At 33.1% G+C, this 144,179-nt stretch overlaps 3 protein-coding genes across 3 annotated transcripts; 2 read left to right on the forward strand and 1 right to left on the reverse strand.

Moving 5' to 3' along the window:
* Window positions 1-17,973: 17,973 nt before the first annotated feature.
* Window positions 17,974-32,347, forward strand: LOC129222195 (mitochondrial import inner membrane translocase subunit Tim21-like). The gene is made up of 6 exons (XM_054856666.1): window positions 17,974-18,157; window positions 25,124-25,360; window positions 25,912-25,974; window positions 26,113-26,284; window positions 29,713-29,812; window positions 32,011-32,347. The coding sequence occupies exons 1-6, from the start codon at window positions 18,151-18,153 to the stop codon at window positions 32,137-32,139; spliced, it is 708 nt and encodes a 235-aa protein (XP_054712641.1). The 5' UTR covers window positions 17,974-18,150; the 3' UTR covers window positions 32,140-32,347.
* Window positions 32,348-33,751: 1,404 nt separating this feature from the next.
* LOC129222207 (ufm1-specific protease 2-like) lies at window positions 33,752-89,077 on the reverse strand. The gene is made up of 13 exons (XM_054856678.1): window positions 88,839-89,077; window positions 79,992-80,195; window positions 77,918-78,119; window positions 71,094-71,290; window positions 70,884-70,977; window positions 68,115-68,266; window positions 66,936-67,038; window positions 58,956-59,093; window positions 55,849-56,027; window positions 51,156-51,254; window positions 37,857-37,959; window positions 36,883-37,007; window positions 33,752-33,942 (listed from the first exon to the last, which is right to left on the reverse strand). The coding sequence occupies exons 1-13, from the start codon at window positions 89,070-89,072 to the stop codon at window positions 33,856-33,858; spliced, it is 1,917 nt and encodes a 638-aa protein (XP_054712653.1). The 5' UTR covers window positions 89,073-89,077; the 3' UTR covers window positions 33,752-33,855.
* Window positions 89,078-89,308: 231 nt separating this feature from the next.
* Window positions 89,309-118,913, forward strand: LOC129221863 (E3 ubiquitin ligase Rnf121-like). The gene is given in 9 exon segments (XM_054856218.1): window positions 89,309-89,425; window positions 94,120-94,160; window positions 100,342-100,444; window positions 100,446-100,484; window positions 102,643-102,797; window positions 105,154-105,382; window positions 109,057-109,190; window positions 112,433-112,534; window positions 114,284-118,913. Coding segments are annotated over 9 exon segments (963 nt in total). The 5' UTR covers window positions 89,309-89,386; the 3' UTR covers window positions 114,405-118,913.
* The last annotated feature ends 25,266 nt before the right edge of the window (window positions 118,914-144,179 follow it).

Consider the following 144,179-nt stretch of genomic DNA (forward strand, 5'->3'; position numbering starts at 1 on the left):
GTGGTTCAGTAGGCACTCTTGGTTAAAATATTAATTTGAATAAAGTTGAAAATTATTACCTTAATTTGATGTAGATAGAAATATTCAGAAATAAATTAAGGAGTTGCGGGGTGTAATTTGAAACATTACTTATTTTCAACTCATATGAATAAGAAACAAATGTATCTATTGTTATTTATTTATTGATCTGCATCACATCATGCATCTATTACTTACATTTTGAACAATATTTTCAAATCAAAACAATATTATAAAGAAAAGAAAGTAGACACTTTCTTAATGAAGCAAAGAAAAAAATCATTCCCAGCACCAGTAGAGGACTTGTACTTATTTTCAATGTTCGTGGAAAAGCAATGTTTACATTTAATTTTGACAGAGATTTTAAATACAACTTAGCATGAAGAAAACTCATTCATTCCATACTAACAGTTCAGGTTATTACCACATAAAGATTACAACAAAAGTCTCTAATGTTCAATTATTTTTTTTGGTGTTGTTACATCTGTAAACTTTATTTCAAACATAGAATTTCTAACATTTTTACACAAAAAAAAAAAAAAAAAACAAATGTGACCAACTTCCCCCAATTAATTCTAATTTGAATTCCGAAACTTTGAATTCAAATTATGTTTTTCGCAATCATGAGTTGCAACAAGACCCTACTGATTAGAGTTATTGTTTCTAGAAACGGCTCCCCCCCCCTAAGCTTGTCCCTCCTCCTGGGTGGTTACGTGTATAGTTGTGTTTGTAGGTTTACGTGTGTGCACGTAGGCGTGTGTATGTGTGTAAAGGAGTGCGCACGTAGGGGAGTGTATATGACCATGCGTGTGTAGGACATGGACGCCACCGCCCAGCAAAAGTGGATTCCGGTGGACAGTGCTCAGGACCAGCCGCGCCGCCGCCGGTGGTGCTGCAGCCCTGGTCCAAGCTGAAAAAGGAACCGTAACGTCAAGGACAGTCAAATGAAAGCAATAAGCAATCGTGATTGCTCAAAAAAAAGAGAAAACAAAGACATTTTTCTCAATGAGGCAATTAAAATCAAATTCAGGGTACCAAAACAGAATTTGTAGTTTTTATAGATTTTGGGCAAACTATTATTGTTAATAACTGCTTAAGTAACAAAATAAGCAAAGATTAATCTTTGTGTTTTCTGAAATGCAACGTAACTTTAAAATATTCACATGTTCAAAATATGGTTATTATTATCAAATTTTTAAAAATTCTTTACTCCAAAGTATCATTTCCTAAAACTAATAACTATGGACAAAACACAAGTTTAATCAAAAATTTCAGTCATTTATAAGCATAAAGAAAATAAATTTTGTTATAGGCTTTACTCCCATTTACTCAATTAGGGAGTTTCGATTAGACAGGGCAAAATATACTGATGCTTGTAATTTATTTTCTTTTATACTATTTGTGAAGTGAATGTTTGTGAAAAAAAAACCCTTGATTGAAATAAATTGAATTTTTTGTTCAGATTTTTTCATATAGATTGCAATTCCATTCATTACCCTGTATCATGGATGGATGAACATGACCTATATTCCAACATCCTGAAAAATGCTTCCAGAATTTAGTCAGAAACAGAGAAGGTGCATTGACAGTCGGAAGCAGGCACGGATCCAAAGGGGGGGCAATGGGGGCAATTGCCCCTCCCTGGGAAAATCAGGGGCGCCAGTAGGAAGGGGGCGCCAAAAGCGTCCCTGGACGAATATTTAAATACCAAAAAGAAAGAACGAAGGATAGTTGGAATTTATTTGTCTCATTCACCAGTTCTCAACCTGTGTGAAATGGGGCGCTTCCGTGCCCCTCTTGTGGGCGCAATATCCGCAAGTTATGAGCTTTCTTTCTGAATTTGGTAGGAAAGTTTTGGAATTGGGTACTAAAGAAAGACATTTGGAAAATTTATTTGGTTCATTCACTACTTCTCAATGTGTGGGGAGTACGGTACGTCCCTTAGAGGCACAATATCCGCAACTTATGAATTTTCCTTCTAAATATAGCGGGGGGGGGGGGGGGGGAGAGTTTTGGAATTAGGGACAAAAGATAGAAATGTACTTAGCAAATTTATTTTTCTCATTTACGATTCTAAACCAATATTTAGTAGGGCGCTTCCACGCCCCTCTTAGGGGCGCAATATTCGCAACTTATAAAATTTCCCTCCAAATTTAGGGGAAAAATTTTGAAATTGGGTGTAGAAGTAGACATTCAGAAAAGTTATTTGGATCATTCACCAGTTCTCAATCTGTGGGGAGTAGGGCGCGTATCCGTAACTAATGAGTTTTCCTTTGAAATTTAGAGAGGAAATTTTGGAATTAGGTACAAAAGAAAGAAAGATACTTGGAAAATTTATTTGTCTCATTTACCGGTTCTCAACCTGTGGGAAGCGAGCTCTAGGGGGCGCACTATTCGCAACTTGAAAATTTTGACTCTAAATTTAGGGGGGGGGGGGGGGAGTTTTGGAATTTGGTACAAAAGAAAGAAAGACATTTTAAAAATTTATTTGGTTCTTTCACCGGTTCTCAGCGCACCCTGGGTGGCGCAATATCTGCAACTTATGAGTTTCCCTAAACATCTACTGGGAAAGTTTTGCAATTGGGTACAAAAGAAAGAGAGACATTTGAAAAATGTATTTGGTTCATTTACCGATTCTCAATCTGTGGGGCGCCCGCGCTCCCTAGGGGGCGCAATATCTGCATTTTATCAGTGTCCCTCTAAATTTAGGGGAAGTTTTGGAACTGGGTACAAAAGAAAGACATTTAAATTTTTTTTTTAACTTCATTAACCGTTCCTCAACCAGTGAGGAGTGGGGCGCGTCTGCGTCTGCTTAGGGGCGCAATATCATAAGAATTGCCCGTTCTCAACAGCGGATACAGAAATTTTTCAAGTGAGGAACGATTGATTTTAATCATTCAACCTTTACTACGTATCCTGGTTATACATATTAATAACACAGGTTTAAGTCTCCAATTCTGAAACATTTCCGCTTGAGAACTCTGATCCCCCACTTCCTTTCCCTACTATTATCGAAGATCATCTAAAATTGCGTTTTTTAACATTCAGTAATAAAAAAAACTGCGGGGGAGGTCCTCCTTTATCCTCCTAATATCATCGAAGAGCGTCAAAAATTCCATTATTGACTTCAATTTCTAAAAATTTCTGGGAGAGAGTTTCAGAATTCCATTTTTTCGTTTATCGTTAAAGCTGGCTTGCGATTGTGTTTTTAATTTATGATTTTAGTTTTCAAAAATGTCCGAGGGAAGGGGCGAACCTCTCTCCACTCTGCCATCACCGAAGATCGTCAAAAATTGCGTTTTTGAAACTTTGATTTCGAAAAATGTTCGCAAGAAAGTTCCAAATCCAAACCCTTCCACTAACGCCTAACGTCATCAAAGAGATACTACATTTACATCTTTAGTATTTTAATTTCGACAAAATTTCCAAGGGAGAGCCTCCTAACCTCTCTTTGCGAAGCACCATCGAAGATCATCTGAAATCGCGTTCATGAAAGTTTTTCAAAAAAATACACATAAACCTCATTCCTTCCTTCAACATTACGAAAGATAGCTAACAATAGCGTTTTTACGACTTAAGTTTTGAAAAATATCTGGAAGTAGGGGGTTTGGAGGTGAAAACACCCCTCAGAGCCATTGGTTTTAACATAAATGCCAATTCTAACACAATAGTTTGAGCAAAAAAAAAAAAAACCTTCAAAAGGTTTTTTTGATTAAAAAAAATCCACTTCATCAAAAAACCTCCTCCCGAGGGTTTTTTTGATAAGAAAAAATAGTCCCTCCAGATAGTATTTTTCATCGCAAAACCTCCTCCGGAAGGTATTTCTGGCTGCGCTAGTGCAGTCTTTAATTACATTCTTATTATGTGGCGCAACCAGAGGAGTGGTCCACAGGATCCGTACCTACCCCTGAATGCTGAGTTGATGTTTTTTTTCTTCGGAAGTATTCTTTCTTACTGAAAGGGAGGAAGGAACATGTCTTAGGGATAGAAAAGTTATTTTAACAAGGAAATGAAATGTTAGGAAAAAACCCTAATTATTTTAAAAAGAAATGTTTAAATTAAAAACCTTTAACAGTTGCAGATTCTTGGTCAGCTAATTTGTTCCACCTCCCTTCTGAAAATAAGAATGCTGTGCGCGAAGCTCGCCCCTTCCCCCCATCGAAAATTATTACAGATAGTCTCAAATTTTGTTTCCTGGTCTTTAATTTTGTAGAGATTATTCAGGAGGAAGAGCCCCCGAACACCCCACCATCTAACAACACCGAAGATCGTCTGAGATGCGATTTTGAATCTTCAATTTCGAAAAATTATTAGGCCCTTAACCTTATCAAATATTGCCTACAACCGCATTTTTAAGAGTTCAATTTCGAAAAATTCCTGGGGAGGGGGTCTTTGAAATCCGTTCCTCTAGTATCAATAAAGAATGACGAAAATTGTGTTTTTAAAGCTACAATTTTGCTAGTTTTAAGGGGATGAACCTCTGAATTTTTCTCTCTAACATCATTGAAGAAAGTCTAAAAACCTTTGTTTTAAGGACTTCAATTTCGAGAAACTTCCAGAGGAGAGTCCTCCCTGAACTCTCCTCTCCTCAATATCTTCAGATTGTCAAAAATTTCGTTTTTGGAGCTTCAATTTTGAAATATTGGCTGGGGGTTGGGGGGTAAATCGACTCAAAAAATCGGTATTCTAGTAGTTCAATAATTCTTCGCATTCTAGGGCTTTTTTACCGTTTGATAATAGCCTATTTGCATCGACATTTCCTAAACCCCACTTTAACATCCACAAATGCAGTCTATAATCACGTTTCTAAGACATAAATTTCAAAAAAATTCTGAGGGGGGGGGGGGAGCCCGAACATTTGCTTCCTTTAACATTACCAAAGATCATCTCCCAGTTTTGACCTCCCAACGGTCCTGTTAGTTTTTGTATGTGTGTTATATATTACGTATATACCATATGTCTGAGGGAATTTTTTAAAAGTGCTCCCCCTCCTCCCCTTTCAAACGAAAAAAAAAATATTTTCAAGTTGTGCACCTGCTCTTCTTTTAACTTCAGATGGAATGCAATCGCGTTTTTAAGACTACAATTTTGAAACATTTTTGAAGAATCCCCGTCCTCCTTCCGCTAACTTAATTGAAGATCGACTGAGATTGCGTCTATGGCAGGTGCACAGTCCCTCAAATTATCACCCCCATCGCCTCTCCCTTGCATCCGCGCTTACATTTTTGCATTTTGTTATTTGAGGCTGTACTAAAACAATTGTTTACACTGAAAACGTTATGCGCATCAAGTACTTTTATTGCAATAATAAATTAGAATACCTTGTTGTACTTTTTTTTCCTTGATGGGGCGAGTGAGGGGGGGGGCACCAAAAATTAATGTCCAAGGTGTCACCCGTTCCGGGAACTCCACTATAAAATCCTATTATGTCCTACATTAGTTTATTTAAATTATTTTTCGCTTCCAGTAGCAATGCATTTTTACTTAATACTTTTTTTCCCTAGCGGGAGAATAGCTGAATGTTCAAAAGTAAAGAAGATGAGGATAACAATCAAAAATGTGATTTTTCATCTTTGAGAATTCATTTGGTGGTTGGGGGGGGGGAGCGCCAGGTGTGTGGGGGCGCCGAAATTGAAAAAAAAAGTGCCCCCTCCTGAGCCGAATCCTGGATCCGCGCCTGGTCGGAAGTGGACTAAGATAACAGTTGCTACCTATCCCTTTCAAAATTGGAGTTATTTGCAGTTATTCAAATCCTGTCCTGTAGTTTAAGTGGGGAGAAAAATCTCTTCTGGAGAGGGAGAGGGGGTTTTCTGGATAACTACACAAAGAGAATAAGCATCAATGAACTGTTCATTTAATGCTGAAATAAACAAACTTAAATATATCTTTCATAATTTTATGTATACCTTAAATTACTTCAATTGAATACCGAAAAATTTATTAAAAATCTAAATTGAAAACAATATTTTTACATGACAAACAAGCATAAACCTTAAAGCATTTGTTTTACAAAACAAATTCAAAACTCTAAATTTAGAGAATCAAAACAGAATTCCAGCTATTTCTCAATTTCTGTTGCAAATTTGTTTGTTTTACCTCTTTACATTTCAATATTATTATACAAATGAATGATAATAAATATGATAATAAGCGTGACAAATCAGAAATACAGCACTGTTTATATGAAGAAGATTAAAATTTTATTTAATTACACTATTTAGCATTTAAACACAGAATTTTTGTTGGTTTGTGTGTCATTGTTGAAAGTCCAAAGACCATTTCGGCAACAAATTTTCTGAAGTCATCAGCATAATAAGAAGCATAACAAACATGAATGGCATATTATGTATGGAAGTTTATTATTTTTTTAAACAACCTCATTAGTTTTGATAAAGCTGTCAAGCTAAGAAAACTTGGAAAATGATTTCTGGACATCCTTGTAAACTAAATATTGGAGATCATTCTATTATACAATTCTTTAAGCAAACAGTACAATACTATCATGAGTTTTCTAGAACATCTGCATCAGGGCCATTCAGCTATTAGTTGAGCTTTCTTCAAGTTGCAGAATATCTGGAAGAAAATTAAAAAACATTAAGGGCAAATAAATTTAAAAGCAGAAGTAAAACTCTTCAAATGTGCTAAATCATCAATATGGCTGAACACAATTGGTAGGAATGTTTTTTTAAACTAGTTCATAAAATTATAAATGGAAAATAAATAAACACACTTTAATTGAAATAGAACTGTATTTCAACTACTTTGCAATAAGTGTGTTGTAAAATTTAATTTCAAATAACAGGATGTGTTTTAAAAACACTTGAAAAAGTAAAACACATATTATAAAGGAATATTTTACTTAATTCATCAATCTCTTTTGACTAGCATAGATTGTTTTTCATTTAATTATGTACATATTTGTTACTGTGCATCATCTTTGCTCTTAAGAAGAGAAATCATAAGTTTATGATGACTAAAATAAGTAATGAACGTTCGTGATTCTAAATTTTTTAGGAACCGTGAGAAAACTTGCTTGTTTTTTCCGCACCTTACTTAGGAATATCCACAACAAAATTGTAGGGGGAGGTGGGGCACATTGGACAGTGGGACATGTTGTACGGGTTCCAATTATTTGAATATTAATATTTTTTAATTTATTTTTTGACCAACAAATAGCTCCTATGGTCCTACAAATCCTATAATGAAATCACATGGTAGTTATATTGAACAAATTTTATTCCAGAAAGTGTTATTTCAGCAGTCCTCAGTACTTTTCAGAAAACTATGAATTATTTTTTTTAATGGTTTTAGTCAAGATTGCGAAAAAAAAAAATGAACTCCTGTCTTTACATGAGTTTAATTTTTTCAATTTTTCAACTTCAATGAATTCAACTTTTACATGAATGCCAATACCTCATCAAAGCGCTTACTTGTGATTGTGATTGGAAAAAATGTGAGTGCATACTAAAGAAATTAACCATACTGTTTTTGTTTGTTTTTAATATATAAATTTAAGTGACGTAAAAATATAGGGAATGCAATATACTGATGCTTGAATTTAAATTCTTTAAAATAAAGCCACATTTTTTAGCAAATTCATTTATCTATACCTGATATTTCAGCTGGCCACATGAATCAGTTTTGAAAGTTTCACCACTGTTTTAGAGCATTTGAATTCCCCTTAATTTCAATGTTCTATTTCCTGACAAAAGTATTGATTTTCTAAAGACTTCAACAAATTAAGATAAGCTCTGATAAATTGAATATTCATTTATATATATATTTATTTTTATGAGTGGTTGAAATGAACTCGGATGCAATTGAATTACTTTTTGAGTGGGTGAAGCAAAATCATGAACATGTAATAAGTAAATATAAATAATGATTGAAAAATTACTTTTAAAGTTGATGCATTATAATAATAATATAAGAAAATAAATAACTCTGATTTAAGGAAGCAGTTACTAAACACTTTATTTTGCAATTGGTTGAAAACATCGGATAAATATCAAAATATCCAATATACAGTCGACTCCCACTACAAAGTAATCCGACTTAAGCGAAATGGCAATAACGCGATTTTTTCAACAGTAAAGAATTTTTGAGCTAGCGCGAATTCCTTGCCCGCAAAATGAAAATTTTCGGAAAGGAACCGCAGTGAGTAAGTCGTTTTCGTGAATGGACCTTCATCCCTTTAGAATCACTGAGAGCAGAAGAAACCACACTGTACTAGTCTTTTGTCGCTTATATAAATAACTACTTCTCATTTTCCATTATTTTTTTTTCATTCTAAATGCGAAAGTTAACGAAATATAACGACACCTAGGAGCGCTGCTTTATCTAAAGTTGGTGAAGATAGAAAGAAAAAGAGAACGTTTCTGACAAATAAAGAAAAGGTAAAGCTTCTTGAAAAGCTGAAGCTGAACCAAAAAATGCTTCGAAGGGTAGCACAACAATTAGGTATGATGGTATGAGTGAATCTTCCATACGTACAATTAAAAGTCAAGAAAAGGAAATCCAGAAAAGTTCACCGAGTAATAGTATCCAAGCAAAATGCAAAAATTATGAAAATGGAAGCTGTTTTTTTATTGTAAATTAAAGAAACCAGGAAGAGGGGAAATACCATAGATGGAAACTTTATAAAAGAACCAATGAAGCAACTGTATTTAAAAATATATTAGAATAACAACAGCATAAATCATCATTTTTACTTTTTTTAAGTTACAAATATCATTATTGAATCAACTGTACAGTACAACTATAATTTGTTCTCCTTACTACATGCCGTACGTACAGTACTGGTTTATTTTATGTCTTTCTTTCCCATTGATCATTGTTTCTGTGCATCATAGCAGTATTTTATGTTGAATAAAATAGTTTTTTTTTAAAATACAAATAAAAATTAAGTTCTTTATGTAAGAAACAGTAAGGTATGGTTAAGAAAAGGTTTTTAACTGTGTAAGGTTGTATTTACACGTGTCTAAAATGATTGGTTATGTTTATAAAATTTTTTACACATACCTTTTTCCACAACGTGAAATTTCGACTTACACGAGGGGTCTTGGAACGCATCCCTCGCGTAAGTCGGGATTCGACTGTATATCAAAATATCGGATATTTTTGAACTCTGATCTTTACAGATAATCTCAAAACCCCACGATGACAGCCTTTATTTTAAAATGCAATTCCACACTAGTTAAAATTTAACTCTACATTAATTGAGATAGGATTATTTAAAAATCATTTTCCCACCAAATATCGAAATTTTTACGAACTTGATGTGGGGTGAGAGCTTCAAGTACTTTATTTTTCTGCTGATCTAGAAGAGTAGAATTCTTCTAAAGTTTGATTCCAAGAAACAGGTTGTGTCATAATGACACACGATAGACGCGAAACATGTTAATTGTTCATCAAATACTTTTGATTAGATTATATTTCTTATTCATTTCCTTACATAAAATTATATACATGTGTCCACTGATAATGATCATCTTCCTTCTTAAGAAGAGAAATGATCTGTTTACAATAACTAAAGTAAGTAATAACAAATGTACATATTGATCTCTGCGCTGTCTGAACGCAGTACATGCAACCATACAAAATGAGAAAGGAAGCGAGCAGAGTGTAATGTCTCACTTTTCTCCAATACCTGAAGGCAAGCAAGCCACTGCTTTCCTTTTAACCGACATTGCTTATCCCCACCACATTTCGCCACACAAAAAGGAAGGATCATAACTTCAAAGCCCTCGCGTAAAAAGTTTCACTTAAAAAATCTTTGATTCAACATTTTATCATAAAAGTATTGATATTTCAACCCGCAAAATTTTAAATGTACCCAATTTCTGACAAACAAGAGCTGTTGCTGGGAGGACTTTTACAATCTCAAAAACCCATGATAACGTTTGATCTCAAAGGTAATTCAACACTTGTCAAACTTAATTATGTATCAATCATGGCCATAATTATTTAAAAATCATTTTCTCAATAAAAATAGAAATTTTTACTAACCTGAAGCGGGGTGATAGCATGTACTTTATTCTTCAGGTGATAAAGAAAGAGTAGCATGTAAAGGAAATAACTAGGCAACCTAAAAATTAGTAAACCCTAATTAGAGCATAATAAAAAGTACCGATACACTACTTGAAACGAACTTAGAACATCTCAGTTTTCTGTTTATGATGGAACACACAGCGAGTGACATGCTTGTTGAATAAAAAAGAGTAAATTACCAAAATAACCAAAACTGCCTACAATTCATTAAATTTTTAATAAAATAGTACATTTTAAATTGGCTCCCTCAACCTAAAAAATAAAAAAAATCGATAAAAACTGCCGTGTGCCAAGCAAGTGTTCTACTTCATATCCACTTCAAACGCTTTGGCAAATTCATGTGGTGACATTAATTTCATAATCGAATTGACATATTTTTTTTGCAATTTTTAACTAATAAATATTTGGCAGAAAATCATAACAAATCGTTTTTCCTTAAATCTAAACGTTATTAAAATATACTGCCAGCAAGCATTGAAAGTTCTATAATTTATAAGCATTTTATTTCCTCTGCATCTCCTTTCAAAAAACAAAAAATTGACACTGTAAATACTTACGTTGCATAAAGAGAAGATTTAACTTGGAGTTTTATAGCTTGAAGGAATATTAAAAACGATACAAAATTTTTGTCAATGATCAGGAAAAATAAAAACCCTAAATTTAAACATAAGTTAAAATGGGTTTTAATATCAAGTCACAATTATTTAAAAAAAAAAAAATTCTGCAACATACAGCATTTATAATACAAATCACAAGTTAAGACATCCTCACGTACATCACAAGTGTATGTTTGTTTACTTCCACTCGTCGCCAAGCACGAAATTGATCGCGCCAAACCGAATACAGAGATCTATCGTTAAAAAAATTTAATTTACACAATTTAAACTTTTGCCTTGTCTTAAAGTGTTGTTTTTCAATAATGTTGTGATTCGATTAAATGATTTAACAGGAAAACTAACTATAAAAGACCCAAATAAAGTGTCAGAAGGGAATTTTGGCACACCGGAACACATGTTCTCGATATAATTACGCGATAGTTAAAGAAATAGGAATGGACTCACTCAAGTAAAGCTACACACTTATAATTTGAACATTGTAGAACAGTAATATGAGCATTAAAATCTTGGACTCACCTTTAATTTTCCAGATTCTGGGTTTTTCCACAGCACTGTCATACGCTCCATGTTAATCCTACGGGAGAAGAAGAAACACTGCCTCAGGCGGTCTTCGACCAATAGGAAAATGATACCGCGTTGTCGCAACTCTGAAAACTACGTTTTCATATAGGGACTCTAGGCGAGATGGAAACTCTTGGCTTCACTATCACACACATTGTCGCTTTCTTCAGTATCTGTTTGGTGCTGCAGTCTCCAAGGTCGTATCCAGAAATTTTTTTTCAGGGAGGGGGGGGGGAGACTGGCTTCGGACATAGCCCAAACACACACAAAAATTTATATATACTGGGTGCCCCCGAATGCCGTGCACAAACTTGAACTGAAGGTGGAGAACAGGATAACAAGCAAGAATCACTTGAGGACAGTTGGTCGCTAACACAATGGTGACGTGCTAAATGCACACAAAGCTGACGGATGTGAAACAGGTCATAAATTTATGACACAAAGACGAATTTGCATAACATTTAATTCTAACATGCTCATCGCAACGACAATGGAGGCGATGAAGAAAAGTTGTCAAAATGGCTCATAATTGTGACGTTCGCGACGTTGTCATTGCGACGCATATACTACAGCTGCAGTCGCAACATTGCAACAAGCCCTTCTCAATAACTGAAATGTTGAATCAAATTTTATTTGTGTGATCATTATTTGTTACCTTTTCGCATCTTTGAGTGTCTGGCTTCGTGTGCATGTAGCGATGTAGCGCGTCAGCCTTGCGTTTGCGACCTTACCTGCACTCTTAGTTTGTACGCGGCATTCAGGGACACTATATATATATATATATATATATATATATATATATATATATATATATATATATATATATATATATATATATATATATATATATATATATATATATATATATATATATATATATATATATATATATATATATATATATATATATATATATATATATATATATATATATATATATATATATATATATATATATAAAGGTGGCCCTTTTTTTTAAGCTGTAGATATTTTATGCGACGCCCCCTCAATTTGTTCCATTATACAAATAAATTATCCTTGCAAAATTTTAAGTTAATCCATGAATATTAACCCGTGCCCTTAGGGCCCCCTTTTTTTGCGTTTCGAAGAAAAAATTGCGGATTTTCTCATTTTTATTTAAAAATATTCTTACGTTGTATATTTAAAGTAATTTTGAACCTCAATAGATGTTGCTACTTCCAGACCGACCATTCTCTCACTTTCATTCTGTAAAATTTTACATGTTATAGAGGATACATGTACACCAATGGCCTTAGGTCATGCATACAGCTCTTCTGTGCTCGTTCCAAGCGGCAGGGAAATATTTCTTGCCACGAAGATGGACACAAGGGAATCTAATGCCATTAATGAATGATCTTTGATAACAACAAATTGCCTCCTCCAGGCTTTGGGAGTAATGATTTACAAAATTTTCTGTGTATGTAATAGGTGTGGCAAATAAGGTCGCTAGGTTTCAATGCTATGAATATAAGTAATGTCAATTCTATTTTATTTCTCTGTTCTTTTTATAAATATACTTAAATGTTTATGCAATTTTTAATTTTGAAAATATAAATTTCAAAGAATCCGCAATTATTCTAACATAAAAATGTACTATAATTTCCATATCTAAAATATAAATTTAAAAAAATTCCAGGTAAAAATTTTTAAAATACTTTAAATTAATTTTCTTCTATTTCATTACATAGTTCTTTATTTTCATAAAATTCTTCATGGGTGCCCACCTAGGTTGGTTCATGTTGCAGACTGCGGCATTGAAATTTTTAGGGGGGAGGTTGTTTTAAGGGGTATTTTTCACTTTTTTCACAAAGCTTGCAATTGGTCGAACTAATTTAAAGTTTTTTTTTGTTGGAATTGTTTATCAATGGATATTTTTTCCTTAAATAAAAGTTAGGGGACTTGGAGCCCGCATAAAAAGGTAAATTTTGTACTTTTTTACTCATTTTTATTTTACTTCAAATTTTAAATATATAAACTCTACATCTTATTTTGAACATTTTTGCAACTGGAAGTATGCATCTAGGACTAACGGTTGCAAAAATAGAGCTCTTGCAGGTTAAAACGGAACACCCTGTATACAGTGCTGAAGCTGGAAAAAAAATATTTCAAGGAACACACCTTTTTCTTTTGGGTAGATCTCCTGATTGACAGATGTTTGTTATGGGGTCAAAAAAGGTGAGTTTCGACAACTTACGCCAGTTTTTATATAAAAAATAGATTTAAAAAAAAACTTTGTTTTTTAAATCAGTTTACAGTAAATTGACTGTAACTACGTTGATTCTTTTTATAATAATGTTATCTAGTCTTTTTTCAAACCGTACCCTTCGGAAATACGTTTGGGACCCTTATTTTTGCCATTATATTTTTTGTCCTGGTGTGTACTATCGCCCCTTAAAGATTTGCCCAAGAGTTCAGAAACACCCTGTATATTTCAGAAGTAGGGCTATGACCGATTCTGGGGTTAATGCAGCCGCTCCTAATTTTTGTATCAAGTACTAATTTAAAATGAAAAAAAAAAAAAAAAGCGAAATAAGGAGGAATTTATAAAAAGTAAGAAAAGTTTTATAATGAAAAACTTCTTATGTACAATTTATTGCTTTGAAGAAAGTAATCGATTCCAAAACACACTTTAGTCTGTCATCAAAAGAAGGACGGAGGCGGGAGAATCAGGGATGCCTCCCAGAAAATTTTCGAAATTGAAGTATGAAAAGGTTTTAATCAATATTTGGTTGTGTAAGGAGTCAATTAGATGCAAGGCATTTCCACGGAGAAACTTTCGAAATTGATGTCAAAAATCGCAGCTTTATGTAAACTTTAGAGGAATGCAGTGTTTAGCTATGTTAGATGACCCTAGCTTAGGAATGGTCGCGGCACACCCCTATAAAATTTTCCGGAACTGAAGTTTCAAACAGGCCATTTAGTGCTGTCTTTGTTGACGTGAAAGAAAAGGTTAGGGGATGTGCCTGGAAATGTATTGACATTTAACCTTGTAAAAAAAGAAAAAAAAATACAGGCTATTTTGGTGATACATGAAATACACCGCCAACTCAGTCATTTTCAGCCGAGGACTGCAGTTTCGTGCTTATTAGCACTCATAAGCCCAGCATAGGAAAGTGACTGAGCTGGAGATGGAAAGTCCTCTTAAGGAAGCCAATAGTGCCAACAAACCAGTAGCTAATATAAAATTAGCTCAGACCAGACGAGTGACCGAAACAAAGGTTCCGTTCGACTCGAGCATTGAAGGCAAGGCATGGTATATTCAGTAGTTACCGCCCTTTGGCCAAGGCTAAGGCAGAAATACATCGCCAACTCAATCATTTCCAGCCGAGGACTGCAGTTTCTTGCTTATTAGCACTCATCAGCCCGGCATAGGAAAGTGACTGAGCTTGAGATGGAAAATCCTCCTAAAAAAAGCCAAGAGTGCTAACAAACTGGTAGCTAATATAAAATTAGCTCAGACTAGACGAGTGACCGAAACAATGGTTCGGTTCGACTCGAACATTGAAGGCAAGGCATGGTATATTCAGTAACTGAATATACTCGTCTGGTCTGAGCTAATTTTATATTAGCTACCAGTTTGTTGGCACTCTTGGCTTCCTTAAGAGGATTTTCCATCTCCAGCTCAGCCACTTTCCTATGCCGGCCTGATGAGTGCTAATAAGCACGAAACTGATGTCCCCGGCTGGAAATGACTGAGTTGGCGGTGTATTTCATGTATTTCTGCCTTAGCCCTGGCCAAAGGGCGGTAACTTACTGAATATACCATGCCTTGCCTTCAATGTTCGAGTCGAACCGAACCATTGTTTCGGTCACTCGTCTGGTCTAAGCTAATTTTATATTAGCTACCAGTTTGTTGGCACTCTTGGCTTTCTTAAGAGGATTTTCCATCTCCAGCTCAGTCACTTTCCTATGCCGGGCTGATGAGTGCTAATAAGCACGAAACTGCAGTCCTTGGCTGTAAATGACTCAGTTGGCGGTGTATTTCATGTATTTCTGCCTTAGCCCTGGCCAAAGGGCGGTAACTTACTGAATATTTTATTGATGTTACGGAACTGAAGTCAATTTTAGGCTACTTTTTTTGGGGGGGGGGGGCGGCGGATATTTCCAAAAACGCGATTTTAGTCTATCCTTGGTGACTTTAAGGAAACTGGAAAACTTGCGTAGATCTTTCTGGAAATATTTGACGCTAAAATCTGAAAAAAAAAAAAAAAAAAAAAAAAAACCTTTAGACTTGCTTTGGTGACTTTGAGGGATGCCCTAACGCTACAATATGTACGTAAGTCAGGTGGCTTATTTTTTGCGGAATATTTAAAAATTGGAATTCCAAAAACGTAACTATATAGAGTCATTGTTTGATAACGATAGGAGATGGAGCGGGCAAAGGGTTCTGTGTGCCTTCATGAGCTGTTTTTTTTATACTGAATTCAATTTTAGGCTAGTTTGGGGAAGGAGAAGTTTGGTGGCTCCACGGAACAGTCAAAAAACAACTTTTTAAGGGGTCTAAGGACCCTTAACCTTCAAGATTTTAGACTTTCTGGAAAAAATATATGTTATGCATAACTTAATTCTGAACAATCTGATACCTTATTTATTACCATACGCAAAAAACTTTTCAAGTTATCGTAAAAATACATAAACTTTCCCCATAAAGATTTATGTTTACAGCAGCTGTTTAAGCCTCTTTTACTCAGGTGCCGGTTTCTCGTTTTGCGTACATGATATCTCATAACGTTTCTTATGTATTTCCATAAAACTTTTCATGCATGTTTGTCTGATTCATCATTATGGTCTGAACCTAAATTTTACCTAAAAATGGAAGTTAATATTCAAAAAAAAAAAAAAAAAAAATATTTTTTCACCCAAAATTTGGGAACATTTTGATATTAACTTATAAAATTTCCAAAAGTAAATAAATAGATAAATAAATTTAGGTTCAGATCATAAAAATAAACCAGAAAAAAAATGCATTAAAAGTTTTACGGAAATATATAAGAAACTTTCTGAGATATTACTCACGCAAAACGGGAAACCTGAGAAAACGCAACCTGAGAAAAAGAGGCTTTATTAAGCAGCTCTGCTGTTAACATAAATCTCTAAGGGGAAAGTTTACGCATTTTTTCAATAACTTGAAAAGTTTTTTGCATATGGTAATAAATAAGGTAGCAAATTGTTCAGAACTAAATTATGCAGTCGAAAATTTTGAAGATTAAGTCTCCTTAGACCCTTAACCTTCAGAGCAAGCTGATTTTGAATATGTAAGGTGAGAGAGATTAGATTTTGGAGTTCTCCCTTGGAAATGTTTCGAAGTTCAAGTCTTAAAGACGCTAATTCAGACATATTTTGCAATAATGTTACGAAATGGGTTCATGAGCTCTCATCTGCAAATTTTTCAAAATTAAAGTTCTAAAGCTGTCTTTAGGCAATGTTTGATGATCTCAGGAAACAGACCAGGGTTTGGGAGCTGTCCATGGAAAACTAATTCAGAAAAGAAGCATTGGATGATTCGATGATTGCAGGGTCCTGATGCAGAAATCAGAGAATGCAATTTGCTGCAGTTTAAACAACTAAAATGATCCCCCAGAACGGAGTGAACAATCCCAACAACGGAACGCTGAAGTGTCTGGTTCCTCAGAGCAATGAAATAGGTGACGATCCTCACCGAGAGTCTGGAAGAACTTTTCTACAAATCTTGTGTCTTGTGTTGGACGTTAGATAAATGCAACCCCAGGGCAATAGGGCAAAAAACACAGAAACGGACAAAAAAATACATTAATTGTATTCGTTTCGAATGAGTGTGAGAGTATTTCCGTTTTCATATGGTCTGGTAGATTGGAGCCATATGTAGCTGAAAAAATCTCTCTAGGAGTATAGGATCGTTTGTACAGGTGCTTAAATGGGAGTAAATGAAGTGCTTGAGCTGTGGAAAGAGAGCAGGAAGTGAGCATAATAGTCTCGTTTTCAAATATTGCTTTTCAGCTAATGAAAATTTGAATCTGCATTTCTTCAAATTTTCGATCGTTTGGTGCATACGAAAGTAAAAATAAAAAATTACGTCAATTATTTTCCTTTTTCTGCCAACAGAAATATTAACAAGAAATTTTTTTCCTGTTTTACGCGGCAAAACATTTCGAGGGGTGGGGGGGTTGCCCCCTGCCTCGCTCTGGATACAGCCCTGGCAGTCTCTGGCCATTGGCTGCTGAAAGATTAAAAGCTAGAAACCCTGTCGAGACTCTTGACAAAAACCAACCACTTAAATCCCCTCAAGCGAACCGTCAGGACCGAAAACATCGCCCATAACTTTTACACTATTTGGGAAAAAAATAAGCAAAACATTTCAATATTTTCATGTTTTCGAAGTTTTCAAAACTCCTCCCAAAAAAACCGGTTTATGCTAGAGTCCCTATATGAAAACAGGGTCCCCCCCCCCCAGAGCAAAGGCGCACCCCTCTAAATATCTCAAAGACCCCACACCCCGGCCCAAAAAAAAGTGAAAAATACCTCTCAAAACACCCCAGTCCCTAAAAAATCAATGGCGCAATCTGCGCCAGGCCCCCCCCCCCCCGGTATTCACCCCTCTTGAAAAAAACGTAGTTTTCATGTAGGGACTCTAGTTTATGCCAACCGGATTTCCCCCCTTTTTACATTTCTGTTAGCTGTTCATGCGCAATCATATTGAAGAGGAGAAGCCGCAAAAGGGAATCCTTTCTTCTCCTGGGCATAACGTTTCACCGAATGTAGAGGAGTTTATACAGTACTCCTTTTACTAAAAGTTGCTCCGTTAGAATATTGATAATCTGCTTCGAATTTGTGTAAAATATTGTAGAATTTCTTTGCAGTATGCTTTTGTGCTCTTATATATTTTATAACTGCTAATATTTGATTTATGTCAAGTAAGTTGCATGTTAAATTGTTCTTTTTTACACCTAAGTTCAAATGTGAAAGGTTCTGAAACTTTCATTTTATTTTGAGAGGCCTTAAAAATGCATTTCCACCAAATTTTCTTCCCAGGCACCCTTAAATCCTTAATCGTGTTTATTTTGCGTTTATTTGTTATATTTCAGACTACAAGTTATTTGCAAAATGACGTGAGGAAAAGAAATTACTAGTAGGACTGAGTTTGAACTTACATATCTGATTTAATTATTGAAGAACAAGATGTAACGTTAGAATTTGGATTCCTCAAAGGAATTTACTTCAATTACTAACTGTTTTAAGAATTTGTTAATAGGAATGAAGAAGAAGGCGGATAATTTATTATTTTATACACATCAGCACTAGTTTCTGTATTTCTGCTGTTTTGAGCCACACATCACGATTTTTTTTAGTTTGGTAAAAGAATACGTGTTAGAAACTTGCCATAGTTGTGTCTTTATTTTATTTGGTTTTTAATCACAGCCTATCGTTGATACCTGCTTCTACAAGCTAGAAACTAAAATGGAGCAAGTAAGATTGATATATTGAGTTAATTTAAAACACGAAACTAAATGATAACCCTTTTCACTGAATCTGCACAAACTGTGAGTTGCTTTTGATGAGCTGATAGCATTTGGAACTCATCTGTTCTTAAATAAATAGTTGCACATCATATAGGTGGCTCTTGTTCCCCCAGCCAAGTGCAGCTCTACCTTTTGCAAATGTTAGTAAACATGTGCAAAATGTTTTGAAGGTAACATACATCAATGTGTAACAGCTGTCTAATTTATTGCAATAGTATTTGTTTGCATAGTCAGATACTAAAGTGTGCACTGTGCTAACATCTATTAGTGGTCCAAATAAAATTTTTGTGTTTGTAATTCAGAGTATAGGGCACACAATTTCTATTCTTTCAAATGTCCTGTAGTACAGTTGACCTTTGTTTCAAGCGGGAGTTCCACAAAAATGGCGCAGAAATCCAAATGGCATAAATTAAGACCTAATGTTAATTTTAAAATTGAATTTAGGTTCCAGAGATTAAAAACAAAATACAGCCGAGCCTCGTTAAACCACCAAAACTTCATGATGGTGCGAAAGTCGAGGGTGGCGGTTTAACAAATCTTTACCAATAACTCATAAATGCATGTTTTTATGAAAAGATAGTTGGCTCTCTATTTAACGACTTTCAAGGGACCATAAAAAATCGTCCTTAAGTAGACTGCATTCTTAAATAGAATGCTTCTAAAACTACAGTGGAGCATCCGGGACTGTGAAAAGTTGTCTTTAAACAGAAAAAGTCATTAAACAGAAAACTAGCTGTATGTTTGAAAGCATGTATTTTTGTGTTCAAATGAATTTTTAACACAAAAATACTGGGTCCGTTGATTAAATTGGCTTGATTTGAAAAAAAAAAAAAAAAAAAAAAAAACATTAATTTAAACCAAGTGATTTTTTACAAAAAAAAAAAAAAAAAAAATCATTGATTTGAATCAAGTGATTTTTTAACAAAACCATTGATTAAACCTGTTAATTTTATTTTTATAAATTAATTTTGCATTTTTAAAATGTGTTGTTGTAAATTTAACTACACTGTGTTATACAATCTGAACTTCAACTGGCAAAACTACATAGATCCCTCTTTCTGTGTGAAACAGATTTTCACTCTTGCAATTATAAATATTGCTTTTACTCCAAAATTACAGTTCAACTCGGTATAGAACCAAATAAAAATTTGAGGTTTTTTTAATACACCATCACTAATATAGTTTGAGAAAAGTAATTGCTCAACATATTCTTACTAAAACGTACGAGTACGTGATGAAGGAAACCTTTTTTTTAAGCAAAGTATACAAAAACAAAATAATTTCATCTAAGTATTATACAAAATACAAATACAAAAGTGACGACCAGCAACAGGCTCTGGGCCCAGCTAGACTGGTCCTAGTCAATTTACAATCCCCAGTGAAGATCAATGGCCCTCTTAAAACTGTCTACTTCCTTGCTCATTACCACCTCTTCCGGTAAGCTGTTCCAAGGTTCCACTACCCTGCTAAAATAATAGTTTTTCCTAATATCCATGTTAGCCTGAGATTTAAATAGCTTAAAACAATGACCCCTTGTCCTGTTTTCAGTGCTAAACTTCAGCCCCGTAACATCTTTCGTTTTAATAAATTTAAACAGCTGAATCATGTCCCCTCGGTCTCTTTTTTGCTCAAGGCTGTACATTTTTAGCCTTCTGAGCCTGGAATCATAATCTAAGTGGGAATGTCCATTTATTAGCGTTGTAGCCCGCCTTTGAACCCTTTCCAATACATTAATGTCTTTCTTAAGATAAGGAGACCAAAACTGAACAGCATACTCCAAATGGGGTCTTACCAAACTTCTATATAAGGGCAGAAGAACTTCTTTAGATTTGTTTGAAATAGATCTATTGATAAACCCAAGCATCTTATTGGCTTTGTTGCTAGCAATGCTGCACTGTTGGCTAAACTTTAAATCCTGACTTATTAAGACCCCCAGATCAGTAACTTTGTCTGCCTGACTAATGACTGAACCTTGCAAATAATAACTTGTACACTTATTTCCATGCCCTAAATGTAGCACTTGACATTTCCCAACATTAACAGCCATACCCCATTTATCAGCCCACTCCGTAATATGATCTAGATCCTCTTGCAACTGTTTTGCTTGTTCTTCATTTTCTACAGTCCCCATAACTTTGACATCATCAGCAAAACAATTCATGTTCCCAGAAATATTTTTGTGAATATCGTTCATAAAGACAATGAACAAAACAGGCCCTAACATTGATCCTTGAGGAACCCCGCTTAAGACCTCACTCCAATTAGAATAATTTCCCCTTACAACTATCCTTTGTTTCCTTCCGGTCAGCCAGTTTTTCACCCAAATGAAAGTTTTCCCTCCTATTCCTATATCAGCTAATTTGCTAAGTAGAGCAACATGCGGTACCTTATCGAAAGCTTTTTGAAAATCAATGTAAACAACATCTACAGGCTTCTTATTGTCCAAAGCCATGGTAACTTTGTCATAGAAAATGTAATAAATTAGTTGCACAAGATTTACCTTTCCTGAAACCGTACTGAAAACTAGTCAATAGATTATTAGTCTCTAGAAAATTTACTATCTTAATTTTCATCACTGTTTCAAAAATTTTGCAAACCACCGAAGTTAGACTCACAGGTCTATAATTTCCCGCACTCCCTTTAGACCCTTTCTTGAAGAGCGGTGTAATGTAAGTCAGCTTCCAGTCCTCTGGCACTGTCCCCGAGTTATAAGAAGCATTGAAAATATTTGCGATTACATCTGCTAATTCCTCCGCACATTCAACTAAGATTTTTGGATAAATATTATCTGGTCCTGGAGCCTTAGTCTCTTTAATTTTTTTCAAATGAAGTAAAACGTCATCCCTGGAAAATACAAAGTCCTCAAGCTGTACTATAGCTTGTGTCTTGTTGGTGTCAACTGTTGAGATACAGTTATCGTTAAAAACACTCGAAAAAAAGTTATTAAGAACATTAGCAATATCACTATCGTCCTGAATTAAAATTCCGTGCTCATCAACCAGTGGCCCAATATGACTATTTCGAACTTTCCCCGAATTAGCGTATGCAAAAAACCTTTTGGGATTCCTGTTTATGTTATCTGCCAGTCTTTGCTCCAACTCTCTTTTCTGAATTCGTACCAAATACTTTAATTTACGCCTTACCTTACAATATTGGAGCCTATCTGCACTGTGACCTGTTTCTCTAAACCTATGAAAAGCAGCTTGCTTGTAATTTAGAGCATCTTTAGTTTCCCTGGAGAACCACATTGGCCAAATTTTAGTGTTGACACCCTTTCTCTTAAAGGAAACATGATCCCCAACCGTTTTCGCTAGCTTTTCCTTAAACTCTGCCCACTGAAGATTCACATCGCTATTGTCCAATCCAGAAAAAAAAAACTGCTTTCAAACTCTGCCTAAGTGCCACAAAGCCAGTATTTCTGAAATTGGGCACAAACCTAAAATTCTGTACTTTGTGCATATCAAATTTAATCCCAAACCTAATACTGTTGAAACGTAATTATAACGTATTAAAACCTAAATGTATACGTTATGTTATCGTATTAAAACGTAAATTATAACGTATTTATAAATATAAAAAATGTATTGAATAGAAAGAACTTATCTTAGTTTTAAAAGTAAGCTGAATGGATTCATCTAGTGTATGAAATATATTGTGTTTAATGTAAAGTAATTAGAAACTACAAACTTTTGAAGATTTAAAAAAAATCTGAAGGAAATCAAAAAATTCTGGTTTAAATAAAACAAATCTGACTTTTTTGATTTAAAAAAAAAAAAAAAAACCCCTGAAAAACACATATTAATAGCAAACGGATAATGTATTGTTTTTTTCCCTCATCATTTTTGCTTTTCCTGCAGTACGTCTCTGACGATTGTTTTATTTCCGAAAAATGATTATTAATAAATTTCAGGCTGTAGCTTAGTTTTTTTTCATAAACCTCTTTGCAGAACGAAGCAAAAGAATGTTGTAGAATGATAGAAATTGTTGTTCACTGAAGCCTGGGTATTTTTGTAATATGCGACTTCAGAATACCCCCAACTGGAACAGAGAAGGGGCTGAAAAATGAATGCTTTTGTAATGTGAGCAGTGAATTGTTAGGTGGGAGAGTATAATCTCTATAAGAATTCATGGAGACTTTTTGGAAACAATGCTCCCTTTGCCCGTGGGAGGCACATTAGACAGTGAATAGTCAGTAAATAGAATAAGTGATAAGAAAGCTGGACACTTATAAGGTGGCTGGTTCTAAGTGCATTAGTAAGGGGAATTAGGGATATATATATATATAGGTGCCTGTGACGTATTCCTTATTTTTCTCTGTGATTAGTGGTCCTTCCCTGGAATAAATTGCTTATCTCCCTCCATGAACTGTCTTTGTTCGGCATAATTTTTCAAGATGATGGTTTAAAAAGTAATATTATATATAGGATGAAGTTTCTGTTGCAAATAAATGGCGGTTGGGACACAGCAGGGCAGCAGTTTATGGAAGGAATTTGTTGAATTTCTATATAGGTCTTTTTTGGCATTCTTTCCAAACTGTCAGGAGGCAGTTTAACGAGATTCAACTGTATTCTTCGGTCTAGTGATAGATAAATACATTGTGGTGCGTGTTTTTGTTTGTTTGCAAAGTACCATGTTAAACTAATTGAGCATCCATTAACCACAACAAAATTACTTGTTTTTCAGTCTTTATTGCTTATTTATTTATATTTTTTTGTTATTGTTTACAGGGTAACTTTATTTACTGCTTGTACTTGATTGTATTGTTTTTTTTTAAACTTTCATTTATTGTTTGCTTTGTTTGTTCCAACTTTCAGGCTCCATTAATGTCATTATTACTATTTTTGTTCCTTTTTGAGGTGATTATTGAAAAGTTATTATTTTGATTATTTAAATGATATGTTTCACCGAAAAATGAATCTTTACCACTGAATTTAGCACCCCTGCAGTTTAATTAGATGAAATTTTTTTTCATTTTTTTTGTGCTCAAACTCTTACATTCTAATTGTTAGTAGCACTTCCTTCCTAAATTGGCAGGTCTTTTTAATTCCACAATTAGATTACTAAACACTTTATTGTATTGTTATGACCTCAATTTTTGCCCTTTTAGGCTCATGCCCTACGCTACGCAGGATGATGTCATGAGTGATGGTACTAATTTGAAAAAGAAAAAATTACATACACATTACACAGAATTTTTGAATAATGGGGTTGTTTCCTTCAGTCAAAAGTAGCACTTTTAGTCACTGAAATTGATAGAATAAGCAAAGAAAATAACATGGACCCAAAAAATACTTTCATTTTCCCCAACAGTTATTTTTAAATGAACTTTTTAAAATGTCTGATTTTGCAAACAAGGCGTGGTCTTGATGACGTCACAAATGATGCTCTTTGGCGCATTTTGTACCACATTCCCACGTTATGATAATCAAGAAGCGAATTAAAATTGCGCTCTATGCTTGCTATCAACCATATCGTTGCCAATACACATGAGTAAAGATGCAAATGAAATATTTTGCTCTGTGAATGGCAACACAGAATAGCATTTCATCATTTGTGATGTCATCGGCAAGAAATGTAAATAATGAAAGCGCACCGATTTAAGCAAATTTATAAAAATATTAAACTTAAACAAATTATTTAAAAAATGATTAGATCCTATGTTTTTAAGCATGTTCTTTCAGAAAAAAATACTTTTAAAATTTTGGAAACGACCCCATTGACAGTTAAAATATCTCTAAGTAACCCAAAAAACTCTGTGTGTTTTAGTTTCATACAATTAATCCCAAATTGTTATGTTCATTAAATCAGTATGCTGCTGAATTTTAATAATATTGTATCTTCATAGTATAGTCCACATTTAAGACTTACACTTCAGTTGATTTTTAGGGGAAAAAAATGTCTCAGTAGTATTGAAAACTAGGCAAAATCTTTTGGTTTAATAAAGATGAAATTACTTGTCATGTTGTAAAGTGCAAAATAGGAAAATGTTTCAAAAAGAGAACTTAGAATGAATAAAATAAGTATGAAAAATTCATCCTTGATATTGATGTTAAATAATACATATCACGTCCCTGCTGAGAAAGTGACATAACTCGAAATTTATGGAAAACCTATCCCAAAATCTAAATTAAATGCTGTTTCTTGACACAAAACTCACAAAATTAGCTTACATAACTGATGGGTGGTGGTGTAAAAATGATATAATTAGTAGTGATATCATTAACATTTCTTAATTTAAAACAAAATTGTTTAAACTTTAAGTATAGATTATTAATGTCGTTATTTTTTCAAATTTAATTAAAGCTCTATTTTTATGCTCATTAAACTGACTTGGCAAATGAAATTTCTTTCTATATTTAGCCATGCTTCATTGTAGAATACATTGGAGAGTCCCTGTAATTTGGGTATCCGCTCCGAGATGCATGAACAGTTTTGTTTCTCGCTCCCCTTGGGTCACTGAAATGGAAGGTGTTCTCAAACCTAGTCCTTTCCCTTTTCAAATCAATCAGCTGCGACAGAAAAACTCCACCAGGGAACATTCTGCCCTTTCTGAAGTGAAGGAATCTGCAAATGCAGAGCTTACTATTGCTGAAAAAGGTATGCAGTTTTACGCATTTTTTTCCATCTTTTTCGTTTCTTTCTCTCTCTCCCCCCCCCTGATTTTTGATGTCTGTCAATCCACTGTTAAAAATAAGAATCAAAATTTTTACTGTTATGCTGATGCCTAAAATAAGTTGTCATGTGTCAGAATGAAAAAATCCAAGTGAAATTTTTGATAAATTAAGCATGTATGAACTCAAAAAAAAAAAAAAAATTCTTTCGAACAGATACACAAACATGCATTTAAAAAAAAGCTAAATGTAAGAAAAGTTTTTTTTATTTTTTCACTTTACTTGCAGGTTGTGATTCCATTAATTTAGGGAAGGAAATGTTGTCTGATTTAAAATTTTAGGCAACAAATTTGACACCGGGGACTGGAAATTCGGGTGTAAAAATTAAAATTTTGTTCTCAAAAAACCCCTTTACGGTTGCTTATTTCTAACATAGTTTGACTCCTATTAGTTTTTGCTCTCCTAACTTGTTTTTGATTTTTATCCCTTTTTTTTGGTTCTTGATTCTCATGTGTCTTTTTTTTTTTTTTTTTCCAGTGAAACAAACTACTAAGGATGCAAGTTATTTAGGAATTATCATTGCAGGAGTAAGCGTAACAGGTTAGAAACATATCCTCTTACATTTTCACTTTCTGTAACACAAGAAGCAAAATATTTTTTCCTCTTTGAAGTTTATTTCTGAAATATTTAAAACTTTAACATTATTTTAATGCATTTTTTCAATACTCTGATCAACAGGCCTGATGTTTTACGCTATTGTTAGAGAACTTTTTTCTCGCCAGAGCCCAAACTCTGTGTACACTGATGCGCTCAAGATCTGCCGCAATGAACCAAAAGTTGTTGATGTCCTTGGGGAGCCCATAAAAGGATATGGCGAATTGTCGAGTAGAGGACGTAGAAGGCATGTCAGGTCAGTAAAAATTATGCAGTGTTCAAGCCATACAAAGCAGCTCTATTATTTTCTGTTTCAAGTGTGTCATTGCAAGTCCATAATTTGAAAAAAATTACATTCTTAGAAAAACCTTACGTTTTTACAAAACATTCCATAATTTTTCACCAAGTGAGAAATATAGAATAAAAGTCTCTTCCTGCAACTATGTAATTCGTTAATTTGATTGAAAGTGAAGTAAGTAGATTCCCGCTGCAATGCAATTCAACCTATGCAAAATGGTCGTAACGCGAGTATGGCCATTTTGCATTTTGATTTTAAAGCTAATGCCAAATCCTCCCCCCCCCCCTCAAAAAAAAAATCGGAAAGGAATCGCCGGGTATAAGGATATATCAACTTCCTTGTTGGCTACTAAGTATTGGTTTCATGACTGGACTTTCATCCATTTAACACCTTCCTTAACCCACAGAAGGCGGAAGTTCCCACACGATACTAGCTTAATCGCTCTGTTAGTGTTCACAAATAAGTACACTGAATCAGAATTAATTTTTTTTAAATTCTAAATAAGAAAGTTAATGAAATAATATTACCTAAGAGTACTGCTTCATTTAAAGCTAGAGAAGAGAAAGTTTCTTCAATCAAAGGAAAGATGAAGATCCTTGATGTACACGAGAACTGATAACGATTCTAATCATCTGCAGAGCACCAACCATCATCATCTTCAATTTTTTAGTTATAATTATTATTACCCTGTCTGTACTGTACCATAACATGATAACATCATAATGCAGCATTTCATTATTATTATTATTGCATACTGTACATACTGTATTTTACTTTGTCTCTCTGCCATTGATTATTGTTTTTGTACATTATAAGTCTTTATGTTTAATCACGCAGGCTTTTTAAAAATATACAGTATAAATGAAGTTATTTATGTGAATAACGTTGACATATTCTTAAGGGGTGGTTAAAAATTTGAAGGGCATGTACAAGTATCTAAAATAATAATGCATGTTTATAAAAACTACTCGTACTTAACTTTTTTTCACAACACAAAATTTCGACCTATGCAAAGGGCCCTAGAATGTATCCCTCATGTAAGTTGAGACTTCCCTGTATATGGAGTCAAATATGCTTATAACGAGTCCTGATTCAATGAGAACCCAGATTTAGTAAGGGGATCAGAAATATTTGGTTGGCACAATATTAAATCTATGGGAGCACTACTCGCTTTTAACAAGTAAACCCCGATTAAAACAAGCAATATTTTGATGAGTCATAAAATATCTATTGACTTTCATCTCAGCTCTTAGAAAACAGTCAATTAAAAGTTAGTGATGAGTCATAGATCCTAAGAAGAAGTGATGATGGGCTTAAAAAATGTGGAGTAGATTAACATTTGAAAATTAAATGCTTGTTGAAGCCAATGTTATCATCAGGGTTATAAAATATCATATTTTCGGAAATATCAAAAATATTCAATATTTTGATACATATCAGATATTTTGATGTATATTTGATATTTTCAATCAGCTCAAATTAAAGCCTTTGAACTTAGCAAATGCATCTCAAACCACTGTTGTTTAGTTTCTTATATTATTGTATAATACATAGATTTAAATTTAATGTTTCTTTCATTATTTATGTCTAAATATATATTTGATGTAAAAATGTAAGTACTTTAAATAGTATTTTTATATGAATGATAGTTAGAATTATTTGCAAAACCTGATAATTCAATGTTAAAAAATAAATTATTATGTATAACTTATAACTGTTATTGGTTGTAATATTGGATGTTGAGATTTTTATTCATATGCTCTGTAAAACTAATTATATACTAATACTACATTGTATCAGATACAAACATATTATAATTATGATTTTTTTTTTGTTTCCAATGGGGCTGTATAAGAGACCCACCTCAAGAGGCGTCTGGGCCATAACCAGATCTAGTGCACTCCCCTACAATGCATCAGTCTTTCGTGTGTCACCATTAAGGCGCTGATGCATGACAGTTTTTTTTTTTTTTTTTTGATGCCCAGTTTCCACCAAATGGAAGCACCTGGGCTCTCATTCGATGTAAAATTGCACTAGGAATTTAATTTTGCCTAGGGAATTTTAAGCCAAACAAATACCCTAGGGATCTTTTACATGCCGTGTAATCATGCAATATGGGCGCTGATGATTTTCTGCATCTCGAAAATCCACCGACTGGCCACCTCAGGCTGGCCAGAACCCGGGTCCACAGGCGTAGAAGGCCAGCTATTATATTTTATGATGGGTTAGTTAATACTTCATATAAATATAGAATATTACTTGTTGGTCATTTAAAATAATAAATGAATACTATTAATATGACTAATAACTTTTTTTAATTGAAAATACCGTATTTCAAAAAATAAATATCCAAAATATTAAAATATCATGATATTTTCAAAATAAATATTGGCGAACCCTGGTTATCACATCTGAGACACTTACTTCTGGGGCTATTAAAGCTCAAATTCGATCTAATGCTATGCTGATGGAGAAAATAATGAAAGCAACAACGATAACGTAAAATGTGAACAACCCTCAACTGATTCAATGGCTTTGATGTACAACTGAATTCAAACGTTTTTTCAAGTCAGAAGTGCAAATGAGTTTTTGAGCCATGAGACACAAGAGACAATAAGACAGTACAAATCAAAGTAACCAACTTCTTTGGTATTGCACAGAAATTAAAAAAAATAATAATAAATACATATGAATTTTCATGATTTTTTTCACGAATCCATTTTTACGAGCACTTGGTTATCAGGTAAATATTGTGGTCCTTTCATGCTCGTTATAAGCCAGTTGAACTGCATATCATGTCTATTTAAAATATGTAATAAATTACTGTACAAAGTTTCATGAAAAAATAAACTCTTAGGATAAATCTGTGATGAGCTATTAACTTTTTTTAGATTTTTTTTAGCAATTTTGTTTTCTGTACTTTTTTTCTTTTAAGTGCTTGTAATTCTTATTGTGTTTTTCAATATTTTCCCTTCATTGTTAAATTAACTGAAAAAGATAAAATCAGAAGATAGAAAACATAAGAAAGTATTACTGTTCATAGTAAGTCCGTAGTATATTTCTAGATTTTGACATTTTTAAAGTAAAGCTATGGGTCAAATTTTTCTTCAAAATGTTAAAATATTCGGGAAAAAAGATTTAAGAGGAGTAAATTTCTCCACTATTTTCCATAAAAGCACACCATTCTCCCACATTTTTTAAATGTTGTTATGACTTCTTTTTATTTAATCAAAAAAATCTTAATAACAATATAATTGTAATTTTGTCTTAGATTGACATTTTTATCTAACAACATGTTTGAAAAGTTAACATGCTTTTGTTTAATTTTCTCTGTTAATTTTATCTCTCTGGCATGTGGCAACACTCAGATTTGAATTCTTTTACAGTCATTTAATGTATGAAAAGAATGGAAAAAATTACATGAGAATGAAGTTCTACATAGAAGGTATTCGAAAAAAAGGAACTGTTCATCTGGAAATGAAAGAGGTATTTTAGCACTTTTCTTATTTTTTCCTACATTTTGGTGTTAATGATTGGATGGAGAAAAGTGACTAAATCCAGATATCCTAAAACTTCCGCTACATGAATGGAAAAATATCTGGAATTACCGATTTCTTTTGAATACCCTCTCTGATTTAAAACATTTTTAGAAGATGCCACACATTAGAGTGGAATTGAAAAAAAAAAAAAAAAAGTAGGAAAAGACAACCCACATCAACAATTTAAAAATATTTAAAATTCCGATAGCACTTTCATTTCATCCTTACAAAAGCATACCATCATTGTGTAAAGTGAAGAAAAATAGCATGCCGAAAACTTTGGGCCAATTTTCTCAAATTCATTTTTTTATTACTTAACCTCTCTTCCATTCAGCTCTTCAAGAATAAGTAAAATGAATTTAAAAGTTTGTATATTTATAATACAACGTTACTACTAATTATTTTTTCGTTTTTGAAACGCTATACAGTGAAACTTCTCTAGGGCATCCTCCGTTCTGTGAAAAAGAGGTTCTTGAGGTGGTCGCTCAAAGTGTCTACTTAAAATCGCCAAAAGAATGTTGCCATAAATAGTTTTGTAAATTTACAAATTTTATAAAATAAAGAAACTGGAAAATTGTCTTTGCTATTTATCGAATACTGCATCATATAAGCACTACTACATACACATTTTTAAAATCTTTCTTAAAATGTGAAGAAATTTCAGATTATTTTATATTTTTTGCGACGATACTTATCTCTCTAGAAAACCTTTCTATTTCACTTCTCTTTACACCTCAATGTTTATCCCATTGTTTACGAATTTCAGTTTTATACTTCAAAAATTTCTTAATCTGAGTTTTCCCACAACCGAAAACATCTGCTGACTTCCTTTCCAAAGTTCTCTTTTTGTAAGGATATATTACTTCTATCAACTGCTCCAACGTTAAAGTAACTCCTTTATGAGACACATTTTAAGCACTAGCTTAGACAAGAGCTGAAGTGCCATCATTCCTCTTGTACGCTCCTTCACCAAATGTGCTAACTAGGGATAGAGAGTCCCTAGTCTTTATCAGCAATGTAACTTTTCACTTGTCATCCCTTCCTTACACCTGTTGCCCATCAGTTTACAATGCGTCGAGGTCGACTGACCAGTTTGGAATGTGGACTTATTTATTTATTTTTTTTTTGTGGAGAAAAGTATGCAAGAAAATTTTCGGACGAAGGGCCAACCAGTTTTTTCATTGTATATCCAAAAGTATCTTACTTACGACACAAAAGAATATACGAACATAACCACAAACTCATCAAGATTTGAAATTGAACTAACCAGGTGGTAATATGAGTACAGTATTTTTAATATGGCAACAAAACAAGAAAAGCATTTTTTGTGTGTTACAATTTACATTATATTCATCTGTTCATCCAGTGCTTTGGAAGCGTATAAACGACCTTCCTTATGTACTCTTGCTACCAAAAGTGTAGAACTCAAGGATAGTATCCATGTGGCATTGACAACCATTATCAAGAGATACTGGACGCTACCAGGACATAACACACATAACAGCTTTTTCTCTACTGTCTCATTTAAAAAATACTGCACTTGTATTAACGCCGCTATTCCAAGTCTTGATGATTTTGTGGTTTTTCATTATTCCTCATCGTTGTAAGTGTAATACATTTGGATATAATAGCATTTCGAAAACAAATGAATTATTTGTGTGGAGTAACCCAGTACTACTGTAAAAAAATATATCACCAAATGCAAGCTTAAAGAAAATAGTTTTGAGAATAAATTATCTTTTGATGTTGAAATAGGATATAGAGGCAACTGAAGGCAAAAACTCATCCAGAAACATTTTTTAAAAATAAAATTTAAAAGGCTTTACAAAAATTTTTTTGTCATTTATCAGATAAGTGAAATAAATATTCATTTTTTTTATGTGAGGAATGTTTTAGTGTTCCTTATGACTCATTATGTTGAATCAAATATTCCCCTCTGACCGTTTGTGCAAAACCTGAACATATTTAATGAAATATAAAATTTAAAAATGAAAAGACATCTGACAAAGTGCTACTTATTTTACAGCATCAATAAATTTCCACTAGTAAATATGGAAGCATGTTAGAAAGGGATTTAATGATGCTTAAAAATTTAATCCCTCCCCCCCCTTTTTTTCAATTTTATTGAATCATCTTTTGTTTCAGGTTAACAAAGGAAAGTATGATTACAGATACTTATTTGTTGATGTTGAAGGGTATCCTTCGAGGACAATCATTCTGAAAGATAACAGGTCTTTGGATGAAACAACGGAAGTTCCCTTAATGAATATTTGAAAAAGGCTACAACTTTTATGAGTATGAAGATAATAATATAAAAAAGATGACTCAATATAAGGCAGTCTGAGTTCAACTTCCTAAATGTTCCAGTTTTGAATGAATAAATGAATTTTCTTCTAATAATTGTACAACTTCAAATGCCTTCTATGTCTATTTTTACCTTACGTTTCAATACACAGGTGTAAAAAAAGCAAGAATGAAAATAAAAAAGCGATAAAATTGATACATTTACAATGCAAACTGAGAGAATTTACTCGATGGTCTGACTGTTTACCACTCCATAACACATCAATACTGTGATTTTACACAAGGGCGGAGTGGTACAGGCACTTATGAATTCTTCAGCTTTTTTGCACTTCTGAAAACAATTTTAATTCATTCAAAGAGATGTGGGCTATTTTCAACAGAGGGAGGTTACAATGAATATTGTATTGTTATATGATGTATGTGGTCCTATAGCAGCATAGGAAGCGATAAATAAGTTGAAGAAAAAAAGACATCAAGCAAAAGCAATAGTAAAAGCTACGAATTCCAAATGCCTGATTAATTATAGCAGTTGCGTTTTTAAAGTTTCAATTTTGAAAAATGGACAAGGAAGCATCCCATACATTACTAAAATGATAATGTTTTAGTAAGCTAAAAAATATATAATAGCTATATTTTTTAAAACAGGGCAAAGTGAAATGGTAGAGCAAAGTGAAAAGGTGAAATATTTACCCTGCTTTTAGCTCCACCTGTCTGGTATTATTTTAACTATATAGTAAATAGTACCATAGGTAGTCTATTCCAATCAAAAAAGAAATACAGTCGAAGGTTAAAGCATTTGGAAATACAGGCAATTTAAAAAAAAAAGATAGTCATATTGTAATATTTAATTGTCATATTGTAATATTTGATTGTAAGTCAAAAATTATTTTTCAAAATATTTAATGATAAAGTTCTTGTTATTAACATTTTTAATATTAATTAAGACCTCCTAATCTCCAATAGAGTATTAATTTAGTTAATATTATGCTTATTTGTATTTTAAATAAATTGTAAAATTAGTCAAGTACATACAGGGCAAATTGGATGAGGCAAAGTGAAATAGTTTGTTTCATTTTCTCACTCAATCATTTAATATTCATTTACTTTCCTTCATTTAGTAATTCACTTATTTATTCATTCATTCACTTATTTTCTTATTCATTCATACTTTTACTCGCTCATTTATTTTTCTTCATATATTGATTTATTCATTTCGTTATTCATTTATTGTTTCATAATCCTTTCATTTATTCATTCAACCTTTTATTTACTGTATCTTTTGACCAAAAAAAGGTTTTATAATCGAATAAAAAATATTTCATTAGAAAAATATTTTATTTTTCACTTTGCCCCATGGGAAAAAAAAAGCAAAAATTTTCCACTTTTTTTAGACCTTAAATTTACTGCCAAAAATAAAAAAATACTGTTTCAACACAAGTTTTATTATAAATACAATGTTCTTCCTTTATGTACTGCAATTTTCAAAACAAATTTTCGATTTGTTCATTTAGAAAAAACTTAGTCACCTTAAGCATTTCACTTTGCCCCACACTCCCCTACTATAAAATAATGCTTTAGCCAGTTATAATTAAAATAGTTTTAATATCTCTTGTTATAAAATAACTATACATAATTTTTGAAAAACGACAGAGGGAGAGTACAACCAAGTGATATAGATTGTGAGTGCTAAATCAGTTCTGGTCTTTGTGGCAGGCACAAGTTGTAGAATGCATTTTGATCCCAGAAGTTCACACTTTTCCATCCACACCAACCCTAGAAAAAAGTTAAACAAAACTGATATTTGGAAAAGGTTGAAAAATAATCTTTATTATGAATTGTGGAATTTACATTAACATGTTGCAAAACTTTTTTTTCACCAGTCATGATCAATGGTTATGCAAACAGAAAGCTTGAGCGCAGACATTTTCAGCAATAAATAATTAAATAACACAAGTCATTGCACAATATTAAGACAATTTAAGAAATGCTATTAGCATACTTGTCAATCTTGAGAATAGAGAAGGTTCAGCTTTAAAAAGTAGGAACAGTTCTTTTAAATTACAAGATTTCAATCTTTTTCCCAGTTTGCTCAAAAAAAAAAAAAAAAAAACTTTTCCAGGTTGTTTTTTTGGAAAATTCCAGGATACTTGCTCCATTCAAAATTAAGTTTAAATAACAATACTTTCAAAATAATTAAAATTGTTCAAAGTAGCAATGCAAAAGAACTGAAACTTTTCCCCTTAAATTACAATAAATCTTGGAATTTTTTTTTCTCTCAAAATTTTAAGATTTTTTTTTCTTTAAGGTTTTGTTCAAAATTGTTTTCATTCGTTTACTACTTGTTGAAAACAGAGTACATTTCAACTTTCCTTCGACGCCACGTATCATGCATAACATAAGCGTTTTGCTGTAATCAAACAGCAATCTTTAGCATCCGCTTTTGGTTTACAATACATCCTTTTATTTTCTCATTAGTATGTAACACAAAACATATTGAGCAAAAACATCCAATTCTGTTTTTGAAATGTACATCTACTTCCATCTTGCAAATGGCGAAATATGGTGACTGAATGAAAAATTTAAGAAAATAAGTAGATTTTGTGCCTTTTAGCATAAAAGTAGTTATAAATGATTAATAATCCTTAAAAAACTAGAGTTAAGACAAAGTAGACAGTTTTTAGCACATAACAGTCTAATTCAATTAGAATAAAAAAATGTTTTGAAGTTAAAATTTTGCGTTTTTCCATAAAATAATTACGAATTATCCAGGAAAAAGTCACATTTTGCATTGTTTTCAATAGTTTGCATTGCAATCAACATCCTATGCCATGTCGGGAAACTTAGGTACTTAAAAAAGTCTTGTGTAGTTCCATATTGGGATTGACCAAAAAGGGCAGCTATGCCAAAATTTAAAAAATAATTTTTTGACTTTGTAGCATGGAAACAATTTAAAAATAACAAATCTTCATGAAACTACAACTCAGTTGAAAAGTTTTTAGCACGTTTGCGTTTAAGTCAATGAGGATAAGATCAAGTTTTAAGAACAAAATTTTTCATTTCTAAAGAAAATTATTCAATATAAAAAAATAATAATAAAATAATTTGCAGCACATTTTGCACTGTTTTCATTAGTTTTCAGTTAAAGAAAACATCTAATTCTGCTTTGTTTTTTAAACGTATGCATTTACGCATTGTGTCTACTCCATCTGTGAATGACCAAGCATGGCGAACACGTTTCACACTTAAAATGAAAAGACTTTTTGATCAAAAAGTGATTCTTTCAGATCAAACATCCATCCTCAGGCTTATGCTTCTAAAGCAGTAAATTGTCTTTTCCCTTTTTGAGTTTGTGCATAATTTCTGTTCACCGGAGAAATTTTTTTCTTGGGAACTACCGAAGGGCAAAAATGGCGACTTCGGAAGGTTTTTCGGGTCGCCATTTGTTTATTGCCAGCGTCATTTTACCTCCAAACTTTTTCAATTTTTTTCAGGCAACATAGATAGAAACGAAGATTAGATCTCATAATACAAAATTCCCACGGAAAAAATGGAAAAAAAAATTGGGGGAGGGGTGACAAAATTGGAAAATTCCCTGACTTTTCCCTAACATTTTTAACTGTGTCATTTTCCCCGACAATTCCAGGTTTTCCCGAAGCATACGAACCCTATATAAGCATGTAAACCAAGTTTTTATCTTCATTTGATACATGTTTAAAAATATATATTTTTCCTTTTTTCTTTCTCCAGTTTTAATGTTATCAATTGGAACTGCATAGAAAATATTGCTTTCTTATTGCTTACACATCATCCTGTTTTTCCAAATGACATTTCATTCACTAAAAAATCGGCCAAATTAGTACTAAAATGAATTACAATAACTGATTAATGGCGGTTGTAGAAAGATTTTGTATTCAACCAGGCTGTATTTTCTTTACTAATAATAAAGCTGAAAGTCTGTGTCCCTGGATGTCTATTATGCGCATAGTGCCGAGACTGTTCGGGTGATTTTCATGAAATAAGGCGCAAAATTAGTTCGTAGCATAGGGGTGAGCACCTCAAAGTGATTTTTCTAAAATTTTAATTTGTTCTTTTTCTATTCCAATTTTAAGAACATTATACCGAGGAAATTATCCTAACGTCGATGAGTAAATTACCATACCGTGAATCAGCAAATTACCATAACATGGGCGAGCATGAACCATGCGAATTGGCGAGAAATTCATCATCCATAATTTGTAAATATACAGACGAACCAAATGAACTTTTAATTTTCTACAACGGGCAAAGCCATGCGGGTACCAATAGTATTATAATAATGATAATCTCTCATTTTAGTTAAATTGATCCAAAAAAAAAAAATGTAGAATTTGATTTTTGATGTGTAGAATTTTTCAAATTGATACACTTAAAATTTACATTATTTAGTTTTGTGCTCATGAACATGCTCCCTTTCAGATAGGTTAGCACCAATATTAAAGGAAGAGGCCAAATTAGTTGGATGCTTAAAGAGCTTTATTGCTTAAAGCTATAACAAGTTTCCATTTAAACAGTATTACACAGAAGAATAAGTTTTTTTTTTTTTAATAACTTCAATACTAACCCTCAAGACTTCATAAATCATATTAAGGAATGAAATTTGAGCAATGATTTTTATTTGATAACAATGCTGTTTCCCAGTAAACCTAAGAACTGATAACAATTTTTGAAACTTACCTTACTCTGGATGATATGAATGTCTTCTCCACCTGTATAGTGGGGATCGAGGATAAGGAATTTGAGGTCTCCAGTGTGTTCATTGAAGTGCACTCCCAAAATAGTGTGGGCTAGTACTCCACCACCTACACAGTAAGAAAAAGCATAGATTTACTAAACATTCAAGGGGGAGATATGTTCAGCCATTCATCTTCTCCATCTTATCAATTGCAGCCAAAAAAAGAGGGGACACACACACACACCTTTGTCAAGATTTTAAAAATATATAAAATTTTGTTCGCAAGTAATGAATAAATACTGTATTTCTTAGATCCTTGTTCAGATCATAGAAATCTCCTTTATTGTACTTCTCACTTTAGTACCTTATTATTTTCTAAATACTATGTATAATTTGTAATGCTCCCTCATTAGATTGCACTTCCCCCCCCCTGAAGAGAATTATATAAACAACAATATATTGATACTTGAATGGCTAGTTTGTATGTGAAGGAGCTGCTTATTGGTCTTCATCATTTGTAAACATAGTACATTTCTCATATCTTTGGTATTCCCTTTTTCATGTGAGACCAACATAGTGGATAGAGAATTTCGGCACTTGAGAATTTGGACACTCAGTTTTCCACCAGGTGGGGACACTTGGGCTTTCTCAATTTGAATTTGCATTAGGACTTTAGATTTGATGACAGTGTTCAATTGAAATGAACACTCAAGGGATCTTTTACATGCTGTATAACCATATAACATGTACGCTGCTGATTTTCTACATCTTGGAAATCCAACTTGTGACCAAAAGTCAGGGGTGGGGGCCAAAGCCTAACTGCTAAAACACTCATTAGTAAAACATCAATTACTTGCTACTTTTTTATCCCCACAAAGGTTAACACGAACCGATTCTACTATACAAATAATTCAAATCAGATGGCTCTTTTATAACTCCCAGTATAATTTCAGTAAACTGATTCGTGAAAACTCACCTATCATGACAGGGGTACCCTGGTCACGAAAGTGTACAAACAGCTCTCGGCCTCTGTTTGCCATTTCCGCTCCTGTATTCACACACATGATTTTTGATTGCACCTGCAACGTTAGTAAAGACAATTGCGTAAATAGAGCTTAAAACTAGACAGAAAAATGTTATGCATACAAATTAGTGAGCTTTAGAGAAACTTTAAACTAAAACTCAACATTGCTGAAACTTCCTATTGAGGGAAATGAAAGAAATCAACTTGTGTGTTTAAAATTATAAATAACTTTAGCTGGAAATTGTATTGTTACTTATTTTTAAAATAAATTTTAGCATGCATCTCAAATTACATTTTAAAAAAATGTTGATTTTTGCACAAAAACAATGCACAAGATGAAGTGATGAACCCCAAAGCAGAATACTACTAAATTGGCGACATACGTCACAAAACAGATGCCTGAGCTGTAGAACAATTCTGTTCAAATGTAAAAGGGAAACTCAAATTTTCTGCAGAAATTCTTGTGAAATTTCTGCAGAAACAGCAGATTTTCTTCCAACTCAAGATAAAAGTTTGCACAAATTCTACAAATTTCTTTAAATTAGAAGAAAATCTAAAATTCTGGGAAATTATGATAATTCGGCGGAAAGCTCACGAAAAGTGTTGAATTCGATTAGTCATATGCAGGAACTTTAGATTTACTTTGAACTTAAAGAAATCTGTGCAGAATTTGTGCAAATTTCTATCTTGAGCTGGAAAATATTTGTAGAAAACCAGCAATTTCTGCAGAAATTTCATTTTCAAAATCTGAAAAGATTCTGATTTTTCTAGCGTTTTTGGTTTCCCTTTTCCTTATTTTTCCCAATCGACCTTCATCCACTGCAATTTCCTCCATAAACGTATCTTTTGGAAACATGTCCTTTGACATTGAAACATGTCCATCGCCGAAAATTGCGTGTCTTGTTTGAAATTTCAATCCTTTTGCATTCTGAAAATATTCCAGTTATTTAGAAAGTTTTGAAGTGTTTTATTATTTGCTACCCTAACTCAACTCATTTTATTTATTATTTTAGTAATTTATTTATTTATTAATAGCAACAGTAAAGTTTTAAAAACTGAAAAAAAAAAAAAAAAGAAAAACCTCCTGTATGAAACAATTTTGATTTAGGTCTTCCGGTTAGTTGAAAAGGTCAAGTTGGTTGCTTGTGTATACAATGCTTGAAGTACTTGCAGAAAAATTTTGGTCAAATGATTTTATATTGCAAGAACATCGTGAAGTATTCTGCTTTGGGAGTGATAACTTTATATAGTATTTGGAGAATCACTCAGGAACATAATGGTTCCACTCTACTGTTAATAATATTACAAAATGCAAAATAGTAAAAAATATAGGAACAGAAAATACATAATTAACTTTAGGCATTTTATAATAACATACATAAGGCATTTTATAAATCCAAACAAAAAATCTCTTTTGCATTTTTCAGGATTTTAGCATTATTCAATAAACGAGGAATCTTCTTGGTAACCAAAGTCATGTAAATTCTCTTGCCTCAGAGCAAACGCAAAAATTTTATTTGTTCACACTCCAGGAAAAAAGTGGCAACAGATATCTCTTCTTAATGATTTTATCGATGCTAATTAAAACTGAGGTCCTGCAAACGATAAATTTCCAATTTAAAATTGATTTTCCCTCAAACATGCTTATAACTATTTTTCTGGTGGATTTAGGCAATGGAGTTTTCAAATCCAAAGAATAAAAAAATCTCCTGCAGGGGTCTTTTTCGCAAGCTTTCAGACAAGGCTAAAATAAAGATGATCCAAAAATTATTTTGAGTAGAATTAGTACAGGCCATTTAATGCCATTTTGAGGTCCTAGAATTAAAATTCATACGGTTTGGTACTTTTTTGGCATTCAAAAACCTTCCCACAAAAAGGCGCAGAAGTACCTCCCTGCCAAATTTGGTCCTGATCCGACATATACTGAGGATTTGTATACAAAACACACACGTTTTATTTATATGGATTATTTTAATGAACCCAATCTTGAAAATTAAAAACACCAACTACAATACTTTATTAAATATTTATAAATTCCACTGTGTTTTAATCTTGTGTTTGGGAAAATACACATTTAATCACATTTTGAAAATAAAGAATCTGTTCCAATTAATACTCATATCACAACCCTCTACATTGTTCTTCTGAGGATGAACCTTTATTAGTTTTCTACTTTTCGACATGCTTAGCCCAACATAAGACAAAAACATTGCATATATTGTAATAGTTTGACCGAACAGATTATTAAAATCTACTAAAATATGAGTTTATTGACAAAGTTACATTGTTTTTTATTGATTTATTTTTTCATATGTAACATATATCTACTAATCATTAATCTGTAAAAATGTCTAAGAATATGCTAGGATTAAATTCCAAAAATCTGGTTTCTATGTTTAAGGCCCCACAATGAGATGTCTTATAGAAAATGCCTGGAAAATTTCTCATTGAGGCTCAAATAGCAAAATTGGGAAACGTTATTCCATGTTAAAAAATATAAGTTTATCAAAACTGTGAGCTTAAGGCTCTTCTAAACCTCTCCGTAAAATCAGATTCGACGAAAACACGAAATCTGTGGCAACACAGGGGGTGTATCTGGGAGGGGCTAACTCGATTTTTTTGCACTGCTAATTGGTCAGATTTCATGATGGACAACGTCAATCATTGAGTTGTTGAAAGGACAGTCGTAAATCTAAGCTGTCCCCATCGGTACTCCTTTTGCGGTCGGACGAGGGCAGAGAGCTAGTTCCAAAACATGTACCCCCCCTCCCTCCGGCCTGTTTCCCACCACGACAACAGATCGGCGGGTGTAGTATGAGGATGAAGAAAAAAGAATCCAATTCTCCTATTCTATTCTACCACCCTTCTCACTTTTACTTGAAAACTTTATTCTACACATTTACTCTTCGAATCGAATTCTGTATTTATTTTGCAATTCATGGGCGGCATAATCTTCGTTTTTTTTTAATTTGTTTTATAGTTAGTCGTTCAGTTCATTCATTTATGTATTTTTCAATATATAATTGAGGGGGAGAGGGCGAGCGGAACACTGATGATCTTTATAACTTTATCGATAAAAGATTGCTTTGCTTTTTACAGAAATTTCTGAAACTATTCTTGAAAAGAAAAGCAAATTAATCATAGAAAAATGTCGAAGAATTTCTGCGGATGTCGGTGTGAGCATAAAATAAAAACATTTGGTAGTTGTGTAGTTAGGTTTGCTGATAGCTAGTTTGATGACTATTACAATTAATAAAAAGGCATAAATAGTAAATCTTTCGAAAACAATCGCGCCCTGTACAAGGATTTTCTGTGCAGTTTTTAATTAGAAAATTATGCTTTTGTTTTGTCTATGAATTTTCTACGCATCAAAAGAGGAAATAAAGAAACTGACGAATCTGCATGTTGGCACGATAGAAAACAGGAAAAGAAAAAAAATGTTGTTGTCTTGTTAGTGATCAGAAGGATACCATATTACCAGTGGCGCACATGAATTTTTTAAAGGGAGGGTCCAAGGTCGAAAGTCTCATTCCATTATTACGCCGTCAAACATATTGACTTGATTTTATCGATTCCCGAGAACAAAAAACAGTAAAAAATAAGCTAATGAATAAATAATTAGCATTAAGTAAAGAAATAACCAGAAATTAAATAATTTACGCTTTTATTTTTCTCATAATAAAAAAATGAATTCAAGTTCAAAGGATCTCATTTCAATTTGTAATCACAAAACTAAAAACATACTTATTACTGTGTATTCATTTATAATCCCCATTCTTCTTCTCATAGGCTAAGTGCACAATATTTTAAAAAATCTCTTAACATGCGGGTTTTATTTTTTCACTTATTAAAACAGAAGTTATTGTAACCTTTGTTTGAAATTATTTCACGCACAAAATATAGAATCGTAATCGATCGGGGAAAAAAGCCAGACCTATGGGAGGGGTCCTGACCCCCTGGACCCTAGTGTGCGCCACTGATAAATACCCACTAAGGTTTTCATTATTTATACACGTGTACTAAATAATTAGAATGAAATGACACCTCTCAGTAATGCTAAAAGCAAATTATTGCAGAGCTTAGTATTTTTGACAGTTGCATGCAGAATCAACGCTTGATTTAAATCTGAGAAAAGCCATGTTACTGCATACAAAAGCCCTTTATCACGCTCTGAATGCAAATTGGGAATTTTACTGTTGTTTTTCTTGGATAAAAGCCTACTTCAATTCAAACTTTCGTCGATGTGCCTATTCATCAACATTTTAAGATAATTTCAATTCATTGAGCGTATTGTTAAAATAATAAAAATTATATGTTCACAAATTTTACCAATGCATATAATAAAACGTAAGTAATTGAACTCTAATGGTTTAAATATACTTCGAAAGAATGAATGAAGTGTAAGAAAGCGTACAGTGGTTCAAAATAGTCAGCAAGTGGTATTTAGGAATTTCCGTATCATAAAAATTTGATTTCTTGATCTTGAGGCAAAGAATGTTTTTTTCTTTCAGTTTGACACTCTCTGTTATTTAAACATTTTGTTCACATAGTAGGAAATAAATAAAATTCCTTATGAAAATAGAGTGGTGTTAAACAATATGAGTAGCACAGTATACAAATGAAAAACGTTATCTATCATGAAAGCGTCTCGAAAAATATTTACGTGTACCAACAACTACGCTGTTGTAAAAAGATTGCCATCAATCATGAAACGAGAAAAAAAAATCCTAAAAAAAGGAAAGAACATGGTTTTGTTAATATTTTCGAAAAATATTTTCGTTTAGAGTTGAAAACTGTCATATGACAAAAAGAAAAAAAAATGCATCGATTCAATGAATCAAATGTATGATCATGTTCAATATCGAGAATTATAGGAAAAAATAGATTGCAAAAGACACAAAATTAAATAAGCATTATTCGAAAGGAGAGACAGTGAGGCACTCAATTTATGTGCCGAATTAATTATCACTATGAGCAACTTGCTTGTTCCCAGTCTCATTCGCTGTACGCAAAAGAGAAGACTTGTTTATCCAAAGTGGGGAAACAAAGTGCAAAAGGTGAGAAAAAATTATACATGAAATCAAATGAATTGATATCGTTCCATCTTCAGTATTGGAGGCAAACAAAATAATATGAAAATTCAAAAAAAAAAAAAAAAAATGAGCAAGGAAAAATAGTACTGTGGCCCTAAATTACTGTATGACAGTATCACCATACTAAACTTTCTTGTTCGCAGCCTCATTTCTTTTCATGCAGTCACGATGATTGACAAATTCGGATTGCAAAAATAAACTTTATGTAACATGAAAAGATTTCGGAAAATGCATTGTAAATTGTGAATAGAGTTCTTTGATTGTGAGCATGCGCAAATGATCAAGACGAAAGTTCAACTAATGATACTTCTTGAAATATGGAGAATGTTTTTGATATGAAGTGCTGCCGGCGTCATTGCTATCTGGATTCTTTGAAAAAAATACTTTCAATTAGTGTTTTAAAGAGCCATTTGGGCGGAAAAAAGCATCACTTTATACATGAAATTGAATGAAGCAAATATGATCTTGTTCCATCTTGAGTATTGGAGGCAAACAAAATAATATGAAAATTCAAAAAAAAAAAAAAAAAAGAGCGAGGAAAGAGTACTGTAGCCCTAAATTACTGTGATAGTATCACCACACTGACGTTTCTTGTTCTCGCCCTGCAAAATTCGTATTGCTTTCTTGATTCTTAGAAAAAATATACTTTCAACTGGGGTTTTAAAGAGCCATTTGGGCGGAAAAAAAGCACCAATTTATTCATAAAATTGAAGGAACCGAATATGATCCTGTTCCATGTTGAGTGTTGGAGGCAAACAAAATAATATGAAAATTAAAAAAAAAATGATCGGAGAAAAAAGGTTGTGAGGTACAAGGGCGGATTCAGGGGAGGGTCAAAGGGTCAGCCGACCCCCTGTGAGAAGAATGTCATTATGATTATTATTAAACTTCAATTTTTTACATCCGAAAAAATAGTACATGGAATCAATGTCAACATTTTTTTTTTTTTTTTGCTCGGTTCTGTAAGGTAGTTCTTTTTAGCGCGTCATAATTCAAAGAATTGACCGGATTTGTTTACTGAGGTATTGCTATTTTGATTTCTTTGTTCATTTTCAAAAGCGCAAATTTCTCTAATGAGCTTAACTTTTTTCCCAGTTCTCCTCCCCCTCAAACCACATGTTGTGCGTGTCATGTGTGCCTTTTCCTACTATTTATAGATGTTATCTCACATAATCAAAGCTTATGGTGACATGACCAGCATATCTGCCGAAAGAAATGTGACTTTTGATGAACGTTTGAAGGAATATGATCCATGGCTCAGGTTGTGGCATTGAAAATTTAGGGGGAGGGGAGGTAATTTGAATGGGTTTTGACTTGGGGGCGGGGGAGTACTCCGTAGCATATGAGGCGGTACGCTCTCCTGCATGGAATGATAGGCAACCCTGATTAACTGCTACTTTTTTACGTAGGAATAATAACGATATCCATTGAAACTTGACCCCCCTTACAAAAATTTCTGGATCCGCCCCTGTTGATGTACTAAATCATACTTGCTGATGACAGTATCACCGTACTGAGCTTTCATGTTCGCAGTCTCATTTCTTTTTCATGCAGTCACGATGATTGACAAATTCGCATTGCAAAAATAAACTTTATGTAACATCAAAAGAGTTCGGAAAATGCATTGTAAATTGTGAATAAAGTTCTTCGATTGTGAGCATGCGCAAATGATCAAGACGAAAGTTCAACTAATGATACTTCTTGTACTGTGCTGCAGGCGTCATTGCTTTGTTGATTCTTTGAAAAAATACTTCCACTTGGGGGTTTTAAATAGCTATCTGGCGGAAAAGCATCACTTTATACATGAAATTGAATGAATCAAATATGATCCTGTTCCACCTTGAGTATTGGAGGAAAACAAAATAATATGAAAATTCCAAAAACATTGATCGAAGAAAAAAGGTTGTGAGGTACTAAATTACTTGCTGATGGCTGTATCACCACACTCAACTTTCCTTGTTCGCAGTCTCATTTCTTTTTCACGCAGTTGCGAAGATAGACAAATTCGCTTTGCAAAAATCGATTTTATGTAACATCAAAAGAGTTCGGAAAATGCATTGTAAATTGTGAATAGAGTTCTTCGATTGTGAGCATGCGCAAATGATCAAGACGAAAGTTCAACTAATGATCTTGTACTATCGAGAATTATTTTGATATGAAGTGCTGCAGGCGTCATTGCTTTGTTGATTCTTTGAAAAAATACTTCCACTTGAGGTTTTAAATAGCTATCTGGCGGAAAAGCATCACTTTATACATGAAATTGAATGAATCAAATATGATCCTGTTCCACCTTGAGTATTGGAGAAAAACAAAATAATATGAAAATTCCAAAAACATTGATCGAAGAAAAAAGGTTGTGAGGTACTAAATTACTTGCTGATGGCTGTATCACCACACTCAACTTTCCTTGTTCGCAGTCTCATTTCTTTTTCACGCAGTTGCGAAGATAGACAAATTCGCTTTGCAAAAATCGACTTTATGTAACATCAAAAGAGTTCGGAAAATGCATTGTAAATTGTGAATAGAGTTCTTTGATTGTGAGCATGCGCAAATGATCAAGACGAAAATAAAAGTAATGATAATTCTTGAAATATGTACAATCTTCAAAGGAGAAGCATTTTGATACGAGGTGCTGCATTCGTCATGACTTCGTTGATTCTTAGAAAAAATACTTTCACCTGCGGCTCTAAAGTCACAGGGGAGGAAAAAATGCATGAATTTGAATATATATATATATATATATATATATATATATATATATATATATATATATATATATATATATAAATAATTGGATTAATCAAATGTGATCCCTTTCCATCTTGAGTATAGGAGGAACACAAAATAATATGAAAATTTAAAAAAACAATTATCTGGGAAAAAGATAGATACTGGCTGATGACAGTATTGCCATAGTGAACTTTCTTGTTCGCAGTCTCCTTCTTTCCTTTTTTTTCACAGTTATAATGACTGATAAATTGATATTGTAAAAAAAAAAAAAACTTTATTTAAATGAAACATTAAAAGAGTTCGAAAAAACCATTGTGAATTAAGATAGTAGATCCATGGCCGCGCCGTCCTTATGTGCGAGGTCGTGAGGCGCACTACGGCGCCAGAGTCAAAAAGGCGCCTTTCACTACCATTCAAAAATGTTCCAAATGGGGGGAATCTCTCCAACCAAAGAAGGAAAAAAAAAGAATTTTTCATTATATCCAGTATCCTATGGGGCCCGCTCAGCCCAAAGTGATGCCCAGGCCCTGGCAAAATTTGGTGCCCCCTCTCACAGGAATATCTGCAATTTTTTTGTGTGGAAATAATCATTCTCAAAGAAAGAAAACGGCAAATCAAAAGTTCCCGAAAAAATTAAACGCAACCCTCCATAAATACAACTAAAATCCTGAAAAAAAAAAGAAAGAAAATTCGACAAATAATAATCAAAAGGGGAAAATTTTACCTCAAAACGAAAACAAAATTTTATTTAGTCACAAAAGAGAAAAAAAACTGGCAACCTTCTAAACGCTACTTTAAAATGAGATTGCGCAAACGATAATTTTCTGATTTAAAATTTCTGTTCCATTAGGCTTAGCAGTGATTTTTAATTTTTTCCTGGTAATTTTAAAGCCTTTTTACTTACAAAAAAGGAAGTATTGTATTCACGAAAAAAAATTATCTCAAAATTCAGACTTAATTTCCATTTTGCTCACCCACGAATGAATATTGAGTTTTTTTTCCAACCCAACCACACACGAATATATGCCTAAACACCCGAAATATCCATTTTGACATTCCCCGAGTTAATTACAACGACTTTTCGCGTGACGTCCGTATGTTCGTAAGTGCGTATGTATGTCACATAACTCAAGAACGGTATGTCCTAGAAAGTTGAAATTTGGTACGTAGACTCCTAGTGGGGTCTAGTTGTGCACCTCCCATTTTGGTTTCATTCAGATGTTCCGAAAGGGGTCATTTACACCTTTTTTTGGGGGGGGGGAGGGAGTCAATGTTAATCCAATGCAAACTCAAGTAGTGTTATAATTTATACAAACATTTGGCAATTTCTCGCCAAGCTTTTGGTCACCAAGTTTTGTCGCCAACTTTGCGACAAATTTGGCGTTTTTTGAGCAATCACGATTGCTAATTGTTTTCATTTGACCGTCCTTGATGCCTAGTTCCTTTTTCAACCCCCTACGTTCCTACTCTGGTGCCCAAGTACCTTCCGGCCAAATTTGGTCCAGATCCGACGAAAAGTGTGGATTTGTATAGGGAACATACATATACACATATACACACATATTCTTTTTATATATATATATATATATATATATATATATATATATATATATATATATATATATATATATATATATTTATTTATTTATTTATTTATTTATTTATTTATTTATTTATTTACGTGTGGTGTGTAATGGAAACAAACTGTTGATTATATATAACTAGAGACGATTATTCATAATTTTCAATAGACTTGGTATATATGATACATTATGTAATGTTTGTCAGATTTACTAGTTTATTCACATAATTTCCTATTCTTCGTGGATATTGCAATAAATTAGGATTATTGTACATTACTTTCATTTCTTACCTTGGAAAATGTATATTAGATAATAGTATTAATTCTATTAAAAAAAGTTTATATTATTAACTATTTAATTTTTACCTAAACAAAACGGAACTTCAAATTTAATTACATATTTAGAATTCTAGATAATGTCAAAGTCTTAAAAATTAAAGATCTGAAAGTAAATGCACAACACACAAAGCCTCCATATCAAAAAGCAAACTAAGCCAATATTCTAAAGAAAAACATTTTCTTGTAAGATAACCTATTCAGACTCATTCTCCTATGACTTTCAGAGAATTATTACCAACTGTTTCACTAAACTTCATTTTCAAAGGCATCGTTGTGTGTGATATATCTGATCCTTCCAGAAAGAGATGATTATTTTTAACTAATATTGCTAGTTCTGGAACATTGTCAAGCAAAATATTTTTTCTTTACAAATTGACTTGATTTTTAGTAAAGCTATGGACTTTTATTATATTCACCACTACGAGTCAAGGAATATAGTTGATAAATATTAAATACTAGTAGTACCCACACGGCTTTGCCCATAGTAGAAAATTAAAAGGTCTTATGGTTCGCCTGTATAATTACAAAAAATGTATGGTGAATTTTTCACCAATTGGCTTACACCATGTTACTGTTCCACGTTATGATAACTTGGTAATTTACTCGTTCATCGTATGATAATTTTGCTCGTGAAAATGTTCTTAAAATTGGAATAGAAAAAGAAAAAAATCGAATTTTCGAAAAATTGCTTCGAGGTGCACACCCCACGCTACAAACTAACTTTGTGCCAAATTTCCTGAAAATCGGCAGAACGGTCTAGGCGCTATGCACGTCACAGAGATCCAGACAACCAGCATCCCCCAGACATCCAGACAGACTTTCAGCTTTATTATTAGTAAAGACTTTTTCCCCTGCTTTGACGCTTAGTAAATGACAGTAATTTTTGATCGTGTTTGTGGGAAGCTTTCTTTTCTATTCCTCTGAAATTACATTACACCACAAGCTGTCTGAAGCCTGTAATTTACCCCAAAGAAAACACGTGGAATGGAATGTTTTACCTTTTTCTTTAGTATTGTTTAATCACCGCAAGGTAGCGTATTCGAACTCTGGAGTTGGCAATACGATCTGACCGTTTTTTAAATAATTTGACTAATTTTAATAATTTTAAACATTTATTTTAATCGGTGCGCTTTTATTATTTACGGCTTCTGCCGATGACATCACAAATGATGAAATGCCATTCACTGTTGCCATTCGTAGAGCTTAATATTTAATTCGCATTTTTACTCAAGTGTAATGGCAACGATATGGTTGATAACAAGCGTAGAGCGCAATATTTAATTCGCTTCTTGATTACAATAACGTGAAAACGCAGTACACAGATGCGCCTAAGTACATCATTTGTGACGTCATAAAGACCACGTCTTTTTTCAAAATCGGACATGTTAAAAAATTCATTAAAAAATAAGCGTCTGGAAAATGAAAGTTTTTTTCTCGCTTCATGTTATTTTTTATTTTTTTTGCTTATTCTATCAATTTCAATGACTAAAAATTAGTACTTTTGACTGAAGGAAACAACTCCATTTTGAATAATCTCTGTGGAATATGTATAATCGCCAGATTAATCTCGTTCTACTTGCACATACATTCAGGAGAGGGAAATTTCATGATTTACTCGCCACTTCCCCTAATGTGGCTAGTGTATTTTATGTGAATTGGTTTATATTTTTGCAAATTTCACATCGAGATATAAATCGCAATCACTGTACTTGGCGGTATTTTTTTTAAATTATTAATTTAATAAAGAAATACATAAATAAAAATGGCATTTCGAATTTTTTTCCCATTATAAAATGCGGTAATTTTCACTGATTTTTCAAACAAAATAACTTCTACATTTAAACGGGGGGGTACTTATATTAAAACAGCATTGAAAAATATATCACCTAAATAATTTCAAAAACTTATCGCATAGAACTCGAAAGAAGAAAAAAACTGTTCTTTTTAGAACGAATTTCGTCGATGTCACACAGATACAAGACCAACACACAAAACGACAAGGAATGAATGGTCATTAGTCAGTAATTTATTGCCTGTCATTGAGGTAGAGCAGAGGAACGGAGAAGCAGCAGACAAGACCCTGAAGACCCTGGGGGGAGAAGAGGAAGTGGTCCCTCAAAGCTCAAAGTGGGAGGAAATGGGTGTGGTCTGGTGAAAGGCGTGTTTTTCGCAGTTTTTCACAATTTTTCGAAAACAAGGCTTTACTCCGTGGAGAATATCAATAGAACAAATTGTCTCAGAAACAAACTCAAAATATGTTTTTAAAGAGAAAAGGTCAATCTCTTGCGCTCCTTTTTCAGTTTTTCCATATCATTTTTCAAACGTGTTAAAATAGTCGTTTAAAGTTTTAAAATGCTATTAAAAAAATTTCCAAATAATTACAGAAAAAATAAAAAAGCGCATATCTAGTTCTGTGTCATAGCCATCGTTTAAAACAAACCGCATGAAAATATTCCAGTAATTTCTCGTGTTATGCTTTGCATAGGTAGCAGATTTTCCCGTAGAGAAAGCATTAGCGTCGAAATCCAAGATGGACGGTATAGAAGAGCCTTAATAAGGAGGTACAATGCAAAGTTTTAACAAAACAGGCAGCACTGAACTCTGTTACTCAGTTAAAGCCCAGAAAACAGGAGCTAAAAACTTCTATAGAAGTAAGTTTGAAGTACTTGTGAATGAAAAACATGTACTTTCTCAAGACGGATGAGCAAGAAGTAGCCATGAGCCACATAGAGTACTGAAAAGCAATAAACTTCTGCTAAATACACCAAAGCAATTGTATGGGTAATTCTTATGTCCAGTTGTGTCTCATTGCCTGTGTGATTTACTCGCTTCTATATTTAAAAGTAATATATGCAGTACACTGAACTTGCTGGTCACACATTCATACAAGGTTCGGCTATTAATTTCCAGGACTGACACAACTGTAGGAGAACGAAAAGTTGGAAGATGGCGATAATGATTGCATATTGAAAAGCGTTTTCTTGCGCATGTGCAGTGCAATGGGTGTCATTCAAAAGTAAGTGGTTCTCATGGAAAGGAGCATTAAAACATAGCTCTCAAATTCTTGCTGTCAAAGTGAAAATAGTGCAAAGAATTAATATTAAATTTTGCTTCAAGTTGGGCAAGATAGCTGCAGAATCATACAAAATACTTTTGAATGGTTTAAACACTTTCGAGATGGGCGCAACAGCATTGATGATGATCCACACACAGGTCGGCTGCAGTAAGCAATTGAAAAAATTTGCATTATGGTGACAACAGGTATTGAAGAGCTATGTTTAATGTGCCTTTCCACGAGAACCACTTACTTCAGAATGACACCGATTGCACTGCATATGCACAAAAAAACGCTCTTCAATATGCAATCATTTGTGCCATCTTCCGGCTTTTCGTTCTCTTACAGTTACGTCAGTCCTAGAAACCTTGTATTTCTAGAAGATCCAAGTCATCAGAAATATAATGCAACTATTAATCACATATAAAAAGGGTAGAAACCACTTCTCTCACCTTGGCTAAATGATCAAGACAGAATCCCACTTCCTGCGAACCAATCCACTGCCGAGAACCCACAAATTTTGGAGTCTTATCTCCCATGTCAACCAATGCCTGCAAGAGATAAGCAAAGTTTATATTCGAAAAAATCTAATGGAGTAAGTTCGGCTAACACAAGCATAATATTCATTATGAGGTGCATTTATTTTCTTAACAGAATGCTCCAGAAGCCACATCAGCTGATATACTTAGTATATAGGAAGAAAAGTAAAATTAGTAAACTGAAAGTACATTCTAAGACTGTACAGATGGTCCACCTTTAATCAATAAGTGAGGTAACTACAAAAATTCAGAAATCAACTGGCAAAACATTGTTTATTCCATGACTCCGTCATTATTGAAGATTTTTTTATTACAATAACAGAGGTAGGCCCAGTTTAGAGTCTTCAAAACAGGGAAGCAATGACCATGAGCTTCAAAACAGTGACTACAATCAATAAAGCATAGTGGTAACGCGCGCATCCCCGAGCGATAAGGAGCATGCTTGGGGTCTTAGCTCTTGGCTTCGCCAAGCAACCCTAAAGCCTCCATCGTCAGAGAGGAGCGTGGGAAACCACCCCTCGTCATATTCTCTTGGAACATTGTCAGCAGATGCAGCCATAGGGCTCTCGTTCCCAATATCATTTTGCATCAAGGATACATGCATATCCTATTCTTATATTCACATAATGCCTACTTGAAAATAAATTGTTTATTTGTTTTACCCACGACTTATCAATGCAGTCATTAAATCTCACCACACTGGCCACTGCCGGAAAATTAGTTTTCCCCCAGAAGCCATGCGGCTTCATTTTTTGGTCAAGTCTCACCCGAAGAGAATCAGCTTAATTAATTGTTCTTGACTTTCTACTTCACAAGATGATCAACCTCAATATTTTAAACCGAAGACGAGGGGTTCTGAAAGGACAAGTCAGGGGGTTGTTATCATTTATAGGAAATGATATCGACACATTGGACTCTACGGAAATCGAGTGCAAACTCGAAAATGTGCAAGTCTTAAAGGCCAAATTTGAGCAGCTGAAGTTAGACTACTATTCAGTGCTCAAGGATGAGGAAATTAAACGAAAATGAAAGGACTTTCATTGAACTCGAGGAAGAATTAGAAAAAATAGAAGTCACCCTCAAGCGCAAGTACAAGCAGCTCAGCAACAATAGTTCCCGCTCCATTAATAATTCTCCACCTAACTCAACAATCAGTATCTGGCTTCCCGAAATATCACTTTGAAAATTTAACAGTAAATATAAAGAATGGTTCCTCTTCAAAGAACAATTTAACTCCATCATTAATAGTAACTCTTCCTTCTCAGATTCACAAAAACTGTATTACCTGAAATCAACACTTATCGGCCGCGCTAAAGAAATAGAAACAATAGATGATACCTACTAGTCCTTGTGGAAGGCATTGACTGAGAGGTTTGAAAATAAGAGATTAATTGTAAACAGTCATATACAAGAGCTGTTAAACATCCAGAAAATAACTCATGAGTCAGCAGATGAGCTGCGAAATCTTGTGGACAAGCTTCACAAGCATCTGCGTGCCCTTCAGCATATGGATTTGCAATGCAATGAATTTGCAGAAGTTATACTCCTCAACATATTTCTTCAAAAAGTGTATGCAGAATCACGAAGGCAATTTCAGATGTCCCTAACCTCTAAGGACTTCCCAAAATGGAGCGATTTCGTTCAACTATTAGAAAAGAGGCATTTTTTTGCAGAATTCTCAAATTCAGTACACTTTACAAGTATAAACTAGAATAAGTCAAAAAAACAACCCAATATAGGGTAAATAAACCACTGCCGTTGAACAGTTGTAAATTGTGCCATGCTTCACATAATATACATAATAGTGAAGAATTCAAACATCTGAATGTCAAACAAAGATATGACATAGTTCAGACAAACAATTTGTGCTTAAATTGTTTTGAATTATCTCACCGAGTACAAGATTGCAAATTGAAGAATAGCTGCAGACTGTGTTCACAAAGGCACCGCTCTTTACTACACAGGGACAGCTCAACCGGAAATTACTATGCATTGACCCTCAACCCCCGTGGTGAACGAAGTGCAATTTCTTCTCCACAATTCGCCTCAAGCAATACACATGTTGAAAACCCCTCACTGGAGCGGGGGAAGAACAGAGACACTTGTTTACTTTCAAGTCGTAAAACGGTCCCTACTGTCAACTGTTATTATCTACTTAACAGATGACTCAATGGTAATACGGCCCTTTCGGGCGCTGATGGATGCTGGATCGATGTTGAATTTCGTCAACACAAATTGTTTGAATAATTTGAAAGTTAAAACCTCAAGTGCGAACTCGTGAATTTTTATCGGTGCCCAAAATACCCGATGTTATACCCTCAGCATACCTAGATGTGTCAAGATTTAATTAGCCGACTGGAATCCAGTTAGCTGATCCCGAATTCAACAGTCCGAGAAAATTGATGTTCTGCTTGGTGCAGAGCATTAAGTGTTTGAAATGTTACGGCCTGAAAGTATTTTTCTTAATCTGGGTAATGTGATACTCCAAGATTCAGTATTTGGATTCATAGTGAATGGAGTCATTGATAATACCCCAGAAAATAGGTCCAGCTATTGCAGTATGGTTTTAGAAGAAGAAAAACTAAATAACACACTAAAAACTTTCTGGGAAATCGAGAATGTTACTGAAGAGGAAAACATCAAAAGCAGCGAGGAGCAGTTTTGTGAGCAGCATTTTCTGAAAACTCATACTCGAACTAATACTGGACGGTACGTTGTGCAATTGCCATCAAAAGAAGAAATAAAATTAGGTGATACCAAGCAATCTACTCTAAAAAGATTAAATGCACTGTGGAAGAAACTTAATCGCGATCCGAATATAAAATCTTTGTACTCCTGCTTTATGACTGATTATGAAAACTTAGGACACATACAGGAGATATCTGAAGATAAAGAAGAGAACTGCTACTAAAACTGTTGCTTGATGCCTCAGCACCTTCCTCAGAAATTCTTTAAACTCTCAGCCATTGAACCGGGAAGTGATACAAGAAGAATTATTTTCAATTTTAGTAAGATTTCAAAAACACTGTTACGCATTTAGTGCAGACATTGAAAAGATGTACCGCCAAGTCTTAATTCATCCAATGCATCGTGATTACCAACGAATATTATGGAAAAGAGAAATTAATGCCCCCAATAAAAATCTATCAACTTTCGACCATCACCTAATCACCTAAGCACAACGTGTGCACCTAACTTAGCAACAAGAGTGTTAAAGCAGTTAGTGGCTGATGAACGGTTAAATTTCCCATATGCATCATCTGTCATCACAAGAAACTTCTACATGGATGACGTGCTCACAGAAGCTGAAACTTTAGAGAAGGTTAAACAACTGCAGATAGAACTAAAACATTGCAACGCCAGGCGGCACGTTAACGCGTGTTCCTGAGCGGTAAGGAGCAAGCTCGGGGTCTTGGCAATTGGCTTCACCAAGCAACCCTAAAGCCCCCATTGTCAGAGAGGAGATTGGGAAACCACCCCTCGTTAGATGCTCCTGGAACGTTGTCAGTGGATGCAGTCATAGGGCTCTCACACCCAATATCATTTTGCATCAAGGATACATGCGCATCCTATTATATTCACATAATGCCTACTTGTAAATGAATTGTTTATTTGCTTTACCCACAACTCACATCAATGCAGTCATCAAATCTCACCATACAGTCCGCTGCCGGAAAATTAGTGGGAATTATGGGGGAAACCCCAGAAGCCAAGCGGCTTCACATAGCATTCAAATTATTTTTGCAGAATGCTATTAAAACTGAAGAAACAGCATTATAGATTTTGCATAAAATTTTCACCATACATTTTACCTAACATTTAAATTTTTATCCATGCAGGGTTAGTAATATTGAGTAATCAAAATAATAAAAAGACAGACTAGCCTTAACGACCAAAAAAAAGGAAAAGATTAAAATCTTTACTTATTTCATTAATAAAACTGAATCAAATTTGAGAAACAGCAGTTTTGTCATTGTTTGAAAGATAAAATTAAATGAAGTGGATTGCTTGAAATTCACTTCAACCAACTTCCTCCCAAATTTTCAAGAGATACTTCACAACCAATGCTGTAAAGAACTAAATTCATACGCTACAAATAGATACACATCAGTCTGCAAATATTGCTTTATTGCCATGATTTAAAAACTTCTTGACCGATCAATTTTTTCATGAAACATAATTTACTAACACAGCAATGGCAAGCACACAATATGACTGATTGACTCTTTTCTCACAACAAAATCAAGAGAAAGAGCAAGCAATAATAAACAATAGTAACTACGACAACTGTGCTAGCTAGTATGTAGAGCAGTATTTAACAACCAACTCAAAAAATAAAACAAGGATCATTAAACATGAAACTAGGCTCATAAATATCTTTCTTTCAAAACTTTAAATGGTTAAATGGCCTAAAAAATTAGTAAGAAAGAAAATTCTTTTTATTTCAAAAATATTGATACCCACCGTTTTTTTTTTAACTGGCTAAAAACTTTTTTAAGTTTTTGTTTCATGCAAGCAAATACTTATTATTATTATTTTATTTTGGAATATAATAATTATTCCAGCTAGAACCACCACTAAGACTTCAAAAAAGTGTCCTGGGTACCTGTTGTATCTCTGCATGAGTGGGAACTTTACGGTCTGTGTACCCCTGGATTCTGAACCAGGAGAGTATTGTTTGCAGAGATCTGTATGCACAACCCCAACCATCATCGTTCATATGATCCTGCATGTAGTGGTGGTACACATAACGACCTTGAACGATGGAAACATGTCCTCCTTGCACTGCAAGAAAAAAAAATATTTTCATTGCATTAACGATTCATATATAGAGTTTTCCTTTTTTACCTTAGTAGATCATATAACTTAGTTATAAATATCAAGATAAAGTAAGGGAATTAATTTAAAATTTTGTTCACGATTTTTAGGCCTAAATGTATTATCTATTTTTCTACATTCAAAAAGAAATTCTGTATGTTAAAGTTACTCATACTTAAAATAGATATTACAGTGAAACTTTGGTAATTCAACACGGGATAACTCAACATTTATTTTTCTTATCTTTGGATCAAAGCTTAGTTCAGTGGGCGAAAACAACTCTATCTTGACACACATTTACAGGAACCCCTGTAAGTCGACATCCAATTGCAATTCTTGTCCAACTTTTCAATCAACATTCTTTCATATTGACCTTTTCTCAAAATTTTATGCTTCGTTTTTTTCGTCAGTCAATTCTTTTGTGGAAAGCTCTTTTAGGAAACTCCATTTCTTATCCCAGGAGAGTCAGCCACCACACTCTGCTGGTATTACAATTCTAAAAGGCTAGGAAAGGGTAGGATAAATGTACACAGATGAGTCCTTTAGAGAAAGAAGGCACCATGACATGTTTTTCATACAAGTGTGAGCAGGACTTTTTATCTTTAACAGGTCTGACTGACAAGAAGCTTTTATTTCTCTTCAGAAATGATGGAATTATTCCTCATGAGGAATTAATCAAATATCAGAATTAATAAAATATCAGTTTTTAAAGTGTACTTTTCAAAAAAAGAAAACAAAAAGAGAAGAAAATTCATTTAATGGAATTAATATTCATAATGTGAATGTTAAGCATCAGTAAGTAAGTGATATATAAGTCTAAGAAATGAAATCATGGAATCTCAGTAAGTTGACATCCGCTTAAAATAAAATGAAGGAAAGGGGGGGGGGGCTCAACAACCGAACCAAGCACTGCGACCGAGGGTCTATTGCTAACCCCCAAACAGAAATTTTAAAACAGGCCAGTGGCTGAAGCAAAATTCAGCAGATGCCTAATAGGAATATCATGAATCTCCCACAGTTCAAGTCAGGGGTACCCACTCCCCCAAGAGCGAGGGCGCACCCCCTAGATATTGGGAAGACCCCCCCCCTCCAAAAAAAAGTGAAAAATACCCCTAAAAACAACTCCTCCTAAAAATTTCAATGGCACAGTCTGCGCCTTGACACCCCTACATTAGCATCCCTGGTTCAAGCAAATGATGGCCAAGGTGTTCAAACTTACCGGCAGAAAACATTTCACAATCACACAGGGTGTGAGTAATAGTTTCCTCATTACAGAGGTAACCTCTGCAAATTCGATTACTACTGACACCCATTATAGCAAGGTGCCACTTTAAGGTGTAACACAAGACGAGTAAGAAGATCAAAAGCCCTCATAATACTATTTTTGTTAAGAAACCTTTTGCATTTTTGGCATGTGATCCCCAGAGAGAATGAGGTCTATTCTCCTCAGGATGATCAGCTGAATATGTTCCATGTCATCGTGACATAACTTCTCCAAAGGGATGGCTTCTCTCACAACAGCCACCTCAAACATAATCACTGCTTGAGCTTAGGACTGTGCTTTGAAAAAGAGTCTCAGCAAACAGCTGTTTCGGGGCTATCAAATGCAAGCCCCTTCATCAGTGCATAAAAAAAATGAATGGTTCACCAATGCAAACTAAACGACAAATGAAAGGAAGCAAAGTAAATAGACAAGGAACAAAAACTATTATGTCACAGAACAGCAAGGACACCTATACTGAGAAAAAAAGTCAAGGACAACATTTTTTTTTTAAGATAAGATTTCCAAACACCAGGACGTTTCCCCTCAGTATAGGTTGCTGTTCTGTGACGTAAGTTTACGGTTCCTTGTCTATTTACTTTGCTTCCTTCCATTTCTCATTCATTTGTCGTTTAATTTGCATTGGTGAACCATTCATTCTTTTTATGCACTGGTGAAGGGGCTTGCATTTGATAACCCTGAAACAGCTGTTTGCTGAGTTTTTAACTCTTTTTTAAATGCTTTTATTTCTACTTCATACACGTTGTGTCATTTTACTTCCTTCTCAGGAATGGTTGGCCCAGTGGTTTTCGCCTCCTGTATCAGCTCCCTCTTCTGTCAGCACCTTTGCATTATTGTGCCTAAGTAAGTACTGTTATTTTTATGTCAACACAAAAGGTGAACTTTTCACTTCTTAAAATAATGACTTTTTTGAATTCAGTTTTTCTTTTAACTATTAGGGCTCAGGCTTGGAGGAAGGGGGGGGGGGCAGCATTTCCAACAGTTGACTATGTTTTGTTAGATTTGACTGCAGAGATGAGTCGTTAGAACAATAACATTGTTTAAGGTTAGGTTCCAGTGTAGCCTTAAAATAGCTATATGCTGTATTTTCTTCAAAATTTGTGCTTTATTTACGCTGGCTTTTCACTTTAATCATATTACAGCACAAAGCTTACACGATAATTTTTCATTTAACATTGTTTATTTTTGTTAAAGTTTTTAAAATGGGTATAATACACTACTGTATTCCGGGAACATTGTTACCGGGAACATTGGAAAAGTGATCCCTATGGCTCTTTCTGCTGTGGCATTTGGGTGACATCTTGTAGAGGGGGGATGTTCACACAATCATCTTCAAAAAGGGGGCTTTAGGGTTGCTTGGCAAATACAAGACTCCATGCATCTCTCATTATCACTCAGGGTGCAGGCAATGGTGCTAACAACTGTGTTTAGATAAAATAACAATATAATATTGATCTTCTCTAAATATTATTTCAAGATATTGTTGTTTGTGGGTGAGATTAGGCTTCGTCAAAAGATATCATAGTTTTAAGCTTTCTATAAGTACACTAAGTGTCAAACAATTGACCTAAATGTGTAAATGGATACAGAGAATCTTAAAGCAGGTAGCATACCTCCCGAGGGTGGTAATCCTTCATGTGGATTCACCAAGTAACCTGACATATCTGAGAAGTCATAGGTGTTCAACTTCCTCACAAAAGGTCGATTCAGCGGGAGGAGCAGCTGCTGGTGCAGACTTTTGCGAGTATTTTCTAAGGAAAAGATAAATAAATAAGGAAGTGAAAAACAGTAAAAGATCACTTTCAAAATAAAACACAATTGTGGTCAATTTTCAGAAACAATTTGAAGTTGAATTTACTGAATTAAGTGTAAACAAATGAAATGGAAAGTTAACTTTATGCCGAGCTGAAAAATAAAAACATTATAATTCATCAGATACATTTTTCCAGAGCATTGTGTTTTTCGGGGCATAATCTGCAGGTAGAAAGTGTTCTTTGAAATATTCGAGAAGTCCCCAAACAAATACAGCCGCATACAATCAGCAAATAATACATGTCATTATATGACAGGCCAGAAAAATCGCAATAAAAAACTGTTTATACTGAAATATAATTAGGGTTTTTGTACAATAGATATTAAATTTAATATTATTTAAAAATACATTGAAAAAACATTGTATACTGAAAGGAGATGCCAAAATATTGTTGCACAATAATAGCAGAATAGTAACGTTACACATGACACTTGGTATCAGAAAAATATATGAATCATCTAAGAATATAACAATTTGAAATATGCATAAGTTGAATGACAATAATTTTGAAAATTGAAAATGCTACTGCTTTTCAGAAAATTAATTTAAAATAAATACGTCGTTTTTCAAAAAAAAAAAAGTTAAGCATTACAAAGTATCAGCAATATCTTCAACTGATATCCTTTGATATTCTTGAAGAATCAATGTTTTGAATAACTTCAAAGGAAAAAAAAAAGTAGGGTCAGTTAGGATAAAAGAAAACAGAATCTCAATGTTTCAAAATTTAGATCCCACTCTCCTCTTTGGATGAATTGAGAGATACAATTTTGTACATTGTGTCTGAAACTACTCTCGCTGAAAGTAACTGGGTATGAAAAATTTAATTTTAAGACTGTTAGCAAATGAAATAATGTTTCCTCCTACATCAGTGTTTTTCTTTACCCCAGAGATTATGGGGTAAATGAAAACACCTCATTTCTCCACAAGGTTGATAAAGGGATATAGGTGCACTACAGACACTCAGTTTAGAAGCTTAAAAAGTTCTACACCAAAAATAATCAACAGGGTTCATACTCAATTTGGATAAAAAATTTCCATGACTTTTCCAAGACTTTTTCATGACTTCATAAAAATTTTCATGACATTGTTACACAAAGAGAATAGTGCTATTAAATGCCAAACTTGCCAATTTTCGGAAATGGGCTTTCGAAAAACTTTTATGTGAGTGCCACTACCTCATTGGAGGTTACTCATTGGAGGGCACTTACTTGTGACTGAAAAAATATCAGTGCACTGCAGAAACTAATAAATTATTCTTATTTGTCTTCATCATATCAATTCAAGTAAAGTAAAAATGCAATACACTGATGTTTAAATGTCTAACAAATATTTAATAACTAGGGCAGAATAATAATGAATGGGACAAAAATTGAATTTGTCATTACTAAGTTACCAATAATAAATTTACTTCATAAAAACATTGCCCTTTGGTGTCAATAGTGCATCTACTCACCAATGTAACTGAACAATATACTATATTTCATTCATTTCCATTTTTCTGAATCAGATATTTCAGTTGGTCACAAGGGGATCAGTTTTACGAGCTGTATGTTGGGCACCACTGTTTTAGAGTATTAGAATTCTCCTATTTCTATGTTCTATTGCCTGACTAAAATCTTCACTTTCTAAAGCCTTCAACATATTAAGATTAACTCTGGTAAATTTAATAATAAATTTTTTACAAGTAGTTGAAACGAACTCGGGTGCAACTGAATTACACTTTTTGAGGGGGCGGGGCAAAAATCAAGAAAGTGCAAGTTTACTACTACATAATATAAAATATAAAAAGTGCAGAAAATAATGGTGAATTCAAAATTAGTCATGTCTTAGTAGTAAAATCACATTACAAGAAAAGGCGAGCGGCAGTTACAGAAGCGGATGAAATTGGATTCCAAAACTCAAACTTGTTTCTGAGATTGCTCAAGTTATATGCAATATTACTAAACCACTCAATATTTCTAGTGCTCTTTTAGATATTGTTGCTTTCTTACTACTCAAGACATTTTTTCATGACTTGAAATAAATTTCCATGACTTCTAATGAAAATATTAATTTTCCATGACTTTTCCAGGTCTGAAATTTGTTTATTTTTTTCCATCACTTTCCAGGATTTCAATGACCCGTACGAACCCTGAATCAAACTTTGACCTGTAGGTCGGACGTAACCTGCTGAATTTTCCAAATGTAACCTAACTTTTTTTTTAAATTTAATTATGCACTGAATTCATGTAAAATGCATGCAAAATAAATAAATAAATAAGGTGTAATTTACGTCAAAATTTAACCTTAAAAAAAAAATTGGGATGCATGAAAAACTTAACTCTTTTCATTCGTCCCAGATTACAGGACATATGGTATCAATAGAAACATATAAATTGCACATCAAACATAGCTGTGAAAGTGAAATTCACAACAAAATAATGAAATATTTTTAGCAACCTCCCACATCACAAGTAAAACTAGTTGAAACCAGTTGCTTTGCATTTGTAGACCTGCTGGAGAGGAAAACGTAACATCAGTGAAGTTAAAAAAACTTTTTTCAGTGTCCTCTTCAAACAATGCCTACACAATTGTTTAGAAAACACGCGAAATTCTCGGAGTGGCTCCCATATGGTACTTAGACTTCACTCACCAACAGTGAGCATAATAAGTACCTCAAAATTTTCAACATTTTAAACAGATAACATGTGGATTCTAGTGTGAAAAGTAAAGGCTTGAATGGAATTTAAACAGATCAGTAAAAGAAGACATACAGGCTAAATTTTTTCATCAGCAACTTTCATGAATAATCACTCATGTCATTACTTCAACAGGTTTAATTCAGGAGAATTAGACATATGGTTTCTAACATTCAGAACTGCTTTGGATACTTAAAACTTGATTTTGTCAGAAGTTTATATGCAAAGCAGTGAATATATTTTTTAAACTTATGTTCCATTTAAGACAGAAAAACTAGGTAAGTATAGAAAGAATAAAAGTTAACTGTCCATTTTAGTTTTTCTAAAAGATAGCACATGTAAAAATAATTTTTGATTGTCAAAAACATCAAAATGTTTACAAGATGCAAAAGAATTGAAATCTAAAACAGAGGAAATATTTTCTCAACACAAGTGTTGAGCACATCGTATGATTTTTTTAAAATCAATAAATATCACAAAAATATGGAAAAAATTGCCTAAAATTGTAAAATGTGGCCAATTTTTTAAAAATTATCGCAATTTTTTTAAAATTGTCGCTTTAAGGCTGTTTTTGAACAAAAAAGTCATCATAGTCGCCTACGGTCAGAACTGGTCGCAAAAGTCGTCTTTTTAGTCAGCAGTGGCAACCCTATTATAGATATTTTTAAAAGCCTTATAAGAAAATAATGATGGTTGGGGGGGGGGGTTCATAAATTGAAGTATTTACACTAATCAAATTCAAAACACTTTTAGTTACTTTTATTAGAATTAAAAAAAAAAGACTTTGGCAGAGAGGGGGATGTATGCTTATCCATGGCTGGCTGAAAGGCGGATAGATTTAATTTTAACAATAATGAAATCGCATAGTCCTCACAAATTATTGGCTGATGACATTAAATAAGTTTAAATAAAATTAATTAAATTTAAACGTTGAACAAAATAGTTAACTACTGACTTGATGAATACTTGGTTACATAGAGACTAGAAAATTCCCAAATACTAAATAATACTCATATATTATGCATGCTTTCTGAATTTTACAAAAGCTAAGTAAGAAATTAAAACTGCATCCTGATAACGAAATACTTAACTATTATTGTGGTTATTGAGCAAAAACATGAATTTTATAGCATGATACGAACAAACAGAATAATATATTTTACTTATTATACTTGAAAATTACATATTTAGTTGTCAATTAGCAATGTTTCATCTTCAAAGTTTAATATTTCTCAAACTGGGTATCAGACCCAGGAGGCAGACCATCTGCCTATAATTTAACAGGTTTCACAGATGTGTAAATGAGTAATCAATGTAAAAATAAATAATGTATTATGGAGATGATAAAGTAAGACAAGAAGGCTAAAATTAATCTTAGGAGTAATTTCTCTTATACTATGCTAGCAGTACCCCATGGCGATGCCCGTGCCCCTGTTTTTATGCAAGTTCGCAAAAAACCGCGGCTGTTTAGATAAATTTGATTAAACTTTATCTTTTTTTTTCGTGTTTTCTATACCCATTTCCAATTGCGTTTTGTGTCATTCACCTTTTTACGTCGAAATTGCAAACAAAAACATTAAACATCAGTTTTCATTCAAAAAAACTGCGCTTTATTCGTTTAATTAAATACACCAAAAAAATTCTCTCTTTTTGTTCCCTGTAGTTTGCAAAAAATAGCATTTGCAAAAAAAAAAAAAAGAAAGACCTCAATATTTTAATTAAATTAAGTATGCAAATATGTAACATAAAATAGATACAGCCAAACAGCGAAACGTCCGGCGGAAGCAAATGCGCCACAGTAACTCACCCAATTAGCGAGCGAAACGATAAGCAATTGTGATTAAAAAGCACGGTACATCTAGGACAAAAAGGAAATCCTGTATCCCTGTATGAAAAATTTAACTACTGAAAAGCTATCGTTTGAGAAAAGGACAAAGAAAACCTCTTGAATAAAAAAAAAATACCCCCCCCTCCCTTCTGATGTCAAATAACCAGGAATCATATTTTTTAACTAAAATGCGTGAACACCCTTTAAAAACGAAAATGCAATCCTTTGCAATCTAAAATGTTTTGCAAAATAAACAAATAATCCACAACTCCATTGTTTATCGCCAAATTTGTTAAGAGGTTTTCAAATTAAAAAGAAAATCAATTAACATTTGTGCAATGAACTATGACAATGGTGAAATAACCAAATCAAGAAACCACCAGTTCTACTGTTCAACTGCAACCGTGTAAGCCGATGCAAAAAAAAACCAAAAAAAAAAAAACGACACAGCAAAACGTTCAATCCAGGCATGACGTCACTGAATGAAGACACATTTTTTATCTCTTCTTGGATCAGAACAAAGATAAAATATGTCATTTTTAATTTTAAAAAATTGTAAAAAAAAAGCTATTGTATATTTTTGAAAAAAAAAAAAATCCCGAAGAAGGTGAAATGTCTTGTCTACTACATACTAAAATTAAGAAAGAAAGCTCTCATACAGTAGGATGTGTTTAGAAAGAAATAAACCCAGGAAAAAGCCAAAAATAAAGGTTTTTTCAAAATTTTATAAAAAAATGTTTTAAAAAAAGCTATTACGTATTTTTGAAAAAAAAAAAAAAAAATTCTGAACAGGGAGACATGTTTTAACTACTACATACTAAATTTTCAGAAAGAAATATCTAATAATTTTTGGAGGATGGGTTTAGAAAAATGTTAAACCCGGGAAAAAATGCAAAATAAAGGTTTTTTCGAAAATTCATAAAAAATTCAAAAATCGGACAATCTTCAAAATTTTTTCGATTGTCATATTTGAAATTAAATACCCTACACTATGGTATAAAAAATATTTTCCTGATGCGATTAGCTAGGATTTGTGACGACTTGAACACAAAAAAGGACTAAAAATAACATTAAACATTTAATTAAGAAAAAAATAATTAGAAATGAAGAATTTGAGCTTTGAGGTGCACAGGCCCGAGGTACGTTCGATTTTTGTGCCAAGTTTCAGAGCTGTAGGTGCTATGGGGGCTTCTGGTCATCAGGTATAAACAAACAAAGAAACACAGTCGCTCTTATATACACTGGCCTCAAAAAGTTAAGGTACAACCGTTTTTTTTTTGCGTATAATTTGCAAATGAATGAATGTAGAAACAAAAAATTTCGAGGATACGTGCATTAAATAGTTTTTTATTGAATGTGTCATAGAAATTGGTATAAGTCAGTTGCAAAAATGATTTATAGCAAAAAGAGCAATTTTTGCGAAAATGTCCATTCTTGAAGAAAACAGAACATCACAGTGTTATGTAGTAAAATGTCATAGAAACAATACAAAAGTGCATTCTTATAAGAATTGTGTCCCTCCGTAACTAGAATGCATTGGCGGCATCGATTTTCCATGATGTTTATTTTGTTGGACACCGGAATAGGAAAAGAAGACCAGACACAGAGTAAGCCTTGTTCCAGCTCACGTAAGGACCTTGGAGGAGGATTTAAAGCAGCAACCTGTCAGCCAAGATAGTCCCAAAGACATTCAATCGGATTCAAGTCTGCAGATCGAGCTGGCCATTCCCATTTGTTTCAAACCGTGATCCTCAAGATACTCCTCAACAATCCGAGCTCGGTGGGGGGAGGGAAGTCGTGGATTAGCATAACTCAGAATGAAGTCATTACCAACAGCACCAGCATATGGGAGGACATATGAATCAAGGATCTCCTCCAGATATCTCAGACCAATCAGAGTTCCTCCATGGAACACATGCAGGTCAGTGTGACCATCGCGTGAGATCCCTGCCCAAACCATGATTCCACCACCTCTATAACTGTGTCTTTCAACAGTGTTCGATTGATGGTATCTAGTGCGCTGTTCTCTTCCGATCAGTAGACGCCCTGAATCAAAATCCAGTGTAAATTTGGATTCGTCTTTGAACAGCACAGAAGCACATTGCTGCTGGGTCTAGGAAACATGTTCTATTCCCAGCATAAGCGGAACCTTCGCTTTGGTCCATTGAAGGGAACACACACATGTTGTCTTGCATAGAGATCTGCATTGTGAAGACGATTTCACAATTTAGTAGCAGAGGTTCTTCTTCCTGATGCTGCAAAGTGGTCTGCAATTAGCTCCGCCACAGTAGTGGTTCGTCTTTTTTGGGTCAAGAGAACTAGAAAAAGGTCTTCTTCAGGTGTTGTAGTTTATGGTCATCCTGAAACAGGTCTTCTGGACACAGAATCTTCAAATTGGTATTGATCCTAAAGTCACTGAACAACACTATGAGACACATTGAGACCTCTAGCAGCATCAGCCTGCGACAGTCCCATTTCCACCCATCCAACTGCTTGCCCTCTTAACAAATTGGGTAAACGACGTCTCTGAGACATTTTCTAAACTAGATTGACTTATTGTTACTGAAACTGCCAACAACGGTTGAAAATCAACACAATCACACAAAAGTACAAAAGCTTGATACTTGCATATTTTTTTTCTCACTCTTAAAGATACGGTCTTTTCTATAAAATAAAAGTGTTAGCTATCATTTTTTATAAATAGTTTTAAAGTTCGTTATTATCATTCAGGCTAACTATGCATTTAATTGTTACTACCATTTTGTTTTATGGCGAACTTCAAAAAACATGTTGTACCTTAACTTTTTGAGGCCAGTGTACTATATAGATAGAAAGCTTGAAACATGACTTATTGGAAAAGGGCCCTCACTTTCAGAAAAACAAAGCTATAACATTTAAAAACTGTGTTTTGGCTCTTAAACAAAATTAAAATTAAGGAAGTGAAAATGATGATAATATTTTAATAGTCCCTTTTTGTCCAATATTATATTTTTAATTGCTTTTGGAATAATGTAGTTACCTTACATATGAAATTATCTAGTGCATTAAATAAAAATTTCCCTCTCAAATGCAGCAACTTTGTTTGTGCTTCTTCCTTGAATTCAAAGTTTCATAAATACATAGCATCTCTACTTTCCTTGAATTTCCATTCCTTCTAATTTTAACCTCCCTTACAAAATAAATAATTACTGAACGACTCTTTGCAATGTTTTATTACTCTTCACATTTTGAGACATTCATTCAATAATACATTTGTAAAAAACCATTGACATACCTAAGTCAGCATCTGTTTTGTTGGAAGGGTAGATGATGGTCATCGGTACATCCCAGATGTCTGGATAGAAATGGTGTGGCACTGGACACACAAACTCTGAGATCTGGTACAGAAAACAGATAGGATAAATAACTGGTTAGGGGCAACCATCTAGTAAAGGGCAGGTGTGCCTTATATTGTCAATATCAAGTTTGTAATAGGAACACAATTAGTGACTCTCAAAGTAGCATCTTTCAAGGACACCCTAACCACATTTTTTCCAAACATAAGTTTTTCTTTTTAGCAGTGAGTTGCCGCTCTTAAGCCTGCCTTAAGCTTAAGTGGGCTACTGCCAGAACTACATGCAATATACCAGACAGCCCGGTTATCACATCCTGAGACTGCAGTTTAGTTCTTATTAGAACTCCTCAGTCACGAATAGTGAGTGTCCGCAGCATGGTGCAGTTCAACTTGTGAATTGAAGGCAAAGTTTGGGTATTTTTAGCAGTAAGTTACTGCCCCAAGGCCAGAGCATAGGCATAACTACATGCAATATACCAGACATCCTGGTGATCACATCCTGAGACTGCAGTTTCGTTCTTTTTCGAACTCCTCAGTCAGGAATAGTGAATAACTGAGCCGGAGGCAGATGTCATCTCATTGAAGTTGAGCCTTCAATTCAAGAGTTGAACCGCACCATGCTACAGACACTCCCTGGTGAGACAAATTCACTTTATCAACCAAATTGTTCATAAATGTTACTTAACAACAAACAAGTAGTTTCTAGATTCATTAAAATTAGTTTATTTATGAAACAAGACAGTGTTCATTTTAAACAAACAAAAACCAAAAAAGAAAGGCTTTCATTGAATGAAGGAAATCAAAATGGAGTTTGTGCTTCCTGACTACAGTAATATATAAATGTGACACTAGCTTATATCAAATAATGCTTTTAAAATGTAATATACTTTTAAAAATACTCTAAAAGTTTTTAATGTCAAAATTGTACATATTTTAGCTTATTTTTGATTGCCAACCCTTTTTTTTTGTCAAAATCTCTGACACTTTAAATAATATTCAAATCTGAGTAAGAATCAGTAACCACTGGGCATATTGCTAGTTGTTGTTCAGAGACTTGACTGCACATACCAATACTTTCAAGATGCTTAAGTGATAGTATAAAACAGCGACTGTACTTACTTTAAGATAGCTCATCAGGCATTCATTCATCTTTTCCAGCTGCCACCGTATAGCGTCATTCAAGAGTCCATGGATGTCTCTTGTTGATACTAATTCTGGACAAACGGCTAACACATCCAGGGGAAGGGACATTGACACACACCGGAAATCCCCTGTGCGAATGAATATGAAAATACATTTAGACCCACTAACTTTAATAAAGGAAAATCCTGCATTTTTACTTTAAAAGTCATGATAACATACTTTTACAAACCAGAAGTGCAAATCAACTGTTAAAATGTCTGAATGAGTTTTTAATTATAAGTTAAAGTTAAATTGTTAATTTTATTACACAGTATATTTAAAGTGAAATACACTTTAATAACGTCAAACAGGAGGATTATCAGTTTGCTCTTGACATTTTTTGGATAGTAGGTTGTAACTTGTAAAAAAAAGCACACCTCAGGTCACTTTTAATATCCATTCTTGCTCGATACTTTCACTTTATGCCCACTAATACAAAAAATACAGACTCACAGGGATATGTAGATAAAAAAAACTGCACTAAAAACAGCATTAATGTTGAAAACATTTACATGTGCCCTCAAAATTGAATAAATTATAGTTGGTTTTACGTTTTTATTTTGTTTTTGGAATACATTTATGCCTCCCTTGAAATTCTTCTACATCCCTCAAGAGGCTCGTGCCACCCAAAGAAGAGAATCGAAACATGTGTCTGCAGTAATTTGCAACTTTTGTGCATTGAAATGTTGGTAATTCATTCATTTAATTTCCAAGCACAAAGGTATTTTTCGTTATTAAATGTACTTGCAAATGGCAATCGAAATACATTTTTATCAATGTATTATTAAATTTAATATGCATATAGTAATAAATAATAAAATGCAAGCTTAGTTTGAATTACCTGTACACAATATTTTGCAGAAAACTGCCTATATACAGCATTGGAAAGCTCAAAATCAAATGAGAAATATTTTTACTCAAAACATTTTAGTTGGACTGGTTAACACAAACTATAAACTGATCACAATGAGTTCAATTTACAAAAATTAATATTTTTATGCTTTTTTTAAAAATAATTTTTAGAAAAATTGAAATTCTTATGCATGCATTTCTTTCAGCAACGATCAAATTTCAGATTCTGCACTGTTATTTTAGAAAAATAAAAGGTAAAAACGCTCAAGTCTTTCTCCCTAGAAAAATTGGTATTCTTTATAGCGAGTCTGTAAATGGGGGAAAGTAACTAAGAACTTGCTGGTGCTCAAAATAAATAAATTAATTAATAACATCTGTATTTTACAACCTACAAAAATGTTACTTCAGTAAAGCGATTGATGTCTTTAAAATTCATACCAAATCCAATTACAAAAAAAAAAAAAAAAAAATAATAATAATAATAAAATAAAATAAATAAATAAAAATAAAAACCACATTAAATTTGGGTCACTAATGATTCAAGGACAAGATCTACCTTTGTTTACTATTCAATATTCATTATACTCAAAGTCGTTTTCATTACTTAAAAATTCCTACAGCTATGTGCTTCTTAATAAGATAACTGATTTTTACTAAAGAAAAGGCAAAGAGATATCTAATTACAAAAAATTCTAAAAATAGTAAGACATTAAAATAATTTGATTTTAGCATAAACGAAGCATTTTCATGTTTCTGTAACATGTTGGTGAAAAAACATGCCGCCCCGAATTTCGACACCAAATTGCAATTTTTAGAGGTCATTTAATCAAAAGTGTAAAAACACCAATAATACAGCCTCATTTTATCTTTAAAAAGAAATATTAAGGGGAAAAAAATCAGATTTTAGGGCACCTTTTCCAAGTTTCTGTACCTCTTTTTACCTCCCCCCCCCTCTCTTTTTTTCTGGTGCTCTAGCCGCCTATGTTTTGCAGATAGTGGCTAAAATAGGCTTAGAAAGGGAAAATTTCTAGCAAATTGGCTGTGGACGTTCCTTAAGTTTTAAATAAATTGAACTTGATCCTCTACACAAAAAGCTTCTTGATTATCCAGACTAGCCATGGTTACTGGGAAGTTCACAGGATTATCAGCAGCACAATTAAAAATCAGCCCAAAATACATGAATGGCCTTCTTGTTTATCAAAAACCAGTTGAAATTTGAGGGAGTTTGAAAAGGGGTCCGTTCTCCCTTTGGAAAAACAGCTGCTTTATTAAAAGTACAATAGGCAATGCAGTTTGAGCTGGGGAATTTCAGCAAAAAAAGGGTAATTATGGTAGAGGATGGTGTTTGCTGAGAGAATATTTGATGAGGAATGTCATTGGGGCAAGTGCAAAGATAAGCTTAAAATTTTAGAAATGTTTGGATCACTATAGCCAATTATCTAGAGTTTGTGGATTGTTACAAGCGTATGAAATAGCATTTGACATAGGGCTCCAGTTCGGCCATTTAGAAGGTTCACTACAACCGGGGGATCGCCATAACCTGGGTTCGCTATCAAGGGCGCCCATATGCAAAATTTTAAGGGGAGGATCAGATATTTTCCCCATTGTTTAGCAAGATATTTACCCTACAGAAACCGACTTCAGTACAGATTAGAGTTATTAAAATTTGACATTTTTAATAACTTATTCATTAATTGCTGGAGAAGAAATGTTTTTACATTTTTGCAAAGAAAAAAGTAGTAAAAGCAAGGAAGTTTTAATTTCAAAGGAAGGGCTTGAGCCCCCCTATATGGGCGCCCTTGTTTACTATACCTGGGTTCGACTGTATAAAAGTAAATTTAAAAAAAATCATACGCCTTTGACAATGGATGACCAATGAGTGATTCACTGTATTTTGAAGTGCCACATCCCCACTGGTTTGAATTAAAATTCTGAAATTGATTGGAACCTGGAAAGAAAAATGATAAAATAAAACAAATAAATATGTTGGAGAATTTAAAAGAGAAATAAGTAAAGAAAAATAGAAAAAAGAAGAAGAAAATGATTATCCATAATGGGTTCTACCTTTTCTTTATTTTTCTTCCGCTTTTTGGTTTTTTCAGTTGGATTTCCATCTTCAAAGAGCCCAGAGATGTCTCCATCCTTGTCCTGACAAGAAGTCAGAATTCTACCTGAATTGCAAGACACAAAAGCAGCAACTTCACTGTGTGCAACATTTCTCAGCCTCTCCATGGCAAGTTCTGCATTTTCTTTCAGAGTTTCTAAAAATTAAGAAAACAACGTTACACTAAAACAAGTAAATTAAATAATGCAACCAACAAGACTGATTGTCTGAAATTTTACGCCACTTTGATATGTTCAACAATGATTCAAACAGTTGAGTATATAGAAAAACTAAAATTGTTCTACATTTATGACAACATCAAATAAGGTGTTTTTTTTTTTTCGGACAAAATTCAAATACAGTTGAACTTGCTTATAATGAGCCCTGACTTAATGAGAACTCAGCTTTAACGAGGAAATTAGAAACATTTGGTTGGTACAATATTAAGTCTATGGGAGAAAATTTGCTTTTAACGGGCAAACCCCACTTAAACGAGCAATATTTTTGAGATTCATAAAACTTTTCTTGACTTCTAGCAAAATGATGAGTCTTAAATCCCTAAAAAATGAGGTGATTGAATTTTATTTTAATTTGTAGTTATGGAAGCATCGAAAAATTACATATTTGTAGCCATCAATGTTATCACTTCCGACTTCCGAGATACTTATTTCTGATAGTATTGTAGATAAAATTCAAGGTAATTCAAATGAAAAAATCAATGAAAGCGACGATGATAGCAAAAATTATGAAGAATTCGAATATGGACTGCTATCAGCATACTCGATGTCTTTTGGATGCAACAAGTCAGTGATGAAAATGACGATGTTTCGGCTAATGAATATTCTTCAAAAAACATCATCAACGCAAGAAAGACACAATAGGAGAGTTCAAGGAAATTAACCAACTTCTTTGGCATTATAGAGAAATTGAAAACAAGCAAAGCAAGTATATAAGAATTTTATTAATTTTTCCACCATCCCGTTTTGTACGAGCACTCGGTTATAACGAGTAAATATTGTGGTACCTTCTCCCTAGTTAAAAGTTTGACTGCATTGGTATTAATACTGGAATTCCAGTGCATCAATCAAAAATGCAAATACCAGTAATGTAATTTCAGCATACATGCAATTGCTAAAAAACAAAACAAGCTGAAAAGTTTTTGTTAATTTCTCCAAAAATTGCAGAATTCCAAAAAATTAAAGGAAGAGGATTTTATTGTGTCTTTTTTTTCAGCCCTCGGGAAATCAACACGTTTTTTAAAAAAATTTAGTTTCTAATCACCAGATTACTAATTAGGAATTGCTTCCTTTTGGTTTATTTTTATTACCAGCAATTTAAATGATCTAACAGCTATTTAGAGGACAATTTTAGGAGAGTAAACCTATATTTTCAAACTAAAATTTTAATGAAAATGAAAAGAAATTACTTTATTTACTTCATGATAAAACGAAAACAATCAGATTTTTGTGCAGAACGCAGAACGAGTACATAATAAAAGCAATTTATTTATTTTGCTTGCACATGTAAAAGTAGGCTTGAGTTTTTTACAGCATTTCTGAAATTGATTTTCAATCTATATTAGTTTTTTTTACTTATATTACTTCCTAAACAATGGACATAGTAAGCATGCCGAGAAAAAATACAAAGTGATTTTTTACAAGCATAGATTCCTGCATCTTTTCTCCCTTAAAACAAAATTAAAAAAAAAAAAGCAGAATAGCCAACGAAGTGGAAATCTGTGAATCTGAAGATTGAAATCTGCTGAGTTCCATCAATTAGCGAAAAAATCACATGCATGTTTTATTCCAGTATTTCAATCACTACTCAACACTCAACACTGAAAATATTAAATCTATTGGCATCCCCAACTGGAATGTCAGGAAGGGGAAATTCTACATTTATTAAACGAAAATTCAAATTTTACCAAATAATAAAATATAAGCATGCTAAGTACCTAAAATCATTGTTAGAAGTAAGCAGTTGTTAGTCACATTTTTCAAAAAAAAATTTTGATTTGGGACCCAGAGTTCCAAACAAATGTATTAAATTTGTTGCCTAAGGTTTTGGATCATATTGAAGCATTTCTTTCCTAACTCATTGTGAACAAGATCCATGATTGTGCCAAAGGATAAATTTGTAAAAGCTGTTATCAAATGTGATGATTTTATCTACAAAAAATCATTTTCTTTTATATATTTCAAAGATTCTATCAGCAGTATGCAACATACAGCAGTGTATATCAGCAATGTGTTTGGTTTGTATTTTTTTTATAATTGATACATATATTTGATTCCTGAAAAATCTTATTTCTAACACTGCCTACAAGTAACTTGAAAACACTTAATGCATCTTTTTTTCCCCCCTTAAAGCAATACTATCTCCAAATTAGTTGATTGGGGGTCATTACCGAAATTTCAAAAGTATTTTTTTTCTGCAAGAGCATGCTTAAAAACATAGAATTTAACCATTTTTAAATAGTTTGACAAAGTTTAATATTTTTAACAAGTTTTTTATGCAGTGCAATTTTATTTTTTACGCTTTTGCACATGACATCACAAATTATGAAATGCTATTCACTGATGCTATTAGCACAGAGCGCAATATTTAAGTCGCATCTTTACTCGTACTGGCAACAATATGGCTTATAGCAAACATAGAGCGCAATATTTCATTCGCTTCTTGATTATCATAACGTGGAAACATGGTAGACAGCAAGCCAGGGTTAAAAAATATCATATTTTCCAAAATATCGGAAATATCCAATATTTTGATACATATCCGATATTTTTAATCAGCACAAAAATTAAGTCTTTAAAATAGTAAATGCATCCTCAAATCACTCTTTAATTATTATTACAATATGTAGACTTAAAACTAAGGTTTCATTCATCATTTATATTTAATATTTCATTTTACATTTTTATCAATTTTAATGGAGTTAATTTAGCATTAGCTGTTTTGCTCCTTTTTCTTCTATTAGCTACTTTTACACAGTTATATGATTCAGAAATAAAAAATATGCATCTGTCACTGCAACAGTCATAAGATATTTCTTTTTTTCTGACCAACATGTAATACTTAATTAGGCACATTTAATATAATTAAAATTGTAACATTACTCATAATTTTATGAATATAAAAACAAAAAAGAATTACTTTGCTGCATTAATGATGTATTAATACACCTTAGAAATAAAGTACATAACTTTTTGATTATTTTTAATAATAAATGAACAACATTAGTATGAGTAATATAATTTTTACACTGAAAATACCATAGTTGAAAAAATAAATATTGAAAATATCAAAATATCTTGATATTTTCAGAATAAATATCGGATATATATATTGTGATATATATCATGATATCTATCGACTGATACGTATCAGCGAACCCTGCAGCAAGCGTAAGCATTCAGTGGGCCAGTGGAGATTGGAATGGAGCATTCAGAGGGCCAAAGTACATCATTTGTGATGTCATAAAGACCCCGCCTTACTTTCACAACCAGACATTTAAAAAAATTAGTTAAAAATTAAGAGTTGGGAAAATGAAAGCTTTTTCTCACTCCACCTTATTTTTTTTGCTCATTTTATCAATTTCAGTGACTAAAAGAAGTACTTTTGACTGAAGGAAACAACCACATTGTCAGTAAAATTTGTTGAATAAGGTACATCTTTGGAGGTTGCATCAGGGGCGGCTCTAGCAGTTTTGCCGCCCCGGACAAATTTCCAAAGTGCCGCTCCTCTCCACGGTAAAAAAAAATCAAACATTACAATTTTTGCATTACAAATATAGTCCCTTCTTTTTGGTAATTCCTCTTTTTTTTTAAATATAAAACATTCTTTCAAAAAAAAAACGATAAGCCCCCACCCCCACCCCCTAAAATGGTCATGCTTGAAAGCAGTTTCGCGTTGTCTTCACGTATTCATCAATTCATCAATCCTAAGTACGACCATGGCTTTCCTGCACTTGGGCTGTGCCACCAGAAAATATTTATAGGGGGGGGGGTACGCTTAAAAAGTACCCGTATCTGCTAGAGGGGTCTGGGGGTTCTCCTCGGAGAATTTTTTGAAATTATAGTCTTAAGAACGCAGTTTTAGACGCTCTGTGGCGGTTTAAACGGTGGAAAGTTTCAGGGGGTCTTTTGAGGGGGGAATTTTAAGAAACTGAAGTCTTAAAAACACGATTATAGGCGAAATGCGTTGACTTCAGAGTAAGGGTTGGGTCTTCGATGATTTTTTTTTAAAAATAGATTTGAGATGACGTAAACTTTTCACCCCGATTTTTTGACACTGAAGTTCCAAAAGGCAGTTACCGACAAACTTTCATGATTACAGGAAAGGGCTCTTTGAATCTCCCCAAGAAACATTCCAAAACAGAAGTAATAAAAAGCGATGTTTTTAAGCCCTTTTCAAGGACTGGGGTGAGGGTTAAAAGGTCTCGTCTTAATTTTTTGAAATTACAGTTTTTTCATTTTCAGATTGCATACGGGAGCATCGTCTCAATGTATTAAAAGAGGACTTCGCGCTAAGCACCTCAACAAAGCGTCGTTTTTAGACGATTTGTATGATATTAAAAGCAGGGTGAAACGAGATTTGAAGAGCACTTTAATGATTTTAACTGAGGGAGGAGGCTTCCGAAGCGTAGAATTTTAAGTAGTTTCTTATTTTTTGATCGTCTAGTAAAAGTAAAAAGAAAAAAAAGGAGAGGTGGGGGTAAAACAAATATGAAGTGTAGTGTGGGGTGTGATTAACTAAGAAATAATCTGTATCTATAGAAAAATTTAATTTTAAGTTTCTTTTGAAAATAAATTAAGACTTTTTCACGACAATCGATATTTTTTCCAATTAAAATTACTTTGTTTCCCTAAGGAGCATTAATTTCTTCTCTTTAATAGCATGGAACATTTTTTTAAAAATGCTCAATCTAGGAAGGGGGTGGGGGAGAGAGAGGAGTCCTGTGCGTGGGGGGGATCCAATTCCGACAACATGCAGAAGTTCAAAAACTGGACCGTCAAATATGTATCATTATTTAAAACGTGGTAAATAATATAAATAAATACCTTTGTGCTGAACAGTAAAGTAACATAAAGTAACAACGTCTAAAAAGCACAAATTCTGCGAATTTGTGCTTTTTAGACGTTGTTACTTTACGTTACTTTAGTGGTATATAATAATTACTTGCTACGCAATTGCAATATCCCACGGCGCCCCTCCCCACGGGAAAAAATAAAAAGGGATAAATTGACAGTAAATACATGCCAATAAACCTTTAATAGATCATGCCAATAAATAAACAGCACAATGAAATGAAATCAAATTTATTAAAGCTGTACATTAAACTAGACAAAAAAAAAGGGCACTTCAAAACAAACACCAAATTAACATGTCTTGTATTAAAGACCTCGAAACATAGCTGGATTATCAAATTATTGGAAGAAAAAAACAATTATAGTATTTAATTAATTTAACAATATTTCTTGAGAACAGACAGGATTTTGGAAGTGCTATGCATTACTGACAATTAAAGTGACAGCAAAGCAAAATACTAAAATGGTCGAAAAAAATAGAATCGTTATTTTAAAAACATTAACTCATCTTTTTTTTTTAAATAATCATAAAGTAGGAATGCAATTAAACAATTTTTGTATTGGTGCATATTTTCATGACAGCTTAATGAAAATTACTTTCTCGTGTTGTACAAAAGTTTTAGAAGTCAGATTACTGTTTACCGATGTTTCTCTTCTTGTAATAACTTATAATAAAAGTTCAGTCTGCATCAAGTCTGTTAAATAACTAAAAATGAAAAAGAATACCAGGACAAAGGTTAGAATTCAATGTGTACCGCCCCCCCCTCCTCTAAATTTTTACTACTGCGCACCTTAAATAAACACATTTAAAAGGCTTTTTTTCTTACTTTTAATTCTGCAAACTTAGTGATTATTTTTTTTAAATCTATTTGTTCAGCTAACTCATGTTCAATAGCCAATGTAGCTAAACCATTTAACCTATCTTGAAGAGTTGTGGAGCGTAAGAAATTTTTTATTAATTTTAGTTTTGAGAAACTCCTCTCTCCACTTGCCACACTTATTGGCAAAGACAATAAAATTCTCAAACTAATAGCTAAATTTGGTGCGATATCAAGAGTTGAAACTAACGACAAAACTTCAATTGGGCTTTGCCGTTTTCGTAATAAGGCGGAAACTGACACTATTTCGTCTGCTAAGTCCACTGCACTTATGTCTCGTGAATCTCCATCCGTCAACACTAATTCTAAATCTTTGCAGTGTTTAATTAACTCTTCTTTTGGGGTGTCCCTTAAGTCATACACATTGTATAAAAATTTAAAAAAGCTGCTGTGGGTACTCATTAATTCAAACCTACTTTCTAAGGCATTAATTGCCTGATCTATTGTAAAAAAGTAAAACTCTATTTTGAATTTTAATTCCCACCCATTCAGTCTCGTTTCCCAACCAAAACAGGCAACTGTTGACCATTTGCTGTCGGCGCCAGCAATTAAGGTACAATAAACGAAGAGGAAAGCAAACCTTCACGTATTTTTCAGACTCCCAAGCTATTGTGCTCGCAAAATACTCTCATACAAATTTGCTCCTAATGTAAAATGTATTTTAGACATTCGAACCAAAATGCCGCCCTTCAAATTTGCCGCCCCGGACAGGGGTCCGGTTTGTCCGGCGCTAGAGCCGCCCCTGGTTGCATACGCCTCCAAAAACCTTAATGGCATAATTTATTGCTTGCTATAAAGTTAAAATAAAATGAATACCAGAATCTGAAGAAACTTCAAACAGCAGTGGTAATTTTCCCTGAGCTCTCAGCAGAACAATGGGAATATAGTCCACAGGCAGCACCTCCACTGGGGCGAAGAAGTGATGGTAAGTGGAGAAAAGCTTGACACTGATTGCATCCAAATCAGTTTCTACTGGTTCTGGTCGGATAAAAAAGGCTAGAACATTTTCAAGTTCCACCTAAATAAATAATAATTTGATTTTTTTTTTAAATTAACAAAATGTAACTTTATTCTAAGCATTATTTTAAAAAATAAAACTGGAAAATTTTAATAGATATGTGGTATAAAATAAACATAGCAAGTTCTTGTCTACAGTACGAGGAACTGCTAGATACATTTTCTAACATTACTATCAATTTTATAAGACAGCAACTTATTTTTTTACTTAGTTTAACTAATTATAGACAAGAACTTTTCTAAAACAGTAAGATTTCAATTATTGAAAATTCAGATTATAGAGAAAAAAGGCAGAATGATTTTTATTTATAACAACTAGGATGATAAAAGAGACACATTTACTTTTTTTTTATAACACACATAAAGAATTGAATAAATACCTCTGTGCTTGAAAGGAAAAGGAAAAAAAAACTAAAAAGGCACAAATTCGCAAGAAACTGCATACACTTGATTGGGGCTAAAAGGAACCTCTTTTTTAATGCAGAAGAAATGAGAATATGAATGCTAAGACATCGGTCTAAACCATACCATATAAAGCTTTTGTCGGATGTATTTGTATGCATAGGTGCACTTCTTTTGCATTGAAAGGGGGGTTCCCTTCCTTGTAACCTGAAAACAAGTGTAAGCAGTTTCCTGCAATTCGTCTCTTTTCACGCTGCTTTATTATTTTTTTACAATATACAGCAATTTTACAGTTTAAAATGTATTCCAAATTTTTACTGCTTTTAAACAAATTAACTTATTTTTAGGTGCAACATATAGACAATGCTTCAAAAGCATATCATTAGCACAGTTGAGCTCATTTTGCAGATTGCGCAAAAACATATAATACGACTATTTCTAATGCTGCAGCAGGGGTGGACTGGGTCCTGCAAGAGAGTGCCAACCTTGGCCTCTAAAGCAGGCAAAAAAAATAAAAAAAAATAAAATAAATAAATAAATAAAATAATAATAATAAATAAATAAATAAATAAAAATAACGATGGTACACAGGTTTACAAGTTTAAAAAAAAGAAAAAAAGGGAAGTGCACAGGTTTCTGAGCACAAAAAAAAAAAAAGTTGCATCAAAAAAATATATAAATAAATACTTAAAAATAAAAAAGGTGTTCAGACTTGAGGGCGCCCAGGCGAGAAGGCACATTGGCCTGATCGACACATGGGCTGATGAGTCAGTCCGCCCCTGTGCTGCAGTACCTTCACTATGAGGGATTTTCTCTTTTAAATCCAAAATAATTTTCATCTGTATTATCGTTCCACATCATATTCTGTCTTTTTTTCTATAATGGCAGAACTGTAAACTTTTCATCATTGCTTAATCTTGTATCAGTGTCTACTAGATTTGAACTTACACAGCTTGGTATTATTTCTATAAAATCATTTAAAATAATCCTCGCTACTTCTTTTCCTTCTCAATGGAAATTGCAAATTAGGTATCTTACAAATGTGAGATGAATATCTACCATCAGCAACAGCTTTGACAACATTTGAGATTGAGATCTACTATGAGACAGGAGAGGCTGAACGGTTTGAACATATTTGTACACAAGGAAATGTAGGATATTTTATTTTATTAGGGAAGAAACATGCGTGAAATCCTTTAAAATTATATTTCTTGTATTATATGTACCTGTTTTATATATTATTTTCAATATCATTTTTATTTTAAGAATTTACATACTATAAGCTAATAAATAAACCCTCAAAAAACATTTTGTGGCATGCCCCCTTGTCGATTTTTGCTGAATTCACCACTGTCTATCACTTTATTATCAGACTGTCTGTCATTATCTTTCATGAAAATATTCCATAAAAGATAATAAGCAATAATTTTACATCCCTAGTTGAAATAAAAACAAGATTTTCAAATAATACCTGAAATTTATCAATGTATTGGTTACAGATATTTAGGAGTTCACTTTCATCTGAGTTATCTTTGCCGATTTTGCAAAATATTCCCAAAACCTTCAGTCCTGGGAGGAACAAGTTGGAGGAGGCAGCAGCTGAAAGACAATACTTCCCCTCTTCTGTCTCTAGTCCCGCCACATAGCCAGCCTCAACCTTGGCATCAATCAGGGTCTAAAGTTCAATGCAACAGAAATTAATACATCTTAAAAATTTAGCAAAGAAATTTACAATGAAAATTTTGCAATTACAGTTCGACCTTGATTTTAAGTTGTCCATTTTATGCACGAAGTCAATTTCTGTTGGTTCGTGAAAATTAGGATACTGCTAATATTAAAATATTCTGGATTTTACCTTTACCCTTTCTCAAAAATTCGACTTAATGTGTTTGATCCACAAACAGATTAAAATCTTTTTCCATCAACAGGGACAGATTTGGAAGTGTGGAGGCCCCGGGACAACGAAGGAGTGGAGGCCCCTAATCAGGGTTCGAAAATATCCGATACTTTGATATATATCCGAATATTTTGATATACATGTATATATCCGATATTTTCGACCCGTGAAAGTTAGGATATTTTGTAAAAAATTTTATTGTGGGAGGGCCCTTTGTTGTGGAGGCCCCAGGGCAGTAGCCCTCCTGCCCTCCCCTAAATCCAGATCTTCCATCAAAAAGATTCAGACAAAAAATTTTCAAATTTCCTTTTCCAGCGATAAGTTTATTTCACAGCTGTTTGAAAATGCTATGGCATTCTTTTTGTCGTCTTGGTATTCTCTGATGAAATGAAAAAAACCCTCTCAAAGGCAAAACCTCAAGAGAATTGACGATCAGAACTACTTACATTCTTCGTGAAAATTTTCCAGAAGTTGATAATGCAAAAATTTATTTATCATATCAAGAATGCCTTCAATATCAGATTTAATGCTCACTGCTAACAGAAATGAAAAAATAATGGAGGACATCCTCATAGCTGATCAAGCATTTTGAAGCATATAAACTGCAAGACAATGTTTATTCGCCAACACCAATCAAGATGCCAATTTACAACCAAACTAAGAATCAAATTTCAGAAACATTGTCAGTATAGAATAGAACACACTATAAATGAAAATAATGCTAAAAACAAAAACCATCACTACAAAAGGATAAAAGTGTTTTCCCCACTAGTTCATTGGATGACTGTCTATTTTTAAACATTAAGCTTTGATTTTTAATCCCAACCCTGATTTTAAGTTTCCAGCTTGGTACCTCTTTTATCTTTAGTCTAAAAGAAAACATAAAATTGGGGTTCCACAGTTTAAATATTTTTTCCCATTTATGCACCATGTGAAACACATTTTCTAATTACATCAACTACTTTGATACATGCTACAAATTTGATTTTACCTCTGATTTCAACTCAAAAAAAAAAAAAAAAAACAGTACGGTCCTGCTTTTAAGTTTATAATTTCAAATAAATCAGAGGATAAAATTCAGGGCAGGATTCAACAAGTATCTATGAAATTCTGCCCCGAATTTTTAGTCCCCTGCACATTAAAAATTATAAACCTCATCAGTTTTTTTTTTCCTAATAAAATGCTAAAGTGGGGTAGGGGGCAACTTGACCCATTATATCTCCAGGGGTCTGTCCAGGATTTTTAAGAGGGTCGTTTTTTGTGAAAAATCAAATAATTTTGTAAAAAATCAATTAATTTTGTGAAAAATCAAAAAATTTATGCGAATTTTTTTTTTGTAAAAGCAAAATTTTAGAATTTTGATGGCACAAATACTGCATCATTGAAACTTAAAGTTGAGTGTTTTCCTCTTTTCTGTTAAGAATATCATTACCTATTGAGTGTTTCTTCTAGTATTTTGACTGGGGCGGGGGAAGCATCGCTCTGTAAGGGATGGGCACCCTCAAATATCAATATTCATTTACCATTCTACATTGTGGTAAATTGTACAAGAAATGTTATCTGTATAGTATTTAAAATTATTGTAACAAAAAATAAAATTCACAGTGGTTCAGCTTTTAACTTTTCGGCCCAAGACACTCTTGAAGAGCACAGAATTTCGTTTAAACAAAAGTCCTTGATTTTAACAAAAATAAAAGAGATTTATTTGTTTACCTCTTAAAAAGACGTACTAAACATCAAAAATTCAAAAAACCTGATTCCCATAGCAGATGCAAAGAGATTGCAATCCTCAAAGAGATGGCATCAAAAGCATAAAAAACGGCTTGCAAAAGAAATATTTTTGCTAAAATTATTTTAGAATTGTACTTTAGAGGCCTATGATAAGCATATCATTATTATCTATCGCAGTTGAAGCAAAAATAATTAAACCATCGATTCAGCATTTTAATTTTTGACTCATACTAAAAAATGGAATTTCGCTTTAAAAACTTGAAATAAGCGTTGTAACAAAAATAGACTTTTCATTTATTTTGTATCCTAGTAAAGCTAAGTTAGTTTGAAAAAGGAATAAAATATGATTCTTATATTGGATGTAAAAAGATTGTACTTTTCAAAATTTAGGCATCTAAAGAATAAAAACAGTAATTAAAAGAGTTAATTTAAAGTTAATCATCCTTGTTAACATCGAAAAAAATCAAACCCATATAATTTTCTCCCAAAATAACAGTTACACATTGCACTATAGAAACGCAAATATTGCCAAGCAGGTAAAATAATGAGAATATTTTCTAACCAAGTCACGATAAAGGTTTAACACCAGACTCTAATAAGTGGCGATAATTTTAAAGTTGGTAACCCTATCTGAAGCAGTCGCATTTTTTCCTCACCCCTAGTATCCGTTTGCAGTTCTAATAAGTTCATTTTGCTGATATATATTATTATTGTTTATTAAATCATGAGGGGGGGGGGGAGAGAAAAGTGATTACCACACCTTTTCAGAGAAGTTTAGAAAAACACCGCTGTAAAATAGCTGGGATAAAACAAATAAGCAAAATTATTTAAAACCAAACTGACTTTCAGCTGTTAATTTCTTTCAAAGAAACAAACAAGCGTTATATTTATTTGGCAGTAGAGTTATTTATCACTTGCAGGAACATCAAAAGAGTGTTGATTTGTTTTTGTTTTGCAAAATTAGCAGATTTTGTATAAGCTCAGCCCTCTAACTTTAAAAAAGGTTCCAAAAATTATTGGTTTTATGCACGGGAAATAAGCCTTATTTTGATTTTACATTTGCTCTTTCAATAAACAACTGTAAAAGATCCGTTCTTGTTTATCAGAATTTTGTGAAAGGTCCGTTTTGGTTGATTGGGATTTTGTGAAAGGTCCGTTCTGGTTGATCGGAGTTTTTTGAAGAGTCTGTTAACGAACCCTAATTTCCTCTGGCCAGACCCCTGATCAGCTCCATGACAAAAGAATTTACAAATTGCAAGTGTGTAACCATAAGAAATGAAAGTGAGAAAAGAATAGAATGAACTGTGGCAGTTGATCAAACTCCACTTCCAAGCTAGAATTAAAATTCTAGCAGTGAGCAGGTACTTGGCCGCCTTGGTTCAAAAAAATACATATAAAAAAAAAGTTCCTCCTAGATACTGGGACACCCCTCAATATTTTTAGACTTGTGGATAGCAATATACTGGAAGAATTTCAGGGGGACTTCTTCTATTTCAACTGGAAGAAGGTGCTCAACCCCCTCCCCTAAACTTCAATAGTATGGGGAGGAGGGTTAAAAAATACATCGAACTGGAAAAAAACATTGCTACATATTATAACATACACTAGAAATATGCATAATCTTTATGAACAATATTCACAAAAATATTTCTGGGAATATGAATTGTTTTGCTGATGATGTCAAAGTTATGGGGACTGTAGAAAATGAAGAACAAGCAAATCAGCTGCAAGAGGATCTAGATCATATTACGGAGTGGGCTGATAAATGGGGTATGGCTGTTAATGTTGGGAAATGTCAAGTGCTACATTTAGGGCATGGAAATAAGTGTACAAGTTATTATTTGCAAGGTTCAGTCATTAGTCAGGCAGACAAAGTTACTGGGGGTCTTAATAAGTCAGGATTTAAAGTTTAGCCAACAGTGCAGCATTGTTAGCAACAAAGCCAATAAGATGCTTGGGTTTATCAATAGATCTATTTCGAATAAATCTAAAGAAGTTCTTCTGCCCTTATATAGAAGTTTGGTAAGACCCCATTTGGAGTATGCTGTTCAGTTTTGGTCTCCTTATCTTAAGAAAGACATTAATGTATTGGAAAGGGTTCAAAGGCGGGCTACAAGGCTAATAAGTGGACTTCCCACTTAGATTATGATTCCAGGCTTAGAAGGGTAAAAATGTACAGTCTTGAGCAAAGAAGAGACCGAGGGGACATGATTCAGCTGTTTAAATTTATTAAAACGAAAGATGTTACGGGGCTAAAGTTTAGCACTGAAAACAGGACAAGGGGTCATTGTTTTAAGCTATTTAAATCTCAGGCTAACATGGATATTAGGAAAAATTATTATTTTAGCAGGGTAGTGGAACCTTGGAACAGCTTACCGGAAGAGGTGGTAATGAGCAAAGGAGTAGACAGTTTTAAGAGGGCCATTGATCTTTACTGGGGATTGTAAATTGACTAGGACCAGTCTAGCTGGGCCCAGAGCCCGTTGCTGGCTGTCACTTTTGTATTTGTATTTGTATATACATTGAAATAAAAAAATTACAAGAAAAAAAAACAGCTGGGAAAATTAAATATTCCTCAATTTGTGGCATTTTCTATGATACGGCTAATGTTAAAATAAGGGCTCATTGAGCACTGTCTTAAAATTTAAGTAAGAAGCTAAAACTTTTACAGCATAATACTATTAGTAAGGATAAGAAAAAAATAAGGGGTGTTCTGGACTCTAGCTGGAAAAAAAAAAAAAAAGAACCATCCCACTCTTGCTGTGTGTCATGTTATTTCCACAGGGGAAATAGATGGGTAGCAAAACTTGATCATCCCACAATTTCCATGTGCGTGACCTATTTTCAAAACCATGATTCGGTATTCAGCTTTTAAAATGGCAGTAATAATGCATTTTCTGAAGTATTTAGAATGATTACTCATCCACTTCATAAGCCACATACCTCTTAATTCAACCAAGAAATATTTTTTCTGAAAGCATATTGAAAAAAAGGTGAGGGGGGAGGGGAATATAATAAAGAAACTGGAATCTAATACAAAAGTTTGAAGTAGTTTGAAAGTTTTAGCTTCTTACTTAAATTTCCTTGTCCCTTGTTTTCAAATTTATTATACCAAATGTAATTTTTAACAAAAATTTGTGTAAATTCAGTACACGCACTTTTAGTGAACTTCAGCTAGTGATGTAAAATACCCGGGTATTTATTTTTAATGTAAAATACCCAGGGTATATACCCGGGTAAGTACCCAAAATGGGTATTTACCCGGGTATTTATTTTAAAAATTTATATTCAACTAAAATACTTTTCTGTACGTATTCCACTATGTATATATATACAGGGTCTATTCCAAAAGTAATGCAATTTTTTTTAAAATTAATTTATTGAACAGATTTGCACAAACACTTAAAATTTTTCAAAGTAATGTCCTTGGGCTTCTGCACATTTCTTCCATCGTCTCTGCCATGACTGGTAAGTGCCCTGAAAGGTATTTTTGGGGACCTCCACTAAGGTCTTCGTCACGGCTGATTGGACCTCTTCTAGGGATGAAAAATGGGTTTTTTTTCAGGCCTGCCTTAATCCGAGAGAACAAAAAGAAGTCTGTCGGCAGCGACGTCAGCACTATAGGTTGCTGGGACAGGGTTTTCACCTGGTGTTTAGCCAGGAACTCTCGGATTCGCAGCGCGTTATGGCAAGGTGCTTGGGCAAAAACTTGCTCTTTGTTCAAAAATATCATGATATTTTCGAAAATGTCCGATATTTTGATATACATCTGATATTTTCAATTAGCACAAACTAAAGTCTTCAGAATAGTAAACGCATCCTCAAATCACTTTTTGTTTTCTTATATTATAATTACAATATGTAAACTTAAAATTAAGGTTTCTTTCATTATTTATATCTATTATTTCATTTTACATTTCTATCAATTATAATGGAGTTAATTCAGCAATAGCTATTTTACTCATTTTTCTTCTGTTAACTACTTTTACAGTTATATGATTCAGAAATAAATAATATGCATTAGTCGGTGCACAGTCATAAGACATTTTCCTTTCTTCTGAGCAACGTTTAACATTTAATTAGGCACTTTTAATAATTAAAATTGTTACATTACTAATAATTTTATGAATATAAAATACAAGTAAAAAAGGAATTTTATATTATTTTGTCATTTTAATCATGCATTAATACATCATAAAAATATTATAGTACACAGTAGTATATATAGTACATAACTTTTTCGCTATTTTTAATAATAAATGAACAATATTTCTATGATTAATATACTTTTTAAATTGAAAATACCGTAGTTGAAAAAATAAATATCGAAAATATCAAAATATTATGATATTTTCAAAATAAATATCGGATATATATCGTGATATATATCGGCAAACCCTGAACTTGCCTCACATTTCTCATCGCTAAATTTTGTGTTAGGAGAAATACAGCAGTTGGCGACATGTTCAGTTCATTTGCAACCATCCTGATAGTCAATCAAGGATCAAAGTCTAACAGTTGGGGAACACGAGCCACATTGTTGTCGGTATTGCTGGTTGACGGCCGCCCAGAGCGTTGTTCATCTTGAACCTCTTCCCGGTCCTCTTTAGAGGTCTTTAACTACCTCAAAACTTGTGAATAGGACAGAGAAGAGTCCCCATAAGCCTAACCAATCATTTTGTTTGTCTTCTCAAGAGACTTTCTTGGTTTAGCAACAAAACTTAATGGTGTACCATTTTTCCCCTGACACAGTTGATGCATAGAGGTTAACATTAACTTACGTCTAGCCACTTCCACAGCTCGGAGAACCCCGAGACTGGTTTTCTGGAAAACCTTAGGGTTCCCCTCACCTAAACCATGTAGTTTGAATATACTCCGACCAATAAAAGCGGCCTGGAAAAAACCATTGCATTACTTTCAGAATACACCTTGTATAACCAACCATATACAAAACAATAAATTTTTGCCCAAAAATTATATTTTGATCACATATTTAAAGAATTATTATGTGAAACAACTTATCAATCTAATATGATATTCACAATAAATATGTTGGATATGCCCAATCAATGTTGATTGCCAAATTTCAGATATAAAAGGCAATTCTACAAAAAGTAAAAAGCTTAACTGGTTAAAGAAAAACACAAACATCTTCTCCCATTATGACACTGAAAAGAAAGATTTTTTGGTTCACACAATATGTTTCTTTCATAATTTCATCAAATCTTTCTATAAAAAATATTCTAAACTGTGTAACACATATGTATCAGTTTTACCAATTATTTCATATTTAGATTTTTAAAAAAAATCCCATTCACTTTTTGCATTTTTTGTAAAATATCCAGTTTTTGGGTATTTACAAACTTCCAAACACTGAAATGAGAGTTTCATTTGAAATCAAATTAGAAAAATATATAAGTTTTCAGGGGTGAAAGTGATCTAGGCTCTAAACACCATGAAAGTACTCATCATATACAATGAGCCATTTAGCATTACGACATACATGCAGGGGAGGATTCAGGGGAGGGTCAAAGGGTCAGCTGATCCCCCTGTGGCATGTATTTTATTATGATTGTTACTAAACTTAAATTTTCAGATCCGAAAACATAGTACATGAAATCAAAGTTAACCTTTTCTTGCTTGGTTCTATCAGCAAGGTATTCTTTCTCAGCATGTCATATGGTTTTTGTTTGTTTTTAAAAGAAAAATATATTCAAAGTTTACGACAACATGTCTAGCTCGTTTACCGAAAGAAATATGACTTTTACTGAAAATTTAAGCCAACTTGCGCCAAGATCAATGTTGCAAGTTACACAAAATTTAGGGAAGGGAGGGATGCGGGGCAATTTGAAATAAGAAATTTGATCTCATTTGGGGGGAGGGAGGACTTTGTAGCATAGGAGGAGGTTTGCCATCCTCCTGGCTGCCGACCCCCCCCCCCTTAAAATGATACTTTTTTATGTTAGAAATATAACGCTGGCCATTGAAACTTGATCCTCCTTACAAAAATTTCTCGATCCGCCCCTGCATACATGAGTAAGTTAAGAGGTAAAACAAAGCTATTGCACCCTTTATATGCTAAATACCTATAAGTTATTAAATAATGGTCACTTTAGATGTCCATTTACAAGCTAGACATTGTAAGTTTTCCTTATCAGGATTCCAGGATTTGTCAATTAAAAAATCTTGGAATTCTGGGATTTGTCTAAAGTTGTGTGAAAAAAATGGGAAGAAAAAATCACATCAGTAAATACAAACTAAAAGACAGATTTTTCATCGAATTTATTCTATAAGAGAGAATTGTTAAGAGCTTAAAAAAACCCCTAAGTCTTCCACTTTTCGTAGGGTATTCACTTTTTAGGGAGTTAGTTCTAATGCATTTGTCTGTCCTCACAAATTTTTGCAACTGTGAAAATGTTTACTATTTTGAAATAATGCGGGAAATTTACGAAATGATACTAAGCATGCAAAAATACTCACAACAGATTTTTTTTAAAAAAAGGAAGTTTTACAATTTTGTACATAAAAACCGTTTTTACGCGATACCTATCAAAGAATCATACCAATAAAAACTAAGTTTTTGCCATGCGGAAAAGTTTTCGAAATTCGAAAAGGATAACCAAATTTTAATTCCTTCCCTATAAAAGCAAAATGACAATACTAAATTTTGTAAACACTAATCTTATTAACCTTTCGAAACTTATCCGGGACATATGTTTTCTTTTCATGTTCCATGTGGAAAAATCCGCAGATCGCAGACAAAATCACACCAGCAAACTTATGACTCAAACTGTTCTCTCCCTCCCGATAAAATAAATATAAATGATTCTGATTTGTTTTTGAATAATTCTCATAGATGATTCGATGGCACAAATATAAAAAACTAATTTTGTTTCGTTTCACAGCCCCACCCACGACCGTCATCACTATTTCACGTTGATTGATGCCATTCGTCTTTCGGTAATTATCAAAAAGCTAAGCCGATCATAAATGTTTTAAAATATTAAAAGGAAACGCATTTTCAGACTAGAAGTTTTCATGCAAAATAGGTTTTTTTTTTTAAATTTATTTATTTATAATGAAAGTTTCGTAAAGGACAACCATAAAGGCTTAAGGGAGTTAAAAACTTTTAACACGACATTTTTTTAAAGAGCAGAATGGTTTTGCATTGCCGCCGGTATGCCAAATCGGCCAAATCATAATTAAAATAGTCAAATAATAGTGTCATAATCATAGTCATGGGTACTAGCGTTGAAGATGGTAGCGAGATTCAGAAAGTAAGTTAACTTTTTTATACGTCGTCTAGTTTGATAAGCGATTCTTTGTATTCATTTGTTTAAAATCTGTTGATTTTCTGAAAAACCAATTTTTAACTGATGTCAATCATCAGCTCTGACGTTGCCTATTTACATTGCATCATTGTATGTTACTAAATTAATCTGTTTTAAATCCATTTTTATGTCCTTTATGGTTTTTAGAACAACGACTCTAGTAATAGAACTTCCGATTTTTTTTTTCTTGATTGAAATAGTTGAAACTCATCTAAAAAAATCTGGTTCTGATTCAAAATTTCGCAAAATTTTTCTTCCAGTCTCAATTTAGTCAGAATGCTATCATCACAGCATTTTACCTACAGCAGACACATCTATACATTCTTTTGAGCATCAGAAAAATATGAAACTTTTAGTAAATTAACTTATGAAATAAAAATACTTGGATTGTGAGAAGTCATAAGTGTATCATTTGTATAAATTGTTAAATAAAAACACCGGCATTAAAAGCATAATATAGCAGTGCAATATTTTTCGAAAGATATTCATCAAAAGCGACTATTCTCTGATATACAGTGGCTCCCAAAATTGTTCGTTCACTTTGAAATTTTTTAGTAAAACCAAAATAACTCAAAACTGAATTCGAATATGAAGTCCAATATTTTCCACATCGTTCCTATGTCATTCTAAATACAACCCATTGGTATTTTCAAAATATTGACGGATCTTCTTTTTAAAATGGGTCAAAAAACGAAGAGATAGAGAAATATTACGCCACAAAAGTCATCGTACATCGAATATTTTCGAATAAATTGATGATTAAAATTATCATATGCCGTTTTATTGATATTTTTGCATTGTGTTGACCCTTATAAGTCATTTGGCTTTAATTTTTTGTTTATTTATTCCTTAATATTGTGCTTATTAATATTACTATAAAATCGCTGGTATTCGTAAAAAACCGCAAACACCATTCAAAATATAAATTTTTTTTCTCACAGTAGCAGTAAATTGTTTTGAAATGTCCCTAAATTCGTTAGTTTATTTGTTTGTATAGTAAAGTGCTTGATAAAAGGCTTTAAAGAAAGGAATTGGACCAAAAACAACGTAAGAAAAGGTCAACGGGCAGAGTTGACAAAACGTGATCAGAGATTTAAAGTTAAAAAAATTATGAAAAATACACATTTGAGTGCTGTAAAAGTATCTAAAGAGTTTTAAAAAAATTTTACGTTTAATTTTCACCTAAAAAATTTCGGCAAGTTCTCTGATTAGCTGGAATAAATGGGGCCTCTTCCCGCAGAAATTTTCTTGGTCATGCGAAAAACAGAAAGCTTAATCTTTTTGTCGTGAAATCAATGATAAATAAGCTCAAAACGTTTTAGAATTGCGTCTTACTTACAGATAAAATTGAATTCAACATTTTTGGTTAAAATTTTGTATAATTGTAAGTAGAGGAAAAAATTAGGAACTTAATCTTAAGAACTTAGTTGGATCAGTTAAACAGGACGGTGGAGGTGTTCTAGTGTGAGGGTGCATATCAGCATCAGGACTTGGTAGTTTGGAATTTTTTGATGAAATAATGAATCATGCTGTTCCTTTAAATATTTTAAAAACCAATTTTGAACTCCTAGCCAAAAATTTGGTTATTGGAAACAACTTTGTTTTTTATTAAGATAACGATAAGAAGCACCCAATTTTAAACGTTTGCTTCTAGTGCCTCGAAAATTGTCCTAAAATTTAGAAAATACCCCCTCAATCTCCAGATTTGAACTTAATGTAACGTATTTAGAGATATACAGAGGCTAGATTACGAAAATACGGCTTTAAAACGAAAATAGAGCTAGAAACAGTAAGACTCGAAGTGTGGTTGAACGCTTACTCACAAATTACGCAAAAAAAGAAAAAGAATGAAATTTATTCCCAGACGTTTATAAGGTGTTATGAATACTGTATGATATTCTACTAATTAATAACTTAATCAAAAGTTAGATTATTCAATAATATATAGACATTTTATAAAATGTACGAAGAATTTTGTGAGATGAAATTTCCGGCACTTTTTGGTTTTTGATTTTTAAAAAAATGTTTTAATATTTTTAAAAAACTTTTTATACAGTTTTGTTAAAAATTGATCATAGATCTTATAAGTAAATACTTATTCCGAAATTATTAATTCTAACCAATGGATTGGGGCCTATTTCATTGAAAGACGTAGGTGTACGAAGACTTTCGGGAGCCACTGTATTTTCATCCATAAACTCACTTTTGTTTTGCAATGTCACTTAATTGTCATTGAAAGTTGTGTTTCATATGATTGTAGAAGCAGCTTTTATGTTGTGTAGTACTTACTCATTTAAAATCGATAGTGCAGGGAGAGGAGATTTTGGAGTCAATCCGGGAAGTTTTCGATAAAGGTGCGTCTTGGCGACTTTTTCAAAGTTCGCCAAATTTTTTGGCGCCAAAGTCTAGGCGCTATTTTTCCCGCTCTGCCAATGAAAAAAAGGGGGGAGAAACGTATATTTTTTTACTAACCTACTGGAAAATGAATGAAATGGAGTTTTTGCATCAGAAATACAAGAAATTGGAGCATCAAAATGTAAACAAAAGGTTCAAAAACAACTAAATCTCGAGAAAAATACTAAAAAACTCAACTGCTTAAAAACATTAAATATGAACTAATCTAATCAAATAAACACTGAAAATTACATTGAAATGCAAAGAAAACTAGGCAAAAAAAATTCTTTAAAAAACGGTAAAAAGCATTAAAATAAATAATTAACCTATTAAAAAAGAAATTAATTTGAATAATTTAATGCACAAAAACACTAATTATAAACTAATCTAAATAAATAAACCCTAAACAATACAATAAAATGCTGCGAAAACTAGATAGATATATTTTTAGTAAGGCAGTGGTTGCAGACCCGACTTCCAGAAATGTAATGAAGCACCGACCAACTTCTGTGCACGAGCAGAGTAGAAATTACTGCCTGGGGTCGGGACTGTTTTATGAACCCGACCAAAGGGGCGGGATCTAATTTCAACAGCCGATCAATGATATTCTATGCGGTCGGACGAATTATGTATGGCCGACCACACAAATTAAGAAATTTTCCCAATGACCATAAAAACATTAAAACAAAAATCAAATCAAAAATTAATTTGGGAAATATCCTCAAAAACACTATTATTTAACTAATCTAAATAAATAAACTCTTAAAAATTCAATTAAAAAATAAATCCTACAAAACACGAGAAATTCATTCATTTTCCACGGAAGTAGGATAGAAAAAAAAAATATTTTCACCCTTTCTTTTTCATTTGCAGAGCGAAAAAAAATAGCGTCTGGAAATGGGGAACAAAAAATTTAGCAACAGTTGAAGGAAAACACATAAAATCACAAAAATAAAACGGCATGGTTGCAAACACGTTTAGCCTGATTAGAGCAAAATCTAAATACATCTGGACAGAAAAAAATAAAAAAACGATTGGAAAGGATAAATTTAGGATTAAAATAAATATTAGACTCAAATAAATTTATTATTTTTGTAAAATTAAGCACTACAAAAGAGGGGGTGGTTATGTAACAATAAAATCACTGCATCCCATGCCGTTTTATAAAAGCTACTTACAAATTTAAATTTAAAAAAAGTAAAAAGTTGTACTCACTGCTTGCAGGTTTTTAATAAGATCCTCTTAGTTTTTTGAAAAAAGAAAAACGCCCAATTTTAAAAAAATTTTGCCACGAGGTGAAACCACTGCACTCCCATCCGAAATGCGAAAAGCGGGGGTGGGGAGAAAGGCAGAGGGCGCTCCGCTCCGTAGAATGGGTGGTAAAGGGGTTGCCGTAGTATCCCCATAGTGGCGCCGGTTTGCTATGAGAGCAGTTTATCGCCAGGGAAGGGGAAAATAGTAGGGTTGCCGTAGTATTACGACAGTGGCGCATGGTTGCCATAAGAGAGAGATTTATCGCCAAAATTTGGCGACATTTGGAAAAGCACCTTTATCAAATAATCCCCGTCAATCCATTTAGGAGGTCAGGAGGGGATCATTGCAACCCCTAGCAAAAAAAAAAAAAATCTTCTGACGAACAGATCATTAAAAAGAGTGATATTGCACATCTCTAGTTTTGAGAGATATTTGACTGTTTGATTCAGTTTTGTAAAACTAAGTGTAGCAATATTAATCTCAACTAAGGTTGTTGCTACATGCAAATAATTTTCAAAATGAGCACCAGTAGTTCCTATGCTCAATTTTTATTCAATGTGTTTTTTGTTACGTCAATAAGATGTTGTTTATTTGCATATTTCTTCCTAAGTAGGGAAGTCATTGGCAGAGAATGTTTGTAAACACTGGATATTATTTTCCTTTTTCAAAATATGTTTAATATGAGAATTATATTTGTAGCTTCTTGATGGAATTTCTCTTTTAACTGTATTCAATTCACAATGTTACAATTGTAGTTTAACTAGTAACCTTATCTCAAGTTTGCATCTACAGCAAATTGTAAACACACAAAAAGCATAGAACATTTTTTTAAATCCCTGAAATTGCAAGCCACAACATGGCTATTAGAGGGCTAAGTTGTAGCCTTTTTGCTGCGATTTGGACATCCATGATTTACTCCTTTGAAAGACTAAAGGTAAACATTTTGGTCTTCATAGTCTTTTATAATCATGTTTTTCTTCTTTTTTTTTTAGTTGCTGCAATCAGGGAACTTGACTGCCCAAGAGAGAGCGAGGTCAGTTTTCAAGCTTTTTTTTAATAATTATAAATACAAAAGGGACAACCAGCAAAAGGCTCTTGGCCCAGCTAGGCTGGTCCTAGTCAGTTTATTAGTCCCCAATGAAGACCAGTGGCCTTCTTAAAGCTACCCTCTCCCCCCACTCATTACCATCTCCTCCAGCAGATTTTTCCAAGTACCTACAGTAGGGTGGAACAAAAATGGCCTTAAATATTTTTTTCAATTTTTTTGGTTTGCCGTAGGGGGGAAAAGTTGTCATTTAAGTTTAAAAAGAAGCAGAAGAAATTTCATTGCTTTACTATAACATCTTTAGGTGCCGCAACGTGCTTAAAGTTTGATAATAACCGAAATTTCCATTTAACAATGAAATTCCTTTTTATGCTTTCCTACTGTATAAAACGGCACAAAATATGACTGTAAATACATTTTTTAAGCATTACATTAGGAAAAAAGTACTAATTTCAAAATACAGTTTTTATAAAAATTCATAGTTTTTACTAATAATAGAGCTGAAAGTCTGTCTGGAGATCTAGATCTTTGTCTGGATCTCTGTGACGCGCATAGCGCCTAGACCGTTCGGCTGATTTTCATGAAATTTGGCACAAAGTTAGTTTGTAGCATGGGGGTGTGCACCTCGAAGCGATTGTTCGACAATTCGATTTTGTTCTTTTTCTATTCCAATTTTAATCACATTTACCCAAGCAAAATTATAAGATGGGCAAGTAAATTATTAAGTTTTCATAACGTGGAACCGTAACATGGGCAAGCCAATTGGCGAGAAATTCTTCTTACATTATTTGTAAATATGCAAGCAAACCAAATGACCTTTTGATTTTTCTACAACGGGCAAAGCTGTGCGGGTATCACTAGTATACTATAAAAGACATTAACTATTCCATTTTTACCATTTAAAGTATTCTTAATGATTGTAAATAAATAGTTAAACCTGTATGATATTTGTGTGTACTTCTTTGACACATTAAAGTGTTTTTTTTTTTTTTTGTACCAAATAACTCTTTCTTCCAAATAACTCTTGAGTCAATTTTTCGTCTCCTGCGACTGAACCATACTTTTTAAGAGTCGCTTAGGGGTTACAAGTTTCACTTTGAGGGATTCACTAGACAAATGTTTTACCAAGGGGGGTTCGGTTATTTTATTTTCACCCCTTGAGATCAAATTGATATAATCTTTGGCAGCAAAAATTATTTGTTGAACTTTAAACTTCTTAACCCAGCCTCTACTTAGTGTTCTGGCATTCAACACACGTCATAATCCAAGTTCTCTTACATTTCTACGCTCTTTGCTCAATTCTGTTGCATCAAAATATCCATTTCTTTATATAACCTGGTCTATAATGTTCTTAAAATCATGAGAGAGATATTGTGAATGTAAGATACGTTCAAATAAATGTTTAGAGCCGTAAGTACGAGAAGGTTTTAACTTGATGTTAAACCACACAGGAGCATATGCATTGCCCACTTGATCCGTACAAGAAATGGATCCTTTCTTGAAAATGTATGAATGAATAATGATTACTATTAATTAAAGGTCAAGATTTACGGTCGCCACTCGCCACGTGGTGACTTAGTTTTCAGAATTGGCGACCCCAAAAAATTTTTACAGTCGCCAAATTTTTTGGGGGGTTATTTTTATTTTAGATCCCAAGAAAAGAATTCCACACCACTCCACAGATGAATCAGTACAATAAGGATTCACCGATAGAGACCGTACTCCGACTGAATGTTGTTTATTTTACAAAGCTTCCATGTTCTTTCTCACTGCCTGCCTGTATGTTGGTTATTTTACGTTGCTTGAATGTTCCTCTTACGCGATTCAGGGCATGTAAAATAAGCAAGAATACAGTGAATTTGGAAGCCATTTGCACAAGATTAGAGCGTTTGCTCCTTTGTCTTGGCTGTTTTGTTTTTCAAGTAATTAGCGTACTATAATCATGATTCACAAGAAGAAATCATTATATTTTAGATTATATTCCAGATTAACTTTGATTATGCCTTCAAAGTAATTACCTTTTTACGTTTTTAGTTTAGTTGTTCAAATGGTATATTAAATTCAAACTTTATTTTTTTTTACATCGTATTATATACGACCTCGGGTTATACGAAGCTTTTTTTTTCTTCAGGCCCATTTTAGAACTTGCAGATTATAGGCCGCCCGCGGATAATACGCAGGAATATACGTTTATTAACAGGGTTCGTACCAGAAAAACCTGGAATTGTCAGGGAAAATGACATAAATAAAAGTGTCAGGGAAATTTCAAATTTTCCCCCCCAAAATTTTTTTCCAATTTTTCCCCAGGGAATTTCGTACCTTGAGTTCTAATCTTCCTTTTTATCGATGTTTCCTGAAAAAAAAAAATGCAAACGTTTTGAGGCAAAATGAAGCTGGCAATAAAATAAAAAAAGCGACCAAAAAAAACTTCCGCAGACGCCATTTTTGCCCCTCAGTAGTTCCAAAGAAAAAAAAATTCCTAGGGTGAACAGGAATTATGCACAAATTTAACGGGAGAAGAACATCCTGTATCTAAAGCACAAGCCTGCGGATGGTAGGGTCAATTGGAAAAATCATTTTTTAATCGAAATGTCTTTTCAGCTATGAATGAAACATAGTTGCCATTTTTGGTCATTCATAAGATGGAAGTAGACACGATGCTGAAATGCCTAAGCTTCCAAAAGCAAAACAGAATTGGATGTTTTCTTTAACTGCAAACTAATGAAAACAATGCAAAACACGCTAAAACTTTTTTTTTTAGTTTTATTTTAAATACTTAATTTCCTTGAGAAATGAAAAAATTTTGTTCTTAAAACTTAATCTTATCCTCATTGCTTTGGACGCAAATGTGCTAAAAACTTTTCAACTGAATTTTAGTTTCACGAAGATTTATCATTTTTAAATTGTTTTCAGGCCAAAAAATTATTTCTTAATTTTTGTCGTAGCCGCCATATTTGGTCGTTCCCAAGATGGCAGTACACAAGACTTTTTAAGTGCATAAGTTTCCAAAAATGGCATTAGATGTTTATTGCAATGCAAACTACTGATAACAACGCAAAATGTGCCCTTTTTTCCGGGTAATTCGTAATTATTTTCTGCAAAAATGCAAAATTTTATTTCCAGAACATTTTCTTAAATTCTAACTGATTTAGGCGCTTATGTGCTAAAAACTGACTATTTTGTCTTAATTGTAGTTTTTTAAGGATTAATTATTATTTATAACTACTTTTATGCTACAAATTCAAAAATCTACTCATGAAAATATTATGCAAATTTTGGCTCTTAAAATAAAAAATAAATAAATAAATAAAATTAAAAAAAAAAACAAAAAAGAAAAACAAAAAAAACACCATATTGTATGTTTTTTTACATAAAACCTCGAAGGTCATTCTGATCCTATTTGATTCCCAACTAACTCAAACAGCCTTTATTCTGAAAATTGTCAAAATAGGAAGACAAATTAATTAATTTAAAACTTGAAAAGGCAACTTGTTTTTGACCGCACAAAGCCTCCCGCGCCCCGTTTTATCATTCCTTTGCCATAATCAATGTTCCATGTTGTCCCATAAATCCTGTATTTCATTAGAAATCCTATACATCATTAAAAATAGAAAGAAAGAAAACTTTATTTCTATAAACTATATCTTATACATATTTCTGCTGTGATGTGGACGCTAATACTCGTGATCAATTAGGAATATGTTCCATTGAAATTCGTTTAAACAACGGGGGCTAGATTCTATTTATTAGAATAACTGTTGTAATTTTTTAATCTTCAATCGCATCAGATTAAAATATAAGCCAAATAGCCAGTCCTTTGATCGTTTTCCCTTCATAGTCATCCTAACATGGAGACGCTGCGTATGGAACGTAGTCGCCATGTTTGATCATGTTTATCTAATTTTTTTTCTATTCCCTTCGTCCTAATTTTCTTGCAATTAATTCTTTTCATTAAACTAGTTACCTGAAAAGTGCATGTTGATTTTTACTGCCATGGCATTTGCAATGATTTACAAAAAGATTTTAAAGAAATTTGTTGTTGTTTTTATGGGAAATTCTTTTTTTTTTTTTTCACTGTGGGACCATGGTACTATGTACACTACTTTATTTTTGGTTTAATATTTTTTTTTTCTTATGAAACTTTAAATGGATGGAATGAACCATTTGCTTCAGGAGCTCCCAACCTTCACCCAATGCTTCTTATATTTCCATGATTAATATAATTTATATTTCTTGTTTGCATTCTTTTAGCACAACTTTCATAATATTTGTTTCAAAAAATAAATTGAAATCCCCCCCCCCTTCTCGTACTAGAGCGCTGTTTTCGAAAACTGGTGGCCACCAAGTTTTTTGAGTCTAGTGGCCATTGGCCACTTGAAAATTTTCTGAATCTTGAGGTCTACTATTAATATATTTCAATATTATTATTTGTTTCAAACAATTTTAGCGAAATGCCATGCCCATAAAAAGGAAACTATACTTTACTACACTTTAACAATGTACTGAATCATAGAGTCTTGAGATTTTCAGTCGGATTTTTAGTTGCCACGTACAATCGAAATATACGGTTTGCAAATGTAAGTCATCTGGAGTGGGGAAGTTTTCTCGAGTTCCTTGAAGATAAATCTAGTGAGCAAGTCCCACTTGATATAGTGACACACATATCCAATACATATTTGTGATTGGTACTTATGTGTTGTATGTTCTCAAAAAGAAGGTTATTTTCAATAGGTAAGGAAGTAACCACAGGAAGATTAGAACAGGTTTCCATCTGTTAACCTATTTTGTCTTTAAATTCGTTTCTATTGTTTTAGCATCTAAGAATCCATTAGGCTTCTATTCCTGTTGTCTCAAAGAAGCTCTTGACCAAATGTAATTTTTTCTGGAAACTAAAAAGTCATATATATTTCACTTACAGAAAGATCTTTTCCAGCCGCACTTTTTAGGCAGTGTCTAATAAAACAATAGCATTTCATTACATCTTCGTAAGTAGGTAGTAAAATTTCATTGAAATCGCTAAAGATTCCAAAAATAGGACATTCTGATGTTTGTCTCGTCTGCACTTCTTTAGACTGAGCCATTGCAACTTACAACAATGAAGTATCTTACCAACTACGTTGCTCACTTACTCAACTCAAGAAAGAAATTGACACCTGATCTGAGCTTGACTCCACTCAAACAAATCACTGCTGACCAGCCCCGCCCCATTTAAACATCTGCTGCTGTAATGACTCAAGCTCCCAGATGCCAGTGCATTCGGCAAAAAGTGAATTTTTGCGAAACGTATCTTGCTCTTGCGGCACCTCAAGATATAATTCGAACAACAAAAAAAAAGTTATTATGCGACCTGTTGAGCATAAAAATTGCTTTTCGACAGCATTTGAAGCATAAAGATAAATTTGAAATGTAAAAAAAAAATAATAATAAAATGTAGCCAAAATTGCATTTTTGGAAAACTTTATGCTCTTTGCGGCACCTCAAGACGTGCTTCAATATTTTTCATATTTTTTTTACATCTTGTTTGCATGAAATGGCAACTTTTCTGCACTACGGCAAATTGAAAATCAAAAACTTTTTTTTTCGTTCCACCCTAGCCTACAGCCCTATTAAAGTAGTAATTTTCCCTAATTTTTAAGTAAGCCTGAGATTTAATGAACCCTCATTCTACTTTTCGTGCAAAAATTCAATCCATTAACATCTTTCATTTTGATAAATAACTGAATCATGTCCCCTCTGACTGTCTTTTGCTCCAGGCTTTACATTTTCAGCCTTTTAAGTCTGGTATCATCTAAATCTGAAAGTCCCTTACTTGTCCAATAGCCCTTCTTTGAACCCTTTCCAAAACAGAGATATCTTTCCTGAGATAAGGAGATCAAAACTGAACAGCATACTTCAAACGAGGTCTTACTAAACTGCTATTTAAAGGCAGAAGAACCTTCTTCAATTTGTTTGCAATAGATCTTTGATAAACCCAAGCCTTCTGTTGGTTTTGTTACTTGCAATGCTGCACTGTTGACTAATTATTATTGTAATGCCATCCCCACCCCGAACTATTAAAAATTACTCTTTTAATTCATTCTTAAATTGGTTTTGATTATCTGATAGTTACTTTTTGCTATTAGTTCTTTTAATAGTTAAGTAAAAGTACAAGTCTATCTTTAACTTCAAGGTATCTACACCAACAGATGCATGAGAAGCATGCTGGACATGAATCCATGCACGCCTGGATGATACTCATCCTCCTCTTCACTGTGATTGTCTCTCAGGTTCTGCTTGGTGGAATGGAAGAAACGATACAACAGGTCTTATCAGGTGAGTTGTTAATATCAGTCTAGAACAAAGGTTCCAAAACTTCAGACCTCTGCCGACCCCCTCCAGAAAAATTATTAACTTCGCGGACGCCCCCCCCCCCCCCTCCTCTCCCGGCTTGCGCAAAGAAAAAGAAAATAATAAATAATTTGGCACAGTTAAATGTATGTTTTTGTAACATATTTTTAAGCTTTTTTCCTTTAAATTTTTGCATTACTATTAATTTATATAGTATTACTATTAATTTACACATTACTGTAGCATTTGATCTATTTCAACCTTTGCATGAAATTTGAACCCCTAGTCAACCCCTCTCCAGGCCCCTTCCAAACCTGAAGCTGGATCTGCCCTTGCTTCTAACAACATCGAAAATAGTTTAAGACTTTTTCTGCAGTTTCAGATGTTAAGAAATGCCGAGCCCCTAATGTTACTAAACATGGTCTACATCGCGTTTTTAAGACTTAAATTTCGGAAAATTTCTGGGAAAGAGTCTCAATACCCTTTCCTCTAATATTATCTAAGATTGTCAAAAACTATGTTTTTAAAACGACAATTGGATGAGAGATGAGACGCTTAGCACACCTTCCTCTTTAAATTAAGCGAGCGGACGCTTCCATATAAAATCTGAAAACGAAAAAAAATCTAAAAATTTAAGGTGGAGAGCTTTAAAACCTTTTCCCTTAACATAGCTTAATTTCGTTATAAATCGTCATTTTTCAGGGCTTCTCTTTGGAGATGTTCCTTTAGGAGAGAAACCCAGAACCTCTCTTCCGGTAACATCATCAAAGTTTGTCTATATTTGCGTTTTTGGAACTTCAATTTCAAAAGAGTGCGTTGAGGGTCATCGATTTTGCTCTATTTTTCAAAAAAAACGGTCGGGGACATTTCATAAGTTACCCTAACGTCAACAAATATGGCCTATAATCGTGTTTTTAAGACTTCAATTCTTAAAATTCTTTGTGGAAGCCTCCGCGAACTTTTCTTTCCCCTAATATCACCGGAGACAGCATAAAACTGCATTTTCAGGATCACAATGTCTAATTTTTTCTAGGGGAATTTTTCCCCCAGGAGCTCATTATTCGATGGAGAAAACAGTTTTAAAAGTGCTCCCCACTCTAAAATTATTTTCTAGTTTTACCACTGCCTGGTTGCTCCGGGAATACCCCCCCCCCCCAAGTACCCTGTTATTGTTGCACCCCCAAAATTTTTGCCCTAAATCGCCGCCTATGGTGTAGTGAAGACTATAACAACTTCGCTTCGGATCAACTGCTTTTTTTGCCCTGGGGCAGATACAGACTCATTAATGAAAGGGAGTCATGCTGAAGAATGACCCCCTCCCCTCTTTGCATGAATGAACCTATGGTATTGGGATCAATGTTTTTTTTTTTTGAGGGGGGGGAGGATCACATGAACCCCATGTTTCTTCCTTTGTATCCACCACTGCTTTTGCCAAAGATCTCAGAGACAACTTATTTTCCCATATGGATTGAAGAGAAGACACTGTTCAGCGTTACAACATTGGGCAAGATCAGCAGTAAAAGTGTTTACTAATGGTCAGACAATTTGAGATTATTTCAAAATTTGACCGTTTTTTTTCCTGAAATGAAGAAAATATTCAGGCTTTTTCTTTTTTGGTTCAGGAATTATTCAGGAAATTTTATTCCTGTACTAAGTCCAACTTGAACCCCGGTTTTTGTGCTAAATTGCATGAATTTCACATGAATGTACAGGAAGTGTTTAATGCTCTATTTTATTATTCAGCTTATCTATTATTTTCCTTTAATTTTCCTCTAAAGAAAATTTGTTCGTTGTTACAATGTCTTAAAAAATTGTTTTTTGATCAATCTTCTATGTCTTTGATCTGTCTTCTTCGGAAAACTGAAATCCCGAACTGCCATGCTTCTGCATTGCTAAGATTTAACTGTGTCCCATTCTTTATCAGTAGAACAGCATAGAAAGTATTTTCTTTTGATACTGCAGTTGTGTTAGAACTAATGGAAAGAGGTTAAGTAATGTTACAGAAAATTGATGTTATAAAATGAAAAGGAAAATTTTAAAATTTTGTGTTATTATGGTAGAAGCATCCCCCCACCCCCAAGTAGAAAAGTCCATATTCATTATTGTCTGCTAATAATAAATGTACTGTGTTTTTCTGTTACAGCGAGTGTCTCTAGTTGCACTATGGATTGTCCCACTTGCCATTTCTGCCAAGAGCCACTGGATGAGATTCATCGTCTCGTGGGTTTTGTTTACTTTGCTCACATGCATAGTCATCTCCCGTGCAATTCAGAAACCTATCACAGGGATGACACCCAGGTCAGATTCCACATCATGAGTAGCATTATACATGTTTTATTTCATTCTTTCTGTTTTGATAAACTAGAGGTTTTCTTACTGTACTTATTTTAATGCTAAATAGGTTTTTATACAAATTAAAAAATGATGGCCTGCAAGTCTGTCTGCAGCTAAGCTGGTCCTTGTCAGTTTATCTATCTCCAATGAAGACGAATGCAAATACAAATGTTAAGACCAGCAACAGGCTCTGGACCCAGCTATATTGGGCCCTAGTCAGTTTTTTAGACCCCAATGAAGATCAATTGCTGCCGCTATCTATCCCCTTACCCATTACAGCTTCTTCCAATAAGTTGTTCCAAGTGCCCACAACATTACTAAAGTAATAATATTTTCTAATTTCCCGGTTCGCTTGAGATTTGAATAGCTATTAACAATGACCCCTCATCCTGCTTTCCATGTAAAAATTTAACCAATTAACAGCTTTCATTCCGTTAAATTTGAACAGCTGAATCATGTCCCCTCTGGCTCTCCTTTGCTCCAGCCTATACATGTTAAGACTTTTAAATCTGGCATCGTAATCTAAATCTGAAAGTCCCCTTACTATCCTAGTAGTTTTCTTAGAATCCTTTCTAATAAACAAATATCTTTCTTTAGATAAGGAGATCGAAACTGAACAGCATACCCCAAATGCGGTCTTTCCAAACTTCTAATTTCAAGATTAGCTTGGGATTGGATGAGCTTAAAACAATGACTCCAGGTTTTTCCATCTGCAGAAATTTAACTTACCAATATTATTTTAACAAATGTAAATAAGTTGGGTCATGTTGACTTCTGGAGTACAGCCTCCTAACACCTCAACCTCTAACAGAAGTCTCCTTGAAGATAGTCTAAAATTGTGTATTCGGAGCATTAATTTCGAAATGTTTCCAGGCCCCTAACATTACAAAATATTTCCTACAATCGAATTTTTAAGACTTCAATTTTAAAACATTTCTAGGGAGGTCACCTGGATCCCTACCCTCCAATATTTTTAAAGAATGATGAAAATTAGGTTTTTTAAATTAAAAATTTGAAAAAATTAAGGGGAAGAGCTTCTGAACCTCTCCCCTAACCTCATTGAAAAATATTAGAACTTTGTTAAAATGACTTCAATTTCAAAAATATTCCAGAGGAGAGTCCCAAAACGAGGGGTTCTGGGACTGACCAGAAGCTTTCTCAGCTCCTCTCTCTCTCTCTATGTATATATACAGTCAAACCTCTTTATATTGAACTTTCACATATCAAAATTTTCTATATATCGAAATCCCAGCAAATTTCATAACATCATTGCATAAAAAAACTTTCTATATATCGAAAAAATCTCTATATATCGAAAAAAAATTGAGATATTCGTAGATTTTTTTCTACTTTAGAGTGTTTATCTCAGGAAAAATGAAGGTTATAGGAGAAAATTATGTTCACTAAAGGTTGCTACAAAACTCATAAAGAGTCTGGGGTTAGGGGTGTGTAGATAGGTCGTTGTTCCATTCTGGAGTTCTTAAATTCCCTCAAGTTTATTTCAAATCTTAGTTGTAACCAGCTACACTAAAATCAGTTTCAAGTTATTCCTTTTGTTTGTTGATTATTATCATTCCTAATCTTTTCAGCCTCAGTAAAAATCGTTTGTTTAGTTGATTGACTTTTTACGTTTCTCTCGATTACATTGTCAAAAACAAAAATCGCCTAATGTTGCGGATCAAGTTGAATTGCCAAAGAATGAAGATGTATGAAGGCACAAAAATGTAATTTCTGTCATTTTTTTTTTGAACTATTAACTTTGATTTAATCCAATGCTCGTATAAATTAGAAATTGGGGTTTCGCACACAAAAATTAGTTTTAATTTTAATGTTTTAGGGGATTTTTATGAATAAAAAAAAATCGTTTCTGTATATATCCAAATTTCTATACTTTAATTTTTTTCCGGCAATTTGCTACTTTGATATATGGAGGTCCAACTGTATATGTATTATGCATATATATTGTACTATTTGCTTGATGAAATTGAGAGAAAACCAGATTCAAACTTTCTTTCCAGTTTTTGATCTCCAACGCAGGGTTTTTTCAAGGTGCCCCCCCCCCCTAAAGAAAAACCTATTTTCTAGTCGTTCCACTGTCTTGAGCACTACTTTGAAACTCCTAATAGTTTATTTATCATATCTTCTAGCTAATTGGAGCCCTCAGCAATTAAACGTAGCCGTAGATAGTTTTAATTTGATTTTTAATTAAATACCAGTAATATCAAAACTACTTAAAGTATGTATACACAGAAAGTTGATTATATTCTTCATTGGAAATGAGATCAAGTGCATGTTTTTTAGGTCTTTTTCTTTTTTGCAGACTAGTATACAAGTGGTTCTACTTCATCTATATGTTGAGCTATGCCCTAGGGGTCGTAGGTTATGTGATAGTCCTATTGACTCTACTAGGAGTGAACTTAATGTTTCGCACCCCACCTCAGTCTTGGATGGACTGTGGCCTCTTGTGCCTCTTTTATGGACTTTACTATGGAGTGTTGGGCAGAGATATCTCAGAAATAATTACTGACAAGATGGCTGCAACCATCGGGGTGAGAATTAATTTTGTAAAGATTACTGCGCTTTTATATAATTGAACATAATCCAATTCATTTTTGCTTATTATTCTTTTTTCTCATTTTTTCAATTATATATTTTTAGTGAATAATGTTTCATAATAAATTTGTATTTTGTAATGAACCAAATGATTTTTTAGGTCCATGTTTGCTCATTGAAGAAAAATTACTGCCGTGTCAGTGTGCTCAATATACATTGTTCTTTGAAAGAACCTGAAATTGTTTGAAAAAATATATATACAGTAGACCCTCGTTTTATGCAGGTTTATTTTACGCGGTTTAAGATTTGACACCTTTATTTCATTTTACGCGGATGAGTTTCGGTTTTACGCGGATGCGGCAATGCAAGTAGATAAAATTTTCCCCTCTTTCAAAATCCAAATTCCTAAAAATTGCAGATTACGCATAATCAACTGCATTTTGGCATGCTAATAATCAAGCTTGGACCACTGGAGACATTTTATGCGATTGGTTCCAGAGCTCTTTCCAGAAGTAAAGTTATTAAACTCACACAGTTCAGCGGAAGAAGAGCTTTTAGGAGTGACAAAGGAGGCCAAAACCAACGAAGATACCGATGGCGGTGACGCACAACCAAAAACGTTCACATTGAAAATTTTGAGCCATTCTTAGACAATAGAAATGATCTTTCTGGTTTGTTAGTGAAGGAAAATTCTATGCTGGAAATGATGCAAGTGATCATGGTAATTGTTTTCAGAGCTTTAATGCTCTGCAAAGAATTACAGAGAAAATTTTAACAACTGCCAAAAGACTATCATAGCCAGCTCTTCTTTAAAAACAGAACACAAAATTAATTTATGTTTTCTTTATGCATGTTGTGCATAAAAGTTGATATGACTACACATTAAACTTATTATACAATTAGTCATCTCTAGAATGAAGTATTTTGTTATCTACGGAACCAAACTTCTATTTTAACACTAGTATAAGATCTCAATTTACGCCGCATTTCCGTGGAACGTAACCCCCGCATAAAACGAGGGTCTACTGCATAATGTACTCAAGTTTATTTGTGTTTACAAAGATCCCCTTAGAAATATAAAAAAGTTGAGTGCTAGTCTCTGAGAAAGGATAGTTTCAGTTTTAAAGGGTACTTATTAAGCATTGACAATATCTCTCACATAAATACGGGCTAAATTGCACTGTGATTAAATTTTGATTCTCAGAAGTTTAAACTTACTTTTTTATAGGGAAGAACGAAGTAAGAAGAAACAAAGAAGACAAAAATAATATTTTCACTTACTCTGTCGTAGAGCTCAAACTGTGAAGTGTGTTTTTTTTTCTTTCAATGCATTCTTCATAAAAGTGAGGAAAAAATGTAATTGCAAGAATCTCCAGTCATTGGTTTTTTAATTTTTTTTAAAAAACCAATGTTTTTTCATAATGAGGGTCAATAAAAGAGAGACATGATATTTAATAGTCTCTTGCATCATAATTTAAATAGAGTATTAGGACATGCTTCAGTTATTGATTAAAATCTTTCAATAAGAAATAATTTTTTTTTTTTTTTTTGTGTGTGTGTGTGTCAATTAATGTTATTTATTCATTTTGCGTATCTAAAATTTGCTTTTGATATTAAAGCTTAATAAATACGAATATCAAAGTTATCCTGTACTTCCTGACGCAAGATATTTTGTCCTGCTTTTCAGTTTTTCTTTTCTATATCTAATGTATAGAAGAAAGCATTGAATTTGAAAATTTTTGAATTTCAAAGGCTTTGCACGTTTTGAGGTGTATGAGTCCATTTTGACCATTTTTGGGAAATGTCTGTATATGTGTGACATGTTTTTTGTGGCCGCTCTAGAGCCAAAACTACTGCATGAATTCGAACAAAATTTGATACACATATCGGGCACCATGTGAGTTGATACCCATTAGTTTTCAGCCCCAATTGCTCTACAAGGGGTGGCGCAATTGAGCATTTTCTCCGTTACACGTGCTTGCTATATTTCAAGAAGTAACCAGCAGAATCAAACAAAGTTTGATTCATTTGTTGACCCTAAAGGGTGCAGGTGCTGATTCAATTCTGGTGGTATAATTACTCAAAAGGAGGTTGAGAAATTGAAAGTTTGTTCTCATTACTTGTGACTGCTACATCTTAAGAAGTATTCAACAGAATTAAACAAAAATTGATCAAAAGGTTGTCTTTATAGGGGTACAAGAGCTGGGGTTCGACCTTGGGGCCAATAGCTGAAAAAGGGATGGTGCTATCAAACGCTCTTTCTTGTTCATTGTTAGTGCTATTTCTCAAAAAGTAATGCTATGTTGTAGCTGAAAATTGGAATAAATGTGAACCTACACCGAAACAGGCATAGCTTCAATTTTGGCACCAATTGCTCCAAAGAGGGCTGCTTTTTGCCATTTTTTTCCCAAATAAAAATAGCTTAATTAATACAACAATCTAAAAGATAAATCACATGAAAAATTGTTTGCTCGAGAAAAGCTGTCACATATTTGATTATTTAAATTTCTTATCCATTGACATCTTGTATTTTTTAAACAAATAAAATGTTTGTAATCAAAGTAAGCAAGGCTTTTTAAATGATTGTCAATTTTCATTCTTTGAGTTTGCTTTTGTGGGGATATTTTGATAATTAGTAAATGTTAAGATGATCAAATTTATGCTTCCACTATTTTATTTTGGTAACCCTTAATTGTCACTCTGTGTAAATAGATATTTCCCAACTCTTTGTTTACGCATGCAAAGGAAAAACACATTGGTGTCAAAAACTTAACACAAATGAATTGAAATCGCCAGTTTCCCAATTATTGAAATCTTCCTGCTTTTGCAAATAGCAGCTCTGTAGTAGTGATTACATGAGTGATTATACGTTACATCCAAGAATTCATAAGATATCGCTCATTTGGAAAAATTGTGCCACAATACAAAGAAATGAAATTTTACAGGAAAAGCATTTGAACTTTAACTCTTCAGGAAATTTTATGCTAGCAAAGTAAATTTGCTGTACTCTCCAGTGGTTAATATTGGAACGAAAAATCTCATTATTTTCCGATGACAATAACGTCATTTGAAGCCCTTTTAGCGAAAAAAAAAAGAAAATTAAAAATTTCATATTGTGGCACTCTTCTTCCAAACGAGCAATATCTAGAAGAAAGTTTTGTGATAGCCACAACATTCTAGTAGTTTGTTCTGATAATCAATCCTTTTTAATTTTATGTAATTTTAATCTAGAATGCAGGAATATAATGCAGTGCTAATTATAGTGAAATTTGTGCAGCATTTGCATCCACCAGCTATTTCCCTTGGTATTGCTTTTCAAACAAAAATAAAAGTGTGTTGACAGCTTTAGATTAGCATCTCAGTTTTATCCTAAAGTTTTTTTTTTTTTCTTTCTTTATTGTTCCTTTCAAAATACAAACAAGCATGCACGCTAAGGTATTTAATTTATAGCTTGTCTTTAAGTTAAACACATTGATATGATTTTATTAATTGATGTCTGTCGGTCACTTGTCTTTTCTCTATTCAGAAAAAGTGAACTTAAAAGTGACTTAAAAGTTCATAGTATGTGCAACTAAAGAGTAAAATTCTTCACTGATAGGAAATTGTAAGAGATTTTATGTAAGTTTTATCTTTTGTTTAAGAAAACTGAGGTGTACAGTCTCTTTTTTAGTATTACACAACATCTGGAATCCCAGACAGACAACTGGAGCCCAATATTTGTGCCGTCTGCGGAAATGTTATTCTAGTCCAAGACAACTCCACCGCTATTGTTGAGAAAACATACAACCTGACCTGTGGTCATACGTATCCTTTTTGCAAGAGTAATGTTGAGATAATGAACGTTTCAGCAATTTGCAATCAGTCAGTGCTTTTCTGAATTGATAAAAAATGAGGTTTAAACAGAATGAACTTCTTTTGCTTTTCTTTCCTTTTTTATTTATTATTTACTAATTTGTTTCTTTTCTTCCACAGATGTGAATTTGTTTTTTGAAATGAAGATTCACATTCTCATTTATTGGGATGTTTTTTCTTCAAAAGTATGTGGCATAAAAAAATGATTCTGTTTTTTATTTCCATGTGTGAAGTAAAGCAAGTATTGCGTAAAGAACATATTGCACTGAGGTTTGACATAAATTTCTAGATTAATCACATCTGAATCTTAGATAGTACATACATATATATGTATTAGCGAACAAAATATCCATTTGGTGGTCCTGTCCCTGAACTCATTTTGACAAATTTTGTTGTGATCTCCCTGTCTGTACACCTGTATGCTTTACTTAGTTTGTTTCCACTCAGTCCTGTCCTCACTCTTGTGTGGTTAGAAGCTCTTGGGTTATAAGTTTAGTTTTATTAAGTACTGATACATTAACTATTATGCAGTTTTAAAAAATTTTGCACTGAAACATCAAGTGAAATCAATATGAAAACCTTGCAGTAGTATATTCTACCTCATTGCATGAATGAGTTTTGAAGTATGATCTTAAAATGGATACACTTTTAGCTGACCCTCTGAAACTTGGATATGATTGCTTTAATCGTATTTGACTCATTGGATGCTTGCTGGTGTTGTGGAGTGAGTTCAAGCTGCCTCCCAGCCTCTTGATGCCTTATCACCATAGAACAGAAGGGACTTATGAAGAAACATAAAATTTTAGGGAATCTTATTTTATAATCTTGAAAAATCATCACAAGAAGAGCTTTAAAATTGATTGAAGAGATCCAAATGAAAAGGAGGATTTTTGAGGAAAAACAAAAATTAGTGCAAAACACATTGTTTGACTTTTTTAATTTTACTTTTCCCTTTTTGAATCATTTATTTTAAGTGAATGTACACATATTTTTGTTTTAAAAAAATTTGATTGGAATGAAATACTTATTTTCTTATAGAAATAATGGTTTACTCAAGTAAGTCTGTACTTATGTGTGTACTGTTCATGTACCTCATTTAACTCAAAAAGTTAGTTGTAAAGTATTTAAGTTTTATGTTTTAAACTTGCATAGCATATAACTGTACAACTCTTTCTGTGGTTGATAAATATGTCTGCTAACAGGGCTGTGGATAAATCTGCTAATGCCGCCTCTCCCCACGGTAAATAAAATAAAAATTTTAAAAAATGTTCAAACATTACATGTTTTCATTTTTGCATTAAATATAGTTTATTTCCTTTCCTTTTGGTAAGTCTAACTTTTTAATATGAAACATTCTTGCAAAAATAAAACTTCGTCCCTCCTTCTGCCCCCCCCCCCTAAAATGGTTATGATTTAAAGCAGTTGTTTCGCCGTTTTCTTCACCTATTCATGAATTTAACAGTCCTAAGTGCGGCCACAGCTTCCTACACTGTCCAACAATAACACAACCAAAAAATATTTTTAGGTGGGGCACGCTTAAAATTTCCTGTACTAGGGGGGTCCGGGTTCTCCGCCGGAGAAAATTTTGAAATTGTAGTCTCCTAAGAATGCAGTTTTAGAGTCTCTTATAGTTTTAGACGGTGGAACGTTTCAGGGGACCTTCTGAGGAAATTTTAAGAAACTGAAGTCTTAAAAACACTATTATAGGCAATTTGTGCTGACTTTATAGTAAGGGAAGGAACTTTGGTGCTCTCCTCCATCATTTTTTTTTTTTTTTGAAAATAGAGTGAAATTAATCACCTCTCATCCCAATTTTTCAACATTGAAGTTCCAAAAAGCAGTTACCGATAAACTTTGATGATTATTATGGCCGCCCCGGACAAGGGTCCAATTTGTCCGGCGCTAGAGCCGCCCCTGCTGCTCTAACATGGTTGGTACTCAGGTCTTCTATCTTAATCTTGTTTATTTCATTTTAACAGTAGATTTATTTTCTTTTAATTTTATTTGAATTATTAAATAATTAATTTCAGCAGTCAGTGCCATTACTTGCTACATTTGCAGCTCCAAGTAGTGGTACTCCTGAATTGCATGTTGCTAAAAACTATATAATGCCAAACTTTTGTGGACATAAACTCAAAAATAATAGCTTATATAAAGCCAATAAGCATTGGGAAAGTATTTCATCTTTCCTAATAGTACTATCACAGCAAAAGTTTGAAATGAATTTTTTTTTAAATTATTGTACTACATTTTATAGTGTAGTTTAAAAGGTTTTGTCATATGCCGAAACTTTTGTGAACTGCAACTGAATTAGCACTTATTATTTTGATATTAGAAAAAAGTTAAGGCTTCCAAATAATCCTAAGTAGTCCGTGAGAAATTTTATTCCATCTTTGAAAAGTCTTAGAATACTCCTTAAAAAAATAATATAATTTTATGTACAAATTGCTCCACATTTTAATTTTATCACATTTTCTTCTCCAGTTACCTTGTGTCTCTTCTCCAATGCTGAATTACTTTTCAATTTTTAAATACTTTTCTTTGTAAAGGGGAAAACAGTATTTGTTGTACCTTGGATTAAGTTAATCTTGGATTACAAGACTGTTGAACCTTTTTTTGTGTGTGTGTGTGTGTGTGTGTATTGTTAGAGTTCATTTCAAAGTACTCTCCAGCTTTCTCCTCAAGTATACATCACTTGATCTATCTCTAGCTGTAAATTTAATATTTTGTGGCATTTAGTGTGTGTTGATGACAGTCCCCTCCCATTTCATTTTATTTCCTTACTGTATGCACATTACAGAAGTTTTGTAATAACAAAAAATTTTAGTTTGGATATTTGAATGAAAATTATTTTTTATTTTATATAAATAATTCAATAAATAATGTGATGTCCACATCAGATTTAATTTCCTAAGGCAGTCTTCTGATTCTAATGTATATTTAATTAATTTAGTTTCTAAAAATGTTCATTTGTCCGACTATAAATATCCCCATACTAAAGATCCATTTACTAAAATATGTCGCAGAAAACCTTATTTTCAATTCTTAGGATGCATCGAGTTAAATGTTCTGAACTTCAGATATCATTAATCTTTTATTAATTTGTAAAATATATATCATCACTGAATTCATTTGAAAGTTAACTATTGTTTACATCAAACCTATTGTGTTTCTTTGCCTTAACATTTTCTTAGGTTTCATGAGTTCTGCATACGTGGATGGTGCATCGTAGGAAAAAAACAGACGTGTCCTTACTGCAAAGAGAAAGTGGACCTCAAGAGAATGTTTTGTAATCCGTATCCTTTTTTGTAAATAAGTTTTTTATTTAATGCATCATGAATTTTTTTGCACTTCTAATTATGGATTTGATTGTCTGTTAACTTGGATATTAATATTGCAATTTATTTTCATGATTCTGACTGTGCTTGAATTTCATGTTAAGAAAATCTGAAAAAATTATTGAACTATGTGATTCTTAAAAGTATGAAGTTCAAAATGGTCTTAGAATTATCAAAAGAAAAGTTTTGTAAATAATAAAAAAAAAATGTGCCTCAAAACAATAATGATTTCTATTTTTTTCTTTCAAAGGCTCTCTGTTTCATATTGTTGATGATACAGCTTTTTCTTTTTCTCTTACTATAAGAATATGAAGTTCATTTCCATTTTCAAGGCATACATTTCCATATCATTGGGTGTCCAGCTTTAGATTTAAAGTTTCTTGCAGATTAGTTTTTTAATCAGTTCGCTGTTCAATATTTTTAAAGAATCTTTCAGTCACTATCAAGCTAACTATCAAAATAGTCACTATCTAGCTATCTCTCTTATCACTTCATTGATAATTTAATGTAACATATTTACTGTTGCTAAAAAGTAGCTTATTTTTGAATTTTTTTTTTTCCAAAATCTTAGTAACCAAAAAGATAAGAATGAAAAACATGCAAATTGATAACAAATATTAGAATTTCTGTTTAAGAACTTTTTTAACATTAAATTTAATAAATTAATTTAAAATTTGAATATGGAAATAGTTTGTTTTCAGTGTGCCATGGAAGTCTCTTATTTTGGTCTTGCATACTCTTTTAAAATTTAAACAATGTAAAAGCATAGTATGCAGAGCACAAATGTAAAAATACACAACTTTATTTGAACATCCCAGTCCCTGGACCTCAATATTACATGACCGTTCTGATCTATTTTGTCGATACACTTTCAGCCTCTATTAAACTTTTCCAATATCTATAATAAAAAATAATAATAATAATAAAAATAAAAAATAAAATACATTAAAAGCCATATAGAACCTGTACAATTTCATTCCTACTTACATTTTGCATGTATCAAAGGGCGCTCTAGTGCCTTTTATGTGTAGGGATGAGAATCATCTGCTGTTTTCTCTGCGTGGATTTCGCTTTTTTGAAAACTCTCTAAATTGCTCCCAGTTTCAAAATCCAGTTTTTGTATGATTAAAAGACCCTTTCTCAGTAATAGAAAATGTTGGGAGATATCCTCTCACCCTTTCCCATCACTAGTTCAGTAGCACCTACGAATAAAACTTTTAAATCTGTAAATTTTTCCAAAATGAAAGATTTTCATGAAGTTCGGAAGGTTTTATGAAGTTAATGTTGATGTGCTATTCTCACACGTACTGATTGAAGCGTCATGTATTCTATCTTAGTAAAATAAATTTTAATGTTTAGTAAATAATCCCTTAAAGCATTTTTAAAAAATTCTGCTAATTGTGCATAAAATGCTTGTAGCTCACTTTCCAAGATTTTTATTTTTGTTAGTTTATTTAATATAATTACTAAAAAATATTGTCTACTCTCACATGACCTAAGTTCTTTGAACATGCCTCTTGAAGCATGATATTATTTATTGTCCACTGATTTGCATTTTCATCCACAAATACATATACAATAAACATCCCATTCCTGACATTTATCCAAACTATGGAAAATGCTGATTACTATGCTATGAAAAATACTGTGAAAACATTCTCCAAAAATGGGATAACTCTGGTCTCATTCCTTAACTCCTTTATCAAGCTGGGAGAAACCACATGTCTTCTATGGCAGCCTTCTGGACTTTATCAGGTATTTGGTAGCATGGCAGCCAGTCATCTTCTTTGCTGTGCAGATGCTCAACTATGTGCTTGGCCTTGAGTAATTCCCTTTGAGAACAGAACTTTGGACACATCTATGAGCCAGGGGCTCGACGAATGCGTGTCGAAAAGCATGTAGATGGCAAACATTTTATTATTATTATAAGGCTGGTCTTGTACAATCACCCAAACAAATAACAATTCAGTCGATTGAATGTTCATCTCATTTTAATGAGTCCAGGTCAAGTGGTAGGCAAAAAGAAGAACCACTTTCCAGTTTGTTATTTCCTGTGTGTATTTTTAATTTATATACTGAGTCTGAGGATTATGGCTAGTAAAAGCAAAGAAAATCTCTTTGTTAAACATGATTTAACTTAGGCTTTTAGAGTCATCATTAAGTTGAAAGTCAGAAAATACTGCCATTCATTTTTGAGTGCTAACAATGCTTTAAAACCAGCTCAGGCTTTACTTACACAAAATAGTATGCATGCCCTCATTATGCCATTTGAGTGTTTATTATGTGTCATTCATTCCTTTCATGAAAAAGATATTTTAATATTGAGATAAAATTTCCTCTTATCGATGTTGTCTTCCTTTTGTATTGATAAAATATGTCATCTTTCTCCCTCAATAAAACCAAAAATTAACTATGGTTCCATACAGATTTTTCAACTGTCCAACCCTGTCATCTGTTTTGAGTCTTCTAAGATCCATATTTGCAGAAGGTGCGATCCTGGGCATAGCAGCTCTGCTGACACATCTTTCAAACTTACTACAAAAAATATTGGCTATTAAAATGTCATGGTCTCACTTGATCAGACTGCAAAAAATTAACATTTGTATGATTTTACAAAATGTTAAACATTTTATTCTTTGCAACTTTACAGTACCAATGTCGTTTCTAGAATATTTTTCCTAGCACCCAAGGAATTACAAAAAAATATTGAAAATTCTGTTTTTAGCTTCTCCGTTCAAAATTTTTGTTTTTTAGATTTATGTATAAAATTATCTCTCTTTTCTCTCATAGAAATGTAACATTGAATATGGCTGATGCTCAAGTTGGTTGTATGTCACAATCTTAATGCCACTTTTCAGTACTGAAGATAGGATTCGGTCCTTAAAAAAAATCCATCCACTGAAAGATGGAATTTTGTCTTCAGTACTGAAAAGTGGCACTTATGATAACAATTTGTTACATATATATATATTGTAATATCTATTCATAGGTATCGGTGTATTTCATGTATCTATTCATAGAGTTGCTCATCATTAAATTACCCACTATAGAAAGTCAAGCTAGACAATTAAAATACAGTTCCTTTTCTGTTTTTCTGTTTCTTCTTTTTATGTGGTCTATATTTTGCAAAATTGAATGTCTCTGTATTGTTAGCGTAAAGTAATATTAGCCAAGTAACTTTGTGCAGAGACATGCTATTTGACTTGGGTGTAACTTTGTATGAGAACAGCTTTAGTGTAAATGTGTACATATTTATATGTGTTTGACTCTTTGTACTTGGAATATCTCTTATCTTTTTTACTGGAGCTGTTTTGCTTCTACTGAAAATAGATCTTCTATTGGAAAGTTCATTATACCTGGGAGCTCTTCCAATTACTTGCAATTTGTAGTTCAAAGAGGTAGCCTTAATTGAATTATTTTTTATATAAATCATTATGCCCTGTACAAACTGTAAGTTAATTTATTTGTAAAACAGCATCAGAATCTTATGCTAAAATGCAACTCGAAATTAAAAAAGCATACATCAATAAAAAAGTGAAGCAAATAGTTATTTAAAAGTTGCCAAGTACCCCTCTTCATCAGTACAAAATGCTAAATGAATCTTTATACATGATTTATAATTTGGAGAAAAGGATGTTTTATCTCCTTTTTGAAATATTGTAACATAATTAAAAATATTAGAATTATAAATAAAAGTTATGAAATAGCAATAAATTATCTCAACTTAGCATGCATAACTTTATTATCTTATGACTAACTTAAACGGGAAAAAAAGTTTACATACTTAAATGCTTTCTCTTTGGTACTGCGAGTACCCATACAAGACTGCCACATAATAACACACACACGAGGAAAAATGATATTCATACCACAGGTGTTAAATAGTGATGTTCCGGATATCCGAGGAAAAATAAAGATCTGTATCCGTATTTTAAACGGATCATTTCTATTCTAAAAATTTTTAAATATTTGAATAAAAGACTCTTAAATTCCATTTAAATAAGGTTTTATTCCCTAGTTAAATTATAAGGTATCACTTCAGAAGCCAATTTGTATCCCCCCCCCCTCGTTGCAAAAAAGGAAAGGGAAATAAGTTTTAAAAATGTGTATTTTTGTGGCATCGTAGTTCCTAAACAGATGAACGAATTTTGATAGTTCATTTTTTGTTCAAAAGGTGACTTGATCGAAAGTGTTTTTAGCTTGGCCTCATTTTTATAGAACTTTAATTACCGGAGATATTAATTAAAAACTGACTTAACGTTTTTCATAATTATGGTAGTAAAAATTTACCCGTACGTTAAAAATGTTGGCCCTAATTGAAAGAACGAAGTTTTCTGCGTTTGATATTTATTTGAAACTTTCATCTTATATACAGTGGGAGCTATAATCTTGTTAAGTAAATTTTAAATGCAATTCTAAGCCATTATACGCGTGATTGGTAGAGATTTCATAGTTGGAAAATAAGGAGAAAAAACTCAATGATATTTAAAATTTCTACCTGCTGTCAGTTCATATGTGTTACCAAATGTATAATCTGACCTGTGAAATTCATCTTAATATGAGGTCGGCTCTCTGTGACATGTTTTGTTTTTTTAATTTTTAATTTAATATTAGTTTTTGTTATTGATTTGGGGCTTCTGTTGTTTTTCTCAGCATCCTTCAAAAAAAGTGAGACTAAATTCTTTATTTACTGTTTGTAAAGGCGTTCCCGACTCTGTATTTCGTCGGTCGGAATAAGTTTGGTGGAATGGGTCAGCGCTGTATTTATGCTGAAATAAAATGCGACAAATTATTTCTACCCTGTCCAGTACAAGCTTTACACTCTTGCTCCTGTACCCTACATCTACCGTAGTACCGTAAGCTAGAAATAATTTTTCACATTCCATCTAATCATTAATACAGCGCTGGCCCATTCCTTCCAACTCGCCCTCAATTTTAACGGAGATTTCTTTAAAGAGTAAATCATAGTCTTGATGATACTTTTGCCGCAGTTGACATTTTTTGAAGAAACTGCCATTATTCTGACGGGAATACCTTCCGTAACAAATTTTACACTTGGATAGTTGAATTGGGTAAAAATTTTTGAGATCCGTATCCGCGGATCTTGACACTAATGATCCTTATCCGCAGATCTACTTTTTTTATGATCCGGCACATCACTAGTGTTAAATAATTTGAAGCTGCTTTTGTGGTACTTCTCAGACGACGTATACTTTATAAGGGAAATTGTTTGTTCATGATTTGTAACTTGCACTGTCTTTAACTTTTGGGAGAATTTAGTACCTTTTAAGTACTAAACATATTTTAATTTACATTATTTTTTAAAAGTTATCCCATATTGTAACATACTATTAGATGTTCCATATTTCATACAATTATCATATTAAGCATGAAATCAAATTTTGTTTTTATTATTTATTATTATTATGGTTTTAGTTTCAATTGAAGTACAAAGGAATCAGTCTTCTGGGATTCATTTTACAAAGAAGATTTAGAACTCACTGAATCTCCAATTATTTCTCTAGTCATGTGAGAAATCTTGCTTCTTTTTATATGAAACTTTTAGTTCTTAGAAAAAATGTACTGTGTCAATGAAACCATTGTTCATGTGTCATCATTTCAGTCCTAGTTCAAAGTTTTAATAAAGATGCTGAAAATTTTCAAGTTCAGAACAGTAAATATATTGGACCAATCCTATAATCTGGAAATTTCCAGCCTACATCTTAAAGAAAATCAGGAGTTTTGAAAAATTCACCATTGAAAATGCCCCATATCATGTATTAAAAAATTTGGGAGTATTTTATACCATTTCCATTTTGCATTTTAAAAAAATCATTGCAATAAATGAAAAGTATCCAAGGAAATGTTTCTGCAGAGTGCCTGTTATTGATTGAATGTTTTGTTCTGTTAAGAGAAACTTTTTCTGCAGCTGTCCATCAAGAGATCCAAGAAAGTATGAGTCATGCACTCATGTTCCTCCATGATCATTGTTTCTTATTTGAGATTATGTATATGAAAGAAATATTAAAGAACTTATTTTCCAATTTCTGTTTTCATTTGTTTTATTTTCTTTTTTTCCTTCTTTACTGAAGTTATACAAATGCTTATTTTTCCAATCCACTATAATCATAGAATGGTGGTTAAATTTTGGCTGTACATATGCAAGTGGTTCTGACCACTCCACTACTGCTTAGCAACTGCACCAGTCTAAACATGCGAACTTGTTAAAACATGTGCTTAAACTTCACCATGATGTGACAAAAAATGCTGAATATAAAACCCACTCTCTTCTTATTTGGCCACTACTTTTTCCTCATGTTGACAGCCAGTTTCTGCCTTGCGAATTAAGCATGCACTCTAGTTGTATACTACCTCAATGACAATATGCAGAATCTCTTGAGCACTATAGCATGGCTCTGCTCTGATAACAAAACATCTAACCTTGGACGATTTAATTTAGAAAAAGGAGGAATTGGCAGACCAGAAAGGCTCTTCCAAAATGGAATCTATATTTATGAAACACTAACATATGTATCAAAGGATTTGAGCTTATTATTTATTGTCAAATGGTAACAGCTAAATGCACATAAACTGCCATTGAAAATGTCAGTTTCATTTGATTTCATTAGTTTGCACACATTTTCCTGCCTTTGCATTACTCTTTAATGGAGCTGAAAATAAAATTACAAATGCTCGGGGGGTCACTGTCTAATAGGAGTTTCTATTTTGACAGAGGGAAGCAGAATTGAACGAAATACAGACGGCAGAAGTAGGAGTCTTAATGGAGAATCATAACAAAAATAGGCATCTAATAGAAAGTCATAGCAAAAATTGGCTTAATCGTTGCCAAATGTGATTAATAAATACAGCTTGCCACTCATTTCTGAAAAAAAAAAAAAAAAAATTCCTTGCATGTAGAATTTCTCCTATGCAGCAATACAAACAAGCAGGCAGATATTTGAAAAAGAACATTGATATCCCGAAAAGTTCATGACAGGGAGGAAAAAACTAATTAAATAAATAAATAAAATTAAGGGGAAATAAAGAACTCAATACAACTGAAATAACATGAAACTTTTTAAATGGGGGGGGGATAGAGACTTTTCTTAACCCTTCATTAACTTATGACCTTAAAAAGTACATGCAAAAGTTGAGAACAATAAATATTGATAATTTCATGCTCTCTAAATTAAATTAGCATAAAATTCATAATGCATGTCAAATAAAACAATGAGTAATTTTTTTCTTTCAAGACAAACATTTTAATAGTTACCCTTAAAACAAAGCAAAAAAAATCTAAAGTAAAAATATAATATTTTATTTCGTTTATGATTATTATTATTCTTTTGGTATTTATATATTTGAGCACTGATTTTTGCCAACTTCCTTTTGAAAAACAAAAATAAAATATCCTGAACTTTCCAGGTTTTTAAGGAAAGTTTAGAAATTCCCTGAATTTCCTGTTTCTTCAGCAGTAAAAAATATGAGTGTCTGCTTTCCTGATGTGGCCAAACTAAAACATTTCCAGAAATGTGACGACCAAGGGATAATCTCCCAACTATTGACTTTGCCAGTGGTTTATTTTGCTTTAATTACCAAATACTTCCAATTAAATATATATTTTACAGGATGTTCTTGCACGCTATCATGCTCTCCCCAAAAGTTCAGCCAAAATATAAAAGGGAATATTCTATAAAAACTAGAGCACATACGGGAGTGTTCAATCATTACGTTCATCTTTAGATTTAAAAAATAATTATTTTAAGCATATGAATTATGCATTTGTTAAGGGTAACGGAAGGACAAAAGAAGTCCAAAACAATTGAACTTGGTAAATTTCAACTTACAAACATTTATTCAGCTTATACAGCAATCATTTATTGATATCTAATGCCTGAGCTAACTGTTACAATTCTGAATCAGGGTGGCGACAGGAACTGTGAAAAAAAGTTCCCTGACTTTTCCCTGATTAAGTTCAAGAAATTTCCCTGATTTACGTTACCAATGGTAATGGTTTTCTTTCTTTGCTCTACTTGAAATCCATTGCATGTTTGTATAAAATGCAGTATTTTAAAAGTTTTAAGTTGTGTTAAGTTGTTGAACTAAAGATACATTTTAAAAAAGATGCTACCTTTTTAATAAAATGGTTATAAAAAAAACATATCAAGTAAATTTTTTTGGGTAAAAAGACCTACAAAACAGTATATTAAATTTTTCTACATGGAAAGATTATAGAAAATTAAAAAAAAAAAGACTTTACTTCCAGAAACCACTTAGCATAAGAATTTTAAGCAACTATTAAAATCACTCTTAAGAACATATGTGTATTTATGATAGAACTAAAAAGTAATTGAAATTATTTTGAACTAAATTTTCAAACAGTATAATAATTGTTGCAAGAATAACAAGTAATAGTGAAAGAATAGAAGTAATGTAGTTATTCTTATATAACTAATTGACATATTTATGCAAAACAGATGAAACTATTTGACATCCATTCATAGGGAGCTTTTCTCTAATCAAGAATATAGGTTTTAATGTATGAATACAGCATTTTAACAATAAAAAAAATTAAGATATTTACATAAGTGCACAAGTTAACTCTATTTCAAATGATTTCAGTATGCAACGAAAAAAAAAATCTTAGATTGCTTTTGCAACAAACAACTTTGAAATGCAAGAGAAAAAAAAACAATTAGTTGATTTCAAAATAGATAAAAGAAGAATACAACTTGGTTATAAAATAAAAGAATCACTTAAGTCGGAAGAAAAGAAAACCTCTATAATCTTTGGTGACAACAAATAGTATAACGGCAAAAAACAAAGTTTTTTTAATTGAAAGCTCAATTTTAACAATTAAATTAAAAATGCGAAGAAGTAATAACTTTTAAGCTTTATAGTATTAATTCAAAAACCAAAGATTTCTTCTTGAAATCGTGATTACAGTACGCTAATCACTTCGAGTCATTGGAATAAAGGCAAAGGAGCTAAGGCATTAATGAAGGCTTCCTCTTTGCCTGTATGGTTGTTTATTTTACGTAGCATTGAAAGCGTAAAAGGAAATTTCAAGCTAGGTAAAAAAAATAAACAACCTAACAGACACAGAAACAATCTTAGGAAGTTCATCCTGTGGTTAATAAGTAAGATTCAATACTTTGACGATGAGGAAAAAAGATGCACAAATATGCGGCAGTGTATAATCGCACCTCATTAATTTTACTTTTTGAACAGATAATTGGCGGAAAATGCGTAGCGAATTAGACTACTTAATTTTGAAAAGTAAAAAAAAAATTGTTTTTCTTCATAAAATCAATTTTCCCTGATTTTTTGTTATTTTTTAAAAATTCCCTGATATTTCCCTGATTAATAAAGATCCCTGACTTTTCCCTGATCTCCCTGATCTGTCGCCACCCTGTGAATTCTTTAAATACTCAATAATTTTATCATAATCCATAGAACATTTTTCTTCTTTCTCAGCAAACACGAAGATCATTCCCACATTATTACGCATTTTCAAACAAGATACTTCTATTTCTTCATCTTTTATATGAAGTACGGGTGCAAACATTGCTCTCTTTGTTAATTTCTTTCCCTTCCATCCAACTAGCAAAACTTGTCCTGACGTTAATGAATCCTTTGGCATATTCTTATGATTTAGTGTTTTTGATTCAGCTGTATCTTCATTTTCAACATTATTTATTGACTTTCAATGTCAGTCTGTTGTTTTTGAAGTGAACTCTCCTTCAATTTGTTGAAGTATTTACTATATTCAGTAACATAACTTGTTACAGAATTCAAACAGCGCATATTTTGTGTGTCAGGATGAGAATGGATATTTTTGGATTCTTTTTTCTCCATCTTTTTGAAAGTTGATTTATGAATTTACTGATCTCTTCGCAGTACGTTTAATGGTTAAATCAATGCTCTCAACAGATCTTTCCTGTGACTTGTGGCAACAAATTTGAAAGCACTTTCAATATTGTATTGTTCCAATATAAATTTCAAGTTTGTAAGCAAATGTTTCTGCTTGAATTGGCTTGTCATATCACAAACGTGTCATACCAAGATGATTTTCACATGCTTAGGAGTTTTTAAGTATAGTTTTCATAATTATTTATATCACATACAATAGAATAAATAAAATCACAAAACAGTTTTAATAAATCTAAATAAAAGTTAATTTTTTAATTAAAAGAAACACACATCATTTTTGTACAAATATTACATATATATGTTTTAAATGTGACTAATAACTTTAAATAATAGTTTGTTTTGTACTACCATTCTTAACTTTTAGCCTGTACCAGCTTATAGTTACATGTCCTTCCATTACAGTATTTTTTTGTCCTTCCTTTACCATTAAAAATCATACAAAATTAAAACTATATTAAAATTCTAACTATGCCTCCTTGACAAGGGACATAATTCTGCTTTGCATAAAAAAAACATTAGTTTCTATACACAATAGGTTCTTGATGCACTAACTGAGGCGTAGTATTTTGGTAGCGGAAGGACATCAAGTTGTCACCTTAGTAATGGACTTATTTCATTGTTGAAAAAAAAAAAAAGAATTTTAAATTACTTACCAAAAAGATTAACTAGATATTCAAAAGACAAAAGTTAACCTAAATATTATATGCTGATAGCAAGTTTATTGAAGCTACAGTACGTAACAAAAAAGAGATTTTTTGCTCTGTAGAAACACAAAGAGAAAACTTGATTTTACACTTGATTTTCTAAAAGTCATCAAACTGTTTAGGAAAAACAAGTTAAGATTTAAGAAACTCATTTATTTCCGAAGAGAAGGGTATATGGTAAGTAACAGAATATTAATTTTTAAAATTCAAGTGTCATGTCTCCTTTTTCCCAGAATTCACCACTAGTCGCAGATTTTTTTAGAAAACCACTAGCTTAAAAAAAGTAAGTTTTAGATTCATTATTTGTAAGAAAAAAAAAAGAAGCTTAAATGCTTAGCTGTTCACCAGTAGTTTGATTTCATTTTTGCTGCATGTTTGAAGCTAATTTATTTTGAAAAATCATTTTGCAACTAAAACTTTTTTTCGGTATTTGTAGTGATTAAAAAAATTATATCATACCAAATTTTTCTGAGAAAAAATAATAAATTGGTTTTCATGTAAATTCTTACCTATATAAAAGTTTTGTATCATTTATTAGAGTCCAAAACATATTTTCAAAACTTTTAGATTTGTTAATGTATGTCCTTTGGTAGCAAAATAATTGAGTAAAAAGTCAGTAATTATTTCATGTGTATCAGTAATTCAAGTATTTCGTGTGGAGCAGTACTTCATGTAATTATTTCATGTAACAGAGTTAATGTTGCATAAATTGATTTTTAGTTATAATAGTAGCTGAGTATGGGTCTTCCACTTTAGTTTGAATTTCTAGAAACATATGTCCAAAGCATAGATCAAATGGTTGCAATTTAATTTTCACAAAACACAAATTTAGACATTTTTGTGAAAAATCAATGTTTCTTCTGGAAAAACTGCATCCCATGCAGGGGCGTAGCTAGGGGGGGGTTGGGGGACAAAACCCCCCTGAAATGTTTGGCTCAAAAAAGAGAGAAAAAGAAAAGAGAAGAGAAAGAAAAAAAAAGAAAAAAATCAAAACGACATTTTTTGAGTAACAAAGGTCAAAAATTCACTTCGCTCCCCCCTCCCAATGACATTGATAATCTGCTACATGAGTGACCCTCAAGCATCAAGATGCCTCCCTCTGCTGCGACAATTTTTGATAATTGACTGAAATTTGACACTTCGCTTTAGAAATGAGATTGATTTGTTAAATCCACGTATATGTAGCCTTTCTTCGTCATTCATTCCGCAAATTGTTAAATATGTTTAATTTTATGAGTGGCGCAGTGGGAATATTGCATACAGTCGAATCTGTATATTTCGAATTTCACAGGAAAGAAAAAAATCGAGATAAAGAGGTTTTGAGATACGGGGGCTTTAAGAAACGTTATAGAAATTTGGAATATGATGGTGAAAATTTGAAATCGATACTAAAGACAATGTGGGTTGTTGATTAAAACTCCTCTGTATTAGTTTAGTTAGTTGAAAAAATCTTATACTTTCTTTTTACTCGTATCATTTCGGTTTTCTAAGGAATCACAATTTTAAGGAAGAGAGCAACCAAAGAACAGTACTAATCCAGTTAACAGAGTGAAATGGCTTTTAACTTGAATGATCATTAACCATGAACTTGAAATGTTCATCTTAAATGTCAAACCTATGAATTTCACCCCTTTACTCTTCTTCTAAAAAATCTCTTTAAAAAATTTCTTTGCTTTTGTTTTGTTTGACACAAGTTTCGGACTTAATCACTCCATTCCAAAGTATGTAAGATTCACCTCCCTCTTATTTTGTTAATACTAAAAAAGTTTATATATACACACACACACACACACACATATATATATATATATATATATATATATATATATATATATATATATATATATATATATATATATATATATATATATATATATATATATATACAGGGGCGGATACAGAGTATCATTTTAGGGGGGGAGTCACATGTGGAAGAATGACTACTCCCCCCTCCATGAGTGAACCTGTGGTTTTGGGTACGAAAATTTCCGAAATTGCTTGGGAGGCAAAAAAAGCACCAAATCAGCCTATAAAGCAGTTAGTAAAGCATAAAACTACTAATTAATTTCAAAAGCAATGAAAGGAATCAATATTTCAAATATTTACTTTTAAAAAAAATACTTAATGACTTGAAAAGACTACTGAAATCGTTTGCATTTTATTCAAAAGCTGTTTGATCACAATGTGGATGGATAATATTGTTGACGGTTGGAGGGGGGGGGGGTGTCATGACCCCTATGACCCTCCCTTTGTATCCGCCACTGTATATATATATGTATATATATAAAAATAAGTAACCCCCCCCCCCCCCCGAAAGTCGGGTCTAGCTACGCCTCTGATTCCCATGAGTCATGGAAACTTACGAGGGAAAGTTATGGATTTCAAAACCTGAAATGTAGCAGATACCCTGTACTTAACACTTCCTCTTTCTGACATAATGATACAATAATTCCATTCTGTGTTTACATTTATATTGTCAGCTAGCAAAAATACCCGGCGTTGCCTGGGTCAGTAATAATTATGAGAAACAATTGTTACTTGCCCTCGTTTTCTGTTTTAAGCGAAAGAATTTAAAGCAAACCTTTTTGACGTGATTAAAAATTGAGCTTCTTCCTTACTCATTAAACTAAAATAGCAATAAGTATAAAGAACAAAATAGTATTCAATTAGAAACGAAAGCACGACATTTAAGCATATACAAATTTGAAGAATTTCCGAAATATGAAATTAAACTTTACATGTTTAAAAAGATTTATCTATTAGTCCTTTTTCTTTAATCTAAAACCTTGTCTGTATGGCTATTGATGTACTAACTGTTTTAAAAAATGTAGCCGCCCGTGTTCCCCTTACACTTGCTTTAGTTATTTCGGGAAATTTCAATTTTTGTGGGCACTTGGTGCGGTTTAAAAGCTTACCAAATTTGCGAGAATCATTTTGGGACACTTTCGATAATACTCCCCCTCCTTACTAATTTTTATTATAGAAATATTGTTGACAGATGCGGAGATACTTTTGGTCAAAATAAAATGGCGCTAAACGGTTTCATCCGAAATGTTTCCAAAATAAGTAGTAAAATTTAGCGCTTGTTTAAAATCGTGTAAAAAGAAAAATTAATGGAAGTTTTTGTGCGGTTTATGGATTTGCCTAATTTAGTTGTTGAATTATTTTACACAGAATTTTTAATTTTTATTTTTAAGTATCTTTGATTGGTGATATTTTGTTTATATGGTGAAAGCTGAGAAACATTATTACGTAGTCTTTGGGCTCAAAAACAGCGACAGTGGAAAAAACTGCCAAATGCATCAGCTACTGAAATCATTCTGAAAAAAATTCTGGCGATATTTCTGCTGGTTGGTTGGATATAGTGAGCAAGTGTCCAATCAGCATAAATAATAATAATAAACCATTAGTTACATAAGTTCCGTTTAAAAGTAAAATGATCAGCCAAATCAATTAATTTTTAGCCAATCTTGTGGAAAAATGTTATTTTAAGATTTGACTTGAGAAAAGCCTCAAAAAGTCAGACGAAACGCAAAAATATTCAACAATACAACAATTCTTGGGAGTTGAGATGACACACTAAATAATGACTTGGGTTGATGAAAGCCTTCGAACAGGGAACAAAAAAGCTCATAACTCGTTTTTTACTTAGAAACTTCGAACAGATGCTATCTTCAGCAGAAAAATTGGCGCTTTCGATGGACATATAATGTTAATATGTGCACGTTTTTTTTCCACCCCCATATTGGGGCATTTATGCGAAAATTGGAATAAAAAGGAAACTATCAATCGGATTTTTTTCGAACTGGTCTATAAACCTTCCCAGTACAAAACTGAACAAACGGTGAAAGTTTCAGCCAAATCTGCCGGGTAGTTTCTGAGATCTTAGGGAACAAATTTACCAAACTCCATTTTTACATATATAGATGAGAAAAGTATAGCAAATAATACTGTCTTTATACAGGCAAATTTAAGTTGTCTTAGAGCTTGCATAGAAAAAATTATTTTTTGACAGTAAAAACTTCAAAAGAACTTAACACAGCATGGCAACAGAAGTTGCAAAGGACAACCAAACACACTCTGCGAGTGAACAAGGAACAAAACGTTCGGTCCTGTTTTAAAACCTATTCAGATACTGTATAAAAAATTTCGTTTTAACGAGATTTTTCCAAAAAACAAAATGTTTTTCTCAACGTTATTTTGAATATTTTTTACTTAATGCTGTTTTCAGAAACTAAAAAAAACTCTCACAAGTCGTGACGTGAAAACTCCGTTTGTTCTTACGAAAAAGAACTATTCAAGGTGGAAATCCACTTATGCTGAAAGGTAAGTTCATGTGTGACAATAAAAGAACCAGCAGTCGATCCCTGTGCACCGAACGTAAGGCATCCTGCGAGTTTGCGAGGGGGTCAGTAAGATTTCAACTTTTGGTGTGGTCAGTATAAGTGACGTTCAGAAATTAGAATCTTTTTTAATGTACTTGGGGATCAGATCTCTTGTATAAAAGAAAATAACTTTTTGTCAAGACAACCAATTAATAAAAGTTCAGGGTTCAATATTTTTCACTCTTTTCTTTCAGAATAAATAATGTGTTTAATTAAATTTCAGATTATCGATCGATCAATTCTAAAATTTGGCCAATGTGGTTCTCCAGGGAAACTAAAGACGCTCTAAATTACAAGCAAGCTGCTTTTCATAGGTTTAGAGAAACAGGTCACAGTGCAGATAGGCTCCAATATTGTAAGGCAAGGCGTAAATTTAAGTATTTGGTACGAATTCAGAAAAGAGAGTTGGAGCAAAGACTGGCAGATAACATAAACAGGAATCCCAAGAGGTTTTTTGCATACGATAATTCGGGGAAAGTTCGAAATAGTCATATTGGGCCACTGGTTGATGAGCACGGAATTTTAATTCAGGATGATAGTGATATTGCTAATGTTCTTAATAACTTTTTTTCGAGTGTTTTTAACGATAACTGTATCTCAACAGTTGACACCAACAAGACACAAGCTATAGTACAGCTTGAGGACTTTGTATTTTCCAGGGATGGCGTTTTACTCCATTTGAAAAAAATTAAAGAAACTAAGGCTCCAGGACCAGATAATATTTATCCAAAAATCTTAGTTGAATATGCGGAGGAATTAGCAGATGTAATCGCAAATATTTTCAATGCTTCTTATAATTCGGGGACAGTGCCAGAGGACTGGAAGCTGGCTAACATTACACCGCTCTTCAAGAAAGGGTCTAAAGGGAGTGCGGGAAATTATAGACCTGTGAGTCTAACTTCGGTGGTTTGCAAAATTTTTGAAACATTGATGAAAATTAAGATAGTAAATTTTCTAGAGACTAATAATCTATTGACTAGTTTTCAGTACGGTTTTAGGAAAGGTAAATCTTGTGCAACTAATTTATTACATTTCTATGACAAAGTTACCATGGCTTTGGACAATAAGAAGCCTGTAGATGTTGTTTACATTGATTTTCAAAAAGCTTTCGATAAGGTACCGCATGTTGCTCTACTTAGCAAATTAGCTGATATAGGAATAGGAGGGAAAACTTTCATTTGGGTAAAAAATTGGCTGAACGGAAGGAAACAAAGAGTAGTTGTAAGGGGAAATTATTCTAATTGGAGTGAGGTCTTAAGCGGGGTTCCTCAAGGATCAGTGTTAGGGCCTGTTTTGTTCATTGTCTTTATGAACAATATTCACAAAAATATTTCTGGGAACATGAATTGTTTTGCTGATGATGTCAAAGTTATGGGGACTGTAGAAAATGAAGAACAAGCAAATCAGCTGCAAGAGGATCTAGATCATATTACGGAGTGGGCTGATAAATGGGGTATGGCTGTCAATGTTAGGAAATGTCAAGTGCTACATTTAGGGCATGGAAATAAGTGTACAAGTTATTATTTGCAAGGTTCAGTCATTAGTCAGGCAGACAAAGTTACTGATCTGGGGGTCCTAATAAGTCAGGATTTAAAGTTTAGCCAACAGTGCAGCATTGCTAGCAACAAAGCTAATAAGATGCTTGGGTTTATCAATAGATCTATTTCAAATAAATCTAAAGAAGTTCTTCTGCCCTTATATAGAAGTTTGGTAAGACCCCATTTGGAGTATGCTGTTCAGTTTTGGTCTCCTTATCTTAAGAAAGACATTAATGTATTGGAAAGGTTTCAAAGGCGGGCTACAAGGCTAATAAGTGGACTTTCCCACTTAGATTATGATTCCAGGCTTAGAAGGCTAAAAATGTACAGTCTTGAGCAAAGAAGAGACCAAGGGGACATGATTCAGCTGTTTAAATTTATTAAAACGAAAGATGTTACGGGGCTAAAGTTTAGCACTGAAAACAGGACAAGGGGTCATTGTTTTAAGCTATTTAAATCTCAGGCTAACATGGATATTAGGAAAAATTATTATTTTAGCAGGGTAGTGGAACCTTGGAACAGCTTACCGGAAGAGGTGGTAATGAGCAAAGGAGTAGACAGTTTTAAGAGGGCCATTGATCTTCACTGGGGATTGTAAATTGACTAGGACCAGTCTAGCTGGGCCCAGAGCCTGTTGCTGGTCGTCACTTTTGTATTTGTATTTGTAAAGGTAAATGAACAGATTTAAGTACATTAGAGTGTGGATTTGCAAAATTAACTTTTATAAAAATAAAGGAAGTTTTAAGACTATTCCATAACAACGAAATATTTTATCAGTCCCTTGGAGTTTATCGTAACACGATTTCACTGTATATATATTTTAAACAAAATAAAAAGTATGAAAATGTAAGTTTTATGAATTTCTGAATGCATAATTTTGTACTAGAAATTTATAATTTTTCCAGTGAAAATAAACCGCTTTGTCAGAAATTTCAACTTTTTTTATAACTATTCTCAATATACAGTAAAATCCCTCTAATGCGGACACTAACGTGACAATTTTTTTGTCCGCAACAGAGAGGTGTCCGTAAGAAAGGGGTTTAATAATGTTATTTGCATTGGAACAGGAGAATTAAAAATCGTCCGTTTAAGAGGGGTGTCCGTTAGGAGGGGTTTTACTGTAAAAAGAAGCAAATCATAATCCAATGATGAACTACATCAACCAAAGTTTTTTGAATTTTTATAATAAAATTATGGAGCATCTTGCTCATATAAATCATTACTTCAATGAAGAACTACATCAACCAAATTTTTTTTTCTATGATTTTAAAGACTAAAATTTTCCAACATTTTCTTACTCATACAAAGGAAGCAAATCATAATTTTCAATGAAAAACTACATCAACCTGAGTTTTTTAGAATTTTGAGAGTAAAATTTTGTAGCATCTTGAACTTCTGAACGAACTGGAGCACGACATAGATTTAGTAAATTCCTTATGTCATTATCACTTAAATAAGAACAAATATTTTTCATACAGTTCGATGGTAATTTAGGACGCTGCATGAAAATGGGATTGAAAATTTTGAAACACTTTTTCGGCAAATTACAAATTTCAACTCCTTTTATTTTATTATTTAAAACGTCATAAAAGATATTCTTTATCCCTTCTTTCATTTCTAAATCAACTATCGCAGACACATCATTCAAAACAATTAAAACACTTCGTAAATCACTATCACTTAAAAATGAACAGATTTTCTCAGTACATAAGTGAGGCAGGTAAGGTGAATTTCTGAAAAGAAAATTAAATACTGACGAAGTGTTGTTTAATAATCTTCTTCTTGCATATGCTTGACTCATTTTAGCTTCAATAATATTAAAATAATTCTCGAAATCCTCAAGTTCAAGAAATTCATCATCATCATCATCATCATTAACATACATGGCTATTTCTTTCACATCTTTAATTAAAATATCATGATAGGAGATGATTGTGCCTGGAACCGCTTTTTTCAAACCTATGAGTTCCTTTTTACATTCATCATATAATGCATTCCAGTGCTCCAATTCATGATCAGGATCATACTTCCAAATATCCTTTTGTTTCATTATACATAAATTTTTTTCACTTACATAAGCACCAGCAGCATGCATGCTAATCATATAAGTAAGCAGTTCTGAAAATACAGCAGAGTGATCAATATACTCCATAGAATCATCTTCAAAATATTCCATAGAATAATTCTGATGAGATAACTCGAGTTTTGAAGTGACTAAACTTAAAGGAGTAAAACCATCTTCATCAGTAATATTAAAATCTGGATTGTAATTCAGTAAACTTCTAATAAGTGAATCTTTTCCTAATGAGCATGCAACATGGAGTGCAGTTTTTCCAGAACTGTCCTGAATATTAATGTCTGTACCGTACTCCAATAAGGTATCGATAATTTCGTAAGGGCTAGCAAAATCAGAATCGTCTTTATTGAATGGATCATATCCAATAGAAAAATCTCCTGAATAACTATCTTCCAAACTTACAGCAAGAAAAAGTGGACTAGAGTGATTTCTATCACATCTTTTTACATTCGCACCATATTCTAACAATAATTGTATAATGCGCAGTTGTTTGTTTTCAATAGCATATTGTAAAGGGGTTGCTCCTGCTTTGTTTTCAAGATTCACTTTGGCTCCGTGAGTCAAAATCAACTTAACAACTTGTTGATTTGAACTTTTACATGCATAATGTAAAGGAGAACAACCATGTCTGTCAACACAATCAACATTTGCTTTATAATCCAAAAGATTTTTAATGAGTCTAACTGTTACATCACCTGGATAAAAATCAGAACACAAAATGTGAAGAGCCGTTTTACCATTGTTAATTTGATTTACACTTGCCTTTGACTCCAAAAGTTTTTCAATAGCTTTCTCATGGCGCACACGACATGCAGAGAAAAGCAAAGATTCTCCTTTTTCATTTTGGGATTTCAAATCAACTCCATAATTCAGGAGAATGTTCACTATACTTACCAAATGTTGGTCTAAGGCGATATGAACTGCTGTTTGCCCAGATTTATCAACAGCATTCGCATCCGCACCATGATCCAAAAGGAATTTAACTAGTTCTTCACTGCCACTTCTTACAGCATCATGGTGTACTAATGCGATTTTGAACATTAATATTTATGCCTGCCTTAAAAAAGAACTTGATTAATTCAATTTTCTGCTCTACACTGTTGTTGACAGAGATACTTTTGCCCATACTATTGTTGACAGAGATACTTTTACCCTTGACAACATAGTTCATAAATGTTCGTCCGTAATTATCGAGTATTGTCAAATCAATATCAGGATGAGCTAATAACATGTTAAGTATTTTTACTTGTGTAACTGGCAAAGCTGTAAATGCATTTTCACTACTACAGCTACTAGTACTTTTCTGGACATTTTTGCAAACATTAAAATAATGATTCAGAAAAACATTGTGCATTGGTGTGCGACCATTTTCATCTCTACAGTTCACATTTGTTCCATTATCTAAAAGAGTTTTCACCACTTCAGCCGATTCATCATTTTCACGTGCATTAGATATAGCAACATTTAGAGCAAATCCATAGCTGTTTTGAATCTGGTTCACATCAGCATTTAACTTTAAAATTTTATCAACTGTTTTTTTGTGAAGAACGCGACATGCAGAGATGAGTAAAGACTCACCACAATCATTCCTTGAACTCAAATCTAATTCATAGTTCAGAAACAGATCGGCTACTTCAAACTTACTCAAATCTAGTGCTCGATGAAGAGCTGTTTGACCGTATTTATCCAAGATATTTGCATTTGCATTATGATCCAAAAGAAATTTGACAACTTTCCCACAGCCATTTTCTACAGCTTCATGGATTAGAGGAATACCGATGCCATGCTGAGCATTTATGTCTATACCTTTCGTTATGAAAAATTCTAGAAGTTTAATTTTCTTTTCCTCAGAATAGCCAAAAAATATACTTCTGTCATTTAACACATAATTCACACTCCTGCTACCCTCACAGTCAGCTGCTCTTAAATTTATGTCAGGGTGTTCCATCAGAACTTTAACTACTTCTTTGTGAACAGGTGTGATAGCTGTAAATAAATCATTGTTATTATCATTATTTTTTTTAAACACCTTAGAAGCTGTCAGTTTATGATACTGTAATGCGTAATGTAATGGAGTTTTACCAGACTCGTCTGTAGTATTAATGTTCCATCCTAGGTTTAAAAGTAATAGTGCGATTTTTGAGAACCCCTTTTCAAGTGCAGTGTGTAACATACAAGGATATTTGGTAGCGATATCTTGCATGTCAGACACAGCATTCAAGAAATGTTCACAAAATTCGTAGTTACCAATTTCTAATGCGAAACATAATGCTTCGTGGGAAACTAAATAACTGCAATTCAGATTAAATCCATATCGCAAGAGAGCATCAAAAAGCTGGTCTGGGCCTTTGTTTTTGAAAGCATATATAAGAGAGTTGATATTGCTTTTGTTTTTTACATTTGGTTTGAACTGCAGAATAGTACTGACGTTACGAATTCTCCCAGTCTCCACTGCATAACATAAGATGCTCTTACGTGTCTCAATGTCAGCATCAACATCAAATCCTTTTCTTATTGCTTGATATACTTGATCCCAACGACGAAAACGAATTTCGGCAAGTATTTCCCAAGAAGTGTTATTTTTGGTGGATGTAATTTCCATCTTAAAGACTGATAAGTAAGCAGTTTAATTGCTTCAGTTACCCCAATGGACTGTTAAATTACGTATTACTGGAAGAACGTATAGAAAAGAAAACATATTTGCGTGACTCATAAAATAAGTTTTAAGCATAAAATTTTTTACTTTAACGCTTCTTCTTTGAGCTCAGTAGTCAACTTTGATAAGAGTAGCGAAAGATCTATCTCTTACGAATTTCAATTTTCGAATTTCTTCTTCTTCTTCTTCTTGGCGTTTGCACGCAAAAAGATAGGCGATATGGAAACAGATTCCTTCCACCCCAATTCACACAGTTCGCACAAACTACGAATAATCCACTTTGGCGAGAGAAAAGAGAGGAGGACCAAACATCCCACCTCTTTAAACGCATCTACGGAACATCTTCAACACGGCCCTCCCGTAAGAAGGGATCGCAAGAACGTCTGGATGGAAAACATCGTCATGAGAGAAATTTTTAGTGTTCAAGATAGAGATGATATGTTGTCTGTTTAAGGAGTTATCAGGGCAAGTCCACATCAGATGTTCGAAGTCCTCTATAATACAACAAGTAGTACATAGAGGGGAACTTTCTTTGCGCATGATGAATAGTTTGTCTTTAGTTAGAACTGATTTACATAGTATTCTGTTTAGTTTGACTTCGCTGTACCTGTTAGTTATCCATTTAGGTTTAATTCTGAGGGAGGGAATGAGCTTTTTGTATTTATTATAATACTTTGAATTGTTCCATGTTATGTCTCTTTCTTTGTGGAATTCACTTGTTAAATAATTTTGTAAATCTCTCCAGGAGCAGATGGGGATCATAGGTGTATTGTCGTTTTGTTCTGCCTCTTTGGCGAGTGAATCTGCAATTTCGTTGTCTAAGATTTCCTTATGACCTGGTACCCAAATTAAGGAGATCTCTTGATTTTCAGCCATTTTCTTAAGGTGCGTCCTGGTATTTTTAACTAGAAGATCATCTTGCCTATTTTCATTTTGGAGGGCCTTAACTGCACTTTGAGAATCTGTGAGTAAAATAATAGGTTTGTTTCTTTTTGGGAAAAATTTAGCGAAGTACCAGATCGCTGCGAGTTCAGCAGTAAAAATAGATGCTAGAGGGAGAATTTGTAACTTTCGATGAATATCTTCTTTTAAGTTAACGATTGAGAAGGCTGTTCTAGATTTCTTTGAGCCATCTGTGGCCCAAAACTCCTTATCTCCATTGGAGTGCTTGAATTTGTGGAAAGACTGCTTAATTTCTTCTATGATAGTAGAGGTCTGAAAAGTGAAGTCGTCGATACTATATTTAATTTTACATTTGCTATTTTTCGAGTAGGGGTTTTCTTTACAAAGCCAGTTGTCTTCGATTTTAAGGTTTCTGATCAAATTCATTAAATGATTGTAAATTTCCTTTTCATCTTTGTCAGTTTTCCAGTTTTTCCAATTGTCCCACTTGCTTCTGTAGTTTTTATTCCTCTTAAAGTATTGTTTTATATGAAAAACGACAGCTTTTTGTTTTGATCTGATTTTGATGGTGTCAATTTGAGTGATTTCTCTAATAAGATCATTAGGGGCAAAGGTGTTGACGCCCAAGGCTTTTCTGATAATTGTGTGCTCTAGAGTGTTAATTTTTGTGAAGTTCTTCTTGGTATTGTTTAATCGAATGTGGCTGCCATAGTTAGATTGAGCAATAGCGGTTTGTTTAATGATTTGGATACTATTTTTGGTGTTGATGCCGTTAAACCTGTTTGTAATCCATTTGATGATATTGGAGGTTTTGAAAAATTTTTTTTCTAAAGAAAGAGTATGAGCATTCCATTTTAAATTATTTTGATAAACAATACCTAGGATCTTGTGGTCGGGGCTCCATTTTATCTCAGAACCTTGCATGTAGAATTTATCAGTGTTTTTGGAGTTTGATGGAGTGAAATCAATGATGACGGTTTTGTCAACTGAAATTTGTAATTTCAGGGCTCCCAACACATTTTAGCTTCAGAAAAGGGTAAAAGAGGACCATTTTCAATCAAAAAGGGGACTAAAGAGGACCAGTTAGGATCAAAAAGAGGACCTTGGGAGGACCACTCAGAGTTAAATCCATGGAAGCACCAAAAGGCAAATTAGTTGCCAGCTGCTAAATTCGTGAAGATAATTCGTTAATTAACTATAATAATGAGAGATACAATTCTTTTATCACCTGTGAAACTGATCTCTTTATCCATTGATAGAGTGCATAACATTGGGGGGGGGGGGGGGCACTTAGTTCAGCATTTAAAGCAGCCTCTTTAGAACTAAATAGGCATAATGATACATTTTGACTTGAACCAGGGATGCTGGTAGTCTCACTAAAGGATAGGTGATGCTGCTCAGCATCTTTAATTAGTTTTAAATTATTTTTATGTTTTTCTGTCTTTTAATGCTTCTTAATATAGTGTTATCACACACCAAACAAAAAACTTTATTCTCTTGTTGTTTTCCCCAGTCTTTAATTTTGTTCCCATTGTCATCAGTTTCATCTAACTATTTGTTGAGAAATTTGCACTTCCTCATGACTTACACTGAAATCTAAAAAATATTGTTTTGATTTTCAACAAAGTTACAACTGAGTTTATAGTAAAATTATTTTATATTTTAAATTTAATCTCTTATCACAGGGTTCATACCCTTTAGGGAGAAAAAAATTGAAGCACTTTTCAAGAGTAAAAAAATATTTTTCAAGGTACTACCCTAAATTTGCACTATATACATGCAGATTTCATTTAATGCTAACATATAAATAAAAGAAAGTAATATAAAAAGTATAGGAAAACAAACAGCTTTTTCTACAAGAGACACTTTGATAAAAGATCTACTGTATTGAAAGTTTTCCTAAAAATGTCTGAAATACTTAATCACAAAGAGAAGCAGATCACATGAGGCTTAGTTTTGCAATTTTCATATTCAAAGTATATTTTCAAGAATCATAAAACTTAGATTTAAAAAAAAACTCCATGATTGCAAGACCATCAGTGCTTTGAACTTTTATGGGGGGGGGGACTAATTCCCCTCTTTAGCAGGCATCATGACAATGAAAAAAAATGTACAAAAATTCACCTTTATAAAATTTTATAATTCAACTTTGTTTTAAATACAAACACTAAGTTAAAATGTTATGCACTCAATTGTTTGCATTTAATATCCCCCCCCCCCTATAAAAACAGTAATAACCGAAAATAAGATAATAATAATTAAAATTAAGTTTGCAAGTTAAGGTTGAAAAACTAAAAATTTGAATTTGAAAAAATATATCAATTTTTTTAATTATTTAAATAAAAATTAAAAGGAGTTAATCTAATGCAGCATGTCAAAACAACTTCAAATTGCCAAATATATAAAAATATTTACTAGATGCAAAACGATTGAAAGCTCAGATAAGCAAATTTTCACGAACCAAGTTCAATTTTGGCATATTTCCCATAAAATTAATTTGTTTATTTTCTACTAAATTAAACATAAGACATGCTAATCTCAGATAGCAAGTGGGAAAATAACAATCGATTGGGCAAAATATTTTAATATTTTCATGATGCAAAAAGATTGAAATTTCAAACACTAAAACTCATTTTTCGCGAAGTCCGAGTAAGTTCAATGTTGCCATGATTTCCAAAATAATTACTTCGTTAATTATTGAAATTAAACGAAAAATAAGTTAATCTAAAATAGTATACGTCAAAATAACTTCCTCTTGTCATAAACATCAAAATATTTACAAGATGCAAAAGGATTGAAATTTCCAACGCGAGAAGCAGTTTTCCGCGAAGTTCGAGTAAGTTCAATGTTGTCATGGTTTCCAAACTAATTCCTTCGTTAATTATTGAAATTAAATGAGAAATAAGCTAATGTAAGGTAGCACATGTCAAAATAACTTCCAATTGTAAAAAACATCAAAATATTTACAAGATGCAAAAGGATTGAAACCTCAAACACGAAAGCAATTTTTCGCGATACTGCATATCGAACCTACGTTGAGAAAATTGCACTGATGAAATATTTTCAAAAGAATTACAAGCAAAAGTATGCTTTAGATTGCTTGTAATGATTTTTAAAAGAATTCAAGCAATAAAGATACTTTTTATACTTTTTCAAGGCTTTCAAGCACTTGGAAAATAAACTTTTTTTTTCCATGAACTTTTCAAGGCGTAAAATTTACGAGCATATGCACCTGTAAAAAAAAAATGGCGCATACGCCACGAGATTACTTCCGAATTTATTTGCAAAAGGGGTGGTTCATAGCAGCGTTACTATTACAGTCAACGCCTGACATAAGTCCCAAGGGACCGGCTAAAACGTTCCGAGTTATGGGAAGTTTCCACAACAGTCTCAAGAGCTTGGGGTCCAATGAAAACTTTGAGATAAAGGAATATTCGAGTTTCGAGATGGGAAAGTTCGTTCGTTATTGCAATCGTAAGGCTGAAATTCCGAGAAATATCGGTAGCACCCTGCTTCGCGATTCGACGTCATAACTCCTCCCAAAACCTCTTTTTTATGAATTTCCATGCTGCAGCGGTTGAAGAAGGAGTAATGACGTCAATCTAAAGCGAAATAATACGGGAAAGTCAGGTTAAGGCGCCGCGGACGCATGTTTGGGTGTACAGTATCTTTTAACACAATGGAAAACTTTTAAAATCTGATATTTAAGTAAAAACAATATAAAAGCGGACTAATCGGACCAAAATGTTAAAAAGCGGTCTAAAACGGACTTAACCCGAAAAAGCGGACTTTGGCGGGAAAAGCGGACCATTTGGGAGCCCTGTAATTTGTTTTCTCTGAACCAACTTTCCAGATTTTCCATCGTGTTGTTGAGCTTTTGGTCTGCCTCTTGTTTATTTTTTCCAGTGACAACAAAAGAAAAGTCATCGGCATAGCCAAATATATTAGCATCGGGAATGTAATCAACTAGGTCCGTGAAGTAGCAGTTGAATAAGAAGGGAGAAAGAATGGTCCCCTGGGGCAGGCCGCAGTTTGTAAATTTATATGTAGATTGTACTCCTCTCCAATACACAAAATTTTTTCTATTATGAAGGAAGTTTTGTATCCAACGGATAATAAGGGGGTCGAGACTTAGGGTGATTAATTTTCTTATTAGCTGTGGAATCCAGATGTTGTCGAATGCTCCCTTGATGTCTGTAGATAAGACGTAGATGTGTCTTCTTTTTTTTCTGTTTTCTCTTAATATACTAAAAAAATCGAAATGGTACTCATCGGCTCCTCTTTCTTTGATGAAACCATAAAAGGAGTTTGGAAATTTTTTTTTATCATTTGCCCAACTGTTTAATCTGTTTTGGATGATCTTTTCAAGAATTTTACACGTATTTTGGGTTAAAGAAATGGGTCTGTAACTTGTAATTTTGGACGGGTCTTTATTTTGCTTTCTAACTGGGATAATTTTAGTGGCTTTCCAAATTTTTGGGACAATACCTTCTTTAATACTTCTATTGAAAATAGAGGCAAGTTTGTCAATGCATACAATTGGGATATTTTTCAGTGTTCTTGAAGAAATTCCATCAGTTCCAGGTGATTTATTTTTTGAAGATCTAATGGTAGCAATAATTTCTTCGGTTCCAATGTTATGAGATAAGGTAAGGAACTTATAAGGTGGGGATGAATTTACCCAAACAATTGAGTCATCTTCATTTTTTCTAGTTGAAAAATATGTGATAAAAAGATCCGCCTGGTCTTTAGCATTCATTAGTTTGTGGCCTTCGTTTTCAATGATTAAGTTGCTGTTGACGATATCTTTAGTTGTTAGGTATTTAATTTTGTTGAAATTTAAGTATAAATTTTTTGGACTGTTAATATTGAAATTAATTTTTTTCCAGAATTCCTTTTGAGATTTTTTAACAATTTTTTTAAATATGGCTGTGGCTTTTTTGAAATTAATCCAGTCCTCCAGTTTTTGTGTTCTTTTCGCAAGCTTTCTGTATTTGTCTCTCTCTTTCTTTTTTTTGGCGCATTGAAGGTTCCACCACTCATTTTTGTAGTTTGTACAGTAATTGATAGTAATAGAAGCGGAGGTAATAACGTTTTTGATCGTGTTGTTAAAATTGTTTAGGTCAAGATTCAAATTCTGGATTGGACTGGAACAACTGGAAGGGGCGTCAATTTGACTGTCTACAAGAGCTGGATTCTGATTTCCAAATTTTTGCATTAGGTCTCTTGATACATAATCCCAATTTATATAACTTTTTTTTTTGTTGGTGTTGATGCTCATGTTACCTTTTATTAAAATCGGGTAGTGGTCACTAGTTCCTGATTCTTCAATCCTTGACCATATGAAATTAGTCGCGGAGATATTATGAGTAAGAGTTAAGTCTAAAATCCCATCGTCGATGCCTTTGTTAATTCTAGTGGGAATTTTATCATTTAATAATACTAGATTAGATTCAATAATCCAGTTTGATAGTTTTCTTCCACTTGGGCTAGTGAGACGATCCCCAAATGTGCGGCTCCTGGCATTAAAGTCTCCAGTGAAGATGGAATTCACAGCAACTAATTTGTTCAATTCATTGAGAGTTTCCAGACTGATTATCCCGTGAGGTCTATAACAGTTAATGATGTTAAAATCAAAATTGTTAACGTGAACCCGAATGGTGAGGGATTCAAAACCCGGGATGTTATTATTGATGCGGTAGGATGGGAGTTCGTTTTTAATAAAGGTACATATTCCCCCTCCTTTATGAGGAAATGGGCGTTCTTTGGAGTATGACGAGTAACCTCTCAAGTTGGGGAGTTTCGAATCGGGAGTCCAGGTTTCCTGTAAGCATATTATGGAAGGGGAAATCCAGGCAATCAGAAATTTTAGGAAGTCTAAATTGGCTAGCATACCTCTAATATTCCAGCTAAGAATGAAATTAGACATAGTAGGAAAAAAAAAAAAAAAAAAAAAAAAAAAACTTAATTACAAGTTATGTCTTCCTCTAAAGAATCTTGGGACTCCGGAAGAGGGTTGATTTGAAAAGGATTATCAACTGGGGAGATATGTTTATCAACAAGATTTTTTAATTGGAAGATTTCAATTTTAAGTTTCTCGATTTCTATGTTCTTAGATATGCAGTTGTTGCAAAATTGTGAGCAAGATTGGGATTGATTTGTAATCAAAATTTTTAGTTTATCAATTTCAACTTTCAGATCATCAATTTGCTTATCTTTATTCTTAAGTTTATTTTCCAAGTTCTTAACAATATCGAGGACACTGTTGTCGCTGCTGCTAATAGTAACCTTAGGGGGAGGGGCGTCTTGCTTGCGGGCGACACTGGCCCACGTTTTATTTTCTTCTGACGGCTTCCTGTTGATAGAGACAGATTTTTCTTGGGCTTTTGATTTGTAGATTGGGCAGCTTTTGTCAGTTGCTATGTGACTTTCGCCACATCTAAAACATTTCGGTGTTTTATCACAGGTTTCGTGATTATCCCCACACACTCTGCACTTTTTTTTGCTTTTGCAGTTGTTTTGTTGATGGCCTATGCCCATACAGTTATAGCATATTTTAGGCTTTTCAATGTAATTATTTGTTCTAAAAATTAGCCTTCCTATTTTATAGCTCTGTCTATTTGTTTTCCCTATTTCCTTAACCAGTATTACTGGAATAGGATCTTCTGATCCTTTTCTGTTAAATCTTATAATTTGTGATACAAAGATCCCTTCTGTTTTCAAAGCATCTGCTATGTAATCTAATGGGATTTCCGTGTCAATATTCTTGACGATGTATTTGCTGCTTATAGTTTCCTCAATTAGTCTGGTGCTAACTCCAGTGTTGACCAGAGATTTTATTTTCGTAACTTTGATAACTGTATTGATATTTGCAGTAGAGATAATTAAATTGTTTTTCCCCGTTAAATTAATTTCATCTTCCTTAGTGGTTATTTTTTCTAATTCTTCATTTAATTCTTTAGTTTTGTTAGAAGGGATTTTGTCTGTTAAGCCTGATATTATTATTTTAATTTTATCACAGCCCGTTTTCAAAGCATGTTTAGCTTTTTCAATAGCATTAGCACTGGATTCATATACTTTTTCGTCTTTGCGACGTTCCTTGTCTTTGCCGGTTATGTTAGGGGTCTCGGCTTTCCTTTTACTGGTCATAGTTCAAAAAGAGAAACAAAAACATACCCAACACTGTTGGAATAATCACAACTTGTGAGGAACCAATAAACCTGAAGAAAATCCTTCGCAAGGCAGTAAAGAAAAGCACCAGCTTCCGCGCTCAATTTTCGAATTTCTGAACTTACGTAGCCTACGAGGATGCAACGCTTCTCTGTTTGAGGAGCCTGTCATTTTCGACCGATTTCCGAAGCTGAAAGGGGACCAGAAATATAGTTCAGTTTCAGTTCGATAGATGGAGCTTTTAGCGTTGTCAACAAACCGCCCGATTGCATATGTTTGCGTGTTAAAATGCGGTTTTGCTTTCGCTTTGAATAGCAAATAATAGATAAAATTGAAGCTGAAAGGAAATATTGTTGGATACTTTAAAGTTCAGCTTCTAAGGTACTTCAATGAAAGAATGCCCCTCCAAAAAATGTTCATAATAAGTTTTAAATAGTGCTTTCAAGAAAATGTTTTATCGGACCAAACCCTGCTACACATTTTTAAATTACGTAAAATAGAAAACATATTTTAAATCGAATTGCATTATTACCATGGGCGTATCTAGAGGGCGGCGAGGGAGGGCAACTGCACCTTGACATTGGAAAACATATTTTAAAATAAAACATGAGATTTCAAAAAATTGATAATTGAGGTTTGTTTCAATTTCAATTTATTGATAATTTGGCTCTAGTGACCTGACTTTTAAAGTGTAAATTTTTCTTTGGGAGCTAAAGCGAATATAGATAATTTCAACTGTGTATTTTAGTCATATTAATTGTTATTGGCATTAGGGTGGGGGGATTTTTTTAATTAATTTTTATTTATTTATTACTTTATTTTATTTTATTTTTTTTTATTTATTTTATTTTATTGTTTACATTTTTTTTTCATTTAATTTTTTTAGTTTGCGTGCTCGTATGTGTGTGTGTGTGTGTATGTGGTATATCTTTCGCACAGAACTTTTCGAATAAAGTAATAATAATAATAATAATTGAAAATAAATAAGTAAATAAAAATATTCCAAAAAAATAAATAAATAAACAGGGAAAAAAACAAAAGCTAAAAAATAAAAAAGGAAAAGAGGGTCGAATTTTTTTTTTTTTTTTTTTGGTAGGAGGGGGCACCCCTAACTGACATAGATTCTCGCTAAAAAAAGAAAATTATGATTATCTGGCCACGCCCGCTATCTCAGTGGGTAGCGGAAACTGAAAAGGAACTATAAAATTTCTCTACTAAATTAGGGGGATTATTGTCCCCTCCTGCTCCCCCTCCCCTTAAATTTAGGAACCGAATTAAAGGAATGTTTTTAAAGTGGTGAAATTTTTTTTTATTTTAAATGCATTTTAAATTTTGGAGCTTAAAGGAAAGACTATGCTAAAGCGTAAGATGATATACAAGGCCGCCAGGATCCCAACGCCCCCCCTCCAGGACTGATGGAATTAGCTCCCCTATAAAATTATCCTCCTTCAAAATAACAATGGTGGAATTGGCACCATGAGTGTCCCCTAATAGGCACTTCTAACACAACTAGTTATCTGAAGAAAAAAAAAACACGAGCGCTTTATAGCATGGCTTTGATAAAAATGTTATGATCTTAAGAGAGTTCATTTCTGTGTTGAAAGAGAAGACATGGTTTCGATGGGAGTTCCTGGCGCAGACCGCTCCGCTGTTTCTTTCTTTTTGGAGGGGGAGGCGGTAATTTTAGAAGGTTTTCAATCTTATTTTACTGCTACTACAAAACCCATCCGCCCTATACAGACCTCTCAATTGCTATGAAACGCTTCCAAAGAACAAAGCTGTCCAAACCCTCTAAAATGACCCTCCTAAAGCGAGAGGGTTATCAACGCAAACTGCCTCATTATTATTATTTTTTTTTTTTTTTTCTGGTGGAGGGGAGGTGGGTAATTTTCGAAAGCTTTTCATAGTGCAATCTCAGCTATAAGCCCCCAGTGAGCTCTCCTAACATATCCCACATTATATCTATCGCGCACTATCAAAAACGTATAACTAAAAACTTGAAGAGTCGTTCTGATAAAAAGATGTATGACCTTGAGAGAGTTCATTTCTGTGCGGAAAAAGATAGGTGTGCCACGCTGGGGACTGACAGAAATTGCTCGGGAGGGGGGGGGGATCGTTACCGGGGCGTGCTCCATAAAATTTGAGAGTCATCCTGGGGAAATACTTCTGATTTGGGTTCACACGGCGGTACGGTACAAGTGCAGTCTTTTCCACTGAAATTTACAGGGAGGGGGTAA

Source organism: Uloborus diversus, chromosome 5, assembly GCF_026930045.1.
Source record: "Uloborus diversus isolate 005 chromosome 5, Udiv.v.3.1, whole genome shotgun sequence".
In the NCBI taxonomy this organism is placed as follows: Eukaryota; Metazoa; Arthropoda; class Arachnida; order Araneae; family Uloboridae; genus Uloborus; species Uloborus diversus.

Coding starts and splice junctions, on each gene's coding strand:
- LOC129222207 (XM_054856678.1), bottom strand. CDS start 89,072: ATGACGGTCGTGGGTGGGGCTGTGAAACGAAACAAAATTAGTTTTTTA. Junction 67,039..68,114: donor GCCTGATGAGCTATCTTAAA/GTAAGTACAGTC, acceptor TTTCTGTACCAG/ATCTCAGAGTTTGTGTGTCC. Junction 51,255..55,848: donor CTCATGCAGAGATACAACAG/GTACCCAGGACA, acceptor TATCTCTTGCAG/GCATTGGTTGACATGGGAGA.
- LOC129222195 (XM_054856666.1), top strand. Junction 25,975..26,112: donor TGCAGGAGTAAGCGTAACAG/GTTAGAAACATA, acceptor TCTGATCAACAG/GCCTGATGTTTTACGCTATT. Junction 26,285..29,712: donor GGACGTAGAAGGCATGTCAG/GTCAGTAAAAAT, acceptor ATTCTTTTACAG/TCATTTAATGTATGAAAAGA.